Genomic DNA, 144179 nt, shown 5'->3' on the forward strand with positions numbered 1-144179 from the left:
AGTTCAAAATAGCAATTTTGCAAGGCCCAATACCCACAAAATATGGGTTGAAGGTGGCTGGTGGCAGAAGTGGGTTTTGACCCATTTCCAGCCAATGGGAAGGCGCCACGTAGGTGGCTAGCTGAAGGGAAATGAGGAGGCCTTCGGACTGGGCTTGCTGCACTAGGCTTGGAGGAGCTTCAGATGGGCATGCGGATTGGGGAAGCTTCAGCTGGGTGTGAGAGGCTGAAGGGTCATTGGAGATGGGCCTTCGGCTGAAGGAGGCAAACCTGGAGGAGCTTGGGTCAATGTAGGCTTGGGCTACTGGGGACAGGTGGCGCAGCAGGGTGAAGCTAGGCTTGCTGGAGAAGTGTTGTTGCTGAAGGGAGCTGGGGCGTTGAATGGAACAGGGGCTGCTGGGATGATTTGGGCCATGTTTTTTCAAAAATGTCACAATTTCCACTATATTTTCAATTCTAATCCTTTCCTTCTTGCTTTCTTTTTTTCTTTGTTTCCAAATGCCAAAATACACTTTATTTTCTACAAAATATAAATAAATTAAATTAAGATCAAATATCTCCAATGTAAGAATATATCACATTAATTCCATGAAAATATTAATTAAAACTTAATTTATTTTGACAATTAAAATCAACAAATGTGCATTTTTCACCACTAATCAGGCACCTGGGGTGCGAGGTGCCTGATGCACTTGTGAGGCACCTGTGGCATGAGGTGCCTCATGCACTTGCAAGGCGCCTGATGCACATGTGGCGCGAGGTTCCTGATGCACATATGAGGCATCTGTGGCGTTAGGCGTCTAATGCACCTGTTGCGCGAGGTGGCTGATACACCTATGATGCAGCTGGGGCGTGAGGTGTCCTAGGCACCTGTGGCATAAGGCGCTTGATGCACCTGTGGTATGAGGCACCTGATACATTTGTGAGGATGTTAGGGCGTGAGGCGTTTGTTGCACCTATGGCGCGAGGCACCTGATGCACCTGCGAGGCGGTTGAAGCGTAAAGTGCCAAATGCACCCACGAGGCAGCTAGAGCGCAAGGCGCCTGATGCACTTGCGAGGCAGCTGAAGCGCGAGGTGCCTGATGCACCCATGAGGCAACTGGGGGCAAGGTGCTTGATGCACCTGCGAGGTACTTTTGACGTGAGGCGCCTATGGTGGTGTGAGCCTTCGGACACGCGAGGCATGCCCCTCCTAGGAGCCTTCCTGGGCGCGCTTGGGTCTTTGGCAAGGTAGGGATCTCGTGGGGCACTTGGTAATGCTGCCTAGATTGTGGCCTCATGATTCCTATAGGCACGAGCCCGATGGAATGACTAAGTGAATGTAACACCCTCCTAATCAAGGACCGTTACACTATGTATTTTAAATAGTGCTAGACTCGCTAAATGAGTCATTTGGCCATAACTGTGTAACTAAACATGATTCGTAGTTCAGGGTTAAACATTTCGGTCTAAAGGTATAACCGTTTCACTAAAATGTTTACTTCCATACATGGGATCCCAAACTAACATTTAAAAATTTTAATTACAATTGAAAAGTTACAACCAGTCGACCTAAGCAAAAAAAAAATATAGGGTTTGAACCTAGTTCCTCTGAGAAACTCCAACCGTGGTGGTCGAGCAACCGCATATGTACACATCGTCATGATGCTTACCAACTCATGGATGGTCCAACTTCCTTTTCACCTTACCTACACCACATGGAACTCGTGAGCTAGGGCTCAGCAAGAAAACTAAAATATTCTCATAAGCAGTTAATAACATGTTACCAAATCATAATAAGCATGCCTAGCAGTAATAACCTTACTCATGCATGGATACCATTCATATAAATGATTACAACGTCAAATGGGGCAAGCTACCCTAAATAAATTATTAATGAATCATACAGGGGCCCATTGCCCAAAGTACATGATTAATGAATCATACTAGGGCTCAGCGCCCTAGGATATGGGACTAATGAGTCACCCCGGGGCCTTTTGCCCTATCCTTTATATAACTAGCCTTAGAGCTGACCCAACGTACCTGGTGCTGAGTTTTTCATGACCATTGGTTCGAACAAGCATATGATGTGCTCCTGATTATGCGTAACCATATCGACCAGCGCTCAGCGCACTATTGTCGCCCTTGAGTTATGAGTCAATGCTTTTCACCAGCGCTCAACGCACCATTGTCGTTCTTGACTTATAAGTCAAGTCTTTTCGATCAGATAATGCAGACAAGCATATATCATATATGAAATATCCAGATTCATAGCATTCAGCATGCTTAATCAATGATCACAAGCATAATCATAATCATGCGCATTCTCAGAGACCCAAGCTCTCATCAAATCTATATTCGTTATCCCTAATTTCCACCTTTGACATGTGGCATGACCCAACGGGTTCGTGGACCCTCAGAAGAGGTCTGAGCCCAATGAACGGGGAATGAGGAAAACCTAATGTCCCAAACGCTATTGAGCCCGAAAACATTCAATGGGCGCACGCATAATGAAGGAACCGGGACTAAGATGCAGGCCCGACTCTTCTTCCCGGCCACGACCAACTTACATCCTCCTAGATGCTAATTAAGGTGGCAGACTAACTGTTCACTGGAGATGGACCTTATCAAGAATCCAAGGGAGGTCTCCACCATCACGATGTCCACCTTGGCAAATGAACACGGGTCTTGGTGAACGAACCAAGACTCTGGTAAATGAATCGGGACAATAGTAAACCAGACGTCTAGATAGGGCAAGCCTAGTTTTCCCTGATGCTAACCTGTCCCCATGAAATTTGACAGTTGGTCTCCTCATCTAACCTGCAAAAGAGAGTACACATGGAACATACACCGTTCCTAGGAAATAGTATTGCCACTACTCTGAAAGATCTTGTCCCTAGGATCCCCTTAGTAGCCCACGCGGACCAGTCCGTGCCAACGTATAATGGGAAGCTGTAAAGCTTGGCCACGCCTAAGCCAGCCCAATGGGCCCATATTAACAACATCTAATTATGTTACTTTCTTTGTATTATGGATCCGTTAGCGAGCAAGTTGTAATTACATCGTTATTAGGCCCGAATTAGTCCGACCCAAGCTACTTGACTGCCTATAAATAGGATCAGTTGTGCACTATAGCAGGGATCCCAGAATTTCTCTTGTAAGCAAAAAATGTGCTGAACTTGTAGAAAAACTCCATTGTCAAAACTCTCAAAAGCCTAATATTAGTGACTCGTGGACTAAGGCTCATTAATGCCCCAACCATGTAAAAATTGTGATTTTTCATCTCTTTTCCTTTCTTCCTTTCTTTCCAACTCTTATTTCATACTATATTTTTAGTTTCCAAAAAACTCAGTAAACATTTTGGTGCTTTCATTGAGAGCTGAAGAAAGAGACCAGATGGTGGATGCTACATCAGGGCACGAGTTGTTGAGCTTCATGGATGCCTACTCTGGCTACAACTAGATTTTAATGCATGTAGCAAATCAGGAACACACCAGCTTCCAGACGAACAAGGGTTTATACTGCTACATGGTCATGCCTTTCGGGCTTCAAAATGCTGGGGCCACCTATGAGAGACTGGTCAATAGGATGTTCCGGAACCAACTAGGAAGGAACATGGAAGTCTATATAGACGACATGTTGGCAAGTCCAAGACCTCGGCCCAACACGCGGATGACATGGCAGAAGCATTTGCCATTATCTGGAAGTATAAGATGAAGCTGAACCCCAAAAAGTACAATTTTGGTGTGGCATTCGAGAAGTTTCTGGGCTTCATAGTAAGCTTGAGAGGAATAGAGGCCAGCCTGGACAATGTCATAGCGTTGATCGAGATGCCATCGCCATGAAAGCACAAAGACGTTCAAATCTTGACGGGAAGAATAGCAACTTTGAGTCACTTCGTCTCAAAGTCCATAGACAATTGCATCCCGTTCTTCAACATGCTTCGCGAAAACCAGAGGTTCGAATGGACGACTGAGTGTGAAGAGGCCTTCCAAAAATTGAAGGAACATCTGGCCCAAGCACCAATCTTGTCAAAACCAATGGATAGGGAGCCATTGTACTTGTATTTGGCAGTGTAAGAACATGCCAGCAATGCTGCTTTAGTACAAGAAGAGGGAAAGGTCTAGCTCCCGGTCTATTACGCAAGCAAAAGGTTGCTGAGCGTAGAGTCCAGATACCCTTTAATTGAGAAGCTGACATTTTTCTTATTGACCGCCTCAAGGAAGCTGAGACCTTACTTTCAGGCCCACGCCATCAAGATACTGATGAACCATCTCCTATGACAAGTACTATAGAAACCCAAATCATCATAAAGACTTTTGAAGTGGGCCATGGAGCTTAGCCAGTTTGACATTGCGTATGTCCCCGTGATTTCTATCAAAGGACAGGCCCTGGCTGACTTCATCTTAGAATGCATCGGGATAACCAAAGATGAAGAACTCGTCGACCCCATAATGCTCTTGTGGAAAATCTTTGTAGATGGAGACTCCAATGAAAATTGGTCCGGGGCTAGAATCATCTTGATATCCCCTCAAGGCCATGCTGGCCAGACTACGCTTGGCCCGGGAGATAGGGGCGGAAAATATTGAAGTCCACAACAACTCCCAACTAGTGGTCAGGAAAATTTCGAGGGAGTACCAAACAAAGGGGGAGAAGATGGCCGTCTACGTGGCGCGAACCCGCAAGTTACTCCAATCTTTCAAAAAATACTTCATCTGACAAATCCCTAGGGAACAGAATGTGTTTGCAGACACGTTGGAAAAATTGGACACAGATGTTGAAGCGAAACTCTCTAGAGTAGTTCTGATCGACCATTTACCCACGCCCAATATTCAAGCTCCACAATCATCAACGCCATCTATTATTCTACATCCTGGATGGGCCCTCTCATCCAGCACCTGACAACTGGGGAATTGCCTGCGGACAGGGCTGTCGCCAGAAAACTTCAGTACCAGGTTCTCAGATACATCATGATGGATGGAGAACTCTATCACATGGGGTTTTCCATGCCCTAACTCAGATGCGTATCTGGAACCAAAATGAGCGCAATCATGCATGAAGTGCATGAAGGCTTTTGCGGAGATCACACAGCCGGACTCAGCTTGTGCAATAAGATCCTTAGGCAAGGATATTTTTGACCAACAATGAAAAAGGATTGTGTAGATTAAGTCCACAAGTGCGAAAAATGCCAAAGGTACGCGAAGATCCCGTGAGTCCCTCCAATGAAGATAACCCTGATGACCAGTCCCTTACCTTTTGCAGTTTGGGGAATCGCTTTGGTAGGATCCTTCCCGACCAGGAAGGGTGGAGTAAAATACGCTATCGTATTCGTCGACTACTATACCAAGTGGGTTGAGGCAGAACCTATGAGCACCATCACCTCCAAAAAGGCCCTGGACTTTGTCATCAACAACATTGTGTGTCGATACAGCCTCCCTCACAAAATCGTGTCTAATAACTAGAAGCAATTTGATAGCATCCACTTCACTGACTTCTGTGAAAGACATGGCATCATCAAAAGCTTCTTCGCGATCGCGAGGCCTCAAGAAAATGGGAAAACAAAGGTTGCGAAAAAGATTTTGAAGGGAACATTAAAGAAAAAGCTACAAGCCTGCCTGCAAGAGCAAGTTTCTGGAAGAGTTGCCTCGCGTCCTATGGGCCTACCGAACCACAGAAAGAACGTCAACCAGACATACTCCCTATTCAATGGTGTACAGATGAGAGGCAGTCATCCCAGTAGAAATGGCGATGCCATCTCATAGACGGGACACCTACGATCCTGTCCGGAACCACGCCTTACTCTAGGAATCCCTAGATCTCATCGAAGAGATCTGAGAGGAATCACAAGTGCAGCTGAAGATGTATCAGGGTAAGATCGCCAAGCACTTTAACTCTAAAGTTAAAAGCTAGAGGTTCAAAACCGGCGATCTAGTCCTTAGAAGAGTCTTCCCTACATCTCAAGATCTAGGAGTGGGGGATCTGGGACCAAACTGGGAAGGACCCTATGAAATCCAAAACAAAGTATGTCTAGGAACATATCGCTTAAGGTGACTAGACGAAACGGAGGTCCCAAGGGCCTGGAATGCAGAACACCTCCACCGATACTATCAATAGTTAGAAGGATCTAATTCTACTCTTTTCTAATATTTTTTATTTCTAGCAATGTACGCCCCAAGGAGATTTCTTTTTTAATGGAAATGGTGTGCACAAAACACCATAAGAAATGTTGTAAGGAAAGAAAAGGTTCGCGTCCCTCTTTAGTTTTTACAAGTGGCCTAAGACTACACTTTTTGGTCACTTATGGGGTAAGGTCATCTATACAAGTCCAAGAATAAAGAAAAAAAAAGGATGCAAAACTTAGAGCTTAGTCCTGATCCGGACTCGTATAGACTGGGAGTGCAAAACCCAACTCCCAAAAAAATAGGATGCAAGGCTCAAAGCCCAGTCCTAGCCCAAACCCACATTGTCTGAGGGGTTCAAAACCCAACTCCCAACAAAATAGGATGCAAGGCTCAAAGCCCAGTCCTAGCCTGGACCCACATTATCCAGGGGGTTCAAAACCCAACTCCCAATAAAAATGGATGCAAGGCTCAAAGCCCAGTCCTAACCCGAATCCGTGTGATCCGGGGGGTTCAACCAAAACAAGATGCAAGGCTTAAAGCCCAGACCCACATTTTCCGAGGGGTTCAAAACCCAACTCCAAAAAAAATAGGATGCAAGGTTCAAAGCCCAGTCCTAGCCCAAACCCACATTGTTCGGGGGGTTCAAAACCCAACTCCCAATAACAAAGGATGCAAGGCTCAAAGCCCAGTCCTAACTCGGCTTCATGTTATATGGGGGGTTCAACCAAAATAGGATGTGAGGCCCAAAGCCCGGTTCTAGCCCGTACCCACGTTGTCTTGGGGGTTCAAAACCCAACTCCCAAAAGATTGGTCCAAACCTAACATAGTCCAAGATAGTCCAATCCCTCTTGATGTTTTCCTTAACGGTCCAGAACTGTTGGAACTTGAATCTTAGGCTTAGATTGATTAAATTTGGTCATGTAAACAATCTAGGCCATTGGAACCTGGACCCTAGGGTCGAGATAATTTAATCAGCTAAGTTCTACCTAAGTCATATTTTTAATGGTCCAGGTTGTTAAAACCTAAACATCAAGGTCAGGATAGAGCAATCAGACAATAGTTAATAACCCTTAACGGTCCAGGCGTCGTTGGAACCTGAACATCGAGTACGGAATAAGCTAATTAACTATCATATCTAAAATATCCATAATGGTCCAGGGCGTTGGAACTTGAACCATAGATTCGGGATAAATCAGTTAAGTTATATTGGTTAAGTCCAAGATGGTACAAGCCATCAAGATCCAAACGTGGGTCTCAGGACAGGTTAAATACCTTCTACAATATTTCCCCTAATGGTCCTGGCCATTGGAACCAGGACTTAGTATTCAACCCAGACTCATGCAGATTGATAAAACACTCAGTGAATTTTGAGGAAAAATGACTGAATATAAAACGGGAATCATTGCTCAAAAAATAAAACCAGTATAACAATGCAGACAAATAAATAATTGTCTTGGACGCATTGGCATTTATAAAAATGATACGGGTACAAATACATAAGGAAGGAGAAAGGGAACCCTATTTAAAATACAAAGGCTCAGACATGGGCTTCATTTTGATCCTGGGCATCTGGAGTGTTCTCATCTTGTTGATCCCCAGCTAGGAGTACCGCATCAACTTTCTCCTTGGCTTCGAACTCAGCCCTCTTTGCAGCCAAATCTAGATAGAGGAAGAGATTCATGTTCTTGTCCTGGAGCCAGGCCATGTAAACGGCCTCATCAAAAGTGGCCTCCAGCAATGCATCAGTCTGCTCCTCTTTGCAAGCCTCCTCGCTCTGCTTCAATTCCAACTGAGCCATGGCCTCCAGAGCTTGGTTCTGCCTCTCGAGAGACGCAACCTTTTCACGCTCCTGGCGAAGTTGGACCTCAGCCACCTCCAAGGGAGCTTTGGTAGAAGCCTCTAAGCCGCGAGCATGGGATAACTCCACCTCCAAGGACTCCACCACTTTCTTGCATGCAACATCCTTCCTGGACAAAGCTTCCTCGTGTTGAGCCCAAACTCGGGCAACCTCCTCATGCTCAGCCTTTACCTAGGCAGCCTCCTTGGAAAGGGCCTCCCTGACAGCTTCCTGCTGATTAATGGCCCCCTCTAATTCCATCTAGCCCGTCTCACGCTTCATTTCCATCTCGGCCACCAGCTTCGCATTCCTAGGAGCCAACAGGGCATCCTAAGACAAATCAAAGTTAGAAAATTCACAAGAAATAATGATGATGAAAGAAAAGACAAAACGGACATATGGCTTACCGTAGTGGCCTGATGACGAATGGCCTGGGAGACAAAGAGGGCATCTTGGCTAGACAAGATGGCATACCACCTGAGCTGAAGGATGGACACGGTAGTCCCCACCTGGGCTAACAAGTCTGCAACAAGCGTGGTCATGTTCTGCCCCAACTTAGGCCGAAACCCGATCTCAGCTATCAATCGGTCCATGATCTATCGAGGAGCATTGAAGGCCTCTGGACGATTGGCAAACTCCACCTTCTGCTGGATGGGCAGGGCCTGAGAAACCTTATCCCATTGGTCCTGATCTTTGTCCCAAGCCTGGGACACCATCTTCATCCTCTCTTCCCAGAGGATCAAGTCCCCTTCCTCAGAAAGCGCTAGGTCGATGGGAAGCCTGAGAGCCCTCGAAACATCCTGCGAGACGAAGAGGCTTTCCCCAGAGGAATGCTCCTCAGACAGGGCAGGATCCTTGGTATTGGCCTTCTTGGCTAGCTTCGAAGACTCCGCGGTGACCGAGTCCGCTTTCCTCTTGTCCACCCCTCCTCCTTCAGAAGGCTCCTGCTCCAAGTTAATAACCTAGAGATGAGCATATTAGGGGCGGGATTGGTTTGATGAGCACCATCGGAATGGAGCCCATAGCTAAATCTCTCTCGAAATCCTCCAAGATTGGCTCTGAGTCCCCGAGTATCAACTCTATGATCTTCTGTTTGTTCGGGCCCTTGGCGTCTCTCTTTGTTGAAGCCTTGGCCACAACCGCCCTGGCCTTGATCATCTCCTTCATGTTTGCCACAAGATTGGACATATCCAGATCACCTGAGATAGAAAGAAAAATAAAATTGATTAGTAAAGTAAAGGAATGAGGGCAACAGACAAAAATAAAATAAACACTTAAGTCAAAAGCCCCCAGGACGAACCCTCATACATGGAATGGGCACGAATCAACTCCCCTAGTGCAAAAGAATGAATTCGATCCCCCATGTCATCTGGGTCCAAAAAGCTACTATATTGAAGGAACCAGGACAAGTACATGAGGGTCAACATGTCTATAGCAATGAGGTACGGAAGCCCCACGTTGCTTACAGTCCTAGTCAAATAATCTCAGTGATGTTGCCTATTCCTAACTAAGCCCTCAAAATGAGGGGCATAAGTTGAAATCGGAGGCGTTTTACCTTGCCTTGAAATACTGGCCCCGGGAGCTCTAGCATTAGGCTGCTTCCCCTCGAGAAGGGCTTCCAGTTCATCGGATTCGTCCCTCTCCGCTTGACAAGCCTACTCCTTTTTCATCTTCACTACTACAAAAAAGGCTTTTCTCTGCGGTTTTTTTACTTAATACACTGTGGTTTTCGAGAGTATTAAAAAGCGCAGTGTATTAGACTGCAGAGAAAAGTGGTACACGGACCACGGAGAAAAGCCACACTTTTCTCTGCGGTTGTGATAAGCCAACCGCGGAGAAAAGTGGGTTTTCATTAAAAAAAAATCAATTTCGATTTTATATAATTATTTTGAATTATGATTATATATATTTTTATAATTATCACCTAGCCTTTTTAATAAAAAAAAATTAATTTTCAATTTTAATTATATATAATTATTTTCAATAGTATAACGTAATTTGTTAAATTGTTATATATACATTTCATAACTAATACAAAATAACTGGCTAGTAATGAATCAATGACTTTAATCTTTCTAACCAATATAAGTTAGCACTTTAATCTTACATACATATGAAAACTTAGATTTTATAGATAAATGGCATTAATCTTGCTAACCAATCACTTTGTAGTGGTAATAGATCCTCTTTGACATTGTATTCCTTTTTGTCAAACCACTGCAAAATTGAAAAGTTAATATATATTAGATAATTAAATATTATATCTAGTTTTTCTTAAGCAAAAAAAAAAAGATTTTAAAGTATAACATACTTTCTTCTTGATAACTTCTGCCGGATTCGGTGCATTTACAAGATCATAAATGTATCTTAGTACATAATAACCACATTCATGACTTTGGGGTTGTTTTGGACAAGAACCTCTCAACAGTTTTGTAAATGTGCCGATGTATTCATTTTTGAAACATTGTGCGTATGCTCTACAAAAATTAAAATTAATTAAATACATATTATACTCTCAACTTTTAAAAATTAACAATGCATACATTACAATTGAATAACTTACTTTTCCACAACCTCCTTAATTATTGGTGGAGATTTATGATTTTTTAAAGGGTCCAAAATTATAGCCATCCCCCGTATCATCACGAGCACCAATATCCAATGTCTACTAAAACAATAATAAATTATGATTATTATAAAATTAAAATTCAACCATAGTAGTGATAATATTTAAGTAGTTCGTTCTTACTCAAAAATCCAAGGAATGAAATATATTTGGCCTCGTCTATCCATAGTCATCATCCATTTGGCTATAAGATCCACCGTATAATTTTTACTTTCATCATTGCCAATAGAAAGATGTTCGGTGTCAAAAAATTTGTATAATTGTCGTGAATTTGGGTGCATGCTTTCCAAAATGCATCTGTAGAATCAATCATTCATATTACATTTTCAATTAATAAATTAATATCGTCAAAAAAAAATTGGGCAGAGTTTCCTCTGTTTCTATAGCATATCCAAAATTATTAGTACCTATAAATTCAATTCAAACAAAACATACAACAAACAACATTCATGCTCTCAACCATAAGCCACCACAGCACACAAAATTCGCAGAACCTACTTCACTAAGACACACATGTTCTCAACCTTCTGTTATCTCCGCAGCACACAATTTCATCTCAGAACTTACTTCACTATGGATGAATATCTAATATATTCAAACTCCTCTAATAGTTTGTAATGACATAACAGATTGAGTTCAATTTGAATTGATACATACCTCATACCAAACAGCATAGCTGAGGATCCAATATTATCCATGGAGGCTGCTTGATAAACATCTTCCGAAGTGATGAAGATAGCCTTGCGTTCTCCTATAAACTCCGGGTCAACAGGAACTTGTACAACCCCATCTATTCCTTTAATGGAATAATACTCCTTCACTATAAATTTTAGACTCAGATCAATTTTGTCCCATTGGTTATCTGTTAACCAATTTGAAGGTTCTGGTTGAGTTATTTCAGTAAGGATGACTACGTGAGATCCAACTGATGATAAATGTGGGCTTGGTGATAGGGATTTGTGTTTAGATGAAGATGGACCCTATATAATAGCATTTAACATATCAATATAGTGTACCCATTTAAAAATAAAATTTAAATATCTAAGCAAATAATTTTATAACTGACAAGTCACAATTAAATTTTTTGGCCAAGGCAAGAATTTGTCTCGTGCGTCCCCAACATATCGTATGTTACCAAAGGGAATAGGGATCTCAACTTCTTCTTGTACGACATCTATAAGCCAAACCCTCGCAACTAAATCATCAAGTACATTTCCATGGATGGTAATTTGGCTACCCATGTTTGGTACAATGATTACACCCTTAGCCACTACATTATCAATATTATCAGAACACAAATAAACTTCAGAGCTCGGTGGTGGCGTAGACTCATAAATTGATGATCCATCATCTTCATCAAAATGATCTTCTTCGGTTTGATGAAAATGATCATTTGCGTTGGGGGCAGGTCGATAGACTTCATCACTTGTATTCTCATAATATTGTCCCTCATCATTTGTATTCTCATTATATTTTCCCTCATCAAATTGTCCTTCATAACAGTATCCACACTCATGGCTTTCCTCATTATATTCTTCATTTTGAGCTAACTCCTCTTATGTCCTAAATTTAAGTCTTTTTAGCTCTTCAATCTCCGCTTTTAGCCGAGCAATCTCCTCTTTTGCAATCATTGTTTTATGTTTTTTTCCAAACATTTTGGAAACGGTCACAGTGAACCTACAAAATAATCAATAAAGTTTATCAATAAACCAATCTAAATAATTCTTAAAAGAAAACAACTATTATAAAGTATCATACCTGCCAACTCGAACACGACCTGGGTGTTCTGGTGTCCCTAATGCTTGAGTCAAGATGTCATCTCGACCCTGAGCTATAATTTCGCCACGACTCAATTTTTCTTTGACATCCTCCTACTCAAGATATTGTTTGGTTAAATTAGTTTATATAAATAAAAACAATATATTGATTATAAAACCTTAGAAAACTTACTATCTTTTTGGCAATCTGTTGGTCCGGCTCTGTCACGATAACTTTATTTTTTTCACGCGATCTAAGCCAATCTTGATACCTCTCCGGATTTTGAATATTTCGTTCTTTTTTCTGCAATGTACAAGATAATTATAGTTATATGTTGCGATAATACCAACCATTATATAAAATTTAATATCAATTATACTTACCAAATCTTCTCTTATATTAGCCATTCCTCTACGAGAGGTTCGATGCCTTGACTTCATTAGTAATGCACGTGCTTTTTGTTCTTGATGCACTTTTTGAAACTCTGGACTTAGACGACCAGATACAAATTTTAACCAATCTCTCGTCAATTATATCGCTATACTTCTTCGGGGGAAATTTGAGTTCTTCCATCATACCCATTTCTGCCAAAGGGTTGATGTACTCGGTAGTGAGTTCACTTTTAAAATCTCTCAGTATTTGACCAGCTTTTTTCAAAATCTCACGTTTGAAGGTTTGAGGAATGTTGTGACCACCCTGAGAATATAATTAAGAAAAGTAATTATTAAATTTGGATATCACACAAAAATAAATAAATATCATAATGATAATTTCTTAAAATGATATCCTCCCATAGACTGTCTTTCAAATCTTGTGGGACCTTCCTCCAATCACCTGAGTTGATAGAAATCGTGGCTCATACTCTAGATCCAAGATATGATATCATGTTTGTATACACATCACCTATTGGTTTTCCCAAATCGTTCCATTCAAGAGTTTTCTTGATTCCTTTGGCTTTTTTTTGGGTCATGTAACTCATTCTTGTTTTACCACGAACCTGATGTTTCTCTTTGTCATCTCTTTTATCCACCATCTGCAACTCACAAATTAATAATCACAAGTGTTAATGCATTATACAAATAAATAATCACAAGTGTTAATGCATTATACAAATAAATAATCACAAGTATTAATGAGTTATATAACTTACTAAACATGTTTTCTTTTTTTTCTTATTTTATTTTTGGTCGATTCACAATCGACCCATATTCCTTCTTCGATGTCATTTCTAAGATAATCACAATCATCGGTATCGCTATCATTATCATTATCCTGAATATTCTCAACTTGTTCATGTATCGGTTGTCCAAAAATGAAACAGTCATGATATAAATCATAATTTTCATCGTAATCTTCTTTTTCTGAGAACTTCTGCTCGGGAACGGATAAAACGATGGACCATTTATCATTAACTGGATCAAGTATATAAAACACTTGTTTTGCTTGGGCAGCCATGATAAAAGGATCGTTCTTGTTTCCCTTCTTGCTTAAATCAACCAGAGTGAATCCAAGTTCGCCAGTTTTAACGCCAGTATTGTTGTCTACCCAAAAACATTTAAGAAGAGGAATACGAAATAATGAATAATCTAGCTCCCATATTTCTTCAACAATCCCGTAGTATGTCATTGTGCCTGAAATTGGGTTATCATCTTTTGCACTGGCAAAATGTATAGCTTCTACAACTACACTTACTCCACTATTTTGAGCCAGCCGAGCATCATCTCTTGACTTAGTATGAAATCGTTTCCCTTCAACAATGTAAGCTTGATGCTTTATTACATCAATGCTTGCTCCAAGAGATATGCGCTTCAACTCAGTCGACAGTCCATGATTTTTTTCTCCCAACTTTGTCAAAATTGTATTCTTCAGCCACTGGAAAAATGTTTTATTATGCTCATCTATAACCCATTTTTGTTTATTTTTAACCTTGTTTGGAATCATTGACTGTAATAACTCTATGTGATCACTGAAACATAAAAGAAATAACAAAAAGTTTAAACAACAAAAAGAAAATCACTACTCTAATATATATGATTGAAATATATTATCTACTTACATTATATATGATTGAATCTCAGGATTATTTTGCAACACAACTAATTGAGCTTGATATAATTCTGCCCTAGACACGGTGATCACTATTTCGTTCCCTCGTAGTTCTTTATCAACTCCATCTGAGTTATTTTGTGGTTTGCTGATTTCAATTACCTCAACCCCACTCATGTATTCTAAGCAAAATTCTACTGCCTCTTCCAATATATAACATTCAACCATACTAGCTTCAGGACGATAATGATTACGCACATAACTTTTCAACACCTTCATACTTCTTTCAAATGGACACATCCATCTTCCCAAACTGGTCCACACAACTTGGCTTCCCTTACTAGATGAACCATTAAATGTATCATAATGTCAAAGAAGGATGGCGGAAAAAACATTTCAAGGTTGCATAGAGTTTCCACTATCTTACAATGCAATGCATCCAATTTTTTTCATTTCTAATTCTTTTCCGCATAAATGATTGAAGAATATGCAAACATTCGTCAAACAATCTCAAACTTTTTTTGGTAATACTAACCGAATAGCAATTGGAAGTAATTGTTGCATCAACATATGAATAGCCATCAGGCACTTTCATACCCATCAGCTTCAAATCTCCCATGGATACCAAGTTTCGAATGTTGGATGAATAGCCATCAGGCACTTTCATCTCTGCAAATGATTTACATACAACTTTTTTCTCTTCTCAAGACAACGTGAAACAAGCAGGAGGTAAATATGTGTGTTTACCTTTCTGTTCTAATGTTAAATCAGTTCGTATACCCATTTCAACAAGATCTAAACGACTAGTTAAACCATCCTTAGTTTTACCGGGAATATCAAGTAATGTACCTATAATACTTTCGCACACATTTTTTTCTATATGCATGACATCCAAACAATGTCGAACAAGTAAATCTTTCCAGTAAGGGAGACGAAAAAAAATTGATTTCCTTTGGAAACATCCATTTACTTTCTTGTTTTTCTGCATTTTTCCATACTTGAAATCAATTTTCTCTACTTCTTTAAGAATTTGTTGCCCTGAAAGTGGCAAAGGAGCAATACCTTGTTATTTATCACCATCAAATGCTTTTTTTCCCGATAATGATGATTTAGGGGCAAATATCGTCGATGACCCATATAACAAATTTTGTGCCCATTCGACAGACGAATAGCCCTTGTGTTAGTGCAACATATTGGACATCCCTAGTAACCTTTTGTGCTTAACCCTGATAGATTACCATAATCTCAGAAATCATTAACAGTCCACAACAAAACAACTTTTAGGTTAAAGACTTCTTTCTTAAAACTGTCATATGCCTCAACATCATTTTCATACAAATCTTTCAAATCATCAATTAATGGTGCCAAATAAACATCTATATCGTGTCCCGGTTGTTTTGGGCCTAAAATCATTAACGTGAGCATCAAAAACTTTCTTCTCATCACTAACCATGGAGGAAGATTGTACATAACAAGGAAGACAGGCCACGAACTATGGCTACTACTTAGAGATTTATGTGGATTTACACCATCAGCAGCTAGACCTAGAGGAAGATGTCTTGCTTCAGTTTTAAATTCAGGATTTAAGTTATTAACTTTTTTCCAAGCCTACGAATCTGCAGGATGTCGAAGTTTACCATCTTTCACTCACCTAGTCTCATGCCATATTAAGTTTTCAGAGTGTTCTGCACTTCGATATAATCACTTAAGCCACAGAATCAAAGGCAAGTACCACATCACTTTCTGAGGAATAAGTTTCCTAATCTCCTTACTCTTGTTAGGTTTGTAGCGGGGTGAATCACATTCTGGCCAAGTGTCCATGTCTGCATACTCTTTACGATATAACACACAATTGTTCGGACATGCATGGATCTTCTCATACTTCAAGCCTATGCAATTTAAAGTTATCTTCACTTCATACGTAGACCCAGGGAAGCAATTATCTAACGGCAAAATCTCTTTAAAAGCAGCTAAAAATTGACTAAAACATTTATCGCTAACTCCATTTTCTGCTTTTATGTTGTAAAATTTTACCATCGTTGGTAATCTTTGTTTCAGACAACCATTGAATAATGGTTTATCTGCATCTCTAACCAATTTATCGAATTTTGAAGGATCATCAACAAACTCTTCTTGTGCTTCATTGAGCAATTCCATAGGATGGTCGTCAAAATCACTATAACCCAAATCATCAATCCCTCGCCTCCCGAATGGATATGGGTTATTATTTTTCAATGATTCCCCATGCCAATACCATGTATGATAACTTGTATCAAATTCCCGACAAAATACATGATTTTTTATCATGGTAATATTTCCATTTGATCCATTACCACAATCTATACATGGACAATGAATTCTTTCAGGATCACTACAATTTGTTTGGAAAAATTCTAAAAATTGGTTGAAACCGTCTTGAAATTATTGTGTTTCTCTATTCTCAAGAATCCATGACTTATCCATAATGATAATATCTACCTAATTCCTAAGTCGATAATGAAAAGAAAATTAATATTGTAATTGAAAAAATTATGTTCAATTAATAAATTATAAAATGAAATGGGCAGAGTTTCATTTATTTCTATAACATATCCAAAATTCATATGTATTTACAATTTCAACATAAACAAAAATATAATTATTACATATATTAACTTATAAAACATGTTCAATTAATATCATCAAAAAAAATTGGGCAAAGTTTCCTCTGTATTTATAGCATATCCCAAGTTATCTACCTATAAATTCACATCAAACAAAACATATAACAAATAACATGCATGTTCTCAACCATAAGTCACCGCAGCACACACATAATTCGCAGAACCTACTTCACTAAGACACACATGTTATCAACCTTCTGCTATCTCCGCAACACACAATTTTATCTCAGAACCTACTTCACTACGGATGAATATCTAATATATTCAAACTCCTCTAACAAAAGTTTGTAAATATAAAAATAAAAATAAAAAAATTAAGTAGTAATAATTACTCACCTTCAAAATTAATCTTCAACAATTTCAACACACCTCACACTCAAACAAATATTTCCTACAATAAAAATTTAAACATTAGTAAATATATGGTAATTGAATTGATCCTAAAATAATATAATTAGCAAAAATATACTTTAAAAAAACCATTACCTAAATATTATACAAAATTATGTAAGCAATAATATTTTAAAATAAAAAATTATGTAAACAATATTATTATAAATAAAATAATACAAAAAATACCCTAAAACCAAAATATACATTAAAAAATCAAGTTTTAGTGATCAAAACATGTTTTAAATAATGAAAATGTCTTCTAATCATATATAAACTTTCAAATTTGTTAGAAAAAACTTTGAAAATAACCATATAAACATACATTGAAACCCCCATTAAACCCACTCAATATTTATTCATTTTTACACTAAAACTTCAAAATAAATCAAGATTGAGTATATTTACATGATTTCAAGCTTTAATATGCAAGAAAATAAAAACAAAAAAAATGGACAAAATGGGGCTTACCCGTGGCTTGGGGACGGTGGTGGAGCGCCGTGCCTCTCTGTGAAAATGGAAAATGCAATATGAGGGGGAAGAATAGGGTCTCGTGTTGATGAAGGAGGAGGGGAAGCTTTTCTCCACGGTTCTATACTCAAAACCGCAGAGAAAAGTGTCCCACTTCAAACTTTTCACTGAGCTGTTTTTTTTTAAAACCGCAATAAAGTAGGGCGCGGACATTAAATATAATTTTTTCGACTCTTTCAAACATTTTCTATGCGCTTTTTTTTATTGTTGAAAAAAAACCGCAGAGAAAGCCTATATTTGTAGTAGTGCTTCTTCGCGTCCGCCTTGGCTGCGGCCTCCACTACCTTGATGTGGAGAAGGGCCAGCTCCTCCTCAAGGCAAGATCCCTCTCGCATTGCAGCCCTTAGAAGCTAGGGGCATCTATTGACTGGTTCGCGACAATCAAATAGACTAGTAGAAGGTTCTTCATAGTCACATAGCCCCCCACATCCAGCTCCTTGGCACTAAGAGTGGCATAGAACTTTTTTCGATCCAGGATCAATTTACTGAGCTGAGTCTAAGCATATGGACCTATTTTCTAGGAACGTGAGTGTCTAGTAAACAAAACTAAAGGCGATATAAAAAATGAAGAAGGACAACTTACCCACAAGCTAGAAGTCCAGCACCAAGGTGGAGTTCTTCTCTAAGAGGAACACTGATGTCATGAACCAGTAGTGTCTGACATCCAGGGGTGCTTCCACGTGATGAATGGAGCCGAACTAATGCCATTGGCCTTCAGTCTATAAAACTCATGCTGTGTCTTGTCCTTAGAGTTAAGTTGCGGCTCCAGCTTGTAAAAGTACAACACCTCCACGGGGGTGGACGCCGAGATCTCATTCGACGCGCAGAATATGCGCCATCCCACAAGCAATTTATATGCTTGGGGTATAAGTTGGAAAGTTGCAATCCCCATAAACTTGAGGAACCGTGCAAAATAATCATGGACTGGGAGAGTAGCTCCTGCACTGATGTGGCCTATGCTCCAGGCCCCGAACATGCCTACTCCGGTATGAGCTTTATCCTCCTTCCAGGCCAATCGGTTATAAAAAAAACCCTGGAGTCAATTCTAATCCAAGGGCCTTCTCCAGCTGATGCAACATGTGGTAATTCCAGAACTCGTTCTTTTCCCTATCCATTTGCCACGTGTTTCCAGTGGGAAGTTTGGTCCTCTTTAGGACTATGTGGCTCGCTTGGACAATGTCCTCCGCGTACAAAGTAATGTTGCGACTCATGATCAGGGACCTGGAAGCGACAAGGAAAAGGAGAACCAAGTACTTAGCACCAAAACTGAAGAAAACTGGTTGAGGTACGAGGATTCTCCTAAAACTGCTTAAAGAAGTCCCCTTTGGACCCAGATCCGGGACCAATAGATATCCCAGGATCGTAAGTCGGGAACTTATCATCTCTAGATAAGTCCTATTTTTTCTTTCGGCGACACCATTGTGTTGTGGTGTATAAGGTGCAGTGCACTCATGAATTATGGCATTTTTTTTCACAAAATTCATTGAATTCATTAGATAAGTACTCACCTCCTCTATCACTTCTTAACACCTAAATCTTTTTATTTAGTTGATTTTCAACTTCATATTTATAAACTTTAAAAGCATCCAAAGTCTCATCTTTATTCTTTAAAAGAAACACATAGGTATATTTACTAAAATCATTTATAAAAGTAAAAAAATACATTTTACCACCTCTAGTTAAAACACCATTTAATTCACAAAGATCACTATGAATTAAATCAAGTAAATTAGATGATCTTTCAACACTAGGAAATGATTTCTTTATCATTTTTTCCTTAACACGTGTTTCACATTTTCCATAGTTTTTAATGTTGCGTGCAATCATACCACATTTTACTAGCCTTTTCATGGTTGAAAAACCTATATGAGATAGTCTACAATGCCATAAAAATAAAGAATCATACTCAACAATATAAGCGTAATTAGCATCTTTATTGATAACATTGAAAGTTACATCATTGGTGCACAACTTAACCATACCCTCACAAGAATACTCATTTCCTTAAAATACATTGGACTTAGTATGAATAAGTTTACCGGACTCAAAACAGCATTAATGCCGGGCTTGCCAAGCAAATCTTCACATAACAAATTTCTACTCATTTTGGGAACATAAAGCACATTCACTAATGTGACTTTCTTGTTGGAGGTGAAAAAGACTTCAATGATACATTTGCCAAGTACCTTGGATTTGCCCTCATTGTCTATTTAAATCTCATTGTTGCCCTTTGACTCTTCAAAGGTCTTGAACAATGATTTGTCATAGGTGACATGGACGGTGACACATGTGTCATACCACCACTCCTTCACCTTTCCTTGGACAACATTCACCTCACTAAGGGTAGCAACTATATTCTCCTCTTGAGTTTCATCCACCTTAGGTCCTTGTTGGTATTTTCTATGCCTACATTCTCTAGCATAGTGACCATTTTTCCAACACACAAAGCAAGGACCTTTCTTGCCCTTAAACTTGTTTGGTTTGTTTTTGGACCCAAAGGTTTTTAATTACCCTTATTTCCTTTCCCTTTACTTTTGGGATGTTTTGGTTGTGACACTACATTTGCTTTGGAATTCTCTCCACTAGACCCCTCCATAAGTTTCTCTCTACAAATCAATTCCTCCTCGGTTCAAATATGTTTTTGGATTTCCTCCAAAGAATAATCCTCATTTTTATGAAATATTCTTTTCCTATAGATGCTCCATGTTGGTGGTAATTTTTCCACTGTTGCACCAACTTGAAAGGCCTTAGGAAGCTCAATCTTCAAAACTTTCAATTTGTTAACAATTATTTGAAGCTCATGAATTTGAGGAAAAATAGGTTTATCACAAAAAATAATTGTAATCAATGTATTGAGAAATAAAAAACTTTTTGGTATCTTCCTCTTCCGCCTTGAATTTTGTCACAAGTGCAGCCCAAATCTCCTTTGCCGACTTGGTCTTGGTATAGAGGTCACAAAGTCAATCAGATAGGGAATTGGGGATATGACCCCTGCATAGGAGATTGTCCTCCTCCTTCTTGGACCTAGCACTCTTCACCTCAGGGGTGTCCTTATCAGTTGGCGTCAGGAGCGGTTTAAGGGTTGACTCTAGGATGTAGGTGATCTTAAGAGTGATCAAGCGGAATCTCACATTGTCTTGTCACCTAGTAAAATTAGATACATCAAACCTATCCAACATCACTAGGTCTTGGTTCATGATCTTCATGGTCTCACCTTCCATTGAAACAAACAAGGAATAAGCTTTTGAATATTAGAGATAATTATATTGCCTCAATGAAAAATAGTAAGACTCTTACAACCCTAAGCAAAATAATACAAAGAGAAGATGATTGATTAAATAAGATTACCACTCAATAACAAAATACAGGTAAATTTAAAAATATGTAGATGAAGAGGATAATAGAAAATACAACTCTAGACAATAAGTACAAATAAAATAAAGTGGTAGAGGAGAGATGTAGAGGAGATTACAACTCTAAAAGCAAAAAATACAAGCAAATATGTAAATAGAAAATGAAGAGAAGATGATAAAGAGCAATAGTAGAAATAAGAAATAACAAAAACAATAACAAAGCATTCTCCCTCACCCAACCAAATTGAAGAGCATTGGGGATCACCAACTTGAACAAAGTTTACAACCTTTGTCCAAAAGCTTATTTCCCCCTATCTCAAGCACTAAGGGATTCTCACAATATGGAAATAGCTCTCTAGAATAAACGAGCATTTTGGTGCATTTTTAGCCAAGTGCTCTAATGGATAGAAAATCAAGTGTCTTACAAATGAGCAATATGCTCCTATTTATAGATTTTTGAGACACCTTTGGAATTTCAAATTCCACCAACCCTCATGGCTGTTACCAATGTTTAATTGAATATTTATGAAATTAAAAAGAAGTTTTGGAAGTTACATGAGTTGTTAGAACAATTGAAGCTAGAAAAAAGAAATTGGAGTTGGCTGCCAGCGTCCCTGGCCGCGACCAAAGATGTTCCTAACCGCAGTCATGAGGCTCAGTTCTCCAAGATGCAGCCCGAAACACCCGTGGCTGCGACCACAACCTTAATTTTAGCAAAACTCAATTTTTCCATTTCCAAACGGCTCTATCATCTTCCGTCATGACTTTGTAACCTCCAAGCACATTTTGGGAGTTAAAAAAATGTCTCCAACAACCATATAACATGTTTCTTTGATAAATTCAAATCAAAATGTGTAACATCAAATATACACATTATTGGATAATATTTGGGGGTTACAAACTTGTAACTCCAAATATGTTACATATTTGAATATTTCTATTATCAAAAGAATGTAACTCTCATTTTATATGTTACAATATGTGACACACATTGTCACATTATTTAATCTAAATATCATGTTATATAAATAATATAAAATTTATTCGACATTTAAAAAATTATTTCATTAATGTATAACTAAATATATTTTTTACATTACTACGGTTTGTCCTAGTGAATGATAGTGATTGTAGTGTAGCACGCACATCGTAATAAAGATTTATATGTAAATAAGTATTCTAGTTTTCAGTTTATATATGTCAATTATGTTAATAATCATTAATACTTCTAAAGGTATATTATCCAAGCACCACCTCATATAATGGAGAATTATTTCAAGTAAATATTGAAATTGTTCACATGAATTTACTTCGTAACTTAATTAAGTTTATTTGATTTACTTTATAACCTAACCAATAGTATATAAATGTTGACTTAAACCCTTAAACCAAAAAACCAAGAGAAACATAATCAACACAAGTGACAATATCAATAATGCTAAAAAAAATTAATATAATATGTTTAATTAAATTAATTTGAGTTTCTTTAAATATGGTTGCTTAAGGAATTTTACAGGTTGTTTTATATGTTGTTATATAGGCTTGCGTAGAGTTTTAAGTGTTTCTCTATGGGTTGCTTAGGAGTTTCAAATGTTACTTTATATGTTGATTTATAATGCTGTTTTAGAGTTTCAAGGGTTGCTTAATATGTTTCTTTACTTGTTGCTTTATGGGTTGCTTGTTTAGGAGTGTCAAGAGTTCCTTAACAAGTTACTATATGGGTTGTTTATTAAGTTGCTTTGTATATTTCTTAAGGATTTTCAAGAGTTGTTTTATGAGTTGTTTGAGTAGTTTTAAGGGTTGTTTTATATGTTGATTATATAAAAATTATGGATTGCTTAACAAATTAATGTACATGATTGCTTTTGAGTTTCAAAAATTGCTTAACATGTTGCTTTATGGGTTGCTACACAGGGTTGATTTAGGATTTTAAGGGTTGCTTTAGAGTTTTAAGGATTGCTTAACTTATGGATTGTTTATCAAGTTGCTTGATGAATTACTTACTTAGTTTCACGTGTTATATAATCTTTGTATTATACTTTATTAAAATATTTAGAAAGCCAAAATGTATCCCATATAAATAAATCTCATGATTCTTACAAATGAAATATGTGGTAGATGGTGCATAATTTTAATAAAGTTGAAATATAATGTCTAATTATTTTTTAAAATATTGAAGTTATTTAAAATTCACATGTCATCAAATAAGGGAGAGAGTGCAGATAAGGGAGAGAGTGCAGATGAGAGTGAACTAGAGAGTCTCCTTAGAATTCTTCTTTTAAGAGACTCCAAAGAAACCAAAATCATTATGACATTCACATAAGCTTTGCACGTGCGGATTTTTTATTTATTTTTTTCACACTTTCCTTCACTTAGTTGTTAGTGTATAACTCTTTGGAATTGAGAGCAATTTTGGGTTTGTTTCATGGTGTAAATTAGGGGTGTGCAAAAATTATTTAATCCAATTACAGCCGACCGCTAAAAATTAGATATCCAGTTATGATTGTATTGGATAGGATTAGATTTTGAAGATCCAAATTGGATCAGATTAGTTGTTTGATGATATATGCAAAAATCCAATAAAACAAAACCAATCTAATTGTATATATATTTTTAAAATATATTTATTTATTTAGGATTATGCTTATAATTTATGTTGTATTTGTATGATGTTTTATCATTTTGAACAAATTAGTCTTTCTATTTATAATATTATGAATTATTTGAATAAATTAAGCTAAATAAATGTTCAAAAATATTGGATGGATTCAATCCCATAAAATACATAACTAAGAGGACACATTCAATGGATAAATTTGATTCATTCCAATGGAAATTGGATCGGATCGGTTGAGACAAGTTAATTGGATTGGATCGGTTGTAAAAATTCAACATCCAATGGATAATTTGATCGAATCGGATAGGCCTAAAAACATTGGATGTGATCCAATGAACACCCCTAGTATAAATATCCAATACACCGATTGACAATAACACTAATAAATGGTCCTTTTTTTATAGAGTGACGATTAATGTAATAAATCACTTTTTCCAAGGGATTGTATGAAGTTAATTTGATATTCATAACTAGATTTGTATTAATTTTATTTAATTTGGCAGCATAACCACATCTAAAAATTTATTTTATGATTTATTATATTATGCATGGCTATATCTTACTTTTAGAGACTAATTTTTTTAGCTTATAAAATTTAGATTAAAATGGACCATAAAAAATACAAAAAACTAATTTTGATTTTAAGAGAAATTAGAGAGCACAATGCCTATGAATTTGTTTAAGATTTATCATACCTAGGTGGCTATATGTCACTTTTGGAGATCTTTTGTAGTTTATAGAACCTAGATCAAAGTAGACCATAAAAAATATAATTTTAATCTAAGGAGAATTTGAGAAACACAACGACAAAAAAAAAATAGATTTTTTTCTTTTCAATTTATTTATATCTCACTTTTGGAGAACTTTTGTAACTTAGCCTACTTAAAAGTGAACAAAAGACAACAAAAGAAAAAAAATCCATTAAAGAAAATCAATTGGAGAAGAAAAGATAATAGTTAGAATAATATAAGAACAAACCCTAGTATTCACTTTGTAGAAATGTAAAATGTGAAGAGTAATGAAATGAGAGTGGAGAGTTGAAAACGTGATGGTGCACAGAAAAAGTGGAGATATTTTTTTTATTTCTTTTTATTTAATTCATTTGATTTTATAATAATATATCTTATTATTATATTTTTTTTTTCGTTCAACATCTCCTTATCTCATTCTTGTTTTTCATTACAGCTAGTGCCTAGAGTTATCAAACGTGCTAGAATCTCTGAGACGAACTGACAACTATTTTTCCCAACATTTTTTATATTATTTGTTTTTGCTCTAAATTGTTTTTTTTTTTTTTTGTTAGTTAATGTTTCATATAATAGTGTGGTGCCGAGCACTTGATATGGCATCATTTTGAGATTAAAGAGGTAACGATTTCAGTACAAGCAACAAAGTGATAAAAAGAATATGACAAATTCGTTCACGCCAAAAAAAAAAAAGGTGGGTTCACGGGTCTCTTGCTGTTTCTATCCAAATTATTAAACAAATAATGATTTTTATTTTGCAACACATCCTGCCAAGAAATTGATAATTGACACCACACCTTAAAAAAAATTCTTCACCACGAATCCTATTTCTCTCTCTCTCTCTCTCTCTCTCCGACTTAGCTGATACATACAGAGAGCTATAATATTTATTATATTGCAGTGATAGTGAAAAGGGGTTTAATCTTTGACCAAATCATGGTCTGGGGATGTTGTAATGTGGAGAAAATGATGGTGTTGGTATTGATACTGTTATTATGCAATTTGGTTTGGACGATTGGAGGAGTGAATATTAATCCAGGTGCAGTGGTTGTGAAACAGAAGGTGGGAGAGTTCTCCAAAGTGGAAGATGCCTCTAATTTTCATATTTACTATAGCCAAACCTTCAAAGTCATCAAAAATGTTGTAGACGGCAAGAGCTACCTTCTTGTTCAGGTTCTAACGATTTTCTACTCATTCACTTTTGATTTTTTTTTAGCTTATACATATAAATCACTCGACCTCGATATCATACAAGACCTCTCATATTAACTCTTTCATGATGAAATAATAAATCACTTTTTTTTTTACCCTAGTTATGACTTTCATTCAAAATATTAAAAATGTGCAGAGTAATTCGAGGATGGCGTCGAGAACAAAGTATTGCACTCCAAGGATCAAATCTTTCGTCATCCCATTATCAAATTATTCAGTCGACCCCAATGACTTTCCTGGTATGAATCTTTGATAGCTTACCATAGGTTTTGGTTAGTATATATTTGATCTCTAAAGCACCTAGTGTTGAAATGGTAGTGTTCATGGTCATTTCCATTATCTTGTATTGTTTATTTCTTATACTAACTACCATTGCCCTCTTTTCTCTTTTTTTTTTCAGTCTCCTTTTTTGAGGTGAGTTTGCCTACTTAGCAAGTTAAAAAAAAACTATTCAATTGTTTTTCATTTTTTAATTAAGTTAATTATGTAGAAAATTTTGAAATTCAGTTACTGGGAGTAATAGAGAGGCTTAAGGGAATTACTAGTGGGGAGGTGGCATCAGAATGCATAAGAAAATATTACGAAAGAGGAGGAATTCAAATGATAAACACAAGTGATGCTGATGCCCTACAACTTGCACAATTCGGAGCCCATTTCATTGCTGTCACTGATCAATCACAAGCCTGTAATTTTGCTGCTTGTGTTCCTTCCGGAGAGAACACCCCTTTGCAGGTAAAACTCTTTCAAAAACAAAACAAAAGGAAAATACCAGTTTCATCCTTGTGTTTTTCTAGAATATGTGATTGACCACTGTTTTGTTAAATGACAATTCGGACTCCGTGTTTCACAAAATGAATCAAAATAGTACATTATATCTAATTTTGGTCAAAAAAATTTCCAATATAATATTTCATTCTCAGCTTCTTGGTCACTTTCTTTGTTTCGTTGAACTTATCGCATCACTAAGGACTCGAGAATTGATCTTATAATTAGAAAATATTTTGATCAAAATTAGATGTAAGGTACTATTTTGATTCATTTTGTAAAACACAATGTCTGAATTGTCATTTAACAAAACACAAAGACCGATCACATATTCGGAAAAAATACAGGGACCAAAACAGTATTTTACCTTTTACAAATGACTAAATTGTGGTAATTTTAAAAATGGCACATACTATTTTCCCAACAACTTGGATTAGAATATGACATTTTTCAAGCTTAATCTTTTTGGCTATCAATTATTTGAAAAACCTATATAATCCGCTCACAATAAATATTCTTTGGGAAATTAACAAAAATACTTAAGATTTTAAAAAAATATTAAAAATACATAATCGGGAAAAAATTACCAAAATATGAAGGGGAATAATTGTAAATACAAAGCTTTTTTAATAAACAAAGTTTACAACAATACAATTTTTTTGTAACAAAAATTTACAAATTTATAACTATATGTTACGATTTTGTAAACAACATTGACATACTAAATAGAAAATTATAACACACGATTTACAGAACTGTTATCCATATTTTTGTAAAATTCTATATTTTTCAATTTTTTTTTATTTACAGTGCTATGTGTAATTTGTCCATATTCTTTGAGTTATTTTAAACATGGCAGGATATTTCTAAATTTTTGTTTCTTAATTTTAAAATTACCATAATGTAAGTGTTATTGTTTAGGAAAACTATTTATTAAGAAAACAAAAACAGAAATCATATAGTTATAAAGCCCCCATTGGAGCTGCTTTTCCATTGAACCTCAATTTCTTTATTTTAGCTGCATTCTTTGCACTATATAGAAACCTAACCAAGCTCCATTCTTTGAGCCATATTGGGCACGGTGTACCTGCTAAGATTTTTTAAATAATATTAATAATAAACTATAAATTTGAAAATTTATCGTTAGTGTTAATAATAAAAAAAATTAAAAGAGTAGGATAATTTAGTGTAGTGATTTAGAGATAAAAAATAAAGTATACTATTTTAGTGTAAAAATTACCCAATTATAGTATTTTGGATAAGAGAATCTTAGAGCATTGCCAACTCAAAACTCTATAATGGTATGATAAAAATGGGATATCTAGTGAAGGTATAAAATATAGGGAGCTTGGTTTTATTTACAATAATACCTAACAAAAAAAGTTATTTTTTTATACCTACTTTCTAAAAATTGCCTTTGTCTATACCATTTTTTTTTTTAAAAAAAACTTAAGTTTTTAGTTTCTCTTCCAATAATACATCCCTCAAAATGTGGGATTGAATCCACAAAAGGTGGGCATTTGCCAACTCAACACACAAAACAAGGGACCGAGGGAGCAAGCTTAGAGGGCGGATTTTTTCAATTACTCTGCTTTTTTAAAACTACATTTTAGTTGTCTTTGAAACAACATAAAATACAAATTGGTCACCTTTTAAAATATCACTTAATTTTCAAGTTATTACAGAATTTTAAAGCAACCAAAAAACTTATAATGATACCAAAAAGCATCTTGTTACGTTCTATTTAAACACATAGTATCATTAAGAACCTTTTGTAAAACAATTACCTCGATAGGTTTTTAAAATAGCTTTCAAGGTTGTTTAGGATACTATATTGTAATTTATAAATGTCAAATCAAAAATACATTTTTTGGTACCTTATGGAATTTACATTTAAATAGAGTTTATTTGTTGTTAACCAAATAAAAAAGTTACTTTTGAATCATAGTACAAAACCAACCCCTTCAATCATCTTCTCCAACAACTACAAGTAATCAACTATAAAAATAACTAAAAAACTGCTTTTAAAGGCGGATATACCTATGAACTCACCAAAAAAAATAATGATGATATAGGGAGAATGGGTGCTTGGGTTTTGTTCCTCCAGGAGTACTTATTCCAATGTTACTACCTCTTGGCCTAGGAGGGGTCAGGGTCTGCCAAAAAAATAGTCAAAGTTATGTTGGGATTGGTTAAAATATAAATTCCAAGTTGTTTTACACGAGTTAGGTGTAAAGCATTAAATTGTGTTCACAAAGTGAAGATGTGAAAATTGACTTTTTGTTATAGACATTTAAAAATTGTGTTTTTGGGTCCAAAGTGATACATTTACGTATCTAAGGATACACAAAAATTTTGGAAGCATTTGTAAGTATTTAATGCCACTTTTGAAAAGTTGGACCTGCCTAGGTGGCGTTGTGTCGCCACCTTGGAGCCAATGCGCAACAAGCGACGTGTCGCCTGACGTGTCCGTACAGACTCGTGTGTTTAAGTTTCAAATGATGAATTTAAAAGCTCTAATCCTATTGGTTGGACTTAATGAGAGTGCCTACACTATAAACGAGTTTTCTTATAGTTTTGATAGACATGATCACTCTCTCAAATCTTTCTCTAACTTCTTTCTCTCTCTCTCTCTAGCTCTCATGATCATAAGTTTTCTCCAAGAAATTCATAAAAAAAAAAAAAAAAAAGTGTTTGTCTTTGTCAATTTCAAGGCTTGTTCAATCCCAATTCCCTTTCTTGCTAGAGAAAACCTCAAGCGTTCATCAAGGGTTAGGAAATAGAGAATTTGGATAATGATACATCTCATGTCTAAGCCTTGGTTTTGATGCTCATCAACAAATGATTCAAGTGGTGATTCCTCCTAGGGTTTGAAGCTTGCAAGAAGATCCAAGAGTTTGTTCTACAACTAGGGTTTGTATATGTTGGTATTAAAATAGAAAAATATCAAAATACGCATTGGAATGTGTAGGAAAGGAATTTTTGAAAATTCATTAATACCAGTCAGGATCATACATATATATATATATATTAAACAACACAAATAAGGAAGAGAGATTACCTCTCATAGCTTATCAAATGTTCTTGAGTCTTTTAGTAAAATCAACGATCTTCTTATCCTTATGAAAACTCACACCTTAGCCTTCCAAGTCGATCCTCTGACACACAAGGACGTGTGTGGACACCTAGGAAGCACATGTAGATTTTAGACTTTCTAAATGTACTTAGCACATAAGATCTAGAGAGGTTTGAGAAGAGAGAGGCTATAGAAACTTTTAGAATTTCAAGTATAGAGAATTCTATGGTTTCTTTTTGTTGAGAGAGTTTGATAACCTAGATACAACTAACTTAGAAAAGAATAACTTCTTTTCAAGTTTATAAAGATAATTAGTTAATTTAATTAATATTTATTTGATTAAAATAAAATTGATCTGTTATAACCTATATAAATTATTTAATTTAAATAATATTTAAAAAATAATAATTAAATAAAAAAATTAATTTGAAATTCAAATGCTAGGAATTGGAAAATCTGCATGTGGTGCCATTGTATATGTATCCCTGATTTTCTCCTTTGTTTATTTAATTAATTTTAAGACAAAATATTTATCCCAAAATAAATATCAGTTAATTCAAAACTAACTTTATCTTAAAAACTATCAGTTTTAAATAATTTATCTTATATTAAGATAATAAGTAAACTCACTCAAATATTAATCCAAACATGATTAATATTTATTTTAACATAAAGTTTTTCAAAATAAAAACTATACAGTTAATTAATTGACAATTAATTAATTGTCCATAATTATCACATAGTTATTACCTTGTCCTAGAAAATTAATTCATTTGCAATTTAATCATTCTCTCCATAAATCTTCCTTGTGACATCCTTACCCTTGACAATGTAGGACAAATGTGACCTGGGGACCATGGACTTATAATACGAAGCTCCAATAAACCAGATTATTAATTAAACTCTTTAATTCGATAATCTTATTTATTAATTCCATAATTGCTCCACTATAAATATGAAATTTCACTCTAAGTATTTATAGAATTATATTTACATAGTTTTCTCTTGTAGTCCATTAATATAATCAATAAATATAGTTCTGTCGTCTATTTATTGGTTCGTTTATTAGATTTGATCAAATTTTCCGTTTTACCATTCTAATTATCTCTTGTTCATTAAGTACCATTAATTCACTAGTGAATAATTAATCTATAATAAACTCTTAAGGGAACCAATATTTGATCCGTTAGAAAAGCATAGATTCCATTATCGTAAAATAATCTTTCTAGCCATTCATAATATTAAATGTTCAAAACAAAAGTCACTAGTCTCATTATACTAAGAGACATTAACGAATGAATAAAAATATCTAATAAACACAAATAAGAGTTCATGATAACTTAGGATTTAGACTGATTTACAAATGATCATCTATTATGATAAGAATTAAATCTTTATGTCAAATGACAAGTTTATAAAGATATTTAATTCTCATCGGTCATATCATATATACTATCTAGTATATACATAACCTTTATTAAGATGTCTATCAACATCAGTAATCCAAATATAGATCTCTTGCTTCTCGTATGCTTAGTAAACCGTACTAGTAACCATTTATTAAAGATTTCATACTTTAATATGTTATTGACTATTCTATTCATTGTATATGATATTAATTCTCTCGTTCAAATACAAAATGACATCCTCATAAATGAAAAATAAATTTTCTTGATATTTATATAATTTATTCAAACAATAATTATAACATTCAAATATAATAAAATTGTACTATTCTAAATCAATAAAATATCGTTTACATGCTTTTAGGGCATAAATCCTAAGAATATCATTTTATCCTAATATTTTATTGAACTTTGTCAAGGATAATTGTGTGAAGATTCTCTTTATTTAGAATCTAGTATTTTGGGTGTCAAAACTTGAAAATCTTATTTAGAAAATTTTAGTATTTCTATAAATAAAACCTTGGCAGTATTTTTGTAAATAAAATTAGTTTTACAAGCCCAAATATAATTATTCCTAAAATATAACCCATTTCGTATTTTTTATAGTAATTATTTGTGTTTCACTAAGAAAATATAAATACTTTTTAAATATTTTAGTAAAACTAATTTTATTATTTTGATTTTATAATCAAATTTTAAAGATATTACTTTTTTTTTTTTAAATATATTCTTTCACATGTTTTTCTTTTTATTCTCTCTCTTCTAGTTTAAACTTTTCACATTCTCTCACAATTTTTCTTTTCATTTTTTTTTTTTCTATATGGTCATATTTTACTCCACTTTTTTTATTTATTGTATCACTAATTACATTTGTGTTGACTGCTTTTTTCGCGATCAACCTAATAATAGAACTTAAAGAGAATAATGAAGATAAACACCAATGTTTTATGTGGTTCAAGTTATAAAACAACCCTAGTCCACGAGTTTTTAATATTAGAGTTCTTGAAGCTTAAGATGACAAGCTTCAATAGGGGTTTTTTAGGCAGTGTATATATTGCTCTGAGTACAAAAGTTGTCAACACTTTTACAATGGTATCCTAGCCCTATTTATAGGGGCTGGAGGTCATTAATATAATTAATTACATATATTTCCCAATTATTTGGAGAGTTAATTTCTATTTAACCCATCTTAATGTTTAAATAAGGACAGTGGGCCCGTGCATATCGTAGAGGGCCCAATTCATAGGTTGTAGCCCATCAACTTTGCAGGAGACATGCCTCTGACACTGACAGGATGTGGCTACACATTTTCCAGTATTGGGTGGCGTTGTGGGAAATACCAATTTTTGAGTGTACGATCTCAGAGCCACTACTCGAGGCACCTAAAAAGCTATCAGGATATATTGTGGTGGCCCAAGGCTACAGTGATTGACACCTAGGCTCTTTCCAGGCCCAAGGATAAAGCTCCTAAACCTAGAGGACTATCAAATCAAGAAGGCGGGAGGACCACTAGGGTGGTCCTCGAATCGTGGCCTTACTTGGAGATATCCATGCCTAAAATAGGGAACTCAACTTGCTAGGAGGATACTACACTCTAAGGAGCTATGGGCGATCTTTATAGAGCATCACTATCCTCCTGAGGAGCCTAATTACTTCTCTAATGATTGCCATGTGTCCAATGATGAAATCACGGACAACATTTTCCCCTTAAGTCTTTACTTGTCCTCAGAAAGTGGAGACTTAGTTTGAGAGGAGTAATTTTAAGGGTCTTAGAGAGGTGACTTTTGAGCTCTTCATGAAGTCATACTCGAAAAATGTGAAGCCACGTGTTGAATCCCCATTGTTGGGCCGATCAATCAGTGCAATTTATAAAGAGTATGTGTCACTCCCAACACGTTGAATCCGTACCCGAAGCGTCATTTTGCCCTATAACCAAGGCTACCTTTTCCCATGCTAATAATAACAATTTGTGCCTTGATAATCGTGACCGTTGGATCACGTTCAATTGCCTACCCTGTAGGTGATCAACAGCCGAGGTGGAGTTGCTTCCACCCTAAGCTCTTCGAGTATAAAACTCGAGAGTTGCCCCTCACATACTCACTTTGGTAATTTGAAATTAAAAAAATATCAGAAATTTCAAACACGTCCCAAAGCTTCATCACTCCCAGAGCCTGAAACCCTCACAGGCATCTGTGTCTCCGACGACCTGGACGACTGGAGAGAATCCTCATTCTTTTGGTTGAACAACAAGAAATACTTTCGGGTTCGAACACAACACATTACCTATAGGTGCTTCATATCAAGTAAGTAATTCTGGCCTATTATTATTTGTAGGTTCTAGTTTGTCGAATGTGTAGTTGCATGTTTAGGGCTTTGATGCTTTTGGCATTTAAAGGTCTTGTTAACCACTTTTTATTCGTCTTAGGACCATTTTGACATTTCAAATGGTCAAAATGGCATGTTCAATCCTCTAGGCATTCGACCGGAATCTAGAAAATTTCCAGGTTCTGACAAGGTTCATGAAATTTGGTGGTCTTCTTCGACACCAATCTATTGGTTCCAAGGACACCCCGATCCCTTAGCATTATTTCTCCTCCATTTCTCGAGCAGTAATCTTAAGGTCTCTCGCTTTTCCCTATTTTTCTTCTGGTCATGGTGCTAACTGCTTGGTTTTATTTCAGATGTCCGAAGAGCTACATCACCTCCACCAACAAGGATTCTACTACATCAACCACGAGATCTTGGAAATGGCTCAGGATGCGGGATGAATCCCCGAGAAGAGAAAGCAAAAGGTCGCGGAGTAGAACAGTTTCCTCGTAGTGAGGGATGGCAACTTCCTGCGGCGCAGAGGTCTATCCGAGTTGGCATCTTGGAGGAAGAGGCCAACACGGGTCCCCTGCCTAGGGACGGAACCTATACCGCTGACGACTTCGAGGAGGAGGAGCTCCCGAGCAAGCTGAAGCATCAAGGAGATCTTTAAAAGATCCTCTCCAACTTCAGAGTGGATACATGGGACATGCTGGTGCACTTGTCCCGGCTAAAGGAAAAGGTGCACGAGAGCGTCCACGACCTTAGAGCGTGGAGCACTACCCACCTCCAGACGAGAGCTACGTTACCGCTCCACTAGTGTTATGCCGACTTCTTGAAGTTCGTCAGCATAGCTTCCCTCCTCTAACTATCCTCGAATGGATATCAGGTGTTATCAAGGTTTTTCGTTCTGTACAGGAGGCAGAATTGGCCCACCCCTTCTTCAGTAGAGATCTTCTACGTCTACAGTTTCCAAGCTTGCCTGAAGAGGGATAATCGTGATGGGTGTTATACTTTGATGAAGTATATGTACCAGGGTTTGTCCTACAAGGCTCCGAGCGGAAATTAGAACCACGCGTGGGACTATAAGTGTAATGCCCTGGATAGCCAAGACCGTTACACTGCGTGTTTATAAAGTGTCAGACTTGCTAACCAAGTTAGTTAAACAAAATCGTGTTACTGAGACTATAAAGGTACTAGGGTTTAAAATGTTTTGGTCTCAAAGGCCACATTTTCATTAAGAAACATTATTTGTTTACACGGGATCCCAAAAATACAAGTATAAAGATCGTTTACAAAAGTTATAAGATTCAGATACAATAACCAGCCATACTAAGGCAAAACAGTCAGTTGGGTAATCCCTGTCCTAATCCACTCCTCGACCATGGTGATCGAACAACTGGTTGTGTACATTCCACCTCGGAGCTCTCCACCTCAGGCTTAGTCCAATCTGCCCTTGCCTTTACCTGCACCACGTAGCACCTGTGAGCCAAGGCCCAGCAAGAGAACACAACAGCAGAGCATAAGCAATTAACAGACAAATCCATAACTCACATTGCATCATAAGTTCTCAATCATACAACCATTCTGTATAACCAAATATTCGACATACTAAGCATATCAGTTCATATCACACATCACTGCACAAATGATAACTAGGGCTAGCGCTCACAGGCCGCTCCCTTTGTTATCCCACTGACTCAGGCCCGCTTAAACTGAGCTCAGTGAATATTAAGCTGTCCTCGGCTACCAGTGGCCAAGCCGCGCCCTACGCACAAATATTATGCACGACACTCTTAGGCCGCTTTAACATGTCCCATGGCGTAATACCATCATTGACACGATACGAATCTCGGGAGCACTTAGTCCCATCACAAACATGTAATTGGGTGTAGTTCTCTTACCTTTCAATTCACTAGCTTTGATCCCTCGACTCCTTGAGCACGATCCCCCTCGAGCCCTAGCGCTCACCTAAACACAATCATGGACCAAAATCATTATCAACCCTCAAGTCCAAAGCCCAGCCTCGGGACCAATCCCGAGCCCCTGGGAAGTCCTAGTTCCACCAAACAAGGTGGTGGAAACAAACCCCAAACCTTAGGTCAAAAACCCTTGCAAACAACCCTAAAATCCCCTTTAGAAGGCAGGGTAGCGCTACAACGCTCATGGGAGGGCGCTACAGTGCTACAAACAGAAGCCAAAATCCCCTCAGCATCATGGCCTAGCGCTACAGCGCCCAAAGGCTAGCGCTGTAGCGCTAGTCACAGGCAGACCAGCTCCAATTTTCCTCTTCTGCGATTTCTCGAACCAACCTCAACCAAACCTCTTCCAACTCCTTCCCAAACTCAAAAAAAACCTTATGACCATACTCTACTCATCCCAAGCATCCCAAATACCTAGAACTCAAGCACATGCATCCACAAACTCAGAATTCACCATAGCCATTCCTAAACACTAAAACTCAGCAGAAACCAATTGAACAGCAAAGTTAGAGTTAGAATTTATACCTTTGATAGGATTTCGACCACAAGCTGCCTGTAGACCTCCTTGGCTTGCCTTTCCTTAACCTTTCCCCTGAATTTCCCCAAAGTTCCCCATCAAACTCAACTTTTACATCATAATTCAGAAACCAAACCAGCAACTGAAGAGATTACAGAACCTTACCTCAAGTGATAGCCTAACCTTGCCAAACCCTTGTCAAGTCCTCAAACTCCCTCTGTTTTCTCTCTTTCTTTTCCTTCCTTTTTCTTCTTTTTCAGACTTCTATAATATTCTACAAATCCCACTAACATAAAGCCTCAGTAATACCCATCTTTAAAAGCCAAATGACCTTAATGCCCTCCCTATTAATTCTAATCCTTTAGTCCACTTAAGGGCATTTTAGTCATTTTACCCAATTCCCGCCATCTCCTCGAGTGTCTCTAATATTTCCCACTTAATTCCTGATACCTAATTAACCACCAATAGTATTCCTCAATGTCAAAATAGACTCCAGTATATTTGCTAAATTCCCATTTATACCCCTAAGCTCACCCTGAACCAGGTATAAATCCCCGCCATGACTTTTCCGCTACTTTGCTCACTAGGATCGTCTCGAGTCACAGATCACAGATATATCCACATAATAATGTGGTCTCAACAATTATCACATATATCAAAGCAGTTATGCCCATAATGGCCAAAATTACGATTATGCCCTTCTAACCTAATCAGGGCGTACATGCTTACTAATACACATAGTCATGCATCTCAAATATTCAAATAGTCATATAACATGCTTTAAATCATAATCATGCATCTTAATCATTAAATTCACACATAATTCTCATTACGCCCTCCAGGCACACTAATCAAGGCCCTTAAGCCATATTAGCGAATTTGGGTCATTACAATAAGGAACACTTCTTCTGGACAAGTGGCTTCTCCATGCGGACCAATCCTACCCTACTCCTAGACTTTTCCAGAGTTGGTAAGTTTCTCCTCGAACCATCTTTGATAATTTTTCCTCCCTTTATGGCTGGTCCTTAGGAGTTGAGGTTTTTTACATGTCCTTTCCACCGCACTCCTCACGTGGATGCCTACCATCAGAGGTTCCAAAAGATGCAAACCCTCCCAGATGAGGAGATGAGCATTGCTTTCCTCGTCACAAAGGCTCACCTACGCCAGTACAGGCTTCTGCAAGAGGGTCAATACATAAGCCCCGTTAGCCTGTCCAGCTTCCGCGACTCGAAGAAACCACTAGAGGATGCCAGGCTTCACACGGAGTACGTGGTGGGGCAAGTGCTCCTACAGTACAACCAAAGGATGCGCAAGGAGCACGTGGAGATAGTTCTCACCATCCAGGCTGCTGCCGAGGCCCAAGAGGACAAGGAGCTTGAGGCAGAGCTCGAAGCGGGGATAGAGTCATCTTTTATGCCTCAAGGTAAATCCCCCATAACCCTTTATCATGCTAGGCATGTAGGGTAGGGAGTTAGTCCCGACCACTCATGGGTTTCCCCATCACTTCTCGAGTACGTGCAGGTCTCAAAGCGTCAACGAACGGAGGAGGAGTTCCAGGATTACCAAGAATTGATCGATGTTTTCCTTCACAACCCAAAGAGAAAACTCCCCCTCCCCTCGAGGATTCGTGCCTCTGGACGAGGTGACGTCCATGCACACTAGGTGGTTTTTCCAATACGAGACCAACACCACGCAGGAGATGGATCGACTAACTCGTGAGTTTGCCCACTCTTTTCTTCACCCGAAGGAGCCTTATAGCAGTGGGGCTTTCGAGGAGATTTTGCGCACTTGCGTGGATTTGTCATTTTATGCTTTATTATTTGTCAATCTTTTCTTACCTTCGAGTACTAATAAGTTCGTTCTGGTGCAGACAACATGGGAATGTACAACTTCATCCAGGAAAAAATGTCAGAGGGTATCAGGGCCCTCTCAAATTGAAGTCTCAGTGGTCCATGTGCCCCCGGCGGCCACTGCATCCCTGACGACCCCTACAGCCTCGATGCCTCATGTAGCCTCTTAGGCTGCTCCAATAGTCCACCCCTCGGGGCCAGTGCTATCTGGTGAGGTCATTGACTTAGAAGGATCCCCTCTGCATGATGTAGGGCCTTCTTGGAAGGGAAAGGAAATCCCTTCTTTTGAGGTGTCTGGCGGTCCTCTATCCAGGACACATCACCTCATTATCTTCCTCGAACACTTCAAAGGGGAAGAGCTGGAGAAGCACAAGAGGGTGGTTGAATACTTCAATGCTCGTATCGATGAGGGGAAAGAGGACTTCAAAGTCCTGGCATAGTACCTACGCAAAGACAGGCCTCAGACTTCACTGCCTCCTCTTAGCCGCGTGGAGCTGTAGCACCTTCTAGCGGGGAGGGTCGGTGATCGAACGACCCCGTAGGCGGTAGAGCTTCTCCAGGGACTAGCGGGGTCCCTCTGTGAGACTCCATCTTGCAGCTTCACTTGTTGGGGCAGTGATAACAAAATATCACTCCTCGCCACCTACCGCTACACCATTCTGTGGGTAAGTTACCTTCAATTTTTTTAAGTCCCTTTTTTTCTTAGCCACATCCTTGTAACTAACTGTTTTCGTTGTGCAGACCGCGGCATTCTGTCAGAGAGTTGGGGATGTCATCACAACGAGGTTCTTTGAGCTCTAGGAGCTCAAGGAAATCTCGGTTCCCCTAGAGGAGCACTTGCGGCTTAAGAAGTCCATGGAGGACGAGAAGAGTCGTGCCTCTGAGCTAAAGATCCAGCTGTCCATGGGGCGGTCCAAGCTGCAAACACTCAAGGATACTTCCTCAAAGTTGCTGGAGGATGCAGCAGGCCGCACCCAAGCCATGGAGGAGTCCGCCCGTAAGATGGCAGAAGACCTCACGGCTGCTCGGGAGGAAATTTGCATTGCCAACGAGGAGTCCTCCAAGCATTTGGCAGAGGCCACCAATCCCGAGAGGAGGCTCTACATGCGACTTCGTGAGCTGAGGCAGCTACTAAGGAAATCGAGGGCCTGAAACTTCAAGCTGAGGATCTGAAACGTCAAACTGAGGATCTAAAGCATCAAAAGGAGGAGCTATCCAAGGAACTCAACATTATGGTCGAGGACACCATCTACGTTGCATGGACAAGAGCCAAAGAGATGAACCCGGTGTTCACAGGGGAGCCCAAAATAAGGATGTTGCTCGAGGAGCGTCTTTGGGTAGACAAGGCCAGGGAGGCTAAAGCGTGTGAGGCCGCGGCAGCAGGTAGGACTCCTGAAGTCGATCCCGTGATTGAACTTGTAACAGAGGTTCCTACAGGTGAGTAGGCCCTTGTAGTTTTTCATTTTCTTTTGATAGGCTTGCGTGCCATTCAGTTTTGTGGTGCAAACAGGTTTATCGCTCGAGCCCCCGAGCACAGGTGTAAATACTTTGCCCTTATTTCTTTGTGAATGGTTTATGCTTACACTATCTCTTTGCCTTCATTGCTTTATCACTTCGACACATTTTTAGCTTTAAATAATTTTTCAATTTACTCTTACAAATTTGGCAAGGTTTAAAAATCTAACTCAACGTAACATAACGCCACGAGAATTTTATACCTTAATCTGTCCACCACGCGTGGGCCTTAGTCTTTGAGACTTAGGAATTTACTACCCTAGTTGGTTCAACTAGGGACTTGTGCTTGAGTTCTGGCGACTCGAGTCTCATCGACTCACCTAGTCTTATGACACTTTTAGGCACTTAGTGTTGTTCCCCAAGCTCGTTCTCCTCGGGAGTAAATTTAGTGCGTTGTCGAGTAGAAGCACTTGATGTGTCCTTACACCCACGAGTTCCAATAACTTGGGTCATAGGAGGTCAATCTTACTTCGGGTTCGAAGACATAGTGTTACTCCTTAGGCACGTAGCCCTCTGGAAGGTACTCTAGGTCCTTTTTACGGCCCCGCCCCATAGTAAAGATTACTTAGTTCTTGGAAATCGGGAACCCATGCCAGTACTCGGGCCCATAGTCCCCATGACATGGGTTGAGTTCTTTGCACTTCTAGGCCAGGCCTTGTGGCCAAGTTTTTGGCAACTTGACACTTGCACTCGAGCATGGGGGACTTGGGGCTTGAGAATTGGTTATTACTCTTCGGGCGCGCAATCCTCGTGAGGTAACTCAAGTTCACCCATTAAGTGGGTTTTTTAGGTTTTACCAAAGCTATAACTTACTAGGTCATTCCGTTCTCGCAAGCCTTAATGCTAGGCTTACTTTGCTCGTGACAAGCTTAGTATCCTAGGTTTTGCTCCGTGAGTATGGGTGGTCAAGTTTTTGTTAAATTGAAGCATATGACCGAGTATCGCTCTGTCAGGCTTCCATTCACTTTTTGAGATTTAGGAATTTGTTAGTGCTCCTCAGGTGCATGGTCCTCGGAAGATAACCTTAAATTCACTCTTGTGTTACTTGGATTTTTTAGCGTTAGAGTGTGTTCCCCAGGTTTTTAGTTACGGGATTTTGTGACACTTGGATTACTCCACTCATGACAAGCTTAGTTTCCATAAAGGACAAGAGCTCGTACCCGGAGGTAGAGTCAGCCATCTGATCAATCTTGGGCAAAGTAAAGTAGTCCTTTGGGCAAGCTTTGTTGAGGTCGGAGAAATCTATATAGGTTTTCCAGGTGTCATTTGGCTTGGGCACCAAGAGAGGGTTAGACACCCAGTTTGTGTACTGAGCTTCTTGGATGAACTCGTTCGTGAGGAGCTTGTCCACCTCCGCCTTCAAAGCCAAACCTTGGGTTGGGTCGATCGTTTTCATCTTTTTATGTATAGGAGAAACATTTGGATTGATGTGCAAGGTGTGGCATATGATGTTTGGATCAATGCATGTCATATCGGAGTGAGACCAGGAAAAAACCTCTTGATTGTCCTTCAGAAAACCCATTTAGGTTGCTCAGACATCCTCCTTAAGATCTTTCCCGACCTTTGTTTTTCTATCTGGGATGGAGGCATCAATGATTACCTCATCCGTCTCTTCCATGGGCTCGATATCCTTCTCTTCTTGGACTCTAGGGTCCAACTCATTGGACTCCCTTTCCTCTTGAATAGCCTAGACCTCCATCTCCTCAGGAGGGGGTTGTTCGGGGGTTGCCTCAATTACCATTTCAAGATGCTTGAGGAACAATTGTAACATTGTCTGGCCTCCTTCTGGTCTATACAGACTGTGTGTATTTCTACCTCAGTAGGGGATTTCATGTACAAGTATGAAGGTACCGCTCCAAGCTCCACTAGGGTTGGACGCCCTAGGATGGTGTAGTACGCGGAGGAGCAGTCCACAGCCACAAAAGTACAATATTTGAAGGCATGACAGTTTAATTTGCCCTATTGGGATGAGACCTTCCCCTAATAATCCATAAAGAGTGGAGGTGCACAGGGACATGTCACCAAACAGTCAACCCAATCTTCTTGTAGGCTGACTTGTACATGATGTTCACTGAACTCCTGTTGTCCACCAGGATCTGTGACACAATCTTGTTGGAAATCTAGCTCTCTACTAGTAAAGGCTTGTGGTGGGGAAAATTCACCCTCCGAGCATCGTCCTCAGAGAAAATGATGACTTTTTCAGTCATTCGAGGCATCTTATGCTGGTAACTGGGTTAACGCCAACACTTCATCATCGTTGTTAAGGGGCCAAGCATACTGATTCTGCATGCCCCTTGATGGGCCCCCAGGTGGGGTCCTCCAGAGATAGTCAATACTCTCTCGTTCACCGAGGGAGGTCTATGGGCTATCAGCTGCAGCAGGGTCGCGAGCACTTGACCAGGGGCCGAGGAACCCCCTGCTAAGGAGGCAACCCTCCAGTCAGTGTCTGGGCTGGATGGGGGCTGGTCCTCGCGTACTGGTGTAGGTGCCTCAGTTTGATGAGACTTTCGATCTCATCTCTAAGTTGCCTGCACTTGTTGGTGTGGTGCCCCACATCATTGTGAAACCATCAGAACTTAGTGGAATCTCTCTTCTCTTGATCCCTCCGCATAGGCGGCGGTTTCTGATAGTGGACCTGCTGCTCAGTGGCTAGGAAAATGTTCTCCCGAGTATCCACCAGGTCCGTGTACTCGGAGTACTGTGGAGCGTACTTCTTGTCAGGAGCTACTTCAGTTCTCCTCGGCTTTTTGCCCATGCCTTTTCCCCCATGTTCGTTCTCGCTAGGGGTCTCGCTAGGTATCGTGGACTGGGCTAGAGTCGCAGTTCCAACATTGAATGCAGGCTAAAAAGCATTGTATCTAGTGGGAGTTGCTCCATAGTTTTTCGGGGTGGCACCAAAGCTGATACTCTACATTGTGCTGAAACCAGCTAGTTGGACAACAGGGTTGAACTGTGGAGCGCTCAATACACTCATTTGAGCTGGAGTGTATTGCGAGTACTGGGTTTCTGTGGCCATGACGTTTGGGAACAATGGAGTGGGGAAACGGATTGGCACTTCATACGCTCCAATCTGGGCCTCCTTCCAAGTTATGTACTCTTGGGCTCGACGTATGAAGTTTTCGAGCCTGTGGCATCCTCTCAGCTGGAGGTCATCCCATAATGGGGAACCTTCTCGGATGCCAGCTTGTAGGGCGATCAGTTGTTGGCCATCATCGACCATCTTGGTCTTGGCTGCTTCCTCTTTAAAGTGTTTGATGTAAGCTTTAATGGTCTCAAGTGGTCCCTGCTTTATGTTGGCCAATGCATTGACCTCAAAGTTCACCTTCCCGCACATCTATGAATTGTCTTTGGAAGGGGGAGGAGAGTTTGTGCCAGGAGTGAATGGACTCAGGCTTATGCTTCTTTAACCATTCATCTGCTAATATTGTCCAGGTCAACGAGAAGACGTGGCATTTGGCATCCTCGGAGATGCGGTGGACGGACATCAATCTATTAAACTTTGAGAGATGGTCGGTTGGATTCATTCCTCTATTGTAAGAATCGATGTTTGGCATTTTAAAGCCTCAAGGTAGTAGAACCTCCACAATGTGGGGAGCACAAGGCTCCCCATCCTCTTCCTCGAAGTCTCCTTGTCTTTGGACCATCTTCAGCATTATCTTTTTCAAACTCTCCAATTCTGCGCGGAGAGGATCGTGATTAAGATTGGCACTCTATGTCGGGTGTCCTCTCCTCCGAGCATTAAGGTTGTCTTAGAGGTCTGGTTGTTGTTGTCTCCCAGGATTGTCCTCAGGAGCTGCCTTACCCATACGAGCATTCAGGCTATCTCATAAATCAGGATGATCTTGGTGGCGACCACCATCCTTGGGGTATTCTACCTCTGTTTCCCCATCGGATTCAACGTATTCGTTATTGATAGAGGTTTTGATTCCCTGTCCTCGGTTGGCAGACATGTTTCTCCATTTAGCCCCTTTGAGGGGTTTTCTGTGAGGTTGGCGAGGTGTCGGGGAGACACCACCTCCAGGCCTAACGCGATCTGAAGCTGCACACCTAGGCTGGGCTCTGTGGACACTAGCGGCCTGGCGTTATCTTTGGGCACCACGCCCCTGGCCTTCATTGGCCCTCGGCCTCGGGGCCTGAGAGTGTTTAGAAGCCCAACGATTTCTCTTTTGCACCTGCTCAGGGTCATCATCTATCTTGCCTTTGCCACTGTCTTGTGGCGCAAGTAGGATTCTAGCTCCAACAGGGTGTGCAGGTGGCACGCTAGCTGGGTGTCTTGGTGGTACTTCACCATGAGGGTCCACTTGCAGCCCTTAGGCCGCCAGAGTAGCCCTCACAACATTAACCATCTCTAGTAAGGCAGGGATATTCCCCTCATGGGCATCAAATTTTTGCTACTGGGAGGTGACCTTGCCGCGGAGTGCCACCAACTCTAGCAGGTCCTCCGCGTCCATAGGCTAAGGATAGTCCTCCTCGTAAAACTCATCGTCTTCGCCGTCATAGTCGAAATTCTCATCAAAATCTTTTTGCACCATCTTCGGGAAATCGTGCAGAGGTGGGTGGTTGGTTTCTTCCCCTTCAGCTCTGATGGGAGGAGCCGCGTCGTCTAGGGCGTTTCCACGAGTGGTCACCATGACTGTTTCTTCAAGCTCTCAATGATAGCACCAAAATGTTGACTGTCTTTTTCGCTATCAACCTAATAATAGAACTTAAAGAAAATAATAAAGATAAACACCAAAGTTTTACGTGGTTCAGGTTATAAAACAACCATTTTCCACGAGTCTTTTGTATTAGAATTCTTGAAGCTTGAGGTGGAAAGCTTCAATGACGGTTTCTCATGTAGCATATATATTGCTCTGCGTACAAAAGTTGTCAACCCTTTTACAATGGTATTCTAGCCTTATTTATAGTGGTCAAAGGTCATTAATATCATTAATTACAAATATTCCCTAATCATTTGGGGAGTTAATTTCTATTTAAACCCTCACAATTTTCTAATAAAGACTATGAGCCCGTGCATATCTCAGGGGGGCGAATTCATAGGTTGCACCCCATCAACGTTGCAGGAGACACGCCTCTGACACTGTCAGGATGCAGCTGCAAGTTTTCCTTTGTTGGGCGGCGTTGTGGGAAATACCAATTGTCGAGTGTATGAACTCGGAGCCACCACCCGAGGCTCCCAAAAAGCTGTCAAGAAATTTTGTGGTGACCCAAGGCTATAATGATTGAGACATGGCACTCTTTCCAAGCTCGAGGACAAAGCTCCAAGACCTGGAGGACTATCGGATACAGAAGACGGGAGGACCTCTAGCGTGCTCCTCGGAACGTGGCCTCACTTGGATACATCCATGCCTAAAATAGGGAACTCAGCTTGCTATGAGGATACTTTACTCTAAGGAGCTTTGGGCAAGCTTTATAGAGCTTCATTATCCTCCCAATGGGCCTAATTACTTCTTTAATGACTGCCACGTGTCCAATAATGAAATCACGAACAACAATTTGTTTTTTTCATTACTTATTTTATTCACTTTTCCTCTACCGATTCTTTCACTCCACTATTTCTTTCATTTCTTTTTTCACACATAGCTATAACATTTTCGTGCCTTCGAAAAAAAATAGGTCAAGTCTGGTCAACCTATCTATAAATATTCAGGCCAAATATCGGGCTGTGTTGAGCCCCATACGAGTCGACCATTTTTTCATAGTCGAACTCAAATTTAGACTCACTTTGAGGTCCATTTTTGAACAAATATTTTAAACTCAATTGATTTATTACTAAAATATAGTAAGAACGAGGATTTTAAATATACACTACAAGAAAATAGGGTATTTACCTACCAATATAACTGTAGGTAAAAATAAGTTATTGGTAGGCATCTCAAAATTAGCAAAGATTGATAGGTAAAGGTTCACAGGGAAAGAATCTTCACCTACGGTTATACATATTGGTAGGGCAAAAGATCATGTGGACCTCACTTAGTTAAGTAATGAATGATGAGTCATCAATTGATATAGATGATGACATGTCATCCTATGTGGCAACTAGTATGGCTTGCCATGTAGGATGACATGTGGCAATTCATGAAGCCATGTGATAGCTTTTAATTATCCATATTGTGCGTGCCATTTTCTATGTGCACCTCCCTATCAATTCACATGGCATCTTCCCATTTGTCCACGTGTCATACTCAAAATAGTCCATATGTTGCCCTTAAATAGGTGCACGTGTCATATGTAAACTATATCTTTTTAAAATTTTGTTCTTATTTTCATAAATTTATAATTTTAAATATTACCATTATGAAATAAAATCTAAATAAGAACAAATTTCTATTACAAAATATATTTCTTAAGTCACGATTATCACAATAAAAAAATCATTTTTAAAATTAAAATAATATAAATTTACAAATTTAAAATGTAGATTATGCAATGCAAACTATGCTACATAAAAGAAAAATAAATTCAGAAGTATATTTTTTTTTCAACACAAATGCAAGAAGAACAACATTTTTCTTCATATGACCTGAAAAGAAAAAGAAAAACATTAGTTACAGTCCAAGCAGAAAATTACATTTCTTTTACATATTCTTAGCTAGGTTGAAACCAGACACCTCGGTAAACAAAACAAAAAATCTAACTAATCCAGTCTACAATCAGTTAAAATTCTCAATATATCAATAAAACATAAATCTTGCTTGTCAGCTTGTGAAATGTGAAATATGCTACTTGAAAGAAAAATGAAAAAACTGATCAATGTATTAAAAAACGTAGGTCAATGCAAGCTTGAAAAACAGAGTCCTACAATATATTTCTCTACTTAAGAGTAAATATATTTTCAAACAATGCATAATTTTTCAATTGAAACTAAAAATATTTTAACCTTGAGTCTAAAAACAAACTAAAAGAGAAACAAAATTCACAAATTAAAACAAATAGCATAATTAAACCGTAAACAAACTAGAAGGTCAATAAAAATCAAAGCTCTAAAAACATATCCAAATTATCCTCAAAACAGATTTTTCATACTAGTAAACAGAGAAAACATATTCAATACTATATTTAACTATTATATAAATATAAATATAAAGATATATATATATATATATAAAATAAATTCCTGGTGCAGCCACAAACACTCAAACTAATTAACATACCTCGAAACTAAACTAAAATTCAGACTAACTTCGTGGCCCATTTTCGAACTGATATTCAAATTCAATTGATTTTATTACTAAAAATTAGTAAGAATGGGGACTTGAGTATATAATTAACAAATAAACATTATTATTATTAATATCAAATTATTGGGCTTAATTCAAGCTTTTTAACTAGTTGTATTTTTGAAGTAATTTGTTCGTGCTTACTTGTCATGCTTTCGTTGTTGCCATGTTGTATCATGCCTTCATGTTTAACATTTAAGCCTAATACAATCCACAACATCGTGTCATATCTAGTCCAAGCTTATATTTTTGCATGTCACTCAATGCTCGTGCCAGACTCGTGGTCAAAAAGTATGACCCACATTTACAACTTTACTTTCACACTTCATATTCTCTCTCATTACTTTCACATATTGTTGTGTCTTTCATCTAGTTTTCTCACTTTTTCGCTTCATTTTATCGCTTCTTATTGTTTCACTTCACTTCACTTCACTTTATCAATTATCAATCTATCTTTTTTTTTTTGATTTCCAAACTCCTTGTTAACATATCACTCATGATATGTTTACTTAAGTGAATGAGAATTATTTGTGTGGTAATGATTCTCATTCATATGTTTATTAAATTAAGGAATGAGAGAATTTGGAGGGATAAATGGGAAAAATGAGAATGTTTCTCCCCCAATTATCTAAGGAATGCCATTAAAGACAATGACTTCTATTTTTGTTATTTTATTTTTTATAAATTATAAATTAAAAAAATTATGCTTTGAAAATATATCTCACAAAATAACTACTTTATTTTTCAAGAATAGCATTTTATTCAATTTAAACATTTCGATTATTTTTTTTTTAATGATATAAACTACATAAAATGATTCCAATTCTCTTTCTGAATAATTTTAATAAATAACATAATACAAATAATAATTTTAATTTTTTCATATTTTATTCTTATTCATTTTTTTATTGATTTATATTCTGATTACACTTTAGTAAACATGCTACATATTCGAAATCTTTAATAAATAACTTTTTTTTTTAAAAGAAAATATCATCACTCTTTCACTTGATTTTCCTTTTCACAGCATATATTCTAGTATAGAGTATAATGAAAATAGAAATATATTTATTATTTATTAGCATATGTTATTTTTCTCCATTAATATTTTTATTATTTAATTTGTACTTTTCTTTTTTATATATAATATAGACACATAAATTAGGGCACTTCTAGGGGGTGTTTTACTCTATTCATTAAAATATCTCATCAAAACTTAACTTTTTCTATTTTACCTCACAATTTTATATTATATTCTATATCAGCTTCTTTATATTTTCTTTTACATCATTTAAATATTATATTTACAGTTATTATTTAATAGTTAAAGTTAAAAAATAAAATTTAAAAAGAAAAAATAATAATAAAAAATTAGCTAATGGAAAAGAGAAAGGAAAAAAATATTAAAATAATATTTACATATTTATTGAAGCTTAGCTATATTTAGTGTAGAAATTATTAATTTTAATGCAAAACTATAATGGATAAATATTTAAAGGAGCCAATAAAGATAATAATAAGCCTCTCAGTTTTTTTTTTTTTTTACTTTTGGACTAATTTAGAGTAGCCATTCAGAGAGCTGTTATGTTCTAGTAGAATCCTTATCTTGGACAAAATAAATTATAAGACTGTTAATGGAAAAAAAATGACTAAAATAAGAAAGAAATTTTTAGAAATAATTTTTGTGGAGCTAATGCAGTACTAGATTTACATAAATATATAATGGTATATTTTATGACACATATTCCAATCTCCATCACTCTTATCAAAGTGATATATTTATGTATTTGATAAAAATTGTGCGGATCTAATTCTTTTTTATTGGATCTCATTTCAACAATTGAAATTTTTAATCACCCTATAATTTTATACAATATATTTATAGTATGTATATATACTAGGTGTAAAAGGTTTGCATAGTATTAACTAAAATATTGCATATGATTAAATAATAATAATAATAATAATAATAATATGATAATCTTTTAGAATACAAATTATCTTATTTAAAGTACAAATTATTTATGATATTATTCAAATATCACACATCAATAATCGGAGAAGAAACTTGTTTATTCTTGATAAAAGAAAAATATTATTTTAATTTCTTATATAGTTACACAAACATACCATTTGTGAACACACGACAATTATATATGATGATTTTATAATATTTTTTGTTATTTAATATGAATATATTTATATAAGTTAGATTAAGTAATAAAATATAACAAATTTTCTTTTTAAATATAAATGATAAAATTTTTAATCAAAATTAAGATTATATATTATATATTATTATAATAATGATATTTTATAATATTTGAATTTATATTAATAAAATTACTAAATATTTATTCCACCAAAATTTTATAAAAATAAGCATTATATATTATATATTATTATTATTATAATAATATTTTTTAACATTTGAATTTATAATTATTAAATATCAAGTTTTATATTATATATTATTATAATAATTATATTTTATATATTTAAATTTATATTAATATAATTATTAAATATCTAGTTTTGTATTAAATATTATTATAAGAATTATATTTTTAATATTTGAATTTACATTAATATAATGAATAAATATTTATTTTTAATTAGTTTTTAAAAATAAATTTTGTTAAATATTTAAAATTAACAAAAAATTAAATACACACTTTTTATATATACAAATATATAATTTGATTTTATGACAACTCATCTTATTACAAATGTTATTATCAATTGAAATGAGCTAGTGTAATTTTATCATTAAGTCAAGGGGAATAGATTTGTGACCACACAAAATGCTATGTGACATTTTAATTAATAAAAAAAATCTATAATTCTACCGGAAGCTTTATTAATTTATTAGTTCTAACAAAAAGAATTCTAAAAAAATTATATCATCATGGTTTAAAGAATTTTAAAAATTGGTAGTACTATTGATATAATTATATGGTGGTGTAACTAATAATATTAACATCATATATGTATAAGCATATTAACTTCTTTGTAGTTTATAATGAACATTTTGAAGCACTTACGAAAATTAGGTGTTTTTATGTTTACAAATTGTGAACGACAGAGAGCGGAGTGGATCAAGTTCTTGGGAAGTTTTGCAAACGTTGAAGAAAGAGCCAATCAAGTGTACTCCACAGTAAGTATCATTATATTTACTTCTATTATTTCAATTATTATCGTCGTTTTATTGTTATTAGGTGGATGAATTAACTTCATCTAGAGTTCCAACACTAAAATCTAATGTAAGTGCATGATATTTGCTAATAATTTATAGGTTAATTGATAAACATTTATAATTAAGTTACAATTGATAAATCTAATAGACAATTAGTGAGTTCATGTTCTTATATTTATTTTAGTATCCACACTTTTATTCATGTAAGACTCTTATCAAGCTGGTAACTCTATCAATCTTAAATCAGATCTCTAGTGGATTTTTTTAAATTATTATTTTGTTGAGGGTTAATTGCAGCTAAATTACTCAAATTTTGTGATTTGTTACATTTAAATACAAAAAAAAAACAATTATGACAAAATTACCTAAACAATTAAAACAGTGCACCGTTATTACCCATCCTTAATGGTATTAAGTTTTCGCTGGGATTAATTACAGCTAAACTACTCAAATTTTATAATTTGTTACACTTAAATACCCAAATATTTTATTTTACGTCAAAACTATTCAACTAGCTAAAATTTTAACTTAAATTGATTTTAAATTATGAAAAATAACTAAAATAATATAAATATGTATATAATAGCATAAATTAAATCTAAAATTAAAAAATATATTTATTTAATAAAAAAATATTTTTAATGAAAAAAATTTAAGCAAAACTAATAGCTAAAAAAACTTTTAACTAAAAAATTATTAAAAATATATTTTAATTTTTAAAATACTTAAATTAATTGGAACAAAATTACTAGGAAAGAAACAAAATGAAAAATATTGTAACAAAAAAAAGCAGATATTATATAAAAAAAAACCTATTAGAAAAGAAAAAAGAAAACTTTAAGAAATTGTTTAAGAAAAAATAAAAGGAAAAGAAATCACATAGTCATATATATATATATATATATTAATATAATTTTTATAAAATTGAGTTATTCGTCCATACCATATTATATTGGGATAATTGCGGCATAAGTACCCAATGTTTGAGTTTTGTACGCGGCATAGACCTAATGTTTATTTTTAGTGGCAAAAGTACCCAAAGTCAGTAAAACTGTAATTCCGTTAGTCTCCTCCATTAGGCAGACACGTGTTACGTTTTTATTGGTCCAAATCATAATTATTTTTAAAATATTATTGAGTTGGACCAATCATGAAGTGACACGTGTTGGTCCAGTTATCATGAAACGGAACCTAACGGAGGAGGCTGACGGAATTACAGTTTTACTGACTTTGAGTACTTTTGCCACTAAAAATAAATATTGGGTCTATGCCGCGTACAAAACCCAAACATTGGGTACTTATGCCGCAAATATTCCTATTATATTTATAAAAATTGTTGATAAGTTTTTTCAATATTTTTTAATCATTTTCTTCTATTTTAATTTTTTTAGTTATTTTTTTTTCATTAAGATTTTTATTAAGTAAACTATTTTAATTTTAGATTTAATCCAGGTTATTTTTTTTTTATATTTTATATATATGTTGTTATTTTTCATAATTTAAAATTAATTTATATAAATTTTAACTGCTGGGTAATTTTGTCAAATTTTTTTTTTTGGTATTTAAGTGTAACAAGTCATGAAGTTTGGATAGTTTAGCCGTAATTAACTCCAATAGAAACTTAACACCATTAAGGGTGGGTAGTAATGGCACACTATTCTAACTGTATGGGTAGTTTTGCCGTAAAAAAAAGTTTGGGTATATAAGTGTAACAAACTATAAAGTTTGTGTAGTTTAGCCACAATTAACTATTGTTTTGAACCAAATACATAATTAAGTTGTTGAGCTCTAAAACCATACTAAAATCTATGGATCGCACAACAATATGTAGTTTGAGCAATTTTCTAAATCGTACCTTCACCACATAGATCTTAAACCGCACCACATCACAACAAAAAATGCAGTGCGATGTGGGTGGTTTATACCTATTGCCAAATAATTTAACACATTAAACTAACAATTATACATCATAATAAAATCCAATAGCTCTATATAATAAAAAATAAAAATAAAAAGTAAAGTTTTTGTGATGTATTCATGAAAATAAAAGTGGTTTTCATATGTGTTCCCTCTTTTTGTGCATGATTATAATGAGTCAACAATAGGTGCAACATAATGAGTTGAACTTTTGTATTAATCTTTCGATTAATTTCCATAGCCGCAGTTGAATTTTGTATCGTTTCTCCATTAGGGTCCATGCTATAAGCTAAACAACCCTCCTATTAATATCCTACCAATTTTCTAACAAGGGCCTCCACAACTTACAATTCAAACTTCGTGACTTACAATCATAAATGATAGATTGCTAAGTTAACTAACATGAAAGTTAATTTAACTCATAACAATAGTTGCTTTAGATATGATCCATAATGCACACTTTCTCTACTTCAAAAATCTCTGATGAAAGAGTTTAGAAAAATATTTTCGATAGGAAACACTCTTTTATTTTATTATTTCGTAATTTCTTGCTTTACAAAAGGATAGGAGATGGCCTTAAATAGCCAAACCCAAGACACAAACCGACAAATATGAAATTATCCTATCAAACTAAAGCTGGATAGCTGGACAAACCTTTTCTTATCCTACTTAAAAAAATAGAAGAGAAGATTCTCTTAGACAAAACATAAAGAAAATCAGAAAAGTAAAACCAGAGATAAGCACAGATGCTCATTTAGTTATTGCTTCATGGTTGGCGCCATATTCAGAGTCGAACTTTGGATCCTCATGGAGTGGGTTCCATCTTGTTGGTTCTTGATCGTCATCGCTTCCAGCTAGAGGGCAGGCGTCATATTCATTGTACACGGTGTCCCATTATTTTCCTGTGTAGTAGAAGAGATAAGGATCTTGTGGATACTGAGTGTCGGCATACGGGTCCTATGAGTCTTCAAAATAATTACTTTTTCGCAAAAGTACCCCTTCAGCGTCGGTCATCTTGTACAGTGATGTATAGTTTTGCTTTAGTGTTTCTTGGGCTTGAGCCTGGGTTGTCTTGTTTTCTATAATGTGGACGGCTTCAAGACCTCTTATTATCTTGTGAGTGTAGTCAAAAGGAAACATTTCCCAATGAGCATTATCTTCTGGCTTGGGCCATAACTCAGAGGGAATAGTTTGATTATTCTCAAATAAAATCTTCTGGACATTCGTGTATTCTTGGTCAACAAGACCAAACAATGGTTCTTCTCTTGACCCATAGACTTCAAATGTTGGATTACAGACAATATTATTTCCCTTATCAAGTCTGGCATTGAGTCTAAGGAAGAGAATAGTATCACAATGCATCATGTTGGCAACATTTGGTCTTAGTGGGTAGACAAAAGTAGGTTTACCAATATGGACCTGTTTCCATTCAGTTGAGAGGACTTCCTTCCATTCTTCTAATGCGACGAACCAGGACAAAATATCAATTTGGACTTGATATGCTAGCTTGAATATTTCTTGATCCAGGAATTATTGGATCAACGTATGAAGAGCCATGGTTTATACCTCGATAGCTGTTGTGAAAACACTTGCCAAACACCAGAAAAAGTGAGCTAATTGTTTTGGTGTAAAGATAGCATCTTTGAGAGGTAGGATATGAGCAAAATGATATTTCAGATGGATTATGAAATCATGTTTGATGGAAGGCCCATGTTTGGAAATAAGGAAATTTTGGAGAAAGATTGCTCTGTGGGTGGCTCTTTCTTGTGCTAATTTTTGGGACCTTTTTGAAAAGATGTATTTTGCGTCTCGGGGAAAAGATTGATTGTTTTTTGGAGAAGAGGAAGAAGACATCAATAATATGATCGAAATAGTGTATACTAATTTTTTAGAGATAAAAGGGATGATCTGTGTTGAATATTCAGAGGCTATATATATAGCAGGGGGTGGTCTGGATAAGAAATCGGCTATAGTATTGTCTTTGCCATGGATTTGTTTTATTTCACAGGAATACTTATCAAACCAAACTGCCAATCTTAAAAGTTGAGCATTTGTTGTTTTGTACTTCATTAGACTGAGCATTCCTTTAGAAGCGACAAAGTCTATTTGTACCAAGAAATGATGACCAATTAGATGGAACTCCAATTTCATAATCCTCATCTTTATCACCATTAATTATTTTAGGGTAGAATAATAATGGTGTTGAGAATCTTTGAAGTGGCCACTCTTGTATTCACATATCTTCCTTTTCCCTGTCAGGTCTTGTTCAAGTAGAACAGCTCCCCAATAGCGATCACTAGCGTCTGTTTGTAAAATTATTTTCCCCGTAGATGGAATCTGTAAAGGTGGTAGGGTCTGCATTACCTCTTTTGATCTTTTGATTGCTACAATTTGCTCTTGTGACCATTGTGGAGCCTATTTTTTAAGCATGTCACTGAGTGGTCTTGTCATCTTCGAAAGCCTGGGGACAAAGTCCCGTAGATAATTGACAATTCCTAAGAACTATTGGATTTGAACCTTTGTGAAGTTTTCTTCAGGAAAATTGAGTAATACTTGGGCTATATGATGTTGGACCTCATATTGGCCTTGGAATAACTTTATTCCCAAAAATTCAATTTGGGATTGTCCAATGATCATCTTTTTTTCGAATAGCATGATTCCTTCCTACTACATTTCCTACTACAAGCTAAACATATGCCACCAAAATAAATATGGGTGTATCCCTATAACTGAGGGATAAGTTCAGGAGAGATTTGCAAAGTGACGAACTGGACCTTAGGGGTCGGTCTCAATTGGCACTCGCTGAATTTGGAGGCTTGAATGTATTCTTTTGGGGTTGTATAGGAGGGTTTGATGAGTGCTTTAATGGATCGGGTAAAGAAAGTGGAAGATTTTGGGAAGACCTAGTATAGGTTGATTAGAGGGAGACTTTCAGAAATTATCTTGTTTTCTTCAGAAACATATGTGAGTTTGTAAAGAAAATCAAGTTTACTTGCTGTAGACTTGCGAAAAAACGGTGAAGGAGTAAGTGAAATAGGAGATATAATGGGAGTATTAGAACTAGATGAACTGGAAGATTCAGTGTCCATGAACAAAAGTAGAGATTCTTCAGTAGAATAGAATGAAATATGGCTCTGATACCCTTCGTGGCATAAAAGGTTTACCGATCTGTTGTCAGATGGGTCTACTAGACACTAAAATGAGGAAATATCAGCATGCTAGCATTGCAACCATAAAGACAACATTAAATTCAAGAAGAGTAATAACTATACCATTCCCTAATTTTAATATGTATCTCAGGGAAAATCGATTGGTTGATGCCTTCAAAGTAAAAGTCCAACTGGCTGGAATTGACCAAGACCTCACCTCTACAAGAGCTAGTCTTTACTACCAGATGGCATATAGACTACAAGATCATGCTTTGGATTTGTCACTGCCAACAGTTGAAGATGAATTGCTGGTCTCGGTAGACTCTACCCAAGTCCCTACATGAACTCATATTACAAGGCATATTTCTACATATGATCTTATGAAAATCTTGCCTAGTTCGTGGATAACAAATTATGAGATGCTTAACCAACCTCAGAAACATGTCCAGACTCTGACTGAACCATCTTATCATAAAAAAAAAAGATGGCTTTGTCAAAATAGTCTTTGACTTACTCAAACAAAAACTCTCTATTGTCTCACCACCCAGTACATAACGACTTCTGTCATGCTAACTGATGTGGAAATCTATTCCTTTGATTCTCAAGGAAACCCTATTTATGCTTTTAAATCTTTGGATGGACACAAATATTGGGATGTATGTGACTAAAAAAACTATCTAAAAACAAAAAAGGATCTCCCAAAATGCTTGCTAGTTTAGGAAAACGACTTAAGTAGCGGTTAGAAAAAGGAGAAAGGGAAATATGGGTTTTTGGCAAGCCTTCTGGAAAAATTTGACTATGTTGTAAAATATTTTGCCCCTAAAGACTTTTTTGATCCCATTCTAGAACCAACTTGCTGGACATATAAAAGTCTCCACCTCTGGCTTCTTAACAGACCATCTTGTCATGCTATAATAAAGTAGCAAAGTGGATGAGACATCATGGAGAAAATTTTCCCACTCAAAATTAATTCCAACAGATTCAACAAGCTTATATGATGATTTCTACTAATTATGAGTCAAACTTTCCTCCTCTCAGAAAATTTGACAAGCAAGAAGACCAAGGTATTGTTTCTCACCAACCAAAGATTATGTTTCCCATAATCAGGAATGCTTGATGGGTCATTCAAGAAAGTTTCTCCACCAAAAGAAGTACTGAACTAGCAATCAGAAAATATGGTTGTCCAAAACAGAATTGTAAAATAGGTCAAGTTACAAAATACTAGAATAGAGATGACATTTAAGCAATCACAGACTACTGACATTGACAAACTCACCGCAAAAGTCCAGAAAACTCATGAAGAACTTCTGGCCATCATAGAAGCCAACTTTGTCCCTATATCAGTTTTATTAGCAAAAGAAGCAAAAATGAAAGCCTAAAAGCTCAATATGATTCTCTCAAGACCTGCTTTTGTCAACAAGAGTCAACAAAGGCTCCTTCCCCAAGAAATTTGGGTAGTTTAGTCCCCTTCAAGATGTCTACAACACCAATCTCATGGCAGTTTGCGACAATATCCAAAGCCTCCCAGCCTTTTCCTATCGCTGGATCTACACAAGAGGATTATGTTGTGCGATTAAGACGAATGATTGGAAAAGTCAACGACAAATAATAGACAAAGGGAAGAAAAAAGAATCATAAAGTCAATTGAAAAAATAACCTAAACAACTTATGGTTCACCCAGCCACCAATCCCCTATCACAGATGATCCGCCAAACAAATAATCTCCACTTCCTAGAAAATGAGACTGTAACGCCCTACTACCCTAGAGTCGTTACCATGTGGTTTTAAAATGTGCCATTAGCTCGATAATCATTGTTTTAGAAAAAAAAAGTGTGATTAAATCAAGAAAAGGATCATTTAACAAAATTTAAGTATAAAATGGTTTGAACATTCATTAAAATTATAAAAGTGTTTCATTGGGATCCAAAAACATTGTTTTAAAATATATTTACAACTCAAAAGTTAGTACACAGTCGACCTAAGCGACAAAACTAAACGTTTATAACATATTCCTGAAAACAATCCTAGTTGTGGCGGCCAGGTAGGCCAAACATGTACACACCGCTCCATGCCATGTACCACAGAGCACCCGTGACCTGAGGCCTAGCAAGAAAACTTCACAACACAACATATAATAATTTATTTTAACAAATTCTTAACTAATCAAACATGTCAAATAATCTACAAATTCCTATCTGAATTCACAACAGCATATCAGCACAACAGCACAGCAACATAGCAGCACAACAATGGCCTTCGTCGATCAGGGTGCGTTACCAAGTCCACGGTCTTAACAGAGCGGATGAGTACAACACCCTTAGAGGGTCTCGCCCTGGAAGACTACATTCAGTATGCTTAATGCCAATCCCGGCCTTTGCCACTCCCAACCTTTTTTGTTCCCGGCCTTCGCCGCTCCCAACCTTTGCTGTTCCATCAAAAACACATGTATGACACGATAGTTACAAACAATACACATATCACTAAGCACAATGTAGCTCTATGGGCACAGACATTATTCTTACCTTGAGTCTCGAGCAGACAACACAAGGTGATCTCGAGCACGATCCCTAATCCAGAGCCTTGCGGTAAAACCTAGTCACAACGTAATAATAAATAGTTATCACGATTTAAATCAATTAGAAGCTTCAGAATAATATACTAGCCTCCAGGACCTTGAATTCTACTAAACTGGGTAGTAGAATCCTTCCGTAGCCCTTAAGTTTGGGTTCCCATGCTTAAAACCCTCCTGGCCAAAGTTGCCTAAGCGGGCCCCTAAGGGTCGCAGCGCGCCTCCTAGATAGAAAGCCCCCTGTCTGGAATTCAATACACGGGCCATGACTTGCCCCAGTGTAACGTCCTGGATAGCCAAGACTGCTACATTGTGTACTTATAAAGTGCAAGACTTGCTAATCAAGTCGTTAATTTAAAAATGTGTCATTTATCTAAGTGCTCTAGGGTTAAAAGACATTTTGGTCTCAAAAGATACATTTTATAAGTTATAAACAGATTACAGTATGGATCCCCAACAGGTCAGTGTTTAAAAGCTAGTTTACAAAACCCAACAGTTAAAAGTAAATATTAGCCATACTAAGGCAAAATACAAGGTACTGGTCCTCTTGTCCCTGTAATCTCCTCAACCGTGGCGGCTGAGCGGCCTGCCATGTACATTCACCCTGCAGAGCTCTCCAATCAGGGCTAATCGGCCTTGCCTTTGCCTTTACCTGCACCACGCAGCACCTGTGAGCCGAGGCCCAGCAAGAAAACAACATATACAACATATATAGCAATCTCAAATAGATATTCTAGTAAGAATGTTCAATTATTCAACCCATAGCACAAAAGCATACTTTGAGATACAAGCAACCGCAACCACGCACAGACTATTCCACAATCTAATCTATAGTCAAGTATAACATTCACTTTACACAAATTCCAGGGCCGACACCTTAGGCCGCAACCTCTGTTTATCCCACTGACTTTGGCCCGCTTAAACCGAGCTCAGTACATAATAAGCTGTCCTCGGATACCAGTGTCCGAGCCGTGCCAATCACACAAGTTAACCGTGGCTCGCTTAGGCCGTTGGTTACAATTTACATGGCATAATACCATTCTTTCAATCATTTATATTAGGGAGCCCTTAGTCCCGTTCAAATATTCAACCGGGTGTAGTTTTCTTACCTTTAGTCTGTACGGTTATTGAATTACGAGCAACGCCCCTCAAGCATGATCCGTTCCTGGGCCTAAGCCTTTATCACCTAGTCACAACCAAAGTATAGGGTTCCATTAATACTCAAATGTAGGTTTTCGGTTACCAAACTAACTCCTGGGGATCCGAATTCCGCCAAGCACGGTGGTGAAATCAATCCCGGGCATACTAGACCACATTCTCGTGCCTAAAACCCTCAAAAGTTCATGTGTACAACCACGGGCTGCGACCCTTGAGGCTTAGCCGCGGCCCTTGAGGCTTAGACGTGGCCCTAGCCTCAAAACAGAACCATTGCCATCTTAAACAAAACACGCGCCGCGGCCCCTGCTTTGGGCGCCGCGACGCCCTCCTATGGCCGAGCCTCCTTGGCCCTTTTTCATCCTAGGGCCGCAACGCTCTAGAACAGAGCCGCGGCTCTTCCCTTCGAACCCAGAAAACCCATCATTTCAATGCTCAAAACCTCAGCTAAAACCACCCCTAAACTCCCTACTTCAACACCCAACAATCCCAACATTTTAACATAACTTAAACAAAACAATTCCACAGAAAACTCAGCCCAACACACACTAGAATTCCCTTTTTAATTTCAGAAACCAAGAACTCAAACACCCAAAACTAACCAGCCAAGACTCAAACTCAAATCATCAATTCATGAAACAAATCTTACCTTCTTGATTGAACCCTTCCCTTAGCCAAAAACCCAGCTGATTCCAAGGATTTCCCCAGCTCAATTCCACCCTAATTATCAATTGAACAACACCTCAATAACCAGTTGGTACACAAGGTCAAACTTCAGAAAAACACAGGGATTACCCTTACCTTAGTCTTGATTCAGTCCTGGTTTAATCACTTAGCTAAGCCTCAAGATTACTCTTGAATCCCTCTAAACTTCCAGCAATTCTTCAGCTCCAATCCCCAATTCCCTTGAGTGCTTCTAGTTAGTTCCCTTTGTTTTTCTTAAGAGTGAGAGTGAGAGTAACCAACTGAGTAGAATTTAGGTCGGTTTATTTTTTTTCCCTAAAGGCTTCCTAACCTTTGTCTTACTTGTTAAACTAATCCCAAGGCTCGGGGTGCCGGAACCGTCCCCGGGGCCAAAACGGTAAAATCCCCCAATATTCCTGCCTAGACATCTTAACCTCAAATATATCTCCACATATTTATTTCCATGACCCGATAGTCCAAATTGCTACCCGATACCTAAAATACCTCTGACTTGCCCAAAGTCATATCTTAAGCCCCGTTGTGACTTTTCCTGCTATCTGCCCCCAAGATCGTCTCGAGTTGTGCTCTAAGAACCTGGCCACATAATAATGTGGTTCTCACATATATCACATAAATATTCTTAGTATCACATAATATCATTAATTATCATATAATTATCACTAATCACGTATTCACACATTTAAGTCAATAGTATTCACTCTTATCCCATTTATGCCCTCCCGGCATAATAATCAAGGCCCTTAAGCCTTATTAGCGAATTTGGGTCGTTACACCAAGAGAGTTGCGGTACGCCTCCAAAACATAACCCCACCTAGGCCCTGGGTTCACACGGGTTGCGGTGCGACCTTTTGAACCCAAATTTTCCTATTTTTCCTTAGCCAAAACCTTACTAAAAATCATCCCAAACATAACCCAACATCAAAACTCAATCCCAGAACATTATCAGTACAATAATACCATCAATACCCTAGCCCTAAACTCACTCGAAACTCTAACAAAAACTCAAAATCAACTTGAGCTTCAAGACTCAAGAACACCTCAAAACATAAAGAATTACAAGGAAACACAGAGGATTCTTACCTTTAATCTATCAAGCTGCATACCCCAAGCTGCCTATGCCCAAGTTCTAACTTCAATCCTTCAAGTTTTGAGCCTTTTCTCCTCAAAATTCAAAAACACCTCAATGCAATGAGAGAGAGAGAGAGAGAGAGAGAGAGAGAGAGAGAGAGAGAGAGAGAGAGAGAGAGAGAGAGAGAGAGAGAGAGAGAGAGAGAGAGAGAGAGAGAGAGAGAACTAATTGCCTTTGGTTTAATCTATTTTTGAGGTTTCCTATAGCTGAAGGAAAGAGTGACTAGGTGACTACTTTTGGTAAGAAATGACCTAAATGGCCCTAGGGCTAAATCTCTTTCAAAGTCCCTCAAGGGAAATTTTGTCTTTTGCCACATATCTCGTTAATCCTCAAGTAGTCCTATAAATTTCCAATTAATCCCGACATACCCAAATAATTGATAAATAATTACTTGTTACCCGTTCAACTTTGAATACATATTACATTCCCAAAATACTCCTCGGTTCTCCTCGAGCTAGGTATTTGACCCCGTTGTGACTATTTCGCTAATCCGCTCCCTAGGACCACCTCAGACCACATGTCTCAAATATATCCCCATAACACAGGGGTCTCACTCATAGCACATACATAATTACATTTATGCCATCAACAGGCAAAAATTACAAACATGCCCCAATTTACAGAAATGGGCCCACATGCATATTTAATACACATAAGCATACATGTCTAGTCACATTACCACACAAATCATTTATATCACATAATCACACGTATAATCCACTAATCTCTCATATAATCCCAATTAGGCTCTCCATGCACTGTAGTCAAGGCACTCAGTCTTAATAACAAATTTTGGACGTTACAACTATCCCATCCTTATTAAAATTTCGTCCTCGAAATTTAGTCAAACATCTCAGGATTCTAATTCTGCAAACCTAACTATAAATCCAGAGTTATGTCCTTTACCTTGCCATTTCTTTGTAACACCTCCACAAGAAGGATAGTCCTAATATGTATGAATTTATATCTTTTATCCAGAATTTCCACTGGCTTTTCCTTACACAATAAAGTTTCACAAAATTTCCAGGGTCTACTCACCCAATCAAGGGTCGTACTCGACACCCCTTTCCTTAATATTGGCACTACTAACACCTTATAAGCCTCTATTCATACTGGGGTAAGGCTAATCTGTAGGCCCCTGGCCTAATACCTATTATAGGATCTCACAAATATATCAAGTCTAGAGTCAAACCCCTCTTTCCTTTCCGAACCATCTTATCCTTGTTAGTTCATAATACTCGGAAAAATACAAAGTCCTCAATCCTAGAACTCCACGTTCCCATATTTAGATTTGTGAACTCGTATGTCCTTTTAATAACGCAAACACTCATGCTTTAACGATCCTTAATAATTTCACCAGTCCCCCGAGCCAATTCTAAACTAGGATACTTCTTGTCCCTAGGTTCATATTCTGAAGTAAACACTTCTCGTTCTCTATCTCACAATATCCTACTCAGAGCCACTCTATGACCCTTTTCCAAAACCTGGGAACCTAAGTGTATCATCCACCAGATCACTCATCTATTCCGCATATCTTAACCTATCCACGCAAAAGTGGTAGGGTTCTTAATCATTCCTACAAGATCTTCTTTCTGTGTTTCACTGTTATTCATATAAGTATATCTACCAATTATCAATCACAGGTTCCAAACCAATCCCGGTCATTACTCCACCCTAACTGTGGCTAATCGGCATTACTGTCAACTCGACATTCCATGTAGTACATCTAAGTCCTTATCCCTTCATCCACTGTGAGGTTCAAATAATCATGCTTTCAATGCATATACGGGCGCACCCAAATCCTTGGCGCATCGCACTAATACTCCATGTTCTAAGCAAGGACATTGTCCATTGTATCACCCACCTGTACCAGTCCATCACGTGCATATCCTAATAACATGGCCTGTGAATCAATCCAATTTTGACCTTTGAGAATCTGACACACGACTATCCATTTAGACAAAATTTAGGTTTCTATGTTACTTTAATCAAGGGCATAACAATCCTTGAAGATGCTTCGAGTAAAAGTCGAGGTTTCTTACCGGCCTCACCATGCTTCTCACCCCTGAGACATTCCTATAATCCTCGTTTCCTCAGCCTCAGTAGTATCAATACAGGTATTACTCATATTCTATTCTTAACCGAAAGTAGTCCAAAACACTCTTGATCGAGCTAGATATGACTTGTCCAAATCACCCTTATATTCTCTACATGTTGAATTCACATGGGCCGCTGAAACATCAATCAATTCAAGAGCCTTTGCTGCTAACCCATCACATCATACTTGGTGTGAGCAGCAATTCTTGAGATGTCTCTTTCCTTGATCCTCAGCTGGTAATAACCAGATCCAGGGTCAATTCCTAAGAGCACTGCCCTACTTTGCAACCAGGCAAATAAATCCTTCATTCTTGGCAATGGATATCTATTCTTAACAATTACTTTATTTGGCTATCCATATGAAGTACACATCCTTGCAGACTTGGCCTTCTTCTTGAAAAATGGTGTTGACATGTCCCTTGATGAGATGCTCCGTTTGATCAATCCTCAAGTCAAATAACTTCTTCAACTAAACCTTTAATCCTTTATGCTCGGCTAGCGTCATTCTTCATGATGTTTCTGATACTGTTCTATCCCTGCCTGAATCCCGTAGCACACTCAATTCCTTGACGCGACAACAATCCTGGCGAATCCTTATAGACCTATCCAAATCCTCACTGACCGATCCAGTCTCCCTTTGGTATAATTGATATAATTCCTAGGAGTATTCACCATAATAGCTAGGCATCCCGTAATCGCAGTCGAGTCCTTTTCTTTTAATCCCGAAAGTCACCATTCTCTCTTATAGTCGATGGTTGTCCCTTATTGACAAACTAATACATTCTTAGGATCATACCAATATCCTCATATAACCATCTCAATCAACTATTACTGCTAACTTCCTACCCATAATACTCTGACCCACTTCCTGGAAATAACCAACTTTCCCTAGTAGACATAAGGTCTCAAGTCCCATAACATATAACCGTACAGTATGTACCACATATCTATGTTTCCACTGAGAGATACATAGCACCAGACTCAATCAGCCTCATATAAAAGTAGAGGAACTGGAAAGCTGACCTGCCGCTTCTAAGGGACTAGCCTCAGGCTCTGGCCGCGTCGAGACGAACACTCGAGCTGGGGTAGAGCTATGTGTACTCTTTGGTTCTTCCGTCTTTGACTTCGGGCAATTCCTCTTGATGTACCCTACTATTCCACATAGAAAACATGCCTTCGCTCGACATTCTCTCAGATGGCGTCTCCTGCACCTGGTGCATACGGGATAACTCCTCAAGACCTCATCATCGTGCCAGCGGTTGCCCTGAATATTATGACCCCTACTATCAGGACCAGAAGTAGTAGAACTATCAGGGGTCTTTCTTTCCTTGTTAATGGGCCTCCGCCCCTACTTGATCCTACAAATGGGGATAACATTGCCTTAGCTTCCCACCCAACGACACTCTCTCTCTATGTCCCATCTTTTGTGTCCTCTATAACAAGGATCCTCCCTACATCCCCAGCGTAGGTGACAATCTCATATACTAGAGCGATCCTACTGCTCTGGGGCATCCCAGGGTTCAATCCTTGAGTGAATCTCTCCTTCTTGGCCACATTCGTTGGTACCAAATTAAAAGCAAATTTGGCCAATCTATAAAATTCTCTAGCATACTCTGTCACTATCTTACTACCCTGAACCGAGTTCATAAACTCATTGGTCTTTGAAATTCAAACTGTGCCATAGTAGCGCCTCTTGTTGAACCATTGTCTGAATTCCTCCTAACTCATCATGATAACATTCTGGGTCTGGGGTTCAACTTCCCACCACGTTCGGGCATCCTCTTGTAGCATGTACGTGGCACAAGCCACTCTATCATTGCCTTTCGCCCCTATATAGCCAAGGATGAAGCTAATATTGCACTTAATACCAACCAAACCTGAGTCGAGCTTGTCTCTGGCAGTGAGCGTACATGTTCAGTCGATTTCCAAGAACCATAAACCTTAGCTCACTCTAATACCAAGTTGTTATGCCCTACTACCCTAGAGTCGTTACCATATGGTTTTAAAATGTGCCATTAGCTCGCTAATTGAGGTTTTAGATCAAAAAGTGTGATTAAATTCAGAAAAGACTCGTTTAACAAAACTTAAGTATAAAATGGTTTGAACATTCATTAAAATTATAAAAGTGTTGTATTGGGATCCCAAAACATTGTTTTAAAATATATTTACAACTCAAAAGTTAGTGTACAGTCGACCTAAGTGGCGAAACAAAACTTTTATAACATATTCCTCAAAACTATTCCAGCCGTGGCGGCCAGGTAGGCCAAACATGTACGCACCGCTCCATGCCCTCCAGCTCATGGTTGATCGACTATTTCCTTGCCCTTGCCTGCACCACAAAGCACCTGTGAGCTGAGGCCCAATAAGAAAATTTCACAGCACATAATCTAATAATTTATTTTAACAAATGCATAACTAATCAAACATGTCAAATAATCTACAAGTTCCTATCTGAATTCACAACAGCACAACAACATAGTAGCACAACAACACAACAACGACCTTTGCCAATCAGGGTGCATTACTAGGCACCAAGTCCACGGTCTTAACCGAGCGGGTGAGGATAACACTCTTAGAGGGTCTCGCCCTAGCGGCCTGCATTCAACATGCTTAATGTCAATCCTGGCCTTTGCCACTCTTGGCCTTTGTCGTTCCAACCTTTGTCATTCCCGACCTTTTTCGATCCTGGACTTTGGCACTCCCAGCCTTTGTCGCTCCCAACCTTTGTCGATCCTGACTTTTGCCGTTTTGTAACAAACACAAGTATGACGCGATATTTACAAACAATACACATATCACTAAGTACAATGTAGCTCTATGGGAACAGATTGTTTTCTTACCTTGAGTCCCGAGCAGGTAGCATAAGGTGATCCCGAGCACGATCCCTAATCCCGAGCCTTAGCGGTAAAATCTATTCACAACTTAATAATAAATAGTTATCATGATCTAAATCAATTAGAAGCTTCTGAATAATATACTAGCCTCCTGGACCTTGAATTCTACTAAACCGGGTAGTAGAATCCTTCCTGAGCCCTTAAGTTTGGGTTCCCGCGCTTAAAACCCCTCCTGACCAAAGTTACCTAGGCGGGCCGCGAATTACCCGTAAGGGTTGCAGCGCGCCTCCCAGAAAAAAAAAGCCTCATGTCTGGAATTCAATACATGGCCACGACTTGCCCCAGAGAGTCGTGACACACCTCCGAAACAGAACCCCACCTAGGCTCTGGGTTCACATGGGTCACGTCGCCCCAAGAACAGGGTCGCGACGAGTCCTTTTGAACCCAAATTTTCCTGTTTTTCCTCAGCCAAAACCTTTCTAACAATCATCTCAAACATAACCCAACATCAAAACTCAATCCCAGAACATTATCAGTACAATAATACCATCAAAACCCCATCCCTAAACTCACTCAAAACTCTAACAAAAACTCAAAATCAACTTGAGCTTCAAAACTCAAGAACACCTCAAAACATAAAGAATTATAGGGAAACAAAGAGGATTCTTACCTTTAATCCATCAAGCTGAAAACCCCAAGCTGCCTATGCCTAAGTCCTAACTTCATTCCTTCAAGTTTTGAGCCTTTTCTCCTCAAAATTCCAAAACACCTTAATGCAATGAGAGAGAGAGAGAGAGAGAGAGAGAGAGAGAGAGAACCGAGTGAATATGAGAAAGAAAGAATTGATTGCCTTTGGTTTAATCTTTGTTTGAGGTTTCCTACAGCTGAAGGAAAGAGTGACTAAGTCACTACTTTTGGTACAAAATGACCTTAATGCCCCTAGGGCTAAATCTCTCTTAAAGCTCCTCAGGGGCAATTTTGTCATTTGCCACATATCATGTTAATCCTCAAGTAGTCCTATAAATTCTCAATTAATCCTGACATGCCCAAATAATCGATAAATAATTACCAGTCACTCGTTCAACCTCAAATACATACTACATTCCCAAACTACCCTTGGGTTCACCCCGAGCCAAGTATTTGACCCCGTTGTGACTATTCCGCTAATCTGCTCCCTAGGACCGCCTTGGACCACACGTCTCAAATATACCCCCATAACATTGTGGTCTCACTTATACCACATACGTAATTACATTTATGCCCTCAACAGGCCAAAATTATAAACATGCCCCAATTTACAGAAATGAGCCCACATGCATATTTAATACACATAAGCATGCATGTCTAGTGACATTACCACACAAATAATTTATATCACATAATCACACGTATAATCCATTAATCACTCGTATAATCCCAATTAGGCCCCCCAGGCACTGTAGTCAAGGCACTCAGCCTTAATAACAAATTTGGGATGTTACAAAGACAAACTCAGAAGACTCCTTTAATGCAGAAGCTCAAAGTTATCCCTCTAGCTCAAAAAAAACTTTAGAAGCCTTATCGAGTGATGACGAGGTCTTACCACACCTTATGGTTTAGCCTGCTAAAGGATCAACCTCTCAAACTGAACTAATTATCACTAGTGAAGAATAAAGTGGAGATGACTCCGCACCAGCATCTGTTCCCCAAGAACAACAAAAAAGAAAAATTCAAAATTTCACACTTTTATTTTGTACGATCTTCCTCCATCAAAGTTGTGTGAAAGATTCCAAGAATTTCAAGGTTGGCTCAGCTTGGAATCCCAGAAGCCACAACCACAGGCAGGAATAACTCTCCTCAATTTTGTCTCCCGATATACTGGCACTATATAAGATTTGTGGACAAGCCTAGGCGAATACAGAAAAATGGCTTTCTTACAATTTTTTTCTGTCATAAACTCCCTGACTTATCTCTACATTGAATATTGCGGATAAGATGATCAAGTTACTGAAAGATTGCATGCATAATTCTTTAAGTTGAAATGTTGTTCAATGGACAAAAGAGATATGGAGAAACATTATAAGAAAATGAGCCAACAGTTCTACAAAATAGGCGGAATTGATGATCGAAATCTAAAACAGGCGTTCCTCTCGTCCATACCGGAGCCACTAGGAGAAGAAACCTTCAGGCTTCTCTAAGGAGCAGGAAAATCTCTGGAAGATGCTACAATTGAGAAATTTATCAATTAGTCATAGAGGCTTTAGAAAAGATGTGGTCCCAACACAAATTCCTCTAAGAATTCATGAAGTAATCCAAGAGGTTTATAAAGGTTTGTAGCCAACAAGACCTGCTCATTAAATGTCCATCAGAATTGACGTGTTCATGTCCACAAATGGAGGATAAGAGGTGTAATAAGCGGTTCAAAACCTTCAAATTCTCTAAGTGGAAGGGACGACGTTCATTGAAGTTCCTACGAAAAATGTTCTTTCAAGAAGAATTCTGACAAATTATATATCTGTGGGAAGAAAGGACATTATGCAAAACAATGTCCTCAAGGGAAAACTGCCAAGATGATTTCCCACATTCAACAAACAACTGGCATATCCCTTGCAAATAATGATTTGGAATCCATCTTCTCTATTGATGATGAGTTAATCTAGAGTCTCTCTTTGCATTCAAACAATAGAATGAATCAGAGATTGATGAATTCTACCATATGGTAGTAGTCAATACAATTTAGCCATCACCCTTCATTACCATGCAAATCCTCCCCACAAAATATGCCAGAATAGTCAAGGTAACAACTTTCTTTAATACTGGAGCATCATATACAATGATGAATCCTGACATTCTTCCTCCAGAATAGTGGAGAAAGGAAAAACAGTTTTTCCATGCTGCAAACAGAAGCATTTTTTGTACAAAACCCATTAGCAAACCAATCAAATTACAATTCTTCCCAGGATGCTCTATTATCCATAAAGTAATTAGCTCTAAATTACCCGAAAAGACCTTTTTATTGGTTTTGATGTGCACACCAAGAAAAAGGGTTTAAGAATCCTTCCAGAGTGTTTCGGATATAAACAACATTTTACTCTGTGGTAATCTATTCCAAATTACTTCCTTATTCCTCCTAATCCATTCTCCCAGATAAAGCAACGACTAATCGAAAATTTTTGTGCCACTAGTCATGCTGAGTTCCTCTCAAAATGTGACCATCCTTTATGGAAAACCAACAATTCTTCATTAGTTTACCTTTCAAGCTTAATGAAGATATTAATCCTATGAAGGCAAGTCACCCAGGCATGAATCTAAAACACCAATAGATGGCATCTAAGTAATGCAAGGATTTACAACAACAAGGTCTGATTGAACCAACTACCTCATCATGGGCATGTCATGCCTTTTATGTCAATAAAATATCAGAACAAGTCCGAGGAAAGCAGAGGTTAGTCATCAACTACAAGCCCCTTAATGAAATTCTAGCAGATGATAAATTCCCTCTATCAAACAGGAATTTGTTGTTTGCAAGCCTGTCAAAAGCCCATATATTTTCAAAATTTTATTAAAAGGTGGGTTTTTGACAATTGGTCATTAAACAGGAAGATAGGCCCAAAAAAGCTTTCTGTATCCCAAATTACCATTTCAAGTGGATTGTTCTTCCATTTGGCCTTAAGACAACCATTTCACCGTTCCAAAACGCCATGATCCGAATCTATGGCCCAATCCTAGAGAAAGTCTTAATCTACATTGATGATATCTTACTTTTCTCATGAGATGAGCAAACTCATCAGGCCTTACTATGCCAATTCGTCTCTCTTACAGAAGCCCATGGAATCATGATATTAAAAAAAAGAGGATTATTGGACAATCCCAAATTGAATTTTTGAGATTGAAGTTATTATAAGGCAAATATGAGGCCCAACCTCATATAGCCAAATAATTACTCAAATTTCCTGAAGAAACTTCACAAAGGTCCAAATCCAACAATTCTTGGGAATTATTAATCAGCTATGGGACTTTGTCCCTAGGCTTTCGGAGATGACAAGAACACTCAGTGACATGCTTAAAAAGCAGGCTTCACCATAGTCACAAGAGCAAACTTTAGCAGTCAAACGATTAAAAGAGGTAATGCAGACCCTACCACCTTTACAGATTCCTTCTACAGGGAACATAATTTTACAAACAAACACTAGTGATCACTATTGGGGATTTTTTTCTACTCAAACATGACCAAACAGGGAAAAGGAAGATATGTGGATACAAGAGTGACCACTTCAAAGATTCTCAACTCCATTATCATTCTACCCTAAAATAATTACTGGCGATAAAGATGGGAATTACAAAATTCGAGTTCCATCTAATTCGTCATAATTTCTTGGTAGAAACAACCTTTTCCGCTTCTAAAGGAATGCTTAGTCTAATGACGAACAAAAAAACAAATGCTCAACTTTTAAGACTAGTTGTTTGGTTTGATAACTATTTGTAACGCCCCAAACTCCAGGGACCGTTACGGTGTGCCTTGTAAACAGTGCTAAACTCGCTAATCGAGTCATTTGGCCAAAATCGTGAAACTAAGTATGATTAGCGGTTTAGGGATTACAAATTTGGTTAGATTGTAACGTTTCACTAAAACGTTTAATATATACATTGGGATCCCGAAAATATAATTTCAGAGTTCATTACAGAAAATATTTACAACAGGCCGTTCTAAGCGGCAAAACAGGGTTTAACCCTAGTTCCACTTTAAACCTCGGCCGTGGAGGACGAGCAGCTGCATATGTACACGTCATCACCTAAGCTCTCCAACTCAAGGATGGTCCAGCTTCCTCTTGCCTTTACCTGCACCACGTAGCACCCGTGAGCCGAAGCCCAGCAAGAAAACATAATATAACATGATATAATATCAACAACGATCATAATAACCATTCAGGACTATCAGTCTAGGCAAATAGGTGACAATAGCCAAAAGTCACAATAATGAGCATCGCTCCTTCTAGCCATGTGACGATAGGGTCACCAGGGCTTAACCGATAAGTGATTCTTTCTTATGCTTGATTAGGACAGGTGCAAGGTGATTAGTCACCAACATAACCTTCCTCACGACTCTAGAGTCGAAACTATGGACAACGTCCCTTAGCCATGTGACAAACGGTCACCGGGGTCATATACCTTGGCTATAGTCATCTGGTCGTAGACCAGGCAAGCGCTTATAAGTTCTTCGACCTTAGAGTCGGTCTAGCATTAATGCCTTAGAGCCACTCAATGCCTGATTCTCGACTTTAGAGTCAGTCTAGCATTAATGCCATGGAGCCATTCAATGCATTATCCATCGACCTTAGGGTCGGTCTAGCATTAATGCCATAGAGCCATTCAATGCATTATTCATCGACCTTAGGGTCGATCTAGCATTAATGCCATAGAGCCATTCAATGCATTATTCATCGACCTTAAGGTCGGTCTAGCATTAATGCCATAGAGCCATTCAATGCGTGATTCTCGACTTTAGAGTCGGTCCCTGACTAGTCAGTGTCATACACAAGTAAGTCATGCTGCCAATCATATATCACACGTTCCATATCCATAAATAAGGTACTCAGCATGCTTACTAAACAGGTATTAGCGCTATTAGGGCCATGCATAAACATAGAGGCTCAAGCTCTGAACGATAACATACTCAGTATATAAAGCATGTCCCAATCACATGTTTCACATGCATCATATGCAATATCCAGCAATCTAACATGCATCAATAACAGCCATGCATGTCACATTTAATAGTCAACCAACATGCATCAAGAATAGCCATGCATGTCATACATAATAATCAACCGACATGCATCAATGATAACCATGCATGTCTCATATATAATAATCAACCGACATGCATCAATAATAACCATGCATGTCTCATATACACAGGGTGCAGTTTTCTTACCTCATATTCAAGCTAGTACCGATATAAGAACGGTCCTTGAGAATGATAAACCTTTAAACCCTTAGCGGTCACCTAATCATAACCAAATATGGAACACCATTAATAACATGATAATCAAAGGTTCCATACCAATATCTAGCCCCCAAGAGATCAATCCAAACTAATCCAAGTAGTAGGGACACTCCCGAGGCCCATAGCTAAGTTCTCGGGGTCAAAACGAGCAAACAGGGTGAAAACAGGGCAAGGGCTGCGGCTCTAGCACCTTGGGCCGCGGCCCCCAGGGTTCTCTGAGGCAAGGGCCGCGGTGCCCTCCATCAAGGGCCGCGGCGCCCAGCGAAGACAAATTCCTGACACCTGCTTCTTCGAACTAGGGCCGCGGCGCCCAAGAACAGGGTCGCGGCCCCCAACCCTGGGCCATTCCCAAACGTGTTTTAAGCACTCCAAATCCTCCAAAAACATACCCAAACATTCCCCAATCATCAAATCAAAGTTCCCAAGCTTCCCAATGGTCCAAAACCACCAAAACCCAAGGCTCAAACCAACCAAAAATTCGACAATTAACAAAGTCCAATTCTAAGCTTAGAAACTTTAAAAACTTAAAACTTCAAACTTAGATTACCTTTGATTGGGTTGTTTCCCGTCAAATCCTTCAGTTAAGAAGCTTCTAATCTTTCCTAGGATCGCTATGCCTCGACCCTCGCTTGATTCCGACTCCTAGAACTCAAGATTTCCTCAAAAAGGCTCAAACGGTAAAACAGACTGTTTTGAGAGAGAACGAGAAGTTTCTAACGTACGTTCTTATCTGGGAAGCTACTTCAAGCTTAAGTAACCTCAAATAAAACTTAGTGCTCGGGGTCCCGAAAACACCCCCGAGGATACTATAGTCAAAACTTCCAGAATTCCATCCTGATCTCAAATACTCCTAATCTATCACCAAATAAACATTTCTATTACCCCGAAATTGACCCCGTTATGACAAAACCGCTAATCCATTATATATGACCGTCTCATGTCGAATAGCTCGAATATATCTCCATAATAATGAAATCTCATTCACAAATTACAATATGCACCCAATTTTCAAATATGCCCTCAGCAGGACAAATTACCAAAATGCCCTTATCATTATAAATACACCCATATGCATACATTTACCATCATATAATAATATAATTCACGTAAACATGCATATAATCATTAAATACAATAATAAATCAATTATGGCCCTCCCGGCCTCCTAATCAAGGTCCTAAACCTTATTAGGAAATTTGGGGCATTACAACTATCCCCTCCTTACAGAAATTTCTTCCTCGAAATTTACTCAACAGCTCGGAGCAAGAGTTCCTCACACTTGACATAGATTTCTTTAAGTCATTCCTTGACTTCAGTATTTCTATAGCTTTACCTTAACCCAAGGTACATTCTGCTCAATAGAATCTCATTACTAATATCACAATCTGAACTGGCTATTCCTTACCGGAATACTTAACCTAACCTTCAGATCCTCATAACTCAACTCATAGGTTCCTTCGGGCCATGCCCACTGCATGGAAGCACATAACACACTGCATACAACTGACAGTGCCAAAGAATAGGCTGATCCAAAATCAACCTAATCAATCCTATCCAGGATTCAACTGCCAAGATAATCTAGGGCTTAGCTTGCCTTAACTCCTCACCCTTTTCCATGGTGATACTCTAAAGAAGATACATTCTTCTACCTGGAATTCCACATTCCCACTTTCCAGTTCAATAACACTTTTCCATTTATTCTGAGAGTTGAGTAACCAAAATTCAAGCTATAGCAATCTCATAAATCCCCCTGAACCACCTTAGGATCCAAATATATACATATATTACCTCACTCATCTTATAAGATGTTCCTCCAATAATAATTGGATAACCCTCTCTCTCTGATTTACCACCAGTTTGAGAGTGATAAACTACACTGAGTTCCATCTGTATACTCATCACCTTTTAACCCTTCCAAAACTTGGAAGTCACAATAAAGTCTTCATCTGATAAGATAGACCTTGAGTTCACGAAGACTCTCTATCCTTCTCACAAGGAGACTCAAATATTGATCAGCTATACTATTCATCTATCCTTACTGATATAATTAACTCACTTGGACTACCAGTCCACAATGACTTAATACCAACTCATGGCGATCCATCAACCTGGGAATCCCACCGCGAAACTCATCGCGATGCTCTCTTATTCCCACTATGAAATATCCAAAGGCTGTAATGGCCTTGCTGTTTCCTGATATTCTGTCTCGACCTGCTAACAGGTTAAGAGCTTTACACATGCCTTAATATATGTCCCTTCATCTCAGGCTATCACTATAAAATTTCCATATTATGTTACCCTTTCACAATGCCTGAATGAAACGAATAAAAGAATAGCATGAGATTCATCCAGAATCTCCCAGTTAATCTCAATGTCCATCGGATCCCAAGTCCGATCTCTATACTACCATAAATTCATGTCTGTCACTTGACAACCTTTAGCTAATCTGGCTAAAGCTTCCCATTCAACCTTTCCCGTCTGTGGCTCACTTAACCATATTTTCTTTTATCTTTCTTGAGATAATAATCTCAAACAATGAACTGGCCACTTGGCCCGCCAGAAACTCTACCCAGTCCTGGTCAGATTTTTTAATCAACATGTTGCATAGGCAATCACTTTTCTCTGCCACCAGGATGTCATAACAATCCTCAAACTGATCCTGGTCTATAAAGACCCAGCACTTTCTCCCCAAGGCACCTGAAATATTTTCTCTATCCATGGACACTCCTGTCCCCAAGGCACTCTTCACTCTTGGAAATTCTCCACAGAGAAAACACCACTACACCATCGTCCATGACAATCACAAATCCCATTCAAGTCTACCCTTGAATGCACTATTCATCTGATTCACAAACACTTAGCATCAAGTTAATTCTCAAGATACGATCAGCACTCACAGTGCTCTAACCTGATACCAGCACAATCTTTTATATAATTTTCTCTTTCTGATCTCTAACTGGTTTTAACCAGATCCAAGATCCACCTTAAAGGATTCCATCTTACTCAGCAACTAACCCTTTAATTCTTATAACCCCACTGAGCCACTCGAAACAATGTTTACATCTGATTCCATCTCTGGTACTAAGCCAATCACCATTCTAATTTCCTGTTATAACAATAAGTTCTGACAAACCATTTGGTAACCCATAATCAGAACCCACAGACTAATCCAGTCTGTCATGATCTCACTGGTACAATCCAAGTGATATTCACCACGCTAGCTAAGAGTTCCATGCATCTCCTTGCACAAATTCTAGCCCTCACATCCGGTATCATAAACATATCAAATTCAGGCGCAGTGCCAATTGTCACCAGACTTTCCGCTCACAAGCTCAAGAAGTGTTACACTTTCTTTGCCATTCAAGACTGTTTCTTAATTACTCAACCAATCCAAACCCTGGATCAAACCAAAGCCTGTCATCGCCAACTTTATCAGAATCCTTGATGAGTCCTTACCATAACTTAACTTATCTCTTAGGTTGCCAATACCGTATTACTTTCCCCATCACAACATAACCGTGTGATCCACATATACCATCCACATACCCTTCTCTATATACATACCAACAAAAGAATAGCATGGCGCCAAAGCCAAACAACATAAGTCACAACTCAGAACTAGAAGACTGACCTGTCATCCCCGAGGAGCTAGTCTCTGTCTCTGACTCTAACTGTTCTGGAACAAACACTTGAGTTGAAATCGAGTTGTCAATCCTCTTTTGCTTAAGCTCTCTTAGACTCGGACAATCCTTCTTAAGATGCCCAACCATTCTACATAGGAAACATGTCTTTGCTCGGCATTCACCCAGATGATGCCTCTTGCACTGAGTGCACTTTGGACGAGTTTTCCAGCTTTCCTTGTTACTTGTTCCAATAAGTGGAGGTACCACCATCTGAGCTCCGTCCTCTCCAGCACTCTGCTGCCCAACTACTATACTCTCAACAACAAGAGTCTTCTTCATCACCTGAACATAGGTAGAGACTTTATGCATTGGGGCAACTCTGATGCCCTGAGCTATTCCAAGATTCAACCCCTGAATAAATCTTTCCTTCCGAGCCACATCTGTGGGTACCATGTCTAAGGCAAACTTGGCCAACTCATCAAATTTGGTAACATGTCCAGTCACTGATGCATTGCCCTGAACAAGATTCAAAAACTCATTCATCTTGGCAGTCTTAGCTACATCACAGTAACACTTCTCATTAAACAGCTGCCTAAATTCTTTCCAATCCATCACAGCTGTATCTCGTGTCTGGGATACTACCTCCCACCATGTCCGGGCATCATCCCACAGTACACATGTAGCACAGATCACTCTATCGTGACCCACCAGTCCCATACTATCAAGAATGGAGCTGATCATACCCATCCATTACTCAGCTCTGAATGGATCTAGGCCTCCCTCAAAGATCGGAGGATAAAACCTCAGGAATCTTTCATAGAGCAATTCCCACCTGTTCTCAACCCTAGGCTGAGCTGAAACTGATGCCACCCCTGGCATAGCAAAGGAAGAGGTACTCCCCAACAGACCCCGCTGTTGCTTCAAATACCTGATCTCTTCCTCCTGCCTCTGCAATCTTAATTGCAAATCTGTAAGCGTCTGCTGAACATTCAGAGATGCAGACGAAGAACTAATACCCTGGCTGTAACTCCCAGCCCCTGTGTAACTATCACCAGGCCTCATAATCTGCCTTGAATATAAACCTGCTGATTGAATCTGCAGTCAATAACTTGATCCATTAATCATAATAAGCATATCAAGGGCTTTTCCCACGGGATAAATCTTACCACAACACAACCATAAACCACTTGCAGTGCTGCAAACATGCCCATGGCATTCATACATACTCATAATCCCTGCTCTTCCAACACTCAAACCATGCCTCCAATCCCAGCATGCAAATACCACAATTATATACATACATTCACAGAGCAGGCAAACATATGATCACAGTCATACAGACATATATATTCACGGAGCATAAAGTCATATAGTCAAGAGCCAGGCTCTATCAGAATCTCATGCTCCCTAATACAAAGTACAGGTAAAGCATTCACATTTTATTCAACAGCTATACACATAGCTACAGAAATATTTACCATTCCTTGAGTGAAGCTATCTTCAGTGATGAGTGTACATGCCCAGCTTGTCTTCAGGAACCATAAACCTTGGCTCGCTCTAATACCAAGTTGTAACGCCCCAAACTCTAGGGACCGTTACGGTGTGCCTTGTAAACAGTGCTAAACTCGCTAATCGAGTCATTTGGCCAAAATCGTGAAACTAAGTATGATTAGCGGTTTAGGGATTAAAAATTTGGTTAGGATGTAATGTTTCACTAAAACGTTTAATATATACATTGGGATCCCGAAAATATAATTTCAGAGTTCATTACAGAAAATATTTACAACAGGCCGTTCTAAGCGGCAAAACAGGGTTTAACCCTAGTTCCACTTTAAACCTCGGCCGTGGCAGACGAGCAGCTGCATATGTACACGTCATCACCTAAGCTCTCCAACTCAAGGATGGTCCAGCTTCCTCTTGCCTTTACCTGCACCACGTAGCACCCGTGAGCCGAAGCCCAGCAAGAAAACATAATATAACATGATATAATATCAACAACGATCATAATAACCATTCAGGACTATCAGTCCAGGCAAATAGGTGACAATAGCCAAAAGTCACAATAATGAGCATCGCTCCTTCTAGCCATGTGACGATAGGGTCACCAGGGCTTAACCGATAAGTGATTCTTTCTTAAGCTTGATTAGGACAGGTGCAAGGTGATTAGTCACCAACATAACCTTCCTCACGACTCTAGAGTCGAAACTATGGACAACGTCCCTTAGCCATGTGACAAATGGTCACCGGGGTCATATACCTTGGCTATAGTCATCTGGTCGTAGACCAGGCAAGCGCTTATAAGTTCTTCGACCTTAGAGTCGGTCTAGCATTAATGCCTTAGAGCCACTCAATGCCTGATTCTCGACTTTAGAGTCGGTCTAGCATTAATGCCATGGAGCCATTCAATGCATTATCCATCGACCTTAGGGTCGGTCTAGCATTAATGCCATAGAGCCATTCAATGCATTATTCATCGACCTTAGGGTCGATCTAGCATTAATGCCATAGAGCCATTCAATGCGTGATTCTCGACTTTAGAGTCGGTCCCTGACTAGTCAGTGTCATACACAAGTAAGTCATGCTGCCAATCATATATCACACGTTCCATATCCATAAACAAGGTACTCAGCATGCTTACTAAACAGGTATTAGCGCTATTAGGGCCATGCATAAACATAGAGGCTCAAGCTCTGAACGATAACATACTCAGTATATAAAGCATGTCCCAATCACATGTTTCACATGCATCATATGCAATATCCAGCAATCTAACATGCATCAATAACAGCCATGCATGTCACATTTAATAGTCAACCAACATGCATCAAGAATAGCCATGCATGTCATACATAATAATCAACCGACATGCATCAATGATAACCATGCATGTCTCATACATAATAATCAACCGACATGCATCAATAATAACCATGCATGTCTCATATACACAGGGTGCAGTTTTCTTACCTCATATTCGAGCTAGTACCGCTATAAGAACGGTCCTTGAGAACGATCAACCTTTAAACCCTTAGCGGTCACCTAATCATAACCAAATATGGAACACCATTAATAACATGATAATCATAGGTTCCATACCAATATCTAGCCCCCAAGAGATCAATCCAAACTAATCCAAGTAGTAGGGACACTCCCGAGGCCCATAGCTAAGTTCCCGGGGTCAAAACGAGCAAACAGGGTGAAAACAGGGCAAGGGCTGCAGCCCTAGCACCTTGGGCCGCCGCCCCCAGGGTTCTCTGAGGCAAGGGCCGCGGCGCCCAGCGAAGACAAATTCCTGACACCTGCTTCTTCGAACTAGGGCCGCGGCGCCCAAGAACAGGGTCGCGGCCCCCAACCCTGGGCCATTCCCAAACGTGTTTTAAGCACTCCAAATCCTCCAAAAACATACCCAACACATTCCCCAATCATCAAATCAAAGTTCCCAAGCTTCCCAATGGTCCAAAACCACCAAAACCCAAGGCTCAAACCAACCAAAAACTCAACAATTAACAAAGTCCAATTCTAAGCTTAGAAACTTTAAAAACTTAAAACTTCAAACTTAGATTACCTTTGATTGGGTTGTTTCCCGTCAAATCCTTCGGTTAAGAAGCTTCTAATCTTTCCTAGGATCGCTATGCCTCGACCCTCGCTTGATTCTGACTCCTAGAACTCAAGATTTCCTCAAAAAGGCTCAAACGGTAAAACAGACTGTTTTGAGAGAGAACGAGAAGTTTCTAACGTACGTTCTTATCTGGGAAGCTACTTCAAGCTTAAGTAACCTCAAATAAAACTTAGTGCTCGGGGTCCCGAAAACACCCCCGAGGATACTATAGTCAAAACTTCCAGAATTCCATCCTGATCTCAAATACTCCCAATCTATCACCAAATAAACATTTCTATTACCCCGAAATTGACCCCGTTATGACAAAACCGCTAATCCATTATATATGACCGTCTCATGTCGAATAGCTCGAATATATCTCCATAATAATTAAATCTCATTCACAAATTACAATATGCACCCAATTTTCAAATATGCCCTCAGCAGGCCAAATTACCAAAATGCCCTTATCATTATAAATACACCCATATGCATACATTTACCATCATATAATAATATAATTCACGTAAACATGCATATAATCATTAAATACAATAATAAATCAATTATGGCCCTCCCGGCCTCCTAATCAAGGTCCTAAACCTTATTAGGAAATTTGGGGCATTACACTATTCCTTTGAAATAAAACATATCCATGGCAAAGACAATACTATAGATGATTTCTTATCCAAACTGCCCCTGCTATAAATATAGCCTCAGAATATTCACCACAAATCATCCATTTCATCTCTCAAAACTTAGTATACACTATTTCGATCATATTTATGATGACTTCTTCCTCTTCTCCAAGAAATAATCAATCTTTTCCTCGAGACACAAAAAACATCATTTTAAAAAGGTCCCAAAAAATAGCAAAAGAAAGAGCTACCCACAGAGCAATCTTTCTCCAAAATTTCCTATTTTCCAAACTTGGACCTTCCATCAAACAAGATTTCAAAATCCTTCCGAAATATACTTTTGCTCATATCCTACCTCTTAGAGATGTTATCTTTACACCAAAACCAGTAGCTCACCTCTTCTCATATTTGGCAAGTTCTTTCACAATAGCTATCGAGGTACAAATCATGGCTCTTCATACGTCAATCCAATCATTCCTCGATCAAGAAATATTAAGGCTAGCATATCAAGTCCAAATAGATATTTTTTTCCTCGTTCGCCCCATTAGAGGAATGGAAGGAAGTCCTCTCAACTAATTGGAAACAGGTCTAGATTGGTATACATACTTTTGTCTACTCACTAAGACCAAATGTTGGCAACCTGATGCATTGTTATATTATTCTCTTCCTTAGCCTTAATGCCAGACTTCATACGGGATAGAATATTGTTTGTAATCCAACATTTGAAGTCTATGGGTCAAGAGAAGAACCATTATTTGGTCTTGAGGGCCAATAAAACAAGAATGTCCAGAAGATTATGTTTGAGAATAATCAAACTATTCCCCCTGAGTTATGGCCCAAGTAAGAATATAATGCTCATTGGGAAATGTTTCCTTCTGAATACACTCGCAAGATACAAGAGCTCTTGAAGCCTTCCACATTGCAGACAACCCAGGCCCAAGCCCAAGAAACATTGGAGCAAAAATATCCATCACTGTACAAGATAACCGACACTGAAGGGGTAGTTTTGTGAGAAAGTAATTATTTTGGAGACTCATAGGATCCATATGCCGACACTCAAGTTGCACAAGATCCTTTCTCTTCCACTACACAGGAAAAGAATGGGACACCATGTACATAGAATATGAGGCCTGCCCTCAAGCTGGCAGCAATGACGATCAAGAACCAACAGGATGGAACCCCCTCCATGAGGATCCAAAGTTCGACTCTCACTATGGCACCATCCATGATGTTATAATTAAATGAGCATAGGTTCTTTATTTATTTTTTAGTGTGTAAAAATAATATTATCGCTAGTTTTACTTTTCTTATTTGCTTTATGTTTTGTCCACGACAATCTTATCTCCTATTTTTTTTAAAGTAGGATAAGATAAGGTTTGTCCAGCTGTCCAACTTTAGTTTGATAGGATAATTTCATTTTTGTTGGTTTGTGTCTTGGTTTTGGCTATTTAAGGCTATCTCCTCTCCTTTTGTAATGTAAGAAATTTTTAAATAATAAAATAGAAGAGTGTTTCCTATCGAAAATGTCTTTCTAAACTCTTTCCTTAGAGATTTTTGAAGTAAAGATAGTGTACATTATGGATCATATCTAAAGACAACTATTGTTATGAGTTAAATTAACTTTCATGTGAGTTAACTTAGCATTCTATCTTTTATGATCGTAAGTCACACAGTCTGGATTGTATGTCTTGCAAATCTTTGTGAGAAAATTTCTAGGATATTAACACGAGGGTTGTTTAGCTTGTAGCAGGAACCCTAATGGTATTAGACCCATACTTCATTCTACCCTACTGAAGAGTCTCTACTTTTTTCATGGCAAACGATCTTCAAGTTCATCTAGTTCTAATACTCCCATTGTATCTCCTCTTTCACTTACTCCTTCACCGTCTTGTCACAAGTCTACAACAAGTAAACTTGATTTTTTTACATACATTCATATGTTCTAGAAGAAAACAAGATAACTTTCAAAAGCCTCCCTCTAATCAACCCATACCAGATCTTCCAAAAATCTTCCACTCCCTTTACTCAATCCATTAAAGCACTCACCAAACCCTCATACAAATCCCCAAGAGAATACATCCAACCCTCCAAATTCAACGACTGCCAATTGAGACCGACCCTTAAGGTCCAGTTCATCACTTTGCAAATCCATCCTAAACTTACCCCTAAGTGGATTACACGGGGATACACCCATATTCATTTTGGTGCCATACGTTTAGCTATTACCCTTCATGGTAGAAAAGGTCTACCGATCTGTTGTTGAATGGGTCTACTAGCCACTAGAATGAGGAAATATCAACATGCTAGCATTGCAACGATAGAGACAACATTAAATGCAGGAACGATCATAACTACATTGTTCCCTAATTTTAATGTGTCTATCAGGGACAATCAGTTGATTGATGCCTTAAAAGTAAAAGTCCAACTGGCTTGAATTGACCAAGACCTCACCTCTATAGGAGCTACTCTTCACTACCAGATGGCATACAGACTACAAGATCACACTCTGGATCTCTCACTGCCAAAGTTAAAGAAGCACTACTAGTCTCTGTAGACTCTACCCAAGTCCTTACATGCACTCATATTCCAAGACAAATTTCTACAGATGATCTTATGAAAATCTTGCCTAGTTCATGGATAACAAATTATGAGATGCTTAACCAGCCTTAGAAAGAAAATTGCAATTCCTTTAATGATTAATTATATACTATTTAGTATTAATTAATTTACATGTATATGGCTATTTTTTAAATTTTGTTCATCTGATATATCATTTTGTAATAATTAATGTAAGCGAAACATTTTATATATAATTTAAGCTATATATCAATAATGTAAAAAATATATAAAAAATAGTATTTTTCTAATAACGCGATGCGATACGGTTTGTACCACGTTTATGAAATTTCATACCCCACGCCACATCACATGGTTTGAGAAAAAAAAAAAGCAGTTTGCAACTGCATTGCAAAAGGTTCTAAATTGCATATTGTTTTGCGGTATGTGCGGTTTGATGAACACCCCTAATACAATCTATGAGACTCAACCTTAAAATCAATTAACAATAAATTGACTAACTCATGGTCTTATAAATATATAGTGTTCTTAATTTTACTCGGTATAGAACTCTTATATAGTTAGTGATTATATGGTTTCAAGTTGATGATTCAAAAATAGAGTGTAACTTTTCACCATATTCTTTTTGTATTGACAATTGAGTATAGTGGTAGAGTATCTTGTAGAGTACCAATTAAATAATTTTATTACTTATATTCTACTTTATTAAGGGATTATTGAAAAAAAATGTAATTGAATAACAAAAATTAAGAATATAAAGAAATAATTTATCTAAAATTTATTCATAACATCTTAACAATCACTATTAAAAAAAAGAATATTTAAAGACACCTTATTGTGGCGTGTGTCTAGATGCATATCATATATCTTTTATTGGACGTATGATGTTGAGCATTGCTCGACGTCATAAAACTCCTTATAAGAACTTATTTTTGTCAAGCTTGGCTTGGCGTTATAAGTCATACCCAAAGTCACATATATGCTATTAAAATAATCAAATAATTTTAATGTCTATTTTTTTTTTAAAATATGCTTATTGCGTTTTAGTAAAAAGGTTTTATTTGCATCTTAGTTTGATTGATAAAAAAAATAACTGATATACCTTTTTCAGTGATACATGCAACCACCAAAGTTGTTCTCCCTCTCTCTTTTCTTCTCTTTGTTCTCCTTTCTTTCTCTCTTCTCTTATTTTTTCTTTCTCACTCAGCCACTAGATGTGGTTCACCCTTTCTCTAACACTAAGCTGCACCTCGTCTATCAAAGAGAATTTGACAAGCTCCAACATTTTCCAAAGCTTCATTTTATCTCTCCCCCCCTCTCTCTCTCTCTCACACACACACATGCAAAGTGTAAAATGGGATGAAAGAGAGTGCTCTTGATTGTAATGGAGCAAGGCATCACTATCACTTTATTTATACTAAAGGAGTATTATAAAGGAAACTAACTAAACTGAACTATCTGCTTAAACAAAATTAGTTAAACCTCTAATAAAAGTAACAAAACCAAAACCAGAACTAGAACAAAAGCTAACTATATACAATGGTTAGCAACCCCCCTCAAATGGATAGGCCTTGGAAGAACTGTCAATTTGGTACATAAACTGGTGAACCTTTGTATTAGAAGATGCTTAGTCAATATGTATGCCACTTGATCCTCTAAAGGTATGTAGTTCACACTAATATCTTTGCACAGAACCATATCTCAAATGAAATGAAAGTCAATTTCAATGTGCTTTGTTCTGGTATGAAACATTGGATTAGCAGCAAGATGAGTAGCTATGATGTTATCACACCATATCACAGGAGGGGCAGCAATGTGAAGCTTAATCTCAGAAAACGTAATCTCATTAAACAGTTGCTTGAACCAAGTAAGTTTAGCTGCTGCATTGGCAAGAGCCCCATATTCAGACCCTATCCTACTTCGAGAAACAATGCCTTGGTATGCTGAGGACCACAAAACCAAGTTGTCACCAAGGAAGACACAATACCCTCTTGTATTTTGATGATCATCTAGGCTAGAAGCCTAATCATTTGTGAAGGTTGAACGATGTAATATTGGAGTAGTCGTCAAAGTTAGACCATGAGTTTGAGTGCCTCATAAGTACCTGAGTATTCGTTTCATTACAAGCCAATGCATAGTAGACAACTGATGGATAAACCGACAAGCACGATTGACAATGATTGCAATGTCTCGGCAAGTCATTGTTACATACTAAAGATATCCAACAACTTTCCTATAATTTGATGGGTCTGCAAAAGGAATACCATCATGTTGAGATAATGGTTAACCAACAGAGCCAGGTGTAGGAGATGTTTTGGATTCAAACATATCACTTCACTCTAGTAAATCTTTGATATACTTTTGTTAACACAAATGGATCTGTCCAGGAGAGTAAGATATTTCAATACCAAGAAAATAATGGAGTTGAATGAGATCTCATAAAGAAAAGTTGTTATGAAGTAAGGAAATAAACTTTTTGATATAGGTCTAGTCACTCCCTATGATAATAATATCATCAACGTAAACAAGTATGTAAATGACATAAGTAGAGGTATGAAGCATGAAGAGAGAGATATCAGATCTAGAGCAAAGAAAATCCCATTGTTGAAGAGTAGGATTTAGCTTAGAGAACCAAGCTCTTGGAGCTTGTAAGAGTCTGTATAAGGCCTTTGATAGCTTGCAAACATGTGAGGGATAAGTAATATCATTAAATCCATGGGGTTGTGTCATATAGATGTCCTTGTGAATATCTCCATTAGAATAGCATTATGAACATCTATTTGTCTCAATGACCAACCTTTAGATAAATCCAAAGTGAGAATCACACGAATGGTGGCTGGTTTGACCACTGGACTAAAAGTGTCAAAATAATCTAGCTCACAAGTTTGAGTGAAACCACAAGCTATTAATCTAGCTCTATGTCATTTAATGTTGCCATCTAGGTGATATTTGATCTTAAATAACCACTTACAATCAACAATATAGGCAGATGAAGGCGGCAGAACAAGAACCCATGTGCCATTAAGATGCAAGGTACGCAATTTAGCTTCCATTGATGCTTGCCAAAGCAGATTTTGAAGAGCCTTCTTGTATGTTCTTGGAATGACATATTCAGTATGAAGTTTTACCACAAAGGCCTATGGTTTCCAAATGCCACTTTTAGCTCGAGTCATCATATTGTGAGTATTAGCACTAGAAACCAACTGCACATAAACTTTATTAAAATCACTTAATTGCTTAAATGTTGGCTCAGATGATGGTAAATGTGGATTTGTGTTTGGTAAAATAGGTGGTGGTAGGGGGATTTTGTGTTTACGAAATTAAGTGGTGGGATAACAGGGGAGATAGGTGATACAGATGGTGGTTGTAAAAGAAGGGCTACACGTTGTATAATGGTTGGGGATGATGATATAGTAGGTGAAGATGGGGGTGGGGGGGGGGGGGGGGGGTGATCATATAAGATATATAGAGGCATGAATAATAGTTGGAGTAAAATGTGAAGGATTGGAGGAAATTGGTGCAGGAGTGGAAGTGAAACAAGGAAAAGAGGATTCATCAAAAACAACATGTCGACTTGTATAAATGCGATGAGTGTTGTAATCAAGAGAAATATGACCCTTGTGATTTGGACTGTAACCAAGAAAGATACAAGAAGTGGACCTATACTAAAGTTTGTGACTATTATATGGCCTAAGACAAGGGAAATATAAACACCCAAATGTTTGAAAAAGGTATAATCAGGGAATTAGTGATAAAGTTGTTGAAATGGGGAAATAACTTCCAAAATTTTAGTGGGAAGGGTACTGATGGTAAATACAACAATTTTAATGCATAAAACCAATATTTGAGTGGTAAAGATGCATGAGCTAACATAGCTAGACATGTTTCAACAACATATATTTATTTGTGTTCTGCTTGGTCATTTTGAGGAAAAGTGCAAGGACATGAAAATCTTTGATTAATTCCAGAAGTATTTAGATAAGGAATGAATGATTTAAATTCACCACCATTGTCAGATTGAACCTCTTTGATGGTGGTAGAAAACAGATTCTCAACTAAAGTTTTAAACTTTTTAATTGCATTAAGAGTTTGATCTTTGGTGGTTAAAGGGTATATCCATGAAAAACGAGAGTAGTCATCAAGAAAGAGTATGAAATATCTTGAACCATTAATAGCAGTAATGGGAGAAGGTCCCCATAAGTCAGTATGTATTAGTAAAAGAGGGGAATATGCATGAGATGAAGATAAAGAAAAATGAAGTCTAAGACTTTTGGCTAATTGACAAGAGGAACAAACATTAGTTTTATTAAACCAACATGAAAGTTTACATTTATTCAAAACTTGATTTAATATTTCAATATTAACATGGCCTAAGAGAACATGCCAAATGGCTGCTACATTGTGAGGTACATTTGAAAATTCTATAGTATAATGAAGGTCTAATGTAGCTTGAGGAAGGATGATTGTAAATGTTGTCTTGGATGGAAAAGATGGAGTGGAAGTCTATAGGGGAGACGCTACTTGAAGAATGTAAAGATCACGGTCAAGGGTACCTTGATGCAAGATTCTCCTCGTCTGAAGGTCCTTGGTAAAGAAAGAAGATGAGTGAAATTCTATGAACAAATGATTATCAAGACAAAATTTGGAGACAGGGAGCAAATTGGTAGACCAGTTGGGAATATGATATACATTATGAAGTTGAAAAGAATTGAGTTTAGTGTGAAGAGCAGAGTTACCAACAAAAGTGATAGGAAGTTGGTGGCCATTACCTACAGTAACAAGGCCAGAACCAGTATATTGGGAGGTTGAATCAAGTTGATTGGGATTAGGGGTGAGGTGATGGGATGTGCTAGAATCAAGCAATCAAAATTCATCAATCAAGGTATTGGAGATGGCAACTATTGCGAAAACTATAAATGATGATGCCTCAAATGAGTTTGAAGGATTAGGAAGGTTGGGATCAGACCTTCTATAGAAATTGCACACATTGTGATCTAGGTGAAGGCATACTTGGAAAATTATTCTTGGCCCATTGTTGTTGGAGTCTCAGCCATTTGAACCACCATGGATGGGAAAATTAGAAGAATTGCCACAACCAGAGCTTGGGCGATTATAAGAATGGGGTTTATCACTCTGAGATTTTTGAAAAGCAACATTAGCCGTAATTGTGGAAGACTCATCAATGGAATTTTGATGCTCAAGTCTGGATTCATGGGCAAGAAGAAGGTTGGTGACTTGTTCAAAAGAGATGCCCTTAGATTTGGAAGTCACTGAGACAATGAAGGAGTTGTATTAAGAGCTTATCCCATCAAGAAGGTAAAGAACTTAACCCCCGTCAGAAGTTTGTTCAAAAATTGCAACTAACTGGTTGATAAGATTCTTAACCTTACGAATATAATCCATCATTGACAAACCTCTTTTCTTGAGGGTTTTTAGCTAAAGACGAAGTTGCATTATTTGAGCAATTGAGGAAGACGAGTAGATATGTTAGAGCGTAGTCCAAGCAGTAGTATTAATAGTGTTGTTGGAAATATTGCTTATAACACAATATGTATATTGAAGTTTACGAGAATTAATCACAATATAACAATATACTTAATGGAAGAGAACACAAATTATAGTAAGAGGAAGAAATGACCTTTGTGGTGAAAACCCTAGTGACATAAAATCATAGAATTTATGATTTTATCATAGGAACAATGAAGATGGCAAAAAGGGTTGACACAATTATAATTTTGTCCAAAGTTCTCTATTCCTAGAATCTCTTATGAGATTGCTTGAAGATACTTCAATAATGGAATGGGATAGGGATTAACAAGCCTTGGTCTTCAAATAAGTCAAGCTTTCTTGATGAAGATCTTGGAAAAAACTAGTAATCTTTATGAGTTAGAGAGAGAAAAAGTTTCAGAGAGAGAGAAAGGGAGATTGGGGAGTGATAAATCAACCAAAAGATCATATGAACCCCTTAAATAGTGTAGGAACTATCATTAGTATTAACCAATGAGATTAGAGTATTTTAAAATAAGTTTTGGAGCCAAAACATTTACATGTACGATCCTGTACGAACGACCCACGTGATGTATTTCTTGTACCAAGCGATACATCACCTATCTGGACGTTTATTAGGTGGGTGATGTATTTCTTATCAACATGCAACACACCATCACCTATGCTTTGTCACCCTATACATCGATTCAAAACATCTCCAAATGCCTCCAAACTTTTTGGGTACTCTTATATACTCCAAAGAAACACTCTGGATCTAAAAATATAATTTTTAAATACCTACAACAAAAGCCAACCCGCTCATGTTTACTTTAGTGAAATCATAATGGTTTTTGCACCTCTTTGTGCATGACCAATTTTCACTATTTATTTAACCAATCCTAACATTCCCCCACTTGGTTAAATACATCCTCCTTCTTTAGCCCAAACGATATTAGTGCATAAAATAATGTACCTATTAGTTTGAACTTTATCTTAGTGAAAATACTACAAAGCTTTATTGAAATGCTTGGTAGTCTTAAATGATTGAATCGAGTATTCCTAGTGATAAAATCAGTAGTATCTCACTCACCTTTATCTAATTACTCATGTATTTACACTTTGCGCGCTTAGCACCTTTTTATGGCTTTGTGCTCATCCATTCATGAACCATCTGGAGAGAAAACTCATACTCTCTTGAGAGACGACACCACCTCTAGATTCACATAGGTGAAATTCGTACAACATCTTTGCAACCTTTAGAGATTCTTGTTGCACTCAACTGAATTTTATTAAAAGCTTAGGGCTTTACCCTCATGTCCAGTAACAACCAACATTAATTATTCTAAATGGACTCTAATTCGTTAATGTTGTTAACTATTCATTTATGAACAACATGTTCTTACCCTTTGAATTCTACACTCAATGTAAATGAACTTTGAGTTGGGTTGCCATCATTGAAGAATCTATTTGTCACGGAGTTTTAGTGCCTTCCCTACATTTGTATAACTAACCAAAACTTTCACTAGAGGTTTGGTAAATGAATCTGCTAAGTTCTCACACAATTCGACATACGATATTTATATGACTCCTTCATCTATCAATTGTCTCATGTAGTCATGTCTTAGACTTATATATCTAGACTTCCCATTGTATATCTTACCGCGTGCTCTAATAAATGTGGCTTGATTATCACAATGTATCAAGATCGTCAATACATCAACCAAAGTTAAAGGTATCTCCATCATGAGACCTCTAAGCCACTCGACCTCTTTTTTGGTTGCCGCTAGAACTACAAACTTTGACTCCATGGTTGAGTGACAAATACATGTTTGTTTCTTAGATCCTCAAGAAACCGCACCCCCACCAAAACTGAACACCCAATCGATATTAGAGAGATTAACTCCTCCACCGGATATCCAACTAGCAATGGAATATCCTTCAAGTATCTTTAGAAACTTTGAATATTATAGGTATAGTTCTTTCGTCCTTTTGAGGTATGCAAGAACTCTTTTTATGGCCTTCAACTATTTCATACTTGGATTGCTGGTAAACCTCCTTAGTTTACTAACCGCAAATGCAATAACGACTCTTGTACATTGTGCAGCATACATTAAACTCCCTATTGCTCTTGCATATTCTAATTAAGCCACTGCTCTCCTTTCATTATTTTCAAGCTTCTAGCTTGAATTGACTTGAATCAAAGGGCATGTTTGCCTCTTTGATATTAAGATGAGAAAATTTTTCAAGCATCTTATCAACATAGTGAGCTTGACCTAAGACATATCTATTCACATTTCTTCTCACTTTGATAGCTAGTATGGTATCAACCTCTCAAAGGTATTTCATCTTAAAAGTATAAGATAGAAATCTCTTTGTTTCTAATATACCTTTCATGCCATTACTTAATATCAATGTATCATCAAGATATAGACACACTGGAATGATATAGTCATTACAAGTCTTAGATTATAAGAACTTTTTTGAACCATTGTGTCTAAATCCATTCAAGATAATGGCTTCATAAAACTTCTCACGCCATTGTTTAGGTGCTTGTTTTAAACCATATAATGATTTAACAAGTCTACACACCTTATATTCATTTCCTCTTAAAACAAACCGTTCCGGTTGTTCCATGATAACCTAAGCAATAACGGTTGCTCTATAAGCCTTGAAGGTATCTCCTCTTGAGTTCCTTCCAATGAGATAGGTTCATGAGGTTTGTTGTCACTATACAACAAGTTCTCAAAGAACAAAACTTTTCTTATTCAATTATGACATTAGACTCCAAGTCTAATAGTCTATAGGCTTTACTATTTGAGGCATAACATACAAATACACACCTTATCGCCCTAGAACACAACTTGGTCTTTTTAGGTTTCGTGCTCTTGCAATAAGCACAGCACCCTCCACACTTTGATTTAACCATGGTTGGACCTCTTTCCTTTCCATATCTCATATGGAGAAATTTGATTATTCTTTAGAGGAATCAGGTTTAGAATATGACAAATGGATAGTAAGGCTTCTCTCCACAATACAAAACTCCAATTTGCATGTAAAAGCATAGCATTTATCATTTCTACAATTATTCAATTATTTCTTTCCACTATACCATTTTTTTGGGTTGTATAAGGGGCTATACATTCATGTATTATACTATGCACTTCAGAAAACAAGTTGAATTCATTGGAAAAGTATTCACCGTCCTTATCACTTCTTATTACTTTGATATTCTTTTTCAATTGATTTTCAACCTCGAATTTCTAGATTTTAAACATGATAAAGGATTTATCCTTATTCTTAAGCAAGTAAACATATGTGAACCTAGAGCAATCATCAATAAAAGTAATAAAGTACCTATGTCCACCTCTAGTTATTATTCCATTTAATTCACACAAGTCACTATGTATCAAATTTAACAACGTAGTTTCTCTTTCAACACTAGGATAAGGTTTCTTAACCATTTTAGATTTAACACATAATTCACATTTATCATGCTCAAGATTATCACATACAATTAAACCACATCTAACAGTTCTTTTAATTGTACTATATCCTATGTGAGCAAATATATTATGCCATAAAGTAGTAGAATTTAAACCAAGCATATAACATGAAGATGTAGCATTATTATTGTCAATTTTAGAGTTCTGTGTACACAATTTTATCATATCATCACAAGCATACCCCTTTCCCAAAAAATTGTTTTCCTTGGACGAAATGAGTTGACCGAACACAAACAATGCTTTGATGCCCGATTTTCTCAAGAAATTTCCACTTACAAGACTTTTACTTATATCTGGTACATACAAAATATTAGTAAGAAGGATTTATTTTTGGATGTGAAGAAGAGATCCACATTGCTCTTTGCACATCACTTTGGATCTATGCTTATTCTCCATTCGGATCTCATGGCTATCTATGGTATCTTCAAAGGTTTTGAAGATTCCTATATCATAAGTTACATGAATGGTGGCACATGTGTCATACCACCATCCTTGCACTTTGCCTTGGATGGTATTCACCTCACTCAAGGTTACAACCAACTCTTCTTCGGTTGTGTTTACTCTGGATCCAAAATTAGTAGATTTTCATAATTTGCATTCCGTAGCCAGTGACCACTCTTACCACGAACAAAGCAAGGGCATTTGGTGCCCTTGAATTTCCCTTCATTATTCCTTTGGCCTAGGTGGTTGTCATTCTTCAATCGAGGTTTCTTGTGAGTTTTCCTTTTTGATTGAGAGGGTTTCTCTATGGAATTAGCTTTGGATGTCCCTCCATTGGACTCTTCCATACATTTCTCTCTAGAGCGAGACTGCTCTTCAATCCTTAGATGCTTTAGGATTTCCTCCAAAGATATCTCCTCATTCTTATAAAGTATCTTCTTTCTATAGCCCATCCATGATTGATGAAACTTGGCTATTATAGCACCCACTAAAAAGGACTCTGAAAAGGTTATCTTTAATGTAGACAACTCCTTCACAGTTATTTGCAACTCATGCACATGAGGAATTAGGGGTTTTTCATCAAAATTTTTTAATTCAATGTATTGAGTTATAAGGAATTTCTTAGTACCTTCTTCTTCGGATTTGATATTCTTCTCAAGTGTCACCCACATTTCCTTCGTCGACGTAGTGTTGGTGTATAGATCATAGAGGCTATACGAGAGAGTGTTAAGGATGTGGCCACAACATATGAGCTCATCTTGTTCATGTTTCTTCCTCTTCTTGATGACTTCTTGAGTATCATTGTCCTTAGGTGGACCTAGTACCTTCAAGTCCTTGTCTAAGATGTGGCATACTTTCAAAATGTGAGGAGAAATTTGATCTTGTCTTGCCAATGAATGAAGTTGGAGCAATCAAAGCGATCAAGTCTCACAAAATCTTGAGACATGAAATTTAGGGCTGAGATTGAGGAACTCTCTTCCATAGTGTTTGGGGTTAAGGTTTTGAATTTCTAGAACTTTAGGTATAAGTAATTTACGAATATAAAACTCTAGTATTTGAGAAATATGGCTTATAAAACAATATGTATATTGAAATTTATGAGAATTAATCATAATATACCAATATAATTAATGGAAGAGAACACAAATTACAGTAAGAGGAAGAAATAACCTTTGTGGTGAAAACCCTAGTTACATAAAATCACAGAATTTATGATTTTATGAGAGAAACAATGGAGACAGCAAAAAAGTTGGACACAATTAGAATTATTGTCCAAAAATCTCTATTCCTAACCTCCCTTATAAGATTTCTTTAAGCTACTACAATGGTGGAATAAGATTGGGATTAACAAGCCTTAATCTTCAAACAAGTCAAGCTTTCTTGATGAAGATCTGGGAGAAAAACTAGTAATCTTAATGAGTTAGAGAGATAGGGTTTTAGAAAGAGAGAGTGTGGAGGGTAATCAATTCACCAAGATCTCATATGAACCCCTTAAATAGTGTAGGGATCGTCATTAGTGTTAACCAATGTCATTAGAGCATTTTGAAATAAGATCTGGAGCCAAGACATATAATTGTACAGTCCTGTATAGAAGGCCCAAACGATGCATCGGTTACATGCATGCGATTGTGTTTCCTAACAGGCGATATATCACCTATATGGATGTTTATTTGGTGGGCGATGTATTGCCTCTCAACAGGCCACGCAACACCATCTCCTCTGCTCTGTCACCACGTACATCGACCCAAAACATCTCCAAATGCCTCCAAACATTTTGGGTACTCTTATATACTCCAAAAAAAAAAAAAACACTTTGGATTCAAAAAGATAATGTTTAAATGCTAATGTTGACTTTAGTGAAATCGTAATGGCTTTTGTGTCTCTTTGTGCATGAACAATTTTCACTATATATTTAACCAATCCTAACAATTGTAACCCATGATCTGAGCCATAATCGCAGACGAGAGAGAAGAAAAAATCCAGGATAGAATGAGGTGATCCTTGCATCCTCATTGCACAAACTCAGGGTTGAGACCGTAAATATCAGGAAGATTTTATGATGGAGCAACATTAGTGTCGTCGAGGAAATCTTCTATGCCATTAGCGCAGATGAAATTCTCCATTTGAGCTCACCAGAGGAAGAAATTTGATCGATCAAGATGGACTGCAAGCTCGTGGTTGAGGTCCTAGTAAAGAGCAATAAATTGTTGCTGTTGTAGAGAATGAACATGAGTAGTGGAAGACTTTGCAAGAAGGACAGTGGATTCAAGAGCACTTGTTATACCCACCATGGAAGAACCAAGAAAGAGTTTCAAGAACTAGGGGTTTTTGGTGAGAATGTATCGTTGGAATTTGATACCATCTAAAGTGTAAAGTGAAACGCGAGAGAGTGTTATTAATTGTAATGGACCAAAGTAATGCGATCACTTTATTTATACTAAAGGAGGATTACAAAGGAAACTGACTAAACTAATTTTTTTGCTTAAACAAGATTAATTAAGCCTCTAACAAAAGTAACAGAACCAAAACAGAATATAAGCTAACTATATACAATGGTTAACAACACACACACACATTTTTTTAGTTTGAAATGAATCGACTTTTAGATTTTTTTTATGATAGGTGAATCATTTCTCCTAAGATTGTGTTTTTCATGTAATTGAAAACTAGATTTGGGTCTCACTTTATACATTTGCAATGAGATAGATTTATTTTATAATCATTTTGTGTATTTGTGTTTGTAATCTTAGATATGATTTATGATGAAATATTTATTGAAAAATAACTCACACAAGTGAAATACTTTCTCTTTTTTAATATTTGTATGATAAGTTGCTCATGAATCATGATTGTGAAATTAATCGATTGATTCGTCATATGTGGTACAAACTTGAATACTATACATGAAAAAGGATGATCAAAATACTTAAGATCTACTAGCTGTTAAAATGTTCATATACTTGTTTGGCCAAAATAAGTGTGTGTGTGTGATTTAATTTTACCAACCACATGACATCCAACATCACTCACAACATAACTCTTATTATAATGTTAGGGTATTTTACACCGAGCATTAGCTCAATATCAAAGGCTTTTTATGACAAGCTTTGATTTGTTTGTCATAAAATGCTCTTTATGTATTATTGAATAAATACAACATCGCTATTAACATAATCACCAAATAATATTGAGTCTATCAACCCTGTGTTACCAAAATATTGACTTAATTTTTTTCTTATATTATCATTAGATAAAACAATCATATTTCATTTATCTTAGGTTAGATTCTATATATAATTAATTTGTAAGTCATTCCCAGAGGAAATAGATAGAGTAAAAATGGTGAGAAAGAAAGTGAAGTGCGAGAAAATTATGAGTGATAGTATGACAAAAAATGTGATTAGATAAAAATATGGTATAAGAGAAATTGATGAGAGAGAAAACAAGAGAAATAGATGAGAGCTATATAATATAATGTGAGAAATAAATTATATAATATATGGCATGAGACAACTTATTTTGTCGATATTGCATAATACAATCCATATTGTATAGAAATTAGGCATTATATTATGTAATACAATAAATATAAACTCTACCAACTATATAATATTCTATTTGATTGATACAGTATGAAGTTCTTATACATTGCACAAAACATACACTATCATAATATATTTTTCCTATGGATATACTACATAAAAATTATACATTAAATCACCAATAAGAAGAGTCCAAATAATATTTAAGATAACAATGTTGTGCACTTAAAAGAATAAAATAAAATTGCCGTACTTTACTTTGCTCTACTTTGTGATTTATATGATTTAGTTATATATAAATTGATAATTTATTTAGTATCACATAATAGATTTGTGTAAGATAGAAAATTACTTAATGATTTACCTAACATGAACACAGATAAAAATAATAAAGCTAGAGAGCAAGAAAGATTATCAACAAGAGATTTCCCATATAAAAAAAACTCTACATAAATCATACTAATGTAATAAGACTTTTCAAGCTTTACACATCCTAACAAATATGATGTAAATACTATTTATTGTGTAATATAATTACAATTTATTATTTTTACTCATGAATGATTTCTTTTGTTGCAGGTTAAACAAAATTACCTATGCCTATCTAATGTATCTTCAAGCAAGAAATCATCATTTAAACCAATCGTGGCCTGGATGGAGTATAACAATGTACTCAAAATACATCAGTATAATATAACATGGTTACCCATCTCATAAATATGTCTTACTTTAAATTTAATAAAGTCAAATGAAAGAAATTGGAAGAAAAAAAATGAGCATTGATGTCTATTTCTCTTGTTTTAACCTAGATCTAGGTATTAATTAACTTTCAATATGACAAACTGGATTGAATTTAGTACAACCGAAAACATTTAAATGTTTAATATGTATATATTTGTCAGACATTACTATTTATAGCTAAATCTAATAATTTAATTTAAAACTATTTCATTATCTCTAAGAAATAAATATACTTTTTTATTGATTTATTATTAGGACTTCTGTACTATCATAGTGAGCTTTTGTAATCTCATATATGTAATACGAAAAATATTTATATTGTTAAATGTATCAGTTCTTTATTTTATTTCAATTAGAACATATCATATCTAACTAACCAATAATTGATAAGATTTCTATCTTTTACAGGGATTATGGTCATTTGCTAAAGAAACATTTAAGTTAAAGGTACTCCAATAATTTATTTTTTGTAAATAATTATTGTCAATCAATTTCAAGAATATAAATAAAAATAAAACGTTAAGTCTTAAATATAGGAATTAATCACGCTAACTAAAGAGAAATATACAAATAGTAATACATAATTAAATGTAGTAACATAATATTTATTAATTTTAGTGTTTGATGAATTTTGAATCAGTATGTTGAAGACGCAGGAGGAGAGAACATTGATGACTCTATCAACAAAATCAACTACAACATCTCCAATTATGATGATTTGGAACAATTGCATGCCATCCTATGCGTAAGTTATATTATGTTTATAGTTTTCCATGTCATATATTATTATAGTTTTGCAACTTTATATACACATAAAAGATGCATGTTTAAGTAGTTTATACTATAGTAGATATATTTAATAGAAGAAGATAAATTAAAGACTAATAGTTATGATGTTATAGAGTCTCACTAATAAGTTTCATTGTCTTGCTACTAATTTTTATTAGGATGTCAAATGGGTGACGAATTAGCAGGGAATTGTCCCCATCTCCATTCTTGTAATATAATGTTAATCCCCATCTCCGTCTCATTTCTCATCGAGAGCAGGGCGAGAAAATCCCATGTAATAACAACAACAACACCACCACCAACAATAATAATTAAAGAAGAGATACACAATTATAATCCACAAGTGCTAAACATTTAAATCTTTATATAATAATTTATAGTCTAAAATATTAAATGTTATGTAAAACAACATAAATTTCTTAAATTTTATATTTTATATGTTAAAAATAAACAATAAAGAAAATTAGAAAATTAGAAATAAATAAAGCCCCCCTTGAGGTGAGGATTAGGGGTGCTCATCCCATCCTACCTTTTTACCCTTAACCAATCCCATACAATCATATTTGCCATCAAAATAAAATAATTGGATTTGATCGGTTATTTTATCTTTAAACCTAAATTTTATTATTAAAGAAGTTAACAACTAAAAAAAATACATACAAAAGAAATCATGCAAAAAAACTAAACACTATTTAGCAATAATACTAAAGGAAATCCTTAAAATTACAACATTAAGTAGTTAAAATATTAAGTTTACAACACAACCAATCAAATTTAAAACTAATGTATCCAAACTAATAACTAAAGTACTTAGATGGTAATAAAATATGAACACAACAACAACATCACCAAAGTGCTAATATAGATCCAAAAACAACAACAATCCAATTAAATATATTCATATATAATAATATATATTAATTTAATTAGATTGGATCGGTACCTAATTGAATTTTCACAGTCTCATCCACCAACTGATCAAATCCAATAAGCTTCCAACTTTTCAAATCCAATCCAATTGTAATTGGACATCAAACTTTATGTAATTGGATTGGTTCGGAATAATTAGATTGGTTTGGATCCTAAGCAACCCTAGTGGGGATTGGCATCCCCTCCCCAATCTATTTAACATTATAGGACATGATACCTATCCATGCCCCATCACTCATTTAGGCAGAGAATCATCACCAATGAAGTTTAAAAAGAATAGGGAAAAAAAAGAATTACAGATGCAAAATGGATAAGCTTTGTATCTCGAGTCTAGTGTAAAATTGACTTTAATAGAAATATTTATCTGCAAACTAACTATAATAAAAATAATTATTTATAAATCAGCATTTTTACAACTTCATAAAACGCCCAAAAGTTATATACAACCTATAAACAACGTTAAGTTTCACTTATTGTAAAATCAGTGAAGTTATTTGCTAATTTCAAACATTCATATTATTATTTAACCAAATTATCCCTATATTTAAAAAAAAAAACAAAATTTTAAAGTGAATAGAAACAATAAATCCTATGCACTAACCAACATGTACAAAGGATGACATCATTTAATGTACTCAGACAGAAAAATCAATCTATTTAGCATATACTTATTGGTTAGTTTTATTTTTATTGTATAGGTCTTACAAAAATAAGATGTCAACACTTGTTAGAATATTTAGTGAGAGCTACATATTATTTTAAAATTACGTAAATGTGGGAGACTTACATATGTGTTAAGATATATGTGATAGGATCATGGTCCGTGATATAGCTATACTCTATAATTTAGGTTGTCGAGAGGACTACATATAAAATTTTACCAGTGTTATTAGTTATAATTTGAAAAATAAATAAAAGTAATAAGGTTAAATTAAGTATCATACTTTAATTGTATGATAAGTTAGATCGTCTTGTTTGTCTCTTTTTTCAAGAAATTATTATGTAGCCCAAATATACTAAAATATAATTCAAATGTCTAAATGTACATTATAGTTTTTCTTTTCATATTTATTCATGGTTTAAGTTTATGAAGAGAACTTTGATTACATGTATAATTACATATTAGTGCTTGTTTCTTTTTATATATTTAAGTAATTGACTCAATAAGATCTTTTTTGTTTAAATTGTTGGTGTCCTTGTAGACTGTGGATGTGGTTATTGACGAAACAATAGCTTCAGATCCAGTTTTCTACAAATTGTCAACCTTCCTCCAAAACACAAATGTTGAAGATCATTCTTGTTTCTCTTTCCTAACCAACGAAAGCTTATGGAGATATGATAAAAGAATTATTAACTCAAACACTCTTGGTAATTATACTACTTCCCACTTAAACTAATTTTGTACTTCACTCTACAATTTATAAAACTTCTAAATTAAACCCTAAAGAATACTAAATAAGAATATGATTGGGATCCCAAATATACTGACTTTTAAATAGTATAACATTAGAACTTCTCTTTTCATGTGATTAGATTGGTACAATGGAGCAATTTCTCAGCCACAACTGGTGTTAGGAGATCTCATTGAGGCATTATTTCCTACTGGAAATTACACCACCACTTATTTTAGAAATATTGCAAAGGTGGGTGCATACAGGAGCTATATAAAAGTTCTAAACTAACCAATGTTTTTCTATCTCATATGATTTTGATTTCTGATAATTAACATCTTAATCACAACATGTAGGGTGAAACAGTGGTGACCATTGGTCCTGAAAAATGTGATAGGAATGTTTCCACCGCTATGGAGCCTACAATACTACCATGTGTATCTTAATTAGGCTTCTAATAGTAATTCTAATATACTCATGCTAAAAAGTTATATACAATATTATGTTACTAATTTCAACTACACAATTTGAAATAATATAATTTCATTTAGTTATAATTGATAACACTATTGTTATAAAATTTGGATGTAATTTACAAGTATCTAAAATTACATTATTTCTTAATATCTGGGGATATCAATTTGTGAATTTTTTAAGGAAAATGTTTTAGTAACACAAGGCAGATACTTAATGGTAGAAGAAAAGAAATGAATCAATACCAGGTATAGTACTCTTTTACTTACTGATATGTTTGGTAAGGAAAGATATTAGACCATTATCATCTTTTGTTTGAATAAAGGGATATTTTATTCTAGATCTTTCCAATCTTGCAAGGATTGAAAATGTGATTAAACATTCTAGGAAACAACTAGTGTGCTTAAATTCTTTCCAATAATGTCTCCATCAATTCTTTTCCAACCAGTCCTCCCTTTTGCTTTAATAATAGCCACCAACTTCATTCTTCAACATGTTCCATCTCATCCAGGCCCTCGAATCCTGAACTAGAGTATGAGGATGACGATGAGGACTACCACTATTCTGAGAGTGACTTGATGGATTTAGAGGATGACATCAAGGTGAATTAAGAGGAATACTCATGCTTGAGGTCCTCGACCAATGTAGGTGAGGAGCTAGTGGATCGCAAAATAGTGGATGACGTTACCTTGCAACTCCTGTTGTCGATGGTAGGTGATGAGTTTGACTTGGTAGCTCCTCCGTCGTCTTCCACTGTCCCAAAGAGGAACTTTTTCATGCCATCCTTTGATGACATTATTTCGCCTCTGGGATCACACTTGAGACGGGGATCCCCGGGCACTTCACTTCTTAAGGAGGTGACACCTCGCACGTATGGCCCTTGTGCTTCCGCTGACAGATTAGGGACCTCCCACTCCTTCTCTCACTCTAGGCATACTTCTATAAGCATGTGTACTTCTGTTCGCCATGTCCCTACCTTCGCCCCTTGGGGGAATCCTTTGGCATCCCAGTATGGAGAGGCCATGAGCCACCATATAGGGAGGATTCCCAGTCGATTTCCTTGTGTTCTGTCTCATCCATGGCCTCGAATCCTAAACCAGAGTATGAGGATGGCAACGATGATGATGAAGATTACCGCTATTTTGAGAATGGCCTAATGGATATGGAGGACGACGTCGAGGTGGATTAGAGGAATATTCATGCTTGAGGTCCTCGACCAATGTGGGTGAGGAGGCAGTGGATGGCAGATTCACAGATGACGTTATCTTGCAAGTCCCGTTGTTAGTGGCAAGTGACGAGTTTGACTCGATAGCTTCTCTGTCATCTTCCACTATCCCGAAGAGGAACTTTATCATGTCCTCATTTGATGACATTCTCCTGCCTTAGGGGTCACACTTAAGATGGGGATCCCCGAGCACTTCACTTCCTAAGGAGGTGACACCTGGCACCTCCGTTCCCCGAGCTTTCGCTGACAAATCAAGGACCTTCCAATCTCCCTATCAATCTTGGCATGCTTCTATAGGCATGTGTACTTCTATTCACCACATCTCTACCTTTGCCCCTTGGGGGCATCCTTTGGCAGCCCAGTATGGAGAGGCCATGGGCCACCATATGGGGAGGATTCCCAGTTGATTTTCTTGTGTTTTGTCTCGTTCATGGCACCGAATCTTGAACCAGATGACGATGAGGATAACTGTTGTTCTGAGAGTGACCTGATGGATAAGGAGGACAAGGTCAAGGTGGATTTAGAGGATTATTCATGCTTGAGGTCCTCGACCAATGTGGGTGAGGAGCCAATGGATGGCGGATCCACATATGATGTTATCTCGCATGTCCCGTTATCGGTGGCAGGTGACTAGTTTAACTTTGTAGCTCCTCAATCATCTTCCACTATCCTGAAGAGGAAGTTTGTCATGGCATCCTTTGATGTCATTCTCCCGCCTTTGGGATCACACTTGAGACGGGGATCCCTGGGTGCTTCACTTTCTAAGGAGGTGACACCTTGTGTTACATCCTCCTAATCAAGGACTGCTACACTGTATATTTTAAATAGTGCTAAACTCACTAAAAAAGTCATTTGGCCATAACTGTGTAACTAAATGTGATTCATGGTTTAGGGTTAAATCTTTTGGTCAAAAGGAATAAACGTTTCACTAAAATGTTTACTTCCATACCTGGGATCCCAAACTATCATTCAAAAAGGTTAATTACAATTAAAAATTTACAACCAGCCGACCTAAGCGGTAAAATAGGGTTTGACCCTAGTTCCTCTGAGATACCCTAGTTGTGGTGGTTGAGCATGTCACAACCCGAGCCCTAGGCTGTGGCAGAATTGTAATATCCATAACTTGGGTGGTCAAAGGTCAAACTTTGACTCTCGGTGGAAAATAGTCTTTATAAATGATCCTTTAATTTATATTAAATATTACTATAATTATAAGTCAAAACAATGGAATAACTCCTATAATTATATATGAAAATATTAGGGATAAAAGCAGGATCATTTATCCTAATACATAGAACAATAATATCCCCACAGTTATGTAGTCAACAAACAGTTAAATTTAATAAGTCATAAAACACCTAAAATAATACTTGGCATCCACCATTCTTCATTTCTAACTATTACATAGCTAACATAGATATACAGACCGATAGGTTCCAAATGAAATACATATATAATGTTCAAAAGATAGGACTATGGCGCTAAACACATTAGCTTCACCAACAATTCACCTTATCCACAATCGCGTCACTAGGTTCCTGGAATGGGAGAGATATAGGGGGTGAGCTTATAAAGCCCAGTAGGAAAGCAACTAATATCATAGGACTCAAAAAGTTAAATAAAACCCTTGCATGGTTAGCTTTGAAAACAAAATATACATGATCATGTATAACCCAAAATAGAGAGAAACCACAAATAATCATAAGAGCATAGCTACAAGTGCACATCACACCATCCACTAGATCCCTAGTTCCCGTTACCCACCATAGAAAAACTGACAACCTAAACTGGATAGCCGGACCTGATAACCACCATAAGAGGGGCTCACAACACTTCCTGTATACAGATGCTAGGTCTTTACACCTACAGGTGAGTGGACACCTGATCTACCTATGATGACACAGAGACTAGGTCGTGAAACAACAACATGCACAAATCATGATCACTATGGCTCTCATCGGTATAACCAAATGCAGGTACACATGAAAAGAAAGAAACATATTCCCTTTTATATTTTAGAAAATTGGGCAACATAACAACTGCATTTGAATAAAACCCAAAAATCATAACCTGCATAAATAAGTGAACAAAAGTATATTTGGCACTCAGTGCCCTCAGAACAGAACAGAAAACATTCAGATTAAGTTTTCTATTTTTCAAATATTTTATAAATATTAAAATTGGAATATGTCTAAGGCAATTCAATAAGAGTAAAATAAGTCCAATAGTCAAGTTGAGTCCCTACCTCCTTAGAATTTTCAATCTGAGGCCAAAGTGACGCTCCTAAGCTTAATGATGATCTTAGAGTGATTTAGTCTGATCTTAATATCACATTTTTCCTACGTGCACCAAATGAGCAAACGATTATCATCATTACATTCCTTATTCAAAATCTTGTCCAAAGACATATAATATGACCATATTTACAATTTCAAGTTCCGTAACCTTACCCAAGCGGTGCACAATAGCGGTTGGTGGCGGTACCAGAAACATCGATGAATATATGCATGTCATATATCAAAACAATCCTCTCGATGAGTACATCACGGAAGTACAGCTCCTTTGCCCAAATAACCTCCGGTGTCGCCGAAAAATGCTTCCAAAGGGGTGGAGATACCCATAATCTCGCCGGAGAAAAACGGTGAGTTGACCGAAATGACTTAGTGTGTAACGACCCAAATTCACTAATTAGGCTTAAGGGCCTTGATTAGTGTGCCTGGAGGGCATAATGGGAATTATGTGTGATTTTAATGATTTAGATGCATGGTTATGATTTTAAGCATGTTATATGACTATGTGTATTATGTTATGTGATAATTATGATATGTGATTTGTACCACGTGGATGCGGTGATTTCAATGTGATGCACGTGCCGAGACGGTCCTAGAAAGCTAGATAGTGGTAACTGGTGTTTTGGTAACCTGTGTAACTGTTAGTAACCATAGAGAGTAACAAGTTTTGTTGGAGAGGTGGTAGAATTGTAAACCAGTGAAAGGACAAGTAAGCCGTTGAGGTCTAGTTAGAAAGGGATATATTTAGAGGGATAAATTAGTCTTTTGGCAGTAAATAGATGAGTTTGAGCTGAAGGAAATACATTTACGTATAACATTTTGGGAGTTGGTTTTATGCTGAATATATTGGAGACCTAGAAGAAGAACAAAAGAAAGATAGAAAAAGGGAAGCTGAACTTTAGCTCTTGGAAGGAGAATCAAGGGGTGTTTGAAGTTATCAACCAAGCTTAGGCCAAGAAAACTCAGAGGTAAGGATTTAGCTATAACATGTTTAAGTTTCAAGTTTAGTTTTTAGATGATGAATATGAATTGAAGCAAGTTGGTGGCTGGTTTTGCATGAATTTAGAGTTGGAGTAATCAAAAGGAGAAGGTGATTTGAAGCTAGAGTTGGGGAGAATTCAAGCTGGGTTCTTGATTGAGGTAAGAGTGTATCATGTTTAAATTCTCGTAGCTGTTATGGTTTAAGAATCTAAAGGGGTTGGTTTACATATTTCTCAAGCTTTGGTTCAAAGGTTTGAATATGAATTTAAGTGTGAATTCTGTGGGTGTTTGTGTAGTTGAGCTGGATTATAGTGTTTATAGGTTGTTGGTTGGTCTATGTGGGGTTCTAAATAAGTTTTGGGGCTTGGGTATGAAGTTGGGATGATTTGGAGTGATTTGGGTTCGGGGAAAACGCAGGGAAAACCCAGATTTTCTGGGTTCGCAAAGGAGCGCCGTGGCGCGAGGCTGAATTTCTGGGCAGGCGAGTCCTCTGACTTGCTGGGTGCCGCAGCCCTACAGGGCTGCGCCGCGGCGCAAGGCCAATTTCAGGATGTTAGAATTTGCAATTTTGAACCTTTGCTCCGGGGGATGTCTTTTTTTGCATTGTTTTAGGGATTTGGGGGTTCCGAGAGAGTGGGATTGATTCTGGGGAGGTAGCTATGGATTGATTGGTGACAAAGGATGTTTCATTTGTGTTGTGATTAGGTTTTTGGAGAGGCTCGGGGTAGAGGACCGTGCTCGCGGCTTCGTGGCATCGGAAACCAGTGAATTGAAAGGTAAGAAAACTGCACCCGGATAAATGTTGGTGATGGGACTAAGTGTTCCCAAGAATTGCGTTGTGTCAATGTTGGTATCATGGCAAAGGACATGTAAAAGCGGCCTAAGAGTGATGTACTTGATATTAGCGCACTGGGTGCGAATTGGCCACTGGGAGCCAGGAACAACGGGATAACAGAGGGAGCAGCCTGAGGGCGCTAGCCCTGGTTATCGTTTGTGAATTGTGAACGATATGAATTTAAATGCTTAGTATGTGGAATACTTGATTATACTGACTGATGATATATCTGAGTCTATGAGATGCAATATAAGTTATTGATTTGTTTGTTAATTGTTCATGCTCTGTTGTTGTTGTGTTTTCTTGCTGGGCCTTGGCTCATGGGTGCTACGTGGTGCAGGTAAAGGCAAGGGCAAGCTTGACCAAGCCTGAGGTGGAGAGCCCCGAGGTGGAATGTACTTAGCCAGCTGTTCGATCACCATGGTCGAGGAGTGAGTCAGGACAGGGATTACCTAACTTCTCGTTTTGCCTTAGTATGGCTGGTTAATGTATCTGAACCTTGTAACTTCTGTAGATGGCCCTTAAACTAATATTTTTGGGGATCCCGTGTAAATAAACAATGTTTCTTAGTGAAAACGTGACTTTTGAGACCAAAACGCTTTTAACCTTAGTTCCTTAATAGTTTCAATAACACGGTTTTATTTAAATGACTTGATTAGCAAGTCTGGCACTTTATAAACACACAATGTAACGGTCTTGGCTATCTAGGGCGTTACATAGTGGGTGACATTCCTCCCTTCACGCTGGTTCCAACGGTGCCACCCACTCACCGAACGGAGGTCTAGGTTTGCCGAAAAGCGCATTCAAAGTTTTGACGACGAAACTTTGACTCCTCCATTCGTGTGTGTCTTAACTCTGATGGCCCTGAGATTTGGGGGATGGGGTTGTCGCTGGCCACTAGTGCTCCAGCTCCAGCGCGTGGCGGAAAAGGAAACTCTGACAATGGCTTCCTGGTACCCAGTCGTGGGTTGTTGGAGAGAGAAAAAGGAGAAGAAAAAGTAGAAGAAGATGAAGGAGAAAGAAGAATGGTCGGGAGGGAGAAGAAAAAGTAAGGAAAAAAAAAGTTCTGACTATTTTTAAAATAAGTGGGTCCCACCACTTAAAATAAAAACTCAAATAATATTATTTTATTTATTTATTTTTCTAAGTCTTCACATTCTTCCCTCCTTAAAGAAATTTCGTCCCGAAATTTTTCAAAGTACAACCTCAAGCTGAAAATTAAACAAATCAGGATACTTCTCATACATCTTCGACTCTAACTCCCAAGTAGCCTCGTCTTCTCTATGGTTCCGCCATAAGACCTTGACTATTGAAATCTCCCTATTCCTTAGCACTTTTAACTCTCTGGCCAAGATTCTTATAGGTTGTTCTTCATATGTCACGTTCTCTTGAAGAGGGATAGCCTCATACTCAATGATGTGTGATGGGTCTGGAGTATACTTCCTCAGCATCGACACATGGAACACATTGTGAACATGCCCCAACCACACTGGTAAGTTCAATCGGTAAGCGACCTCCCCAACCCTCTCGATAACCTCGAAAGGTCCAATATACCTCGGGGGCTAGCTTACCTTTCACTCCAAATCTCGTCACACCACGCATGGGAGTAACTTTCAAGAAGACATAGTCACAAACCTCAAACTCAACTTCTCGTCGGTGGAGATCGGCATAACTCTTCTGATGCCTTTGAACGACCTTAAGTCTCTCTTGGATGTCTTTGATCTTCTCAGTGGTACTAGCGATAATTTGAGGTCCAATTATGACATGCTCATCTAGTTCTGCCCAACACAAAGGTGATCTGCATGGTCTCCCACTTCCATTCTGGTATAGGTAAAGGTTGAAGTAGCCCTGACGGTCTTTGGTGCTCATCTTTAACCTGCTGGCAAACCATACACTTAGCTACAAAGTTAGCCACATCTCTCTTCATACCTTCCCACCAGTATTGTCTTTTCAAGTCTTGGTACATCTTTGTGCCTCCAAGATATACAACAAATTTAGACCTATCAGCCTCGATCATAACAGACTTTCTAAGATCAAGGATATTTGCAACGACCAATCTTCCCTTATGGTAAAAGAATCCTTCGGCATTTACTGTCCATCCATCTAACTGCTCACCGTTTCAGATTCGATTCTAGATAAGTCTCAATTTTTCATCTTGCCACTAACATTGCTTAACTTGCTGAAGTAGCACTGGTGTAACCACTACGTTTGAAATACAAGCAATATCTTTTCCATCATAGTACTCTAATTCATAATCACCCACAGTGATCATTCTTTTCCAATCCTCAAGAGCAAAACAAGTCAAAATGCCATGAGGTTTTCTACTTAATGCATCAACGACCGCATTTTTTTTTCCAGGATGATACTGCAAAGTGAAATCATAATCTTCCATGTACTCGACCCATCTTCTTTGCCTCAAATTCAAGTCTCTTTGAGTAAAGATATACTTTAAACTCTTATGATCAGAATATAATTCAAACTTTTCCCCCTATAAGTAACATCTCCAAATTTTCAAGGAAAAAATCACTGCTGCAAGTTCCAAGTCATTTGTAGGGTAGTTCTTCTCATGTGGCTTCAATTGGCGTGAAGCATAGGAAAAAACCTTGCCCTTTTGCATGAGAAATCCTCCTAAACTAGTACCAGAAGCATCAATGAATACCACATAAGGCTCATCACTATCAGGCATAGTGAGAACATGCGCCGTAGTCAATCTTTGCTTAAGTTCTCTGAAAGCTTCTTCACAACTGTCATCCCACACGAACTTTAAATCCTTTCTTGTTAGCTTTGTCAAAGGCATAGCAATTCAAGAAAAATTCTCCACAAAGCGACGATAGTAACCTACTAGCCCAAGAAAACTTCAAATCTCAGTTTCGTTCTTTGGTCTTTCTCACTGCAAGATATAATCTATCTTTGCAGGATCCACAGTAATGCCTTCTTGAGATATTACATGCCCTAAAAATTTGACCTCGGTCATCCAGAAGTCACATTTCTCTTTCTTAGCATATAATTGATGGTCCCTCAAAGTTTGCAACACAATTGTTAAATGTTCTGCATGGTCCTCAGGTGTCTTGGAATACACCAATATGTCATCAATAAAACCAACCACAAACTTATCCAAATAGGGTCTAAAGATCCTATTCATAAGGTCCTTAAATGTTGCAGGTGCATTTGTCAATCCAAATGGCATCACCAAAAACTCAAAGTGTCCATAACGTGTTCTAAAAGCAGTTTTAGGAATATCATCTTCCTTATTCATCAATCGATGATAGCCTCACCTCAAATCAATCTTGGAAAACACTTTGAACCTCCGAGCTGATCAAACAACTCATCTATCCTTGGCAAAGGATACTTGTTCATAATTGTCATCTGATTCAATTTCCGATAATCGACGCACAGTTGCAAGGATCCATCAGCTTTCTTGGCAAACAAAACTGGAGCTCCCCATGGAGAAGTACTGTTTCTAATGTAACCTTTATCCATTAGCTCACCCAATTGCTTTTTCAATTCAGCTAACTCTGTAGGTGCCATGCGATAAGGTGTAGTAGAAACTAGTTAAGTCCCGAGAATCAAATCAATGCAAAACTCGATCTCTCAATTAGGTGGTAGTCCTTGCGAATCCTCAGGAAACACATATGGAAAGCCACTAACCACTGATATCCAAGGAAACTTGTCTAGAGGCCTAGACTCATCCTTAATTGCAAACAAACTCCCATAACACTCTAAGTTTCTTTTCCCACCTAAACATGACTTAAGGATAGGATTGTGCCTTACTGCATTCATGTTGGCTTGATATACAATGAAATCTCCACTTGGAGTTAAAAGAGTCACCCTTTTGCGTGAGCAATCTACAATGGCTTAGTACTTAGACAACCAATCCATGCCAAGAATCACATCAAATTGTCCCATAGGTAACACCATCAGGCATCCTAATAAATTATTCCCTTCAAACACAATACAAACCGATTTGCAGATGGTTGATACTTCACCATGCCCTCCCATAGGTACACTCAACTGCAATGTAGGACTAAAAGTTTCCCAACTCAAACCCAACATGCTAGCAAACATTAATGATATAAAAAGAATGCGATGCACCAGTATCAAATAATACACGAGCCCAAGAGTGTGAGATAAGAACCATACCATCCACAACTCCTTGGCATGATCCTCCCTGCGCATTATCACCACCAAGAGCATAGGCTTGGCTAGAGGCTTTTTCCTTTGCTTTCCCTTTTCCTTGACCAGGATGGTTTGTGCTTGCACCAGAACCTCCTCCTTGATTGAACCCTCTCTGACTTCCACAGAAATAGAAGTTTGGAAACTTTGTGAGTACCCCTGGTTGAATCCTAAACCTTGGGGCTTGAACTGATGTTGATATTGGGATTGTTGCCTTGGTGCGGGTGTGAAACTATAGGATGAAGACTGAGACTGGTTACTCTTAGGTTGTCCTATAAAAGGAGTAGACCTAGCATAACTCCCTATGGGTCCTCCATGTGATGTTTGGAACCTCTATTGTCGTTGTGGGCAATCTTTCTTCTTATGACTCTGTTGGCCACAACTGAAACACCCATATGACCCAATTCGAGTCTTTCCTGAAGATCCACTACTATTGCTACTCTCACTAAGTTGTTGTCCTTGGGATAACCATCGCCCTTGGTTCTTCTTGTTCATTTTCCTATCATTTCCTCTTTCTCGGGCCAGATTCTTTCTTTCAATTCCTTCATGATGAGCCTCAGTCCGTAAGGCTGCTGTTACACACTCGTTTAAATTTCCAAAGGTCATAGGGGAAAGTGGACCCAATATTGAAGGGTTTAAGCGACGGAGGAACTGCTCAATCAAAAGAGGTTGATTGACCGTACCGACATAAGCATAGGGAGATAATTCTACAAACTTCATGTAGAACTCATTTACTGTCATGTTCCCCTGTCTTAAGCTGTCAAATGAACCAATTAAAGTCCTCCAGTGAGATGGGTTAAAATATTATTCCTTGAAGACCCTTTCAAAGTCTCTCCAAGTCATCCCTTCAGTCTCAGTGGCCCTACTCAAAGTTTCCACCAATCCGATGCACTACCCTCCAACTTGGATACAGCAAAAGTCACCTGATACTCTTCAGGTGTTCCCATGGTGTTGAAATTTTTCTTAATCTGCCTTAACCATCTTTCAACCATCATAGGGTCTTGGCCACCCTCAAACTCAGGCATTTGAATCCGGTGGAAGATCTGGAAATGATGTCTCTGCCGAGCAGTTGGATCCATTTGTTGGGCAGGAAGGCCTCCTAAAGCCTCAAGAATGGCATTCATTGGAAATGCAGTTGGCTAAGGTGGAACCTCGGCCTCAGGGACTTCAATTGCAGGCCTTCTCCTTGTTGCCCTTCCTCTCGGAGCCATTAACTTAGGTCTAAGAATTAAAGCTAAACAGTTAGTGAGAAAGGATACTTTCTACATACATATGCATTTATATATTAAAATACTTTAGTTTATAAAAATAAATTTAATCTATTTGGTGACACACTCCGAGGTATTTGAACCCGGTGCTCTGATACCATTTTTCTGTCACAACCTGAGCCCTAGGCTGTGGGAGAATTGTAATATCCATAACTTGGGTGGTCAAATGTCAAACTTTGACCCTCGGTGGAAAATAGTCTTTATAAATGATCCTTTAATTTATATTAAATATTACTATAATTATAAGTCAAAACAATGGAATAACTCCTATAATTATATATGAAAATATTAGGGATAAAAGTAGGATCATTTATCCTAATACATAGAATAATAATATCCCCACAGTTATGTAGTCACCAAATAGTTAAATTTAATAAGTCATAAAACACCTAAAATAATACGTACCATCCACTATTCCTCATTTCTAACTATTACATAGCTAACATAGATATACAGACCGATAGGTTCCAAATGAAATACATATATAATGTTCAAAAGATAGGACTATGGCACTAAACACATTAGCTTCATCAACAATTCACCTTATCCACAATCGCGTCACTAGGTTCCTGGAATGGGAGAGATATAGGGGGTGAGCTTATAAAGCCCAGTAGGAAAGCAACTAATATCATAGGACTCAAAAAGTTAAATAAAACCCCTGCATGGTTAGCTTTGAAAACCAAATTAACATGATCATGTATAACCCAAAATAGAGAGAAACCACAAATAATCATAAGAGCATAGCTACAAGTGCACATCACACCATCCACTAGATCCCTAGTTCCCGTTACCCACCATAGAAAAACTGACAACATAAACTGGGTAGCCGGACCTGATAACCACCATAAGAGGGGCTCACAACACTTCCTGTATACAGATGCTAGGTCTTTACACCTACAGGTGAGTGGACACCTGATCTACCTATGATGACACAGAGACTAGGTCGTGAAACAACAACATGCACAAATCATGATCACTATGGCTCTCATCGGTATAACCAAATGCAGGTACATATGAAAAGAAAGAAACATATTCCCTTTTATATTTTAGAAAATTGGGCAGCATAACAGCTGCATTTGAATAAAACCCAAAAATCATAACCTGCATAAATAAGTGAACAAAAGTATATTTGGCACTCAGTGCCCTCAGAACAGAACATAAAACATTCAGATTAAGTTTTCTATTTTTCAAACATTTTATAAATATTAAAATTGGAATATGTCTAAGGCAATTCAATAAGAGTAAAATAAGTCCAATAGTCAAGTTGAGTCCCTACCTCCTTAGAATTTTCAATACGAGGCCAAAGTGACGCTCCTAAGCTTAATGATGATCTTAGAGTGATTTAGTCCGATCTTAATATCACGTTTTTCCTAGGTGCACCAAATGAGCAAACGATTATCATCATTGTATTCCTTATTCAAAATCGTGTCCAAAGACATATAATATAACCATATTTAAAATTTCAAGTTCTAGAACCTCACCTAAGCGGTGCACAATAGCGGTTAGTGGCGATACCAGAAAAGTCGATGAATATATGCATGGAATATATCAAAACAATCCTCTCGATTAGTACATCGCAGAAGTACAAGTCCTTTGCCCAAATGACCTACGATGTCGCCGGAAAATGCTTCCAAAGTGGTGGAGATACCCAAAATCTTGCCGGAGAAAAATGGTGAGTTGACCGAAATGACTTAGTGGGCGACGTTCCTCCCTTCAAGCTAGTTCCAACGATGCCACCCACTCACCGAACGGAGGTCTGGGTTCGCTGGAAAACACAGTCAAAGTTTTGACGACGAAACTTTGACTCCTCCGTTCGTGTGCGTCTTAACTCCGATGGACCTGAGATTTTGGGGATGGGGTCATCGCCGGCCACTAGTGCTCCAGCTCCGATGCGTGGCGGCAAAGGAAACTCTAGCAATGGATTCCTGGTACCCAGTCGTGGGTTCTTGCAGAGAGAAGAAGAAGAAGAAGAAGAAGAAGAAGAAGAAGAAGAAGAAGAAGAAGAAGAAGGAGAAAGAAGAATGGTAGGGAGGGAGAAGAAAAAGTAAGGGAAAAAAAAGGTCTGACTAATTTTAAAATAAGTGGGTCCCACCACTTAAAATAAAAACTTAAATAATATTATTTTATTTATTTATTTTTCTGAGTCTGCACAGAGCAGCTGCATGTGTACATATCGCCAGCGAAGCTCTCCAACTCATGGATGGTCCAGCTTCCTTTTCCCCTTACCTACACCACATAACACCCGTGAGTCAAGGCTCAATAAGAAAACTTAAACATGCTCATAAGAAGTTAATAACATGCTACCAAATTATAATAAGCATGCCTAACAGCAATAACCCTACTCATGCACGTATACCATTCATATAAATGACTACAACGTCATATGGGGCCAGTTGTCCTAGATAAATGATCAATGAATCATACTGGGGCCCATTGCCCAAAATACATGATTAATGATTCATACTGGGTCTCAGTGCCCTAGGATATGGGACTAATAAGTCACCCCGGGGCCCATTTCCCTACCCTCTGTATAACCAGCCTTGGAGCTTACCCAGCGTACCTAAAGCTTTAGTTTTCCACGACCAATAGGTCAGACAAGCGTATGATGCGCTCTTGATTAGGCTTAACCATATCGACCAGTGCTCACCGCGCTATTGCCGCCCTTGACTTATAAGTCAATGCTATCGACCAACACTCAACGTGCTAATGTCATTCTTGACTTATAAGTCAAGTCTGGGGGCCCAACCCTAGGAAATGGGACTAATAAGTCACCCTGGGGCCCACTTCCCTATATTCTGTATAACCAACCTTCGAGCTGGCCCAACGTACCTGGCGCTGAATTGTCAACGACCATTAGGTTGAACAAGCATATGTTTAGCACGCTATTGCTGCCCTTGACTTATAAGTCAATGTTTTCGACCAACACTCAGCATGCTAATGTGGTTCTTGACTTATAAGTCAAGTTTGGGGCCCAGCCCTAGGATATGGGATTGATAAGTCACCCTGGGGCCCACTGCCCTATCTTTTGTATAACCAGCCTTGGACCTGGCCCAACATACCTGGCTCTGAATTTTCCACGACCATTGGGTCGGACAAGCGTATGATGCACTCCTAATTGGACGTAACCATATCGACCAGTGCTCAGTGCGCTATTGCAACCCTTGACTTATAAGTCAATGCTTTTCAACCAGTGCTCAACGCTATTGTCATCCTTGCTCATAAGTCAATTCTTTTCAATCAGATAATGTAGACAAGCATATATCAAATATCAAATATTCAGATACATAGCAGTCAACATGCTTAATCAACAATCACAAGCATAATCATAATCATGCACATTCTAAGGTGCCCGAGCCCTGTTCATATCCATGCTTAGCATTCCGGGCCAAGCCATAGTCACATGTATCATATGCAGGGTGCAGCTTTCTTACCTTTGGTCCAAGCAAAACCTAAGAATGAACGACCCTCGAGCACGATCCTAGTTTTGAGCCCCTAGTGATAGCCTAGTCACAACCATAAATAATAACCTCATTAAGATTACATCCCTAAAAACAAACTTCGGGACCACTCCCGTGCTCTCGACACTTCCAATCCCACCCAATGAGGTGGTGGAACGATCCCTTGAGCCCCCAAGTCCTCCCAAGCTCTAAAAATGGGTTTTGGTTAAGCTGGTGTAGTGATGGGACGGTCAACGGTAGCGCTGGGGCGCCAACCAAGTCAGAGAGCCTCCCTTAGGGCTTCCCCTGCATAGCGTTGGGGTGCCCAATTCCAGCCCTAGGGTGCTCCCCTGCGAACCCAGAATCCCTGGGTTTTCCCCTGCGTTTTGCCCTAAATTGAAGCCACGAAAATCTCATCTAAACACAACCCAAACTCATAATTCAACCTCAGAACCTCATCAATACATTAACATCAACAAAACCCAAGCTTAAACTTGATCAAAAACCCACCAAAACACAAAAATCCATACTTGAGCTTTGAAGCTCAAGAACATCTCAAGAGCACCCTTAAATCAAATAAATCTTGAATCAAATCAGAGGTTAGGGCTTACCTCAGTGAGGGATTATGTCCCTTAACTTCCTCCTACTTGAATCCCCAACTTGAATCTTCAATTCCCTAGCCTTTTCCTCAAAACCAAGAACAGACCTCCAAGACTTTAAAAGAGAGGGAGAGAAAACATGATAGAGAGAGAGAGAGAGAGAGAGGGAAGAGGGTTGAGAGTTTCTGAGTGCTTTGTTTCTACTAGGTTCTGAGTATATCCCCTTAGGCTAGGAAATGACCAATATACCCATTAGTCAAGCTTAGGTTCTTTAATGCCCTCAAGGGAAAAGTGGTCGTTTTTCTCATACCCCGTTAATCATAATTAACGCCTTATAATTCCCATTACTTCCAATATTCTCAAATAATTAACAAATAATTTCCCATTACCTGATCAATCCCAGTAATGTACTAAATTACCAAATAACTTCTAGGCTCACCCCGAGCTCGGTATTTGACCCTGTTGTGATTTTCCCGCTACTTGCTTCATAGGATCGCCTCGTGCCGAGTATCACAAATATATCCACATAATGATACGGTCTCGCACATATATTACATACATATACTCCAAATATACACGTAACAGGCCAAATTACAAAAATTGCCCTTATAATCAGTAACAGACCCACATGCATATTTAATACACCTAAACATGCATATCAAGTCATATTATAATATAACTCATATAATCATATAATGATACACACATATGTATATATATATCACATAACCACATAATTTTCCATAATTTTTCATCTTGGCCCCTTAATCAAGGCCCTAAGCCTTATTAGGTAATTTGGGACGTTACACCTCACACCTATGCCGCCCGCGCTTCTGTTGACAGATCAGGGACCTCCTGTTCTCCCTATCACTCTAGGATTGCTTCTATAGGTATGCGTACTTATATTTTCCATGACTCTACCTTCTCCCCTTAAGGGCATCCTTTGGCTGCCCACTATTATATGATTTTTGCTTTTACTAGCACCTAGATGTTGACATTCATTTTTCTATGTTTTACTTAGGCTTCTATCTTGGGACTCTGCTTTGTTTCCTCTGGCTCTTCCTCGACACAACGCTTGCAATCTTAGATTGAGGTGGCTACGAGGGATCTTTCCTTGGTTAAGATGAAGAATGAGGAGTGGACTATGTGGGTCGACGACTTGGAGAGTCAACTTGTTGAAGTTGTTCGCAATAGAGATGTTGAGATGAATAAGGTTGCCTCGACTTCCCAATCTAGTGGTAGACTTGAGGTAATTATCAAGTCTCTTAATGATAGAATATGTGCTCTCGAAGCCGAACTAGTGGACACCAAGAATAGTATAGTTGAGCGTACACTACATGTTGTTTGGAGACTCAACCCTAACATTAACTTGTCTTTTGTTGGTGAATATGCCACTGAGAAAGTTGCTGAGTGGAGTGGTTGAGGTGGGAACCCGTAGGTTCATCCTCAAGGTTTATTTCCCATCCTCTTGGGAGAGGTGTCGCATGATCCTTTTCCCCTTCTATCATAAGCTCTTTTGTTTATGTGTGGAACTTTTGAAATCCACTATTATGTATGGAACTTTTGAAGTTCGCTATTATGTATGGAACATTTAAGTCTGGAACTTTTTTCTTTTGTCATGAGGAATTTTTTGCAATTTTTCTTTAACATGATGACAATAGTGTTTTTGGTGCAACTTGACTATTTTTTATAAGGATATGTTGACCTTTAGGGTCTTTGCCATCCTTTTATAATTTTCGCGCGAGCTTTTTGTTTTTGTTCAAGAAGCATCCTTCTCGTTGTTAGTACTATTTTTGCAAGCGTCCATTTTGAGACCTTTTTGGCTAGACGGTTTGGTGGCCGGCCTCACTCCTTGTTGAGGGGTTTTGTCCTAAGGTATGAGCTTTTGTTGAGAGGTCACCCTTGTGGAACTTTTTGACTCCCTCGATATCCATAAGGGTAGCTAATCCTTATAGATCCAAGAGATGCTTTACAAGGTTTTTTTCATCATCATTCTTTCTTTTTATTTTTGTTTTTGTTTTTGTTTTTTTTTTGTTTGCTTTTGCTATGTATCCTACCCGCAAGTGGCTAGCGGGATTTATCTTATTGGGCACTTTGATCATCTTGCTCTTATATACACTTTAACAAATTTAATTGACAATGGGTGTACGTGAGTTAGATAAGCACTTGTATAAATGAAAAATATAGTATGCAATTGAGAAACATATTTCATTGACGATGAGTAGGAATGCATGGGCATGTATGGCAATGATGCTTCTACTACATTACGAGGGCAATGGGGTGACCTCTTTGATTCATGACTAGCTAGGTAGAGATGACTTACTACTACATTAGAAGGAAAACTGTGGAACCTCCTCTATTTAATCAAATGGACTAACCATAGATACTCTACTACTACCTGACGAGGGTAACAACAAAACAACCTTTTCATTTCTTACACTAAGTGCAAGAGTCATACTGATAATATTTCTTGAGATGTTCTGCATTCCATGAGCGAGGTACAATATTGTTGTCTAGGCATGCTAGCTTGTAGGTGATAGGAAAAATCACATGGGCGACCTGGTGGGTCCTTCCCAGTTTTCCCCCAGTATACCCACCCTTGGATCTCAAGTGTTGGAGACAACTTTCATCAGCACCATCTCTCCTACTCTGGAAGCTCGCTCCTGCACCCTGGTGTTATAGTTGTTGGGATTAATGCCCTATAATGCATATGTTTAGAACAATGTTTTATGAAATAAATAATTGAAATGAAAATTTGCAAATATTGTTTGTTTATTATTATTATTAGAACAATATTATATGAATACCCGAAATTTCTCAAATTGGTTATTGTGACTACAATCTTGTATTGGTACGAGAGGATTAAAATTGTAGGGAAAAAATTTAAACAGTTCGCAGTAAAACAAAGTTATGTGGAATCTTTTGATTAAATATTGTAAGTACGGTTCACTAGAATTATGAATACTTGTAAACTAGATCTGGATTACTTATGTAGTAGGACATCTTAGTGGATGTACTTTGTCTAAAGTGGTTATACATGAACAAGACCCGATATGTTATTAATACTTATTAATATCGTTTAATTTATAAGTATAAAATAAACATATCAATAAGATGATCATATACAAATTGATCTAAATCTTGAAGTTATTATGAACTTTTGTTTATGTCATATGAGTTCTTTGATTCACTCGTTATGGTTTGACATAATGATCAGTCTGAAAACTTTTGTTTTGAGAACTCATTGATGTGGAATCTATATTTTTCCGAGAGGAATTGAATAATGGTTCTCTTAAGGGTTGGCTTTTGGAACTAAAAGATTATTGAGTTCAAGTTCATAAATCAGTTTATGAATTAACCTTCACTAGTAAAGTTAATGATACTTAAGGAAACACGATATAATTAAAGAGGTTAAATGGTGATTAATTCCTACTATAATTAGGAACCATTAATAGAGGAATGAATTGTATGTAGTTATTAAATCGATGAACATTTTTTTATATATTTAAAAGTACTCAATAAATAAATATCTATAATTACAAGAGTGTAATCTCATATTTTTAGTAGAATAATATTGAGATTAATAAATTAAGGTTATTATATTAAAGATTTTTAATTAATAATCTAAATTTATTGGAGCATAAAAATATAGGACCATAGGTCCCCGAGATGGCTTTATCAACACTATTCAAGGTAAGAGTTCAAAATTGGGAAGTATCAAGAAAATTGCATATTTGGAAGAAATTTGTTCTTCATGGTCAAATATGTAATTGAGATAAATTAATTTTTGAAATTAATAAATCAATTTATTATATTTTTCGAAAACAATTTTGGTATTTTTTTTAAAATAACATTTAAATAATTAAGATAATTAATTTTGAATTAATTAACTTAATTTGTTTAAATGATGTGAAAAAAATATTTATGATAATTCAAATTAGATTTGAATTTGAAATGATATTTATTCTTTAATTAATCTGATAAATAAGTTATGAGGTTTAGATATTTTTTAATAAATAATTATTAAAAGAAAATGATTGGAACACATCCCTAAAATCAGGGATGTGTTACACACCAACTACAGTGCATGCACTATAGTTGGCGTGTAACAAGGTCCAAGAAAGGGTCTTGGATATTTCTTTATTTAATTATTTAATAATTGATTTATAATTTGAATTTTGAATTTTTGAATTTCAAAATTTTAATTAATTCATTTATAAATCTATCAGATGGAAATAGTTTTATAAGACTTTTGAAAGAAAGAAAATAGATCGTATTGTTTTCTCTATCCCTGAAAACTGTCTCAGACCTAATATTCCAAGATATAATGTGTTGAGAATATCTTGCGAATCATAATTTTTCTCCTACCATTACTCTACGTCCCCACACACGTCTTGAGGTTTAGAGATACATCTTGAAAGATTTTGGTCTAAGTATTTTGAACAACTGCTTTGGATTGGATGTTAGTTGGAGATATAAAAAGGTAGCGATGATTCTTGATAGTTCTTCAACTGGTAAATCCTCATATTTTGTTTCTTTATGATTAATGTATTGCATGTTAATGGATCTTTGTTTAAATAATTGTTTTTTTTTTTTAATTTCTGAGCCCAATACCCCATGCTTTCCGCTACGCACATGGAAAACCAGTTATTAAAAATTGGTATCAGAGCAGTCATTAATCTTTGCATGCATTAATTACTATGTGTGTATAATATGCATTCTTATATTATCGTAATATGTGATGAATGGATGGATGTTTATTTTGGTGAATGTATATTCTTAAAAGTCATTAATTATATGATGTTTTGGGTTTAGGAATTGTTCTTATTTTTTCTAGATCTACAAAATTGTAAGCAATATGGAGCATGGGATTTTCTGTAATTTTATTTTGTACATTTAAAATTATTCGCAAAAATGTAAATCTAGCTCCGAGTCCCTAGGAGCCTTCTTAGCACTTGCTGCCCAGGCGCACAGGCCCATTCGAACACTTGCTCCCCAGTTGTGCCCCTACGCCTCCTACCCAAACGCACCTGTGTGCCTGCTCCTTAGTTGCACCCTTGTGCACCTCCTGCCTAGATGCACCTGCACGCCTTCTTGTCTAGCCGCGTCCCTGCGTGCCTCCCGCCCAGACGCACCTGCGCGCTTGCTTACCCAGCCACGCCCCTGCTTACCCAGTCGTGCCCCTACTTCCTTGCCTTTGTGTGTTGGTGGCTAGTGGCTCTTTGAGTCGCCCCACCAAACTAAGCCCTAAAATTGCAAACCTAATTATCACTTGGCTCCTAACTCGAGCCCTAGAGTGATTAATTGGTTTCTATGAATTTGTGGGCTTGGTCCAAATTGTTAATTAGAATTTTAAAATTCTAATTAAATTTTAAATTAAGTGGCCCAAGTTCAAATTGGACATTATTGACCTATTGGGCTTTTATTAGCTTTGTTCAATATTTTAAAAGATTGTTTATGTAACGCCCTGGATAGCCAAGACCGTTACACTGTGTATTTATAAAGGTGCAAGGCTTGCTAATCAAGTCATTTATTTAAAAATGTGTTACTGAAACTATAATTGAGTTAGGGTTAAAAGATTTTGGTCACAAAAATTGCTTTCCATATATTTAAACATTTTAGTACATGGGATCCCAAAAGTAATAACATTTAAAAGACAGTTTACAAAAATTCAGAACAAAAGTACAGCTACTAGCCACTCTAAGGGCAAAACAGACATTTAGGCTTTTCCCGTCCTGCATCACTCCTCAGCCGTGGCGGCCAATCAGCTGACTATGTACATTCAACCCCAAAGCTCTCCAACTCAGGACTGGTCCACCTTGCCCTTGCCTTTACCTGCACCACGTAGCACCCGCGAGCCAAGACCCAACAAGAACCCAGATAACAGAGCATAACCATTAAGCAGTCAATTTACAATCAACAATCAAATAACTCATAAGCATAACCACATGCTCAACAATCCACAACAGTTATACAATCAGGCATTCAGCATACCAAGTTCATCAATTAACATTAATAATCAAATCACATATTAACCAGGGTTGACACCCTTAGGTCGCACCCCCTATTTATTCCACTGACTCCGACCTGCTTAAACCGAGCTCAGTGAATATTAAGTTGTCCTCAGCTACCAGTGGCCGAGCCGCGCCCTGTGCGCAAATATTGACTCCGGCACTCTTAGGTCATTTATCACATGTCCCATGGCATAATACCATCTATGATATTATACAGATATAGGGAGTTCTTAGTCCCATCATTAACACATAACCGAGTGTAGTTTCTTACCTTTGATTCTGATAGCTTTGTTCAATGAAATCACCCTCAACCACGATCCCTTTCGAGCTCTTGCGTACACCTAGTCATAGCCACAAATTAGAATCATCACCAAACTTCAATTTCAAAATCTAACCTCGGGACCAATCCCAAGCCCTCGGGAAGCCCTAATTCCAACAAACGGGGTGGTGGAATCAAACCCCAAGCCCCCGGGCAAAAACCCTAAGAAACAACCCAAAAACCCTCTTCTGGAAACAGGGTAGCGCTACAGAGCCACAAAGTGGGCGCTGTAGCGCTACAAGCAGTGCCAAAAGCACTAGGAAACCCAAGCCTAGCGCTACAGCGCTAGTCACAGACCAACAACACCCTGTTTTTCTTCCTTCGATTTTCCTCGAACCAAAACCCCTTGGAACCCTTCCAAACCTCAACTACACACCAAATTTAGTCTACCATCACCTATATCTCACCCCACACAACCCAATAACATAAGATTTAACAACATGCGTCATCAAACTAAGAAAACAAACATTGAACTCAAGAATTAAACAATTCAACCAGAAACTTAGAAACTTAGAACTTCAAGGCCAAAATTTGTTACCTTCCATGGAGAATTTCGACCCTAGATTATCTCTAGTATCCTTCCAGCCTCAAGCCCTTAAATTCCTCAAGCTTATTTCCTTTAATTCCATCCAAAACTCAAGCTAAGAAATCACCTCAATAAAACTCAGAAAAAACTCATCAGAAATCTTGAAACTTACCTCAATTGAGTAGCTAAACCCTGCTAACTCTTTTAGCTTCACCAAGGTCTTTAGCCCTAAGTTCTAGCCTGAGCTTACTCTGAGATTCCAGCCCCAAAACTCACAAAAAATGGTGAGGAGTATAGAAAACCGAATGGAGAAGAAAGAGAGTCCTTGTTTTTCTTCCTTCTTTCTTTCCTTCTCTTGTCTTTCCTTTAACTTCTGAAACTTTCTACAGCATCCACTAAAACTAAAAAGCAATATAACACTTATCTCTTTTCAGTCAAATGACCATTTTTCCCTCCCATTATATCCTAAGCCTTAAAGCATACCAAGGGCAGTTTAGTCATTTGCTCCCAATTCCCGCTAATTCCTCGAGTGTCCCTAATAATTACCGCGTACATCCCAACACCTAACAAATCACTAATTATTTTCCTCAGTATCAAATAATCTCCAATATACTTCTCAAATTCCCAGAAATACCCACGGACTCCCACGAGCTGGTTATAAATCCCCGCCGTGACTTTTACACTAAACCGCTCACTAGGATCGCCTTGAGTCACAAGCTACAAATATATCCACATAATAATGTGGTCTCAATATTTTATCACAAATATTTACATTTATGCCCTCAACGGGCCAAAATTACAAATATACCCTTATAACCCAATCAGGGCCTACATGCATACTAATACACATAGTCATGCATCACATTTATCCAAATAATCATGTAAGCATGTTTTTCACATAATCATGCATTTTCACCATTAATTCACATAACTTCCAATTGTGCCCTCCCGGCACACTAATCATGGCCCTTAAACCTTATTAGTAATTTTGGGTCGTTACAGTTTAAAATTACTAAAGTCATTTATAATTCAAAATGGGCTGGATTACATAAAAATAATAGAAGGCCCAAAAGATGGATATGGAGAATCTACATGATGTCTTGGTTTTAATTTTATTTATTTTGTAAATTATTGCAACTATTGTAATTTTTCTAGAAATACCCAAAACACCCGACTCGCATTTATTTACTTATTTATTATTTTTATTTATTTATTTAAATGTTTGAATGTATTAAAAGTGGTTAATAACATTGTCATGCATTATAACACGCCATTCATATTATCCACATAGTATATCTAATTCAAGCATACATCTCATATCGATTAGAAGTATGTTTGAATTAGGAACATCCTCTTTGATTATATGATTGAACGAATCATATAATTAATCTAGAACAAAGTGGTAAATTGATTTTAAGTGTTAATTTCAAGACCTTTTTGATGATTACTTTTATTAGATAGGAAAATGATATTCTTAATAATTAGAGTATTTATTGACTAGATAGTTTAATGGCCCATTTAGTAAGATGATTAAATCTTGTTTAATGATTTAAATGCTTAATGAGATTAGTAATTATTAGAATATCATTTGGTAAATTAATTTGATTAATTTAATTAATTAAAAAACATAGGATGTTTTGAGAAAACACATATTATGAAACAGTGAGTGGGAGAAGGGGTAATAACAATAACTCCTATGACCTCCATTATTAGTTAACACCGATGTTTCATGGAATGGGCCTCAAGGCGCCTTTGTTTGTGTACCTATAAGGAAGGTTTCTGACTGTGTTATTATTCAAGGTTAACTTCTATATATAATAGGATTGATGGTGTATTTAACTAGGATTTCGATCAGACTAGTTAATATTGACTAAACAAGCGGTTGTTATAAGTCAAAAGAGAAAATAGTTTATTTTTAGTTTTCACTTATAAATTTGAGAAGTGTCTCAAAATTAATTAATGATTAGTGTGACCTAACCTAAGGCTGGTCCATTGAATTTTATATTAATTTATCGCGGAATTAACAATAATAATTTTTTATGTGTTATTTAAATTTGTTGCATTCGTGCATAATATTTACTATTCCAAAAATTGTTGATATTCATAATATATGCTGAATTAATTTTGTGATATTATTTATTTATTTCAGCAATCATGCCATCTCCCAAACATACCCTTATTTATTTCAGCAATCATGCCACTTTAAAAGTCTTCCTAATGATTCTGGTTTCTACAATACTTGTCGTAGAAGATGGTTTGTTAGTACCTTGATGGCATGAGCCTAAAAGTAAGGTCTTAACTTCTTGGAAGCAGTCAGTAAGCAAAATGTCAGTTTCTCTATCAAGGGGTATCTGGACTCCGCGTCCAGCAACCTTTTGCTTATGTAATAGACCGTGAGTTGGACCTTTCCTTCTTCTCGCACTAAGGGGGCGCTTATGGCATGTTCTGACACGACCAAATATAGGTACAGTGGTTCCCCATCCATCGGCTTTGACAAGATTAGTGCTTGAGCCAAATGCTCTTTCAGTTTTTGGAAAGCCTCTTCACACTCGGTTGTCCATTTGAACCCCTGGTTTCCGTGAAGTATGTTGAAAAATAGGATGCACTTGTTCGTGCACTTTGACACAAAGCGGTTCAAAGCAGCTGTTTTTCCCATCAAGCTTTGAAAGTCTTTGTGTTTCTGTGGCGATGGCATGTCGATCAAAAGTCTGATCTTATCCGGGTTGGCTTCTATCCCTCTCGAGCTTACTATAAAGCCTAGAAACTTCACGAATGCCATGCCAAAAGTGCAATTTTTTGGATTTAGCTTCATCCCGTACTTTCGGATATTGGCGAATGCTTCTGCCAGGTTGTCTTCATGTTGGGCCGATGTCGAGGACTTGACCAACATGTTGTCTATGTAGACTTCCATGTTCTTTCTGAGTAGGTCCCTAAACATTCTTTTAATAGGCCTTTGATACGTGGCTTCGACATTCTTTAGCCCGAAAGGCATGACAATATAGCAGTATACACCCTTGTCTCTCTGGAAACTGATGTGTTCCTGGTTTGCTACATGCATTGAAATTTGAATGTAGCCAGAGTAGGCATCCATGAAGCTTAGCAACTCATATCCAGAATTAGCATCCACCATCTGGTCTATCTGGGACAGTGGGAAGCAATCCTTTGGACACACTTTGTTGAGGTCCGTGAAATCTATACAAGTTCTCCATGTCCCGTTTGGCTTTAGCACCAACATCGGGTTTGCCAGCCATACGGGATATAGTTCTTCCCGGATGAAGTTGATTGAGGATAACTTTTCGATTTCTAATTTAAGGGCCTCTGCCCGTTCCGTGCCCAATGGCCTTCGCTTCTGTTGGACTGGAATTGCGTTCTCATCGATGTTCAAGGTGTGACATATAATGTTACGGTCAATCCCGGTCATATCTGCGTGGGAACAGGCCAAGACATCCTGGTTTTCTTTTACTCAGGTGACTATGGCAGCCCTGACCTCCAAATTCAAATTTCTTCCTACTTGGATTACTCTGGTTGAATCAGTGTCACTAATGCACACCTCTTCTATATCCTCCATTGGTTCTAATGCTCTGTTTTCCTCTATTTGGGGATCTAATTCGTTGTCTTGCCGGACCACCCCCTATGCTGGCTGTGGTTGTGGGACTGGAGCGACATCCTCCTCTTCCAAAGGCTCTTCATGGACCATGAAGATTGGTTTGGCGGACACGTGATAACACTTTTGGGCACTCTTCTGATCTCCCCGTATTGTCCCCACTCCGTCGTTATCACACGGGAACTTTAAGCACAGGTGGTGGATGGAGGTAACGGCACCACAATCGACTAGAGCGAGACCCCCAAAAATCACATTATGCGCAGTGAGACAATCCACCACCACGAATGTGCAGTATTTGAAAGTGTTTTGAGCATCATTTCCCAAAGTAACTAGGAGTTGTATCTTGCCCATCGAGAGCAATGAGTCCCCATTGAAGTCGTATATCTGCGTTGGACACGAGGCTAGGTCCGCCTCCGTTAAGCTGATTGCTATGAAGGCGGACTTGAACAAGATGTTGACAGAACTTCCATTGTATATCAGCACTTGTGATACTCTTTTGTTGGTGATGTGGGCCAATGACCAAGGGATCATGATGTGGGAAGTGGGCATTTTAAGCATCTTCCTCCGTGAATGTTATTGGTAAATTCTTCAGCTTTGGGTGCTGTTTACCCAAAAATGGTTTTTGATGACGTGGCAAAGAATTCTTACGCGTGGATTGACACGTGGTGGAATTGAATGACAAAGGTGTTGTTCGGCCATCGACCAGAAGCACACCTCATTGCCAGCATTAAATGTTTGATACGACCAGGCTGATCATGAAGCCCGATTTATTTCCTTCTTAAGTTGCAATCTAATATTAACTGCATTTGAATATTTCTTCATAATGATCCTTGATACGCGATTATTAAGGAAAGATAGGACACGTTAGAATGTGTAACCTTCCTTGAGCCTATAAATATGCATGAAATAGCTCAAGGGAGGGACTTTTGGATTCATTAGCTTTTTTTCTTGATATTAAGAGAGGAAGATCTATAGTGATTGTTCATCCTTCTATTGTAATCCTTCCAAGGTTTGTGAAACTCAAAGAACCCTAGTTTTTTTATCACAGCTTTGAAGTTCAATAATAACAATACACTGAGTGGACGTAGGTCATTACCAATCACTGGGGCCGAACCACTTTTTCCTTTCCATTAGATTATCTTTTCAAGCGTCGTTCTATATCTTGTCGTATATTTGACTCTGTGTCGTTGGCTAAATCGAGGGTCAACATTGTGGTGCTTTCATTGAGAGCTTGTGAAAGAATCTAATGGCAAAAACATCCAAGAAGACCGGACAAGCCGCTGGCGCTGCATCATCCCAGCCTCCTCCCCCAAATGTGGCTGAGGACGAACCACATTTGGAGTTTGATGAGGAGGAGTTAGATTCTGAAACCTTGAAGGCAACACTGGGGGTGTCGCAGGATGAGCTGGCCAATCTGAGGGCTAATCAAGAGAATTCTGTAGAGATAATGGCGTCGTAGCAAAGAGAAATAGAACGCCAGCGTCAGGAGCTGAGCAAGCGGCAGGCTGAGATGGATCGTCGATAAAGGGATACCATGGCCGCCCTTGAAGCAGCCTCCCAGCCAGACCAGCCACCAAATGGGCCACCTCAAAGGGGTCCCAATCCTAGTCCTCCACTCCAGCCAGTAAGCCCTCAAAGGCCGGAGCAGCCGCATGTGGCTCAGGATGATGCCCCACCTAGGGGTCTTGAGCAGCAGCCTCCATCTCAGGCTGGTCAAGGCAATCCCCCACACCCGAGGCAGAATAGGGTTGGGCAACCGCCCTGCAGCCCTAGACGCCCAGGGGATGAAGAGCTGAATATACCGAGCAGGGGGCAGCGTCCTTCTGCCAACAGGAGGAACTCCGAGACAGGCTCTGCGCTTAGGGGCCCCCCACGGCATAACAATGCAAAGGGACCCACCGACCAGTGCAGGCCTCCCCCTAACGCTCGGGAAATGCCAGCCCAAGGAGGCAACAAAGTCAATAGCCGATCACACCATAGTTAGCCACGATTCAGAGATGGCCACGACTACAATGAAACCGCTTCCGGCAAAAGAATGCTGGTTGGAGGAACGAAGAAAGAGGTGGAGGCAGAAGCCTACCACCTCAAGAGGATCGACTAGCGGGCCATAACACTGGGGAACAGCCCAGGCAGCAGAACGTCTTTAGTTGGCTGGGAGCCAGCGAGCAACGACGAAGAGACGATGATATGAGGGACGCACTTAACGACCACCGGGAAAGGCACGATGAGTACGTTCCCCTGGCACCAGTGGCCCCAGCAATCCCAGAAGTTGTTCAGGCCCAGATCGATGCCTTGAGCCAGGCGGTGCAGCAGCTGGTCGGGGGGCGGAAATCCCACTTCGAGTACGATTGGAGGAGAGGCACCCCTTTCGTACAGAGGATTGCTATGGCTGAAACCCCCAGTAAATTCAAGATGCCAACACTGCCAAATTTTGACAGGTATGGAGACCTAGTATCTCAAGTTAATAAGTTTGAGATACAAATAGATATATAAAAGGTGTCAGAAGATGCCCGCTACCGCATCTTCCCCGCAACGCTGTCTGACACTGCCCAGTAGTGGTTCTTTCAGTTCCCGCCTGCTAATATAGTATCATGGGAAATGTTCGTAAAGGAGTTTTACGGACAGTTCTATGCAAGTCGCGTGCACCCCACTGAGGCCAACCAGCTGGTCGAAATACGCCAGAAAAAGGGAGAGCCCTTGAAGGAGTATGTTCAGTGCTTCATGCGAGCTGCAACTGGAGCCAAGACTGTGGGAAATGAAGGTACGATGATGGCCCTAATTGCTGGGGTTAAACACCATTCACCCCTCTGGAGTAGCCTCAGAAAGAATGGGGTAAGGAGCACCCAAGAGTTCTTAGATCGAGCTGATCGGTACATCAAGCTTGAAGACTCGATTGCCAACGAAGGGAAATTGCCAACAGAAGACAAGGGGACCAAGGAAGATCCCGCCAAAGCCGCCAATGGGTCGGAAAAACCCAATGGCAACGACAAAGGCAAAGGGAATATCAATGGTAGAAATGGTGGAAAGCGGGCGAACAATGAACCCTCGACCTCTGAGAGTAAGCACCCCAAAGGCAGTCGGTATGAACCGAGATTCACCAACTACACTGCCCTTGTCGAGAGCTGAGCTGAGGTCTATCGAGCGACCAACTCAAATGTGCCCTACAAACAACCTGCACCCATAAGGAAATATATCCCCAAGAGAGATACATCAAAGTTCTGTCGTATTCACAACGACTAAGTGTAACCAGCTGAAGGACGAGATTGAGTTCCTGATAAGGCAGGGACATTTAAGAAGATATGTGCGAGCCGCAGGAGGTTCTCAATGAGAGGCTCAAGGTGGCAACGAGCAGGTGCTTGCACACCAACGCTCGCCACCTTTACAGCCAGCTCCTGTGGCAGGCACTCTGCTCACCATCTGTGGAGGCCCGCATCTTTCAGGAGATAGTGGGAAGGCAAGGGAATGATATGCTTGAACCCTGTGCCACGACCAGGACATTGAGATGATGAGTGTCGAGGATCGAGCACCAAAAAAGGCTTAAACAAAGGAGGAACTGATAACCTTCTCTGATGACGATGCCCATCATGTGCGATTCCCACACTGCGATCCGCTGGTTGTGGACGTGCAGATTGCAAACATGATGGTGAAGAGGGTATTGGTCAATATAAGAAGTTCAATCAATATCCTATACAAGTCTTCGCTGGAAAGAATGAAGTAGTCCGTAAAGGACCTGGAGCCATGCAACCAAACCATTTATGGTTTTTCCGGAGAAGGGCTCGCCGCAACAGAGTCAATTAGACTCCCAATTACAGCAGGCATTGCACTTTCTAATAGGACATTACTCACTATAGTAGTTAATTGTCCTTCGGCATACAATGCTGTAATTGGGAGACCAATTTTAGTCGATCTGCGAGCCGTCACCTCGATATGGCACCTCTCCATGAAATTCCCAACAGACGTCGGGATAGGTTGCGTATTGGGAAACCAGAGGAAGGCGAGGGAGTGCTACAACGCCTCGATCACCAAAGCAAATAAGGGTGTATCGAGAGACGCTACCGGAAAGGAGTTTCAAATGGCGATTGATGTCCAGGCCCACTCAGGTGATAATGTCACCAAATAGGGCGTTGCCCAAAGTGAGGATAGGGATTTGGATCCTCGCTTTGGGGATTTTGAAGAAGAAGTGGGACCCATCGAGGACCTTGAAAACTCGATGAAGAAAATCTGACCAGAGTTGTGAAAGTTGGTAAAAACTTAGAGACAACAACAAAATAAGCACTGGTGGAGTTTTTAAGGAGGAACCAGGAGGTCTTTGCCTGGTCCCACAAAGACATGGTCGGGATAGATCTTGCAGTCATCAGCCATGTCCTAAACATCGACAAGAGTTTTCCACCAGTGCAACAAAAAAGAAGGCTGCTCGACAAAGATAGATCAAAGGCCTAAAAAGAAGAAGTCGAGAAGCTGAAGGAGAATGGGTTCATCAGGGTGGCGTTTTATCCATCGTGGGTCTCTAATCCCGTACTAGTGCCCAAGACGAATGGCAAGTGGCGTACGTGCGTGGATTTTACAGACCTAAATAAAGCCTGCCCCAAATATTGTTTCCCACTCCCAAGGATCGACCAGCTGGTCGATGCCACTGCAGGACATGAGATCCTCTCATTCATGGATGCATACTCCGAGTATAACCAAATTAGTATGCATCCCCCTGATGAATATCACACTAGCTTTTGGACTGATACAGGGCTCTACTGTTACAAAGTGATGCCCTTTGGTTTGAAAAACGCTGGTGCGACTTACCAGAGACTCATCAACCACATGTTTAAGGAGCTGATCGACACAAACATGGAGGTATATGTCGACGACATGCTGGTCAAGTCAAAGAAAGTAGAAGGCATGTAAGGGATTTGCAGGAGTGCTTCAGCTTCTTCAATAAATATCGGATGAAGTTAAATCCCCTTAAATTCTCCTTCAGAGTAGGATTAGAGAAGTTCTTGGGATTTATAGTTAACTCGAGAGGAATTGAAGCCAATCCCAAGAAAATTAATGCCCTGATCGACATGAAATCGCCAGTAAAGATTAAGGATGTTCAAAGCTTAACCGGAAGAATTGCCGCTCTAAGTAGATTCATTTCAAAGTCAACAGATAAGTGCATCCCATTCTTTAATCTACTCAGGGGCAATAAAAAGTTTGAATGGACGGAAGAGTGCGAATAGGCTTTTCAAGCACTAAAAACACATATGGCACAACCACCCATCCTGTCAAAGTCGGTTGATAAAGAAACTTTATTCATCTACCTGGCGATCACAGAATACGCTGCTAGTGCCGTCCTAGTAAGGGAAGAAGAAGGTGTACAAAAGGTTGTCTACTATGTAAGCAAAAGGCTGATTGGAGAAGAACAACGTTACCCACCCATTGAATAGCTAGGCTATTGCTTAATTTTGGCCTCCAGGAAACTGCGGCCTTACTTCCAAGCTCATCCAATTACGGTCTTGACTGACCAGCCTCTTCGACAAGTCCTAAAAAAACCAAAGGCTGTAGGTAGATTGCTAAAATGGGCAGTCGAACTCGGGCAGTTCGACATATCTTGCTTACCGCAAGCAGCAATAAAAGTACAAGCCCTGGCTGACTTCATTGCAGAATTCACTGAACTTACGTAAAGTGAGCAGATTGAAGAGCCTAACAAGCCTGAATGTTAAAGCCAAGCCCCCACGTGGAAAATATTTACAGACGGTTCTTCTAACGAGTGCCACGCTGGGGTAGGAGTGATATTGATAACGCCGGAGGGGCATCGATTTCACTGCGCAATCATATTTGACTTCACTACTTCTAACAATGAGGCCGAGTATGAAGCACTACTCGCTGGATTGCTGTTAGCTAGGGACATGAATATAAAAGTGCTTGACATCTATAGTGATTCTCAGTTTATGGTGAATTAGGTCCTGGGAGAATACCAGGTGCGAGGTTTAAAGATGGTTTCCTATCTGAACAAAACAAAGGATCTATTGGCTCAGTTCGACAAATACAGTCTCCAGCAGGTACCTCGCGATCAGAATTCCAATGCGGACGCTTTGGCCAAATTGGCAAGTGTGAAGGATGCTAACACTCTGAACATAGTGCCAGTCGAACGACTATCTGATCCAAGCATCCAAGCAGAGGAGACCACTCTGGTAATCCAGATGGCGGATACGTGGATGGCACCATATGTTGAGTATCTGACGTAGGGCATGTTACCAACGGACAGGAACAAAGCCAGGACCCTTCAGCGGCAAGCTGCTAGGTATATCCTGGTCGATGGAATTTTGTATCGAAGGGGATACTCAATGCCACTCCTCAGATGTGTTACAAAGGAGAAAGCCAGAGAATTGATGAAAGAGGTGCACGAAGGCTTTTGTGGAGACCACGCTGGGGGGCAGAGTTTGTCAAAAAAGATCCTGAGGCAAGGATATTTCTGGCCCACAATGAATGAAGATTCGATGGAGTTTGTACGAAAGTGTGACAAATGTCAGAGATTCTCCAAAATCCCACAGACAGCCCCTAATGAGCTTAAATAGATGCAAAGCCTGTGGCCGTTTGCAGTTTGGGGTATCGACCTAGTCGGATCTTTGCCCACGGGAAAGGGCGGTGTCAAATATGTTGTGGTTGCCATCGACTACTTCACCAAATGGGCCGAAGCTAAACCACTTGCAACCATAATGACCAAAAAGGTGCTGGATTTTGTGATAAAAAAACATCATTTGTCGCTATGGATTGCCAAGGAAGATTGTCTCGGATAATGGCACCTAGTTTGATAGTGATTTATTCACGGACTTCTGCGAGCAGCATGGTATTATTAAGAGCTTCTCTTCACTCGCTCATCCCCAAGAAAATGGACAAGTTGAAGCAGTCAAAGAAATGCTGAAGGATACAATGAAAAAAAGGCTAGAAGAAGCTAAGGGGGCGTGGCCAGAACAATTGCCTGAAGTACTTTGGTCGTACAGAACTTCCCACCGAACAGCAACGGGTCGTACTCCATTCTCTTTGGCTTCTGGATATGAAGCTATGTTGCCTATTGAGTTAGATCCGCCTTCGCATCGTAGAATAACGTACGATCAAGACTCGAACACCCAGCTATTGATGGAATCCCTGGACTCAATCGATGAGAAACGTGAACAAGCCCAACTCCGAGTAGCTGCGTACCAGCAGAAGGTAGCCCGGTATTTCAACTCTAAAGTACGAGAAAGAAAGTTCTGCATTAGAGACCTTGTACTTCAAAGAGTTTTTCAAAACACTCGCGACCAAGCTGCTGGAGTACTCGGACCTAATTGGGAAGGGCCATACCAGATTGAAGAAGTCCTTCACCCAGGCACCTATAAACTTGCTCGCTTAAACGGAGATCTCGTTCCTCGCTATTGGAATGGAGAACACCTACACAAGTATTACCAATAAACAATTCTTCTTAAAGAATTGGCTTGTATTAATTTTACTTTTTACAAGTTTTGAAAAAGGGTTGGTCATTTTATGTGACCGATCACTTATAAGTGTAAGATCTTATTGATTACTCCTGCAGACTTGTTTTGTCCATTTATTACGAGAAATATAAGGGACTGTGCGTAGCCAGTCATTTCTTGCCAATTATTGTGTTTATTACAAGTATTTGCTCATTACGTGTGTTGTTTTGCTATATTACAATTTCAATTATTTTGCTCCAAGCAGCATTTTTCAAACAGGTTTTGGTCAAGGAAAGTGACCAAGGACCTAAAGCTCCTCGATCACTTGGGGGGGCATATAAGGTACAAGTAAGCAAAGCATATCATTAAAAGGTATGTAAACACATGAGCAAAATAAGTGAAAGCATGCTAGGGTACTTAGATTATTTTTCAAAATTTTGTATTTTGTTAAATCAAACCAAAGTGTTATGCTAAGTTCGGTCATGCGAACAGATATTATAATAAAATAAAAATGTGTTATAATATCAAAAACAAATTTACTTTACACCGCAAGCAATACTGCTCGGATGTAATTGTCTGGTTAAAAGGAAAATAGCTGCCCATGCAGCAATAAAAAACTAGTCTTTACATCACGACCAGTAAGTCATGTAATTAAAAGATTCAAAGATAAACAAGGGAAGAGACAAAGAGGCTGGAGGATCTTGAGGGGCGTCTTGGTCGACGACATTTGTAGCGTCATTGTACCCTTGCCCTCTCCTCTTCTGCCAGTCGAGCCACGTAGCGAGCTATCTCGACTTGCCTTGCACGTTCGGGAAGGTAGCTGAAGTCCGCCCCCTCGTTGTGTTTCCAAAAGTCATAAAAACACTTACTTGTGGCGTTCTTGTACCTTTCTAAATTGCTGGCATTGGCTTTCTCAAGCTCCTCGATCCGGCCTTCCAAGGTTGTAGTCTCTTGTCTACTCGCAGTCAAGTCCTCCTCGAGCTTTTTAGCCGCGCGGTAATTGACGCGGTTAGTGTAACGCCCTGGATAGCTAGGACTGCTACACTGTGTACTTATAAAGGTACGGGACTTGCTAATCAAGTCATTTAGTCAAAACGTGTCACTAAACCATAAATGTGCTAGGGTTAAAATGGTTTTGGTCTCAAAAGATACATTTCATATATTTAAACAGATTTTCATATTGGATCCCAAAACGGAATAGTGTTTAAAAGATGGTTTACAAAATTTCCACAATACAGACTACCGTCAGCCACTCTAAGGTAAAATAGACATTTATAGCTCTTCTGTTCCTGCTATCCTCTCAACCGTGGCGGCTGAGCAGCTGGTCATGTACATTCTGCTCATAGAGCTCTCTAAGTCAGGGCTGATCAAGTTTGCCCTTGCCTTTACCTGCACCACGTAGCACCCGTGAGCCAAGGCCCAGCAAGAAAACATAATACACATCTCAACAATCATAAAAGGAGTATAATCCTTTAAGCATGATCGAACACTTAACACTCCACGTTAATCACATAGCATGTAATCGGAATCAAAGATGCTGCCAATCATTAATAATAGTCAAATCACATAATAACTAGGGCCGACAACTTAGGCCGCACCCTCTGTTTACCCCACTGACTCCGGCCCGCTTAAACCGAGCTCAGTGCATAATAAGTTGTCCTCGGCTACCAGTGGCCGAGCCGCGCCCTGTGCGCAAGTGTAACCTTTCCACTCTTAGGCCGTTGGTTTACTATTTACATGGCATAATACCATCCTTTTCAAAGAATACATATTAGAGAACCCTTAGTCCCATTACAAATACACAATCGGGTGCAGTTTTCTTACCTTTGGCTTCCAAGTGTACTAGCTATGAGCAATGCTCCTTGAGCGCGATTGGATCCCCGAGCCCTAGCTTAGCACCTAATCACAACCAAGATAAGGGATACCATCAACAATCTTAATAGAACTTCTAGATAAAGTTCTAGTCTCCGGAACATTGAACTTCACCAAACATGGTAAAAGATTCAATCCCGAGCACCCTAGGTTAAATTCCCAAGCCTAGAATCTCAAAATCCCAAAATCCCTTAAGGGTCGCGGTATTAGCCACCCATGTCGCGGCATGGCCCCAACCAGAGGCCTCCCATTGCCCAAAAACAGACACGGGCCGTGGCCCTACTCAAGCCATGCCGCGGCACACCCTCCTTCCTCAGCACACATCAACTTCGAAGGGCCGCGGCTCACCAAGAACTATGTCGCGGCCCGACCCCTTCGAACCCAAAAAAACCTCCATTTTTTACTCTCAAACCTCATGCAAACTCAACCAAAACTACCCCAATTCCATAACTCAACTATCCAAAAACTTCCCACAAGATTCCAGCAACATAACCCAGCAGAAACCTTTACTAGAAACCCATCAAAAACCTATTTCAATCACTGAAATTATCTAACTCAATAACACAAAACTCAGCCATGGAAACACTATAATTCATCCATTAAACATTGAATTCGAGCTTACCTCAACTGCAGAACCAATCCTGCAATAGCTTTCTGGGCTAACTTCCAAGGTTCTAGCCTCAATTTAATCTTCGAATCTAAAACCCAAAAACCACTTAGAACACACTCAAAATCACAGAATTGCATTAACAGGAAGTGGAAATCAATCCTTACCTTAGTCCTTGATTGAACCCTTAGTTAATCCTTGAGCTAATCTTCTAAATCCCAGCTTCAATTTTCATAATTCCAGCCAAAACCTCTAAATTTTCTGTGATTTTCCCTTGAGAGAGAGAGAGAGAAGAAAGAGAAGGTCGGTCTATTTTATGTTCTACTGTTTTCTAAAGCTTCCTAAGTCTATCCTTAGGCAATTAAGCTGATCCCAAAGCTCGGGGTACCAAAAACGTCCTCGAGGGCAAAATAGTAAAATTCCCCAACATTCCCACCTAGACTTCCTAACCTCAAATATATCTCCAATTATTTATTTCCATAACCCGATAGTCTAAATATCCACCAAACACTTGAAATACCCCTTGACTTGACCAAAGTCAAATATTAACCCCGTTGTGACTTTCCCGCTATCTAACTTCCTAGGATCGCCCCAAGTTGCCCGCTGCAGATTTACCCACATAATAATGTGGTTCTCACAAGTATAACATTTAACCACATTTATATTCATATAATCATACAAGGATGCTTATCATGTAATCATGCATTAAATCAATAAATTCGCACATAAACCAATTATGCCCTCCCGGCACACTAATCAAGGCCCTTAAGCCACATCAGTGATTTTGGGTCGTTACAACTATCACCTCCTACTGAGAATTTCGTTCTCGAAATTTACCTGAATAGCTCGGGATACTGATCCCGCATCGCTGTCTCTAACTCCCAGATCGCTTCCTCGAACTTGTTATTTCTCCACAACACTTTAACTAACAGATTTGTCTTATTTCGTAAGACTTTTTCCTTCCGATCCAAAATCTGAACTGGTCGCTCTTCATAGGAAAAATCTGTCTACAACTCTAAGTCCTCATACTTCAACACATGTGCCGTATCTGAAACATACTTCCGTAACATGGAGACATGGAATACATCATGAACTCCTAACAGCGACGATGGTAAGGCCAACCTGTAAGCCACCTGTCCAATCCTTTCTAAAATCTCGAAAGGTCCAACAAACTGAGGGCTCAGCTTTCCCTTTACTCCAAATCTCCTCACTCCTCTCAGTGGTGAAACTCGCAAAAATACGTGGTCCCCAACCTGGAACTCCACGTTCCTACACTTAGGATCAGCGTAGCTTTTCTGTTTACTCGGCAAAGCAAGCATTCTGGCTCAAACCTTCTCAATAGCCTCATTGGTCTTCTGAACCATGTCTGGCCCCAAATACCTTCTCTCACCCATATCATCCCAATGAATGGGTGATCTACACTTCCTTCCATATAACATCTCGTAAGGAGCCACTCCAATTGTAGACTGATAACTGTTATTATATGAGAATTCGATGAATGGAAGATACCTACTCCAAGATCCCTCGAAATCAATCACACATGCCCTAAGCATGTCCTCCAATACCTGAATCGTCCTCTCAGACTGTCCATCAGTCTGAGGATGAAAAGTTGTGCTAAACTTCAACTAAGTTCCCATGGCTCTCTGCAGAGCTCCCCAAAACTTGGAGGTAAAGATAGGGTCTCGATCAGATACAATAGACTTTGGAACCCCATGGAGACGAACTATCTCCCTCACATACAACTCTGCATATTGTTCCACTGAGTACATCGACTTCACTGGTAGAAAATGAGCTGACTTGGTGTATCTGTCCACTATCACCCACATCGAGTCACAAAGTCCCACTGTCCTGGGTACTCCTCCCACGAAATCCATAGTAATGTCATCCCACCTCCACTCTGGGATACCCAAAGGTTGAAGCAATCCCACTGATCGTTGATGCTCAGCCATTACCTACTGACATGTCAAACATCTAGCCACATACTCTACCACATCCTTCTTCATCCCGGGCCACCAATATAATGTCTGTAGATCCTGATACATCTTTGTGGTACCCGGAGGAAGCGAGTATGGCGTAGTGTGAGACTCATCCAGTATCTCTCGTCTGATCCCCTCATCTGCTAGAACACAAATCCGTCCCTGATATCGAAGCATACCAGTCTCAGAAATAGAATAATTCTTAGCTGTCTCCGCTAAGACATGTTGTCTAACCTCCTGCAACTGGGCATCCGCCAACTGACCCTCCTTGATCCGCTCTAACAGGGTCGACTGCAAGGTAATATTAGCTAATTGGCCTACTACCAATTCTATCTTTGCCCTGGCCATCTCATCAGCTAATTCCCTCGAGATCTGGGTGGAACTATACAATTGTCCTGGGCCCTTCCTACTCAATGCATCTGCCACCACATTGGCCTTCCCAGGTTGGTAAAGGATATCATAATCATAATCCTTAACTAGCTCCAACCAACGCCTTTGTCTCATGTTCAGATCCTTCTGAGTAAAGAAATACTTCAAACTCTTATGGTCAGTGTATATCTCGCACTTTTCCCCATACAGGTAATGACGCCACACCTTCAGTGCGAATACCACTGCTGCTAATTCCAAATCATGAGTAGGATACCACTGCTCATACTCCTTCAGCTGCCACAATGCATAAGCTATAACTTTCTCATTCTGCATCAACACACAGCCTAAACCCATCCTTGATGCATCACAGTAGACTAGAAACTTTCCTTCCTCCGAAGGAAGACTCAACACAGGTGCAGAAATAAGTTGTCGCTTCAACTCTTAGAAACTGTTCTCACACTTCTCTGACCAAACAAACTTCTAATTCTTCCTTGTCAACTCTGTCATAGGTGAAGAAATCTTTGAAAATCCCTCTACAAACCGCCTGTAATAGCCTGCCAACCCAAGGAAACTCCGTACTTCTGAGGCGTTCCTTGGCCTCGGCCAATCTCTTATTGCTTCTACCTCGGACGAATTCACCTTAATCCCTTCTACTCCAACTATATGCCCAAGAAAAGTCACCTCTGGCAACGAAAACTCACACTTCTTAAACTTGGCGTATAACTGATGCTCCCTTAACCTGTGTAAAACCTGTCGAAGATGCTACTCATGCTCTGCCTCTGAACTGGAGTAAACCAAGATGTCGTCAATGAAGACAATGACGAACTGATCCAAGAAGTCCATGAACACCCTGTTCATTAAATCCATAAAAGTTGTCGGGGCGTTGGTCAAACCAAAAGACATGACCAAAAACTCATAGTGCCCATACCGTGTTCGAAAGGCCGTCTTCGGTATATCCTCATCTTTGATCCTCAGCTAGTGATAACCAGATCGAAGATCAATCTTTGAGAACACCGTCTTTCCCTGCAGCTGATTGAATAAGTCATCAATCGTTGGTAGAGGGTACTTATTCTTGATAGCCAACTTGTTCAATTCTCTATAGTCTATACACATCCTCAGAGTCCCGCCCTTCTTCTTAACAAACAACACTGGAGCGCCCCATGGAGAATAACTAGGCCTGATGAATCCCAAATCTAGAAGTTCTTGCAACTATATCTTCAATTCCTTCAACTCTGCTGGTCCCATCCTATAGGGTGCCCGTGATACTGGTTCTGTCCCCAGTGCCAACTCAATCTCAAACTGAATCCCCCTGCGCGGCGGCAACCCCGGTAGATCCTCAGGAAATACGTCTAAGAACTCACACACCAATCTGGTCTCTCCCGGTCCTCCTGGCATAACCCTGGTAGTATCCACTATACTAGCCAGAAAACCTATACATCCACCCTGTAACAAGTCTCTGGCTCTCATTGCTAAAATCATGGGTACGCGAGGTCCAGACACCACACCCAAAAAGATAAAAGGATCCTCACCCTTAGGCTCAAAAGTCACCATCTTCTTCCTGCAGTCAATAGTAGCCCCATACCTGACCAACCAATCCATCCCTAAGATCATATCAAAATCCTCCATATCTAACTCAATCAGATCCACCGAAAGTTCTCTACTATCAACCATCACTGGCTGTGCCCTAATCCATCTCCTAGAAACTACCAGTTCCCCTATAGGCAATAAAGTCCCAAACCCTACGTTCCAATATTCACTAAGTCTACACAATCTATCAATCACTTTACTAGAAACAAAGGAATGTGTAGCACCAGAATCAATCAATACAGTAAAAGGAGTGCGAGCGCTAGAAATCTGACCTGTCACTACCGAGGGACTAGCCTCGGCCTCTGCCTGAGTCAAGGTGAATACTCGAGCTGGGGTCAAGCTATCCACTTTTCCTGCTTCACCTTTCTTCACTGTTGGGCAATCTTTCCTGAGATGCCCCACTACTCCGTACACAAAGCAAGGCTTGGACCGACACTCACCCAGATGGCGTCTTCTACACCTCAGGCACTTCGGATAGGTCCGCCATGCCTCGTCGCCACCCTGACAGCCACCCTGTCCACCCCGACCCCTCCTATCAGGACCAGCAGCGATCGAAGTGTCAGGAGTCTTTCTCTTGAAGTCACTGGGGCCGCCGCCCCTACTTGTCCCTGAATAAGGAGGCACCACTCTACGGCCCTCGCGTCTCACCTCACTTTCTTTCCAAATCTTGTTCACCGCTTCCTCAGTGGTAAGAGCCCTCTCAACGGCCTGGGCATAAGTTGTTCCTCAAGGTACCGTTGTAATTCTAACATCCCGGGCTATCATAGCATTAAGCCCCCTGATAAATCTATCTTGCCTAGCAGCATCAGTAGGCACAAGATCTGGTGCAAATTTTGCAAGCTTATCAAATTTTAGGGCATATTCAGTAACGGTCATATTTCCCTGCACCAAACCCACGAAGTTATTAACTTTTGCTGCCCTGACGGCAACATTGTAGTATTTCTGATTGAACAAGTCTCTGAAGCCTTCCCAACTCAAAGCGGTAACATCCCTGGTCTGCGATGCCACTTCCCACCAGATGCGGGCATCATCTCTCAACATATAAGTGGCACAGACCACTCTATCATGCCCCTTTACTCTCATGAAATCCAGAATAGTCGTAATCATGGTCAGCCATTACTCAACTTTCAATGGGTCTAGTCCACCCTCAAAGATTGGGGGTTGCTGCTTCCTGAACCGCTCATATAACGGTTCCCTCCTGTTTTCAACCTCTCCTGGCTGTACAATCGGTACCACTGTAGGTGGTACAATAAGGGCAGCACTCCATGATGGTGCCTGCTGTCGCAGAATACAGATCTTCTCATCTTGACTCTGCAACTGAGCCTGCATATCTGCCATGAGTTGTTGCCAGTTCTCAGGGACTGGCAAAGGAATCTGGCCCTAGTCATCACCCCGGTCCCAGACCTAGTGCCTGCTAGCCGCGTAGATTTTCTTGGACGCATAGCTATCCAAGTCAATTTGTAATCAACGACTCGAAAATCAGACCATGATGACAGGGTAAAAGCTTCTCCAAAATCCACCAATGGAACATAACCAATCACAAACAATCAACATATAGGCATTTATCCACATGCACCAGCTGCTAATAAGCATGCCCCAATCTCATCACACAATAGCTATGAAACAAGCATTCATCCATACACAATATGCAATTAATCATCCAAATATTCATTTACATGCACGACGATGCTAATAAACATGCCTCAATATTCTCACACAACAGTCAAGGGCCAGGCCCTATCAGTATCTCATGCTCCCTATTAATCCAACAAATAACAACAATCACATTTCATTCCAAGCATATAAGCATATAAACACATATACACATTACCAAACCTTGAACCGAGCTTGTCTCTAACAGCGAATGTACATGTCTAGCCGGTCTTCAGGAACCCTTAAACCTAGGACGCTCTGATACTAAGTTGTAACTCCCTGGATAGCCAGGACCACTACATTGTGTACTTATAAAGGTACGAGACTTGCTAATCAAGTCATTTAGTCAAAACGTGTCACTAAACCATAAATGTGCTAGGGTTAAAATGGTTTTGGTCTCAAAAGATACATTTCATATATTCAAACATATTTTCATATGGGATCCCACAAAGGAACAGTGTTTAAAAGTTGGTTTACAAAATTTCCACAATACAGACTACCGTCAGCCACTCTAAGGCAAAACAGACATTTATAGCTCTTATGTTCCTGCTATCCTCTTAACCGTGGCGGCTGAGAAGCTGGTCATGTACATTCTGCTCATAGAGCTCTCCAAGTTAGGGCTGATCAAGTTTGCCCTTGCCTTTCCCTGCACCACGTAGCACCCGTGAGCCAAGGCCCAGCAAGAAAACATAATACACATCTCAACAATCATAACAGGAGTATAATCCTTTAAGCATGATCGAACACTTAACACTCCACGTTAATCACATAGCATGTAATCGGAATCAAAGATGCTACCAATCATTAATAACAGTCAAATCACATAATAACTAGGGCTGACAACTTAGGCCACACCCTCTATTTACCCCACTGACTCCAGCCCGCTTAAACTGAGCTCAGTGCATAATAAGTTGTCCTCGACTACCAGTGGCCAAGCCGCGCCCTATGCGCAAGTTTAACCTTTGGCACTCTTAGGCCATTGGTTTACTATTTACATGGCATAACACCATCCTTTTCAAAGCATACATATTAGGGAACCCTTAGTCCCATTACAAATACACAACCAGGTGCAATTTTCTTACCTTTGGCTTCCAAGTGTACTAGCTACGAGCGATGCTCCTTAAGCGCGATCCGATCCCCGAGCCCTAGCTTAACACCTAGACACAACCAAGATAAAGGATACCATCAAAAATCTTAAAAGAACTTCTAGACAAAGTCCTAGTCTCCGGAACATTGAACTTCACCAAACATGGTAAAAGATTCAATCTCTAGCACCCTAGGTTAAATTCCCAAGCCTAGAATCTCAAAATCCCAAAATCCCTTAAGGGCCATGGCATTAGCCACCCATGATGTGGCATGGCCCCAACCAGAGGCCTCCCATTGCCCAAAAACAGACACGGGTTGCGGCCCTACTCAAGCCATGCCGCGGCCCGCCCTCCTTCCTCAGCACACATCAGCTTCGAAGGGCCGCTGCTCACCAAGAACTATGTCGCGGCCCGACCCCTTCGAACCCAAAAAAACCTCCATTTTTTACTCTCAAACCTCATGCAAACTCAACCAAAACTACCCTAATTCCACAACTCAACTATCCAAAAACTTCCCACAAGATTCCAGCAACATAACCCAGCTGAAACCTTTACTAGAAACCCATAGAAAACCTATTTCAATCACTGAAATTATCTAACTCAAGAACACAAAACCCAGCCATGGAAACACTATAATTCAGCCATTAAACCTTGAATTCGAGCTTACCTCAACTGTAGAACCAATCCTCCAAGAGCTTTCTGGGCTAACTTCCAAGGTTCTAGCCTCAATTTAATCTTCAAATCTAAAACCCAAAAACCACTTAGAACACACTCAAAATCACAGAATTTCATTAACAGAAAGTGGAAATCAATCCTTACCTTAGTCCTTGATTGAACCCTTAGTTAATCCTTGAGCTAATCTTCTAAATCCCAGCTTCAATTCTCATAATTCCAGCCAAAATCTCTAAATTTTCTGTGATTTTCCCTTGAGAGAGAGAGAGAAGAAAGAGAAGGTCGGTCTATTTTATGTTCTACTGTTTTCTAAAGCTTCCTAAGTCTATCCTTAGGCAATTAAGCTGATCCCAAAGCTCGGGGTACCAAAAACGTCCCCGAGGGCAAAATAGTAAAATTCCCCAATATTCCCACCTAGACTTCCTAACCTCAAATATATCTCCAATTATTTATTTCCATAACCCGATAGTCTAAATATCCACCAGACACTTGAAATACCCCTTGACTTGACCAAAGTCAAATATTAACCCCGTTGTGACTTTCCCGCTATCTAACTTCCTAGGATCGCCCCAAGTTGCCCGCTGCAGATTTACCCACATAATAATGTGGTTCTCACAAGTATAACATTTAACCACATTTATATTCATATAATCATACAAGCATTCTTATCATGTAATCATGCATTAAATCAATAAATTCACACATAAACCAATTATGCCCTCCCAGCACCCTAATCAAGGCCCTTAACCACATCAGTGTTTTTGGGTCGTTACAGTTAGACTCCTTGAAGTTGTCCCTCTGCACGATGGCCTTATCCAGAGCATTTTTCTTCTCCTTCAACTCCTCAGCCAGTTTTTTCTTCTCCTCGAGCACCGCCTCAAGATGTTCATCGTATTTTGCTTCGGTAGCTTTGAGTTCGTCAGCGTGCCATTGCTCCAAAGACTTGGACTGCTCGGTGACGACACCCAAGCAAAGCCGACTGACAGTAAGGGTTAGAAATGCCTGTGATCAGAGCCAAAATTAGGTGACTGTAGAATATATAGGAAGCTGTCTCAACAGAAAAAGATAACTTACACTGGAAAATTCATTCATGGCGCGGGTTAGGATCTTGTCAACATCCATTGTCTCAGTCGCAACCATCACCTCTCGACAGCAATCGTGCTTTACAATTTTTGTGACTCTCTCCTTAACCGATCTGAAGGCACGACTTGTTAAGTCACCCCCAGTGGAAGCAGGACCAACCTGCTAAGTCTAGTTTGTTGGGACCACTGGAGATGGTGTCAACCTGGCAGGAGCAGGGGGAGTCTGCTGCTCATGAGGAGAAGGTGGAGGAGTTGCATTGGCTGAGGGTCCATCCTCCGGGAGGCCTGCAGTGCGAGATTTCTTAGCCTGAGCCATCTTACTGCTTTCCCCAGGATGCCTCTTGCTCGCTTTCGTTTTGCTCAAGGGAGCTTCGAGAACCTCGGGGGCGTTGTATAAGTCAAAGATGCATTCAGAGTCCATATCTGGAAAAGAAGAAAATATTGAAACAGTGAGATAGTACAAACAATTAAGTATGTTATGTCAAGAAAAGAAACATAGAGAATTGTAAGTGAGATACCCGAGCTATTACTGGTCGCTATATTATATACTCTACTAGTCTTACACTCACTCTTTGGCATGAAGAAGGATGAATCTAAATTTGGAGCGTACTTAAAATTGCCATCCCGTCAAATAAGTAACAAGGAATTGGAAAGCTATCTAAGAGCGAGAGATCAGTACCGTTCTCGTCCGAAGATTCATGGAGGGGCTCGAGAGGTTTGGTGGCTTTCTTTTCCCTTTTCCCTTTGAGGCAGGGGGAGCAGCAGCCCGCAGGGTGCTGGAAGGTTCCCTAATTGTTACTCTGGTGGCCCTCCTCGAAGGAGTCTGTTCCATGTCCGGGTGCTGCTCGGGAACTTCTCCGCCAGTAGCACTCCCCGCTATTGACTCCCTCATGTCCTGATGAGGAGCCAAAAGGCCGACCAGCCTAAGGTTAGCCTCTGTAACCAGATCTTTGACGCTTTTCTCCATGTCAGTCATACTGGCCAAGAGGGCCGATCTCAACTCCATGTCTGGAGTGGGGTCTAGTCGCAGCCATGGGCCTAAAAGGCATTAAAAGTCTAAGAAAGTGTAGAGGAAACACTAAATAAAGACTAACGACCAGTGGTACAAAGGTTTTACCTCCTTGAGTAAAGGACAGATTGTTTGCGATCATGTCAGTCGTAAGGAAATACTCCTGGTAGTACGTCCCCACGTTCGATATGTGAGTGGTGTCGGTCAAGAAGGTGCGCCCAGTTTCCTAGTGACAAAAGTGAAAGAACCCCGTATCTTCTTGTTTGGGGTTGGATTTGAGGTCGAACAAATAATTAACCTCACAAGGAGTTGGCACGGGCCATTTTTTGTGACTGTAAAGGATATAGAGTGCTGCAAGCATTCTATACCCATTGGGAGTTATTTGGAAAGGGGCGACCCCAAAGTAGTTGGCCACCCCTTGGAAGAATTAATGAAGAGGCAAGGTAGCCCCTACCTCAATATGGTATCTCCACTAGGCGTTGAAGGCGCCTCCAGGAAAATTCGCCCTTTGGTCTTGATTGGGTCGAACTAATGTCACCCCCGGGAGTCCATATTTTTTGATGTAGTTGGCGATCATCCTGA

At 38.5% G+C, this 144179-nt stretch overlaps 1 protein-coding gene across 1 annotated transcript; it reads left to right on the forward strand.

Moving 5' to 3' along the window:
* The first annotated feature begins 25480 nt into the window (after positions 1-25480).
* On the forward strand, positions 25481-99141 carry LOC133818667 (uncharacterized). Its single transcript, XM_062251682.1, has 11 exons — positions 25481-25841; positions 26017-26119; positions 26281-26294; positions 26388-26612; positions 49604-49675; positions 95244-95333; positions 95814-95852; positions 96046-96150; positions 98327-98492; positions 98658-98767; positions 98872-99141. Exons 1-11 carry the CDS (start codon positions 25605-25607, stop codon positions 98959-98961), a joined length of 1251 nt encoding a protein of 416 aa, XP_062107666.1. The 5' UTR covers positions 25481-25604; the 3' UTR covers positions 98962-99141.
* The last annotated feature ends 45038 nt before the right edge of the window (positions 99142-144179 follow it).

The sequence above is a fragment of the Humulus lupulus genome, chromosome 2 (assembly GCF_963169125.1).
Source record: "Humulus lupulus chromosome 2, drHumLupu1.1, whole genome shotgun sequence".
Taxonomy (NCBI): Eukaryota; Viridiplantae; Streptophyta; class Magnoliopsida; order Rosales; family Cannabaceae; genus Humulus; species Humulus lupulus.

Excerpts from the sequence above, each read along its gene's own strand:
- LOC133818667 (XM_062251682.1), top strand. The coding sequence starts at position 25,605 with ATGGTCTGGGGATGTTGTAATGTGGAGAAAATGATGGTGTTGGTATTG. Across the intron at positions 26,613-49,603 it reads GAGAGAACACCCCTTTGCAG|AGAGCGGAGTGGATCAAGTT; the intron begins GTAAAACTCTTT and ends TGTGAACGACAG. Across the intron at positions 96,151-98,326 it reads AATTGCATGCCATCCTATGC|ACTGTGGATGTGGTTATTGA; the intron begins GTAAGTTATATT and ends GTGTCCTTGTAG.